The 144,179-nt window shown below is 40.4% G+C and overlaps 3 protein-coding genes and 1 long non-coding RNA gene across 6 annotated transcripts in view; all 4 read left to right on the plus strand.

The window, feature by feature from the left end:
* Positions 1-16,752: 16,752 nt before the first annotated feature.
* Positions 16,753-54,928, plus strand: LOC140347266 (multivesicular body subunit 12B-like). Of its 2 annotated transcripts, none has more exons than XM_072433655.1 (9): positions 16,753-16,869; positions 22,071-22,166; positions 23,755-23,845; positions 25,686-25,815; positions 25,941-26,045; positions 36,063-36,121; positions 47,581-47,636; positions 48,008-48,067; positions 54,742-54,928. In XM_072433655.1, the coding sequence occupies exons 1-9, from the start codon at positions 16,765-16,767 to the stop codon at positions 54,766-54,768; spliced, it is 729 nt and encodes a 242-aa protein (XP_072289756.1). In that variant the 5' UTR covers positions 16,753-16,764; the 3' UTR covers positions 54,769-54,928. The 2 variants fall into 2 exon arrangements, with proteins under 2 accessions (XP_072289756.1, XP_072289755.1); XM_072433654.1 differs by lacking the exon at positions 54,742-54,928 and adding an exon at positions 53,767-53,941.
* A 757-nt stretch (positions 54,929-55,685) lies between these two features.
* On the plus strand, positions 55,686-58,303 carry LOC140347267 (uncharacterized). Its single transcript, XR_011924366.1, has 3 exons — positions 55,686-56,190; positions 57,833-57,958; positions 58,032-58,303. It is a non-coding gene; the product is annotated as an uncharacterized lncRNA (long non-coding RNA).
* An 8,225-nt stretch (positions 58,304-66,528) lies between these two features.
* On the plus strand, positions 66,529-111,715 carry lmx1bb (LIM homeobox transcription factor 1, beta b). Of its 2 annotated transcripts, XM_072433375.1 has the most exons (9): positions 66,529-66,734; positions 66,992-67,114; positions 67,335-67,521; positions 104,146-104,378; positions 106,956-107,131; positions 107,485-107,562; positions 107,910-107,976; positions 108,529-108,690; positions 110,645-111,715. In XM_072433375.1, exons 2-9 carry the CDS (start codon positions 67,045-67,047, stop codon positions 110,800-110,802), a joined length of 1,131 nt encoding a protein of 376 aa, XP_072289476.1. In that variant the 5' UTR covers positions 66,529-66,734; positions 66,992-67,044; the 3' UTR covers positions 110,803-111,715. The 2 variants fall into 2 exon arrangements, with proteins under 2 accessions (XP_072289476.1, XP_072289475.1); XM_072433374.1 differs by lacking the exon at positions 66,529-66,734 and having other exon boundaries at positions 66,976-67,114.
* A 27,480-nt stretch (positions 111,716-139,195) lies between these two features.
* The window catches only part of zbtb34 (zinc finger and BTB domain containing 34), a 9,868-nt gene continuing 4,884 nt past the window's right edge, over positions 139,196-144,179 (plus strand). The window contains exons 1-2 of the mRNA XM_072433759.1: positions 139,196-139,408; positions 143,241-144,179. The exon at positions 143,241-144,179 is cut by the window's right edge and continues 4,884 nt beyond it. Of these exons, the coding sequence (XP_072289860.1) occupies positions 143,270-144,179 (910 nt within the window). The 5' untranslated portion in view covers positions 139,196-139,408; positions 143,241-143,269. The remainder of the gene's footprint in view (positions 139,409-143,240) is intronic.

Genomic DNA, 144,179 nt, shown 5'->3' on the forward strand with positions numbered 1-144,179 from the left:
TGTGAACAAGTAAAAGCCTCATTGACCCTGTGTATTCCTGAACGACAATGTTAATGACAGGATATAAAGTAGGGCTGCATGACATTGGACATTATTAATATGCAATTTCAGTTAAAACAATGTGTTTATACCAAAAACTTAACCAAGACTTAGACCTGCCTGTTTCAACAGTTTCATTTTAAAATCAGTAAATGGTTATAGTTTGTGGCAATATCGATTATTGTGTCAGCCAATATTGCAATATCGATGATGTTGTGATACATCGTGCAGTCGTAATATAAAGTTTGGACTGGGTGGAAAACAAAGTTCATTTTTGCTTTAAAAAGATTTTTGGAGTTTGGAATGGCAGTGGAAGTGAAAGTACAGATACAGGAGCAAAAAAGTTACTCAAATAAAAGTATCACCTATTACATACGAGTATTGAAGTGCATGTTTAAAATACCTTTATGCAGGATGTCACCATAAATATGCTAAAACTAAACATAAAGTACTTTTACTTAGTACAGATCCCTTTTTAAATGTAATGAAGTAAAAAGTACCCATTGTAAAACTTACTTATACTAAACGTAAAGTACAGATACCTAGCAGCAGCATTTTCATGTAGTTCTTTTACTTTTATACTTTTTACTTTACCATTACTTATATATACTTTATACTTTCTACCACTGGTTTAGAAATCTCACAACTGTGCACATTAGAGCTCAGTATTGTACGTCACACATTGTTCATTCAAAAGTATTCTGACACTACAGTGTGATATATGTATTCACCGGTAACACTAGGAATGTCAAGACTATTAGAAGCAAAATTAAGTATTTTTTAGATTTAATGTGTCAAAAATACATCTAAATCTAAAATTTGTGACATTTTTTGTCACATTTACTCATTTTCTCATTCAGAAAGTTTGATAAAGCTGGTCACAGACTGAAGGAATAGCGTATTAGACAGTGGGAATTTAAGAAAATGAAGATTTCACCGATGTATGATCACGGTCTCTATGATCGTGAATAATCGTTAAATCATGATGTTTTTTTCACACAATAAGCTGTTCCACGGCTTACTAAATAATACATTTTGCACATGTTGCCCTTACCATACGTTTTCTGACATTCGACCCTGCATGAGCTCCACAGGAAACATGCCAATACCTTCACAACAATATTTTATTCATCAATATTTGTCTTTTCTCTTTCATCCAAGGCTGTTACTGTGGTGAGTTCCAGCAGGTGCATCCAGCTCACAGACACTCTCCTGAAGCCTCAGCTCCTGCGGTAAAGCCCAATACATCAGGGCCTTGTTTATTTACTTTTTCCACATGCCAGAAAAGGTCAGAGTCTGATGATTATACTGCATGGCTCGAGAAGAACTCAATAAAAGCCACGCAATGAAAACAATATCATCCATATTTTAAACAGCTGGCACCAGGCGGAGGGGGGCGTACACTAGGGTGCCAATTATTCCACTTCTCGGGGTTTCGCGACAGCACGGCTCTCAGGTGTTCCTCAAATACAAAGATTATTTCAAAGACTTGGCTAAAAGTGATTGATACAACTGGTCAGTCTAATAGCCCAAATTTACATACACGTGTAGTTTGATAATCACAAGCCACTAGCAGTTTATAATGGTAAAAACACACATTTAAATTCAGCTGCTTTTCTGGCAGAGACTAGCACTGTTTTGTTTTCCCTCCATGGACTTATTAAAGTCAGTGCAGCGCACACTCTGCTCTATAATCCTGATGTATTATTAATCATGTCTTTTTGTGGAACTAAAAAAAAACTTGGCTTTTGTGATTTTTTTAAGAGAAAGTGTGCTGAATTTCAAATTGGGCAGGATGAGGGTGACACAATGCTTTATGTTCTGCTCTTGAATCCATAGTAATGACAATGGCAGTGTGTGTGCTGTGGTTGTCCTGGAGTAACAGAACAACAACATGGCGGTTCTCAGCTGCAGTCCCTTCATAAACTCTGACATATGTGTATATTGTAATCCGACAGGTCTGCAAATATGATGCATAAACAAAACCCCTCTTCCAGTTCTGCCCTGCAATTGACTGTATTAGACTGTCGTGTCAATGAAAGTTGAACTCTGATCAGTTTCACTTTCAGACACATAGATTTTTTTGTGAATCAGAATTGTTATATTTGACTTTGTTTTTATATAATCTAAATATTAAAAAATCTGTTTACATATATTTGTAAAAGCATATGTAGAATTTAATATTTCATTTTCCATGTTCATTTTTTTTTATTAAAGTCCAGTGGAATTATTACTTCTGTCACCCTGTGTCTGGGTTAAACTGAAGAAGAAAACGTAACCTATACTGAAAAGTACAGTTCTCAAGAGAACATGTATTGATAATTGTTATGATATTTTTGAATAAGTTTTATTACCTGATACAAAAATACTGTATTCTCATAATGGTCTCTGAGGTTCTTTTCAACTGAACTATTCTTAACATATTGATTAAACAGGCTCTCTGTATATTTAACGTCATTTAGGAGTCAGACAGATACATTTCCCTTCTGCAACGATGTAAACAACACATACATACAATAAAAGCTCTGACATCCTGGCTGTGGGCATCTTCCCTCTCATGTGCAAGATGATCATTCTAGCCACTGACAGACTGCAACATGATTCAGTTGGACAGTGACTGACTGCACATCCAATTTGTTTCAACTCCAGAGCTTCGCCTTATTATCTGAAATGCATGAGATGTCTGTGCGTGAGAGGCGTGATCAGCTGGGGCATGCGCCGGGGCTGCTGGGAAAGTAATCAATAAGGGATTGTCTCTTGTAGTTTAGGCCGACACATTATGACAGAGCTGAAAATTAAACAGGCAGATATTAATAATAATGGAAATCAGAGGCTGGCTGAAAGAAAGGAGAGGGGGAGTGGCTCTGAATCTAAATATTTACCAACTGTGGGAGCGTGGCAAAATGGGGAAATCGAGAATTTTTGAGTTTTTCATTTGGGTTATTTGGATTTGTGACGTGAGAGTCGTTCATGCAGGAAATAATGAAAAACAATTGAATACTAAACTAAAAGAGCTTTAATTGTATAACCAAGTGTTAAAAGTGCGTAACACCCCTTCCATACATACATTTTCTGCACTTTGTTCAGTTTTGCCCATCATCTGATAAAAAAAACAAAAACTATTGAGCTTCAGAGAAGGCAAAATATAAAAGGAAAGCTAAAACCCACTTATTTTAAGAGAAATTAACCATTCTGAGAAGTTTCTACTCCAAACCCACAAATAAAAATGAAAAATAGGCCTTTTAGGAATTCCGCAAGCTTTATAAAAAGGCATTGTCAAAACCCAACAAATGCTCAATCTGCTCTGTCCATCAAAACCTCAGATATCAGTTTTACTCCTTCAAATATTTAACAAAGAAAATCTTGAAATCTGATATTCCTCTGTGCAGAGCATTTTTTCACTTTGACACAAGCCAAACTGACTCTCCAAACGAAGGGAGATTTTAGTCAGACATTTCAGGGAAAATCAGCCTGAATGATAAATAAAACAGAATTATTACAAAAACACACACGTTGAACTTTGTTGCTGCATAATGAGGGGATAGGTCATGGTTTGGGTGGCATCACACTAATGCTGTTTTTTTCTGAAACTTTATTAGTTACAGGTAATCACACTAGGGCTTATAATAATCATGACTAAAGGTGGGCAATCTATTGAAAAAATATCACAGTTTTGGAGATAAGCAAAATTAGAATCAGGATCATCATTTATTATTTAGAACATTCTTAATGCATCATTAAAATAATCGTATGAATATCATAATAGGACACACATTTTCGTCAATATCACACTTTTAATCCGACTACTGAAATATTTGTTTTGACAATAACACATGCCATTTGCACTTAAAATAGGAAAACACCATTAATAATTCAAAATGAGGCAAAAAAATATATAATTGCAATTTTTGAAAGGAAAAATAACTTTAATTTGTTAATTTTCTCTATAAATACACTTCCACTTGGCGTATTCTAGCGTTAACTGGTTAAATAAATGAAATAATACAAATAATCGCTGACCAGTCAACAACTACAACTAAAACAACAGTTAGTGGCAGTCCTAAAACATGTACACGTTTTTCAGGGGAATCTTCTCTTTGTGGCCCATATTGAATAGAGAATGTCATGGCACAGATGTAAAACTGTAAAAGAGAGATTTCCCGTCCTGCCAATTAGCTCTGGCAATCCGTTTCCATTGTTCAAGCGACAAACGCCTATTGTGTGTGTGTGGGAGCGGGAACTTAACAAACAGCATTACAGCCCATTACAGATGCAGTGTCATTGATTATTTATACCCTTATAAAATGCCTGGCTCCCTTGTGGACCAAGCTTGCTTGGCTAGCTCCGATAAAATGTTCTCTCTAAATCACCACCACAGCAGCAGCACATTCGAATACATAAGAGACTTGAGTGACAAAGTCCTGCGTGTGTAATAGATGTGGCGATCACTGTATCAAAAACCAGAAAAAACATCTTTTACTGTTGTCATAACAAAGCATCTTATTAAACCAATAACTCTCGTCACTCCGACTTTTATGCGCACATATACATGCGATATGAGGTATTTGATTAATTTTAGATGACTGTCCATATGAAAAATTAGACGTAGCTCGTATCCCGCCAGGAGTTTGCTTTACAGTGGCGGGTTTGCATCGGCGAGCGGGGGGAGCAGATGGCGTCTGGAACCTGCTTGCACCAACAAGTCAGCACTTTTTTGAACTTTGACGTGGTAGGAGTCTCAGCCGGACCAGGACCTTGCTCGTCCAGTCGCCCCGCGCCCTGGGAATACTGTGCGCAGATATTAATGGCCGCCCTTGCTTAAGAAGACCACCTCAGCATTAAAGCCCACCGGGACACAGCCTCGCAAATGCCACAGCTCGCCAAGTGTTGCTTCTTAATGACACGCTGACATTGTGGCGCCTTCGAAAACTCCCCAAAACGCACTGTATCAGCTTAAACGCATGTGTACGCTTCTGACACCGTGCCCTCTGTATTTATAGCTGAGATACATTATCACTCATAAAATGCAGCTTTTGTAGAAAAGTTAAAGGTCCAAATTGCCAGATGTTTCACAACAATTTTACTTCATTTATCTTTACGTGTTTAGGGCTGAGGGAAGAAGGGCCTAGCGCTTTTAACGCTGCATAAAGTCATCGGGTTATCGTTGATAGACTGGCAACAAATCACTGTAACTTGTATTTACATTGGGCTCTTTCCCCAATTATGAAATGACTGGAACAATTCTACTCGAACCGTGTCCCAAATATCTCAGCGACTGCAGGGTGCACTCAAAAAGGCACTTGCAGGAGCGGTAAATGACAACCGTTTTAGACATTTTTGTTCACAATTATTCACGTTTTTTGTATAATAAAACTCCTGCACAGCTGAAGCCTATAACGTCTGGACATTGTCAAGTTCAGGTGCCAGTTTAGAATAATATCTCTCAGTATTTCTTAAACAGATCGATATCAGTCTGGTCACTGTTCTTCAGATGGGTGTGATTGACAGGTGGATTAGCCAATGCGGCATACGGGGGAACGGCCAAAATCTGTCAGGGACTGAAAAACATTGGGTGTTTCTGCAAAAAAAAAAGAGCAAAACACAAAACACTGTTAATCTGAGGTGAGATAATGATTTCATTTTAATATATAGAACTTTTTTGTTTCAAACATGTAAATAAACAAATCTGGTGGCACGGTTCTGTTTGAGTTTGACTAGAAGCGGTGGGCGACCAGACTCATACTTCATAAATAATTAAATAAGTGTGTATTCTGGATCCAAGGCAAATATATTGGTGCGAATATCCATGCGCAAAAATGTACTGATATATCGGGTAGATATTTTTCTACAGATTTTTTCTATTTCTAATGACAATAGAAAATAACAGAAAGGTAAACAAGTGGCTGTTTTACAGATCGAGGAAAATATCTCAACAGATTATATATATCTAAGAACATATATTTAGTTGGAATTTTTATAAAAGCTAAATGTTTTCTTCAATTTGTGGGCCTTGCCATAGACTTTGAAATATGCATATCTATAGGCAGTTATAGGTTATTGCACACAACAGCATGACACATTTTGAACATTGGCATCGGCCGAAAAGGCTGAAAAACAAACAAAACGTCTCCCAACAGCATCTCATCGCTGGAACTTTGCCTCTTACACACGAAACACTCTGAACAGTGACTGGTCTCATAAACATGCAACTACCTAAAACGACCAACACAAGACGGACACACAGAGTCTCCTCCATCATAGAAATCTGCCGTCCCCAAGGACTTGGACCGACAACTTGCACAACATGTATAACAGCATATTGCATGACAAACGCGTGACAGCCAGAATGCAAAGAGGTAAAGTAGGCCCATATTGGACACACTCCCCAGAGCATGGAAACTATGAAAGAGGATAGAACATCTTGTATCATTTGTCTTCCTTAAACGCTGAAGCCGTGACAAAGTGGATGGAGAAATTATGATAAATGATAAGACATATTTAGTCAATATCTGTAATTCTGCTGCTTCACTCTGCTGGGGTTTCATCCTTGCGTAGTTTAGTCAAACAGACAACTGCTCATTTAAATGGCACTTTGAAGGCCAGATTGCAAATAAATTGAAATGGGCATTGTACATGCTAATATCAATATCAATAGCTTGCACTAAAAGATGGATCGTCATTGTGCAGTTTCGAGCATTTATAGCTTATTTAAAAGGAAAACTTGTTACCGTGCAGAGGGACTTTTAGCTCTTGATCCCGAAGCATATACCACATTATTGTCATCGTATCATGCATTAATTAGAAAGGTATTTTTACTATGGACAGCAACAGGAAACAAACACATCAAAAAACGTACCCAAACCCCATAATGTTTAGACACCCGTCCTCTGCTTTTTGGATGTCTTCTCCCTTTGTCTTTCTCGGACGTTCCCTTCACAGGAGATATTATCCTAAACAACAGTGTTTTGTAAGCCAGATCGGCCTATTTGAATTCACATGAACTAATGAGAAATCAAACGACATTCAAAAGACGTTTTATTTACTGCGACCTGCAAAAGGCACAATTTTTTAGAAGTCGACTAGTCAGCAATTCATTTTTTGATCCTTCGTCTAGTCAAATGAGTATTTCTATCGTAAATTGTTTCAACCCTTGAAGTTGTACAACAAGAGGTTGTAATATGGTGACTGCAGGCCGATAATGTTTTCGAATAAGTGTATAATTGATGGAAATCACAAAATAGTTTATTCTTTTTTCACATTTTGCTTTGATAATGCCAGTGTCTTATTAATCCACCAATGATTTCAGTCAGATGATAAGGGTTCATATTAATATTATAACAGTCATAAAAGGAGAAAGGGCACGGAGTGAGTGAACTAAAGCTAAGAGTGTATTATGATTTGAAGGGTGCATTCACTCTGGCACAACCACCACATCAAAATTAGAACTGAACCAGGGCTAAGTGTTTTAGACTCAGTGTAGTCCAGATAACGATGATAATTATCATACTTCAATTACAATTATATATTTATAGTTGACAGGTCACGCATATTCGATCTATCATTGCAGCCCAATTAATTTAGTTTATAAGTCACATCTTTACTACACATACACATACGCAATAGTGTTTATTAACTTGAGGGGGGGGAAAAGTTTGCTATCTCTACAGTATAAAATGATCACAAAACTGTCACGCTTCAGTCTCCGGTAAAAAATACAGGTGTAATTAGTAGTGCTAACAGCCGCTGAAGGTTGGCGTGGTTTCTCCAATTCTGTGTCATAATGTTGTGAATAGACATAATGTTTACTGCCAATAATAACAACTCGATGAGCTGTTTGAGACTTACAGGGCTCTACCGGCGGTGTATGACTGACTGTACGGATAGCAACCACAGCAGCTAACATGCCTGAGCTGGGTGAGATCAGGGAGACACATGTCAGTACAGTGAAGCCGCTTCGGGAATGGGAACATGACGTGAAGATGAGTGACAACTTCCATACGCCATAGCAACACAGCAGCAGCAGCAGCAGCAGCCGAGCCTCTTAGGAGAGAGTAATGTGTTCCGCTCATACAACTATTAAGAACGCACTGCTCGAGACCTGAACAATATCTAATTACACACAGCGATGAGTGAAGCCTGAACTACTGGTGACGCTAAGAGACCTTGTCACTAACCGTTAACTGAGTGCCATCAGTCACGCACCGCGGCAACAGGTAGCAACAGTGTGCGTTTTAGTATTCGTCGGGAGGAGGTATTTTTGGACATTACAAATAACTTTTATCCTACAGCCTTTCACAACAACTTTCGAAAAACAACATCTCTTCGCCTTGATTGAAGACAATGGAGATGGTGATCTGCAATTAGAGATGTCACAATATCAAATGTTAGTGTTTATTTGATTATTGTGAGAGAAAAACCCACAATTGGATGATTATTCACAATTACTGAAACCATGACCTTCATTTTTTCCTTCATTCTCATTGTCTAACATGTTATTATTCCTCAAGTTTGTGACCAGCTTTATGAAATCAAACTTTCTAAATGATAAAATAGGGCTGGGCAATTATTATCGTTGGATTGAGTCATGGGAAATTGTTAGTTATTTGGGAGCGTTTTTTTGTATCGAGAGGTCCACAGTCGATCCTCAGTAAAAACATGTGGAATAGAAAGATAAAATAAAGTGATAACAGATTTTCTTTTTACAAAAAAATATTTATTTATAATTTTTTTTATTCTAATATTGTGACTTTCTTAATTAGGATGACAAAGAGGAAAAGTTAGATCACATGAAACACTGAACACATCAACAGGTAGCCATCAAGTGTGCACTTTAACACAGACAGTGAGTCAAACCAACTGGTACGGACAATAACGGGGACAAGAGCAAGGGGCACGGGGCTCATAATGCCCCCAAAATGTTTGCAGAATGGATATTGAACACCACAGTTGAGGTTACTATTTATCTCATGCCAGCCAAGTTGGCACGCACATCTGGCGCCGGGTACTTAGTGCAATTATTTATGATTTCCTCCAAGATTTAAAAGCTCTTCGCCCGGCCTTGTAATGCAGTAACTGATTGCACTGCTAATGTAATTAAGGGGAGATTATGATGTCCACGTGGCACACCAGATGGTGGCATTCATAGCGATGGGGGAAGGCACAACTGGCACACCACTGCACAAGGGCAGTGAGGTGCAGTCAGTCGGAGCAGGCCAGACTCCCCACCAGACGGAGGCGAGCGGGCGTGCACGTGTGTGATGAGCGTGCACGTGTGTGAGGAGCGTGCATGTATGTGAGGAGCGTGCACGCGTGTGATGAGTGTGCACGTCTGTGATGAGTGCGCATGTGTGTGAGGAGCATGCGCGTGTGTGATGAGCGTGCACGTGTGTGATGAGCGTGCACGTGTGTGATGAGTGTGCACGTGTGTGATTAGTGTGCATGTGTGTGAGGAGCATGCGCGTGTGTGATGAGTGTGCATGTGTGTGAGGAGCATGCGCGTGTGTGATGAGTGTGCACGTGTGTGATGAGCGTGCACGTGTGTGATGAGCGTGCACGTGTGTGATGAGTGTGCACGTGTGTGATGAGTGTGCATGTGTGTGAGGAGCATGCGCGTGTGTGATGAGCGTGCACGTGTGTGATGAGTGTGCATGTGTGTGATGAGCGTGCACGTGTGTGATGAGTGTGCACGTGTGTGATGAGCGTGCACGTGTGTGATGAGCGTGCACGTGTGTGATGAGTGTGCACGTGTGTGATGAGTGTGCATGTGTGTGAGGAGCATGCGCGTGTGTGATGAGCGTGCACGTGTGTGAGGAGCATGCGCGTGTGTGATGAGTGTGCACGTGTGTGATGAGCGTGCACGTGTGTGATGAGTGTGCACGTGTGTGATTAGTGTGCATGTGTGTGAGGAGCATGCGCGTGTGTGATGAGTGTGCATGTGTGTGAGGAGCATGCGCGTGTGTGATGAGTGTGCACGTGTGTGATGAGCGTGCACGTGTGTGATGAGCGTGCACGTGTGTGATGAGTGTGCACGTGTGTGATGAGTGTGCATGTGTGTGAGGAGCATGCGCGTGTGTGATGAGCGTGCACGTGTGTGATGAGTGTGCACGTGTGTGATGAGTGTGCATGTGTGTGAGGAGCATGCGCGTGTGTGATGAGCGTGCACGTGTGTGATGAGTGTGCATGTATGTGAGGAGCATGCGCGTGTGTGATGAGCGTGCACGTGTGTGATGAGTGTGCACGTGTGTGATGAGTGTGCATGTGTGTGAGGACCATGCGCGTGTGTGATGAGCGTGCACGTGTGTGATGAGTGTGCACGTGTGTGATGAGTGTGCATGTGTGTGAGGAGCATGCACGTGTGTGATGAGCGTGCACGTGTGTGATGAGCGTGCACGTGTGTGATGAGTGTGCATGTGTGTGATGAGCGTGCACGTGTGTGATGAGTGTGCACGTGTGTGAGGAGCATGCACGTGTGTGATGAGCGTGCACGTGTGTGATGAGTGTGCACGTGTGTGATGAGTGTGCATGTGTGTGAGGAGCATGCGCGTGTGTGATGAGTGTGCATGTGTGTGAGGAGCATGCGCGTGTGTGATGAGCGTGCACGTGTGTGATGAGTGTGCACGTGTGTGATGAGTGTGCACGTGTGTGATGAGCGTGCACGTGTGTGATGAGCGTGCACGTGTGTGATGAGTGTGCACGTGTGTGATGAGTGTGCATGTGTGTGAGGAGCATGCGCGTGTGTGATGAGCGTGCACGTGTGTGATGAGTGTGCACGTGTGTGATGAGTGTGCATGTGTGTGAGGAGCATGCACGTGTGTGATGAGCGTGCACGTGTGTGATGAGTGTGCATGTATGTGAGGAGCGTGCATGTGTGCGAGCAGCGTGCACGTGTGTGAGCAGCGTGCACGTGCGAGTGCATGAGGAATGTGTGACTCTAGTGCATAATTTCAGGTTATTTGGGAACATTGGATTATAGGCCTGAGGGTCACTATGTTTACAAAAAATGGCCCAACATTTCTATTTTAACTTGTGGAAGTGCAGAGCCACGATAACAGATGGCATGAATGGAAAATTAAATTGCAATTGGCAATAGGTAACAAGTTTGGGGAGTTTCCATTTATGGCACAACAAAACAAAATGACCTTTAATTAGAAAAAAAAGCTTGATATTGTAAAAGCCTTGCAAGAACATATCCTTCGGGGGCACCAAGGTTTGGCTTCTTAAAGCATGTTATTATAAGCTATTCTCTCTGTGCAGACAGAGGAGGCGGAGGGAGCGGCTGAGGGTCATATATGAAATGAGCCCTGCACATTTGTACGCGCTCTATAATGGGTTCACGCGGGTGACGGGGACATGGGGGCGCAGTAGATTTCCCAAGTTGAGATAGGGATATTATTACTCTCACGGTGGCTACAGAGAAATCTCCATCTTCAGTCCCTAGACTAGTGTCAGCAAATTACACACAACACACTGAATGACCTTTACATGAGAAACGGGAACCTTTGCTGTTTTGTATCATTTGGGTGCAAAGTCATTCACTGAGGTATCATTTTAGTCCAGGGGCTCTTCGATCATTAGGGTTCATGACTAAAGCATTGTTAAAACCAGAGGAGGATAGAGAATAGTTGCATTTATAACATTACATTGTGTAACTGAAAAATGTTGCTCTAAAAGTAGTTTAAACTACTTGTTTAAAAATGGTAAAAAGGATAGTAGTACATGCATTGGCTTAGGTATAGTACTAAATATATTCATAGAGTTTTTCATTAGTGATTGACATTGTCTCACTAGCCACAGTTGCCCTGGGATACAATGACAGTGCCATCAGTCCCAAAGGTCTAGTTAAGGGGCAACATGATTAGTATTTTTGACTCAAGAAAAGTGTGTGAATTAGTATTTTCGAAGCCAGATGTGTACATCATTTTGCACCACATAGGCCGACATTTTAATTTGTACTTTGTGATTTGAGAGATAACTTTTGCAATACTAAAATAATACTTGTTTGGAGCTAAATTGTTAGGCTATACCACCCTGATTAAAGCTGAACACATGAATATTTCAGTCAGCAGAGAGGTGTCTGATCACTTGTGACTTTAACTGTAATGTGTCAGAAAGTCTGAAGGAAACAAAGGATGAACAAAGAAAAAGCATTTTAACGAACCTTTCGAAAATGCCAGATGTAGTGCTATGCAGCGTGCCTCGTCTTGGCTGCTCCCCCACAGCCATCACTCATCCAGCCCCACAATCCTCTGCTGCGTGTTGTGTGGCACACATTAAAACACTGTAATCGCTGATGGCTTCCACAGTTAGCATGTGTTGCTGATATCTCCAGACTCTCAATGAGCGTTTCATCGTCTATTCCATAATTAGTCCATTACTTTAGCAGGTGCACCTCTTCCCAGCCCCAGCAGGGCGTGCGTAAAGTGTTTTTACACTTGATTTTGAGTCTTATCAACCTCAACATTGCTACAAATACAAATGAAAAGAGCATGCCTTTGCCACTGGGCTGTCAACACCCAAATGTGGAAGCATGTGTTGGCACTGCTAGTGTGGATGTGAGAAATAGTTTGTGGAGTGGAAATGTTACAGAAGCTCAAACTTGAACAATAGGAGCAAAGAAAGTGTGATGTTAGAGATGAAAAGTCAATTTGCATGTCTGAAGGTTCATAATTTTCCCGTTTGGCATTTCTGCCAAAAGTAAAATATTCTCTTCTTGCAAAATAATTGATGCCTTAATTGTGGTATTTTGCCAATGCTATGTGCAGCTGTTTCAACAGTAAATTACTGGATCATAAAAGTCATTTTGAGATGTTTAGATTGACAGTTTGTGAGCTCATGGGCTATTTATCATTTTATTGTTGTAAGAATAAATGTGCCTCTTTTTATGTGTGAGATCACAAACTTCAGAGACTGCAGTCTTTATTTCAGTGATAGGCTTGTATGGGTAATAATGTTAGATATTTCCATTTGATTATTTCTTGTGACAAAAAGTATTGTCTAAAAATGCTTGTATGAGCCAATAGACGAGGCAGCAAGCGCGCGAATCAACCCTTGCGCAAACATGTGCGCACAACAACCAAATTTGGCGCTTGCTTCGGCTGGAGAAAGAGAAAATAACACTGTACCTAATAACGGACTCAGACTTGAACTTTAACAGCCACATCAAATCAATAACATCAGCAGCTTTTTACCATCTAAAAAAACATTGCCAAAATCAACAATATAGTGTCTAAACTAGACTTGGGGAGACTTATCCATGCGTTTGTCTCCAGTAGATTAGACTACTGTAACGGCCTGCTCACTGGCCTCTCCAAACGAGTTGTAAAACAGCTGCAGTACATCCAGAACGCTGCTGCTCGGGTCCTGACTAGAACCAGGAAGTACTATCACATTAGTCCTGTTCTCAGGTCTCTGCACTGGCCCCTGTGGCTCAGAGAATAGACTTTAAAGCAGCTCTGCTTGTGTACAAGTCTCTCCATGGCCTAGCACCAAAGTACATCTTGGATATGTTAGTGCCATATGAACCATCTCGGACTCTGAGGACCTCAGGGACCGGCCTCCTGCTGGTGCCCAGAGTCAGGACTAAACATGGGGAATCTGCATTTCAGTTTTATGCAGCTAAAATCTGGAACATTCTTCCTGAAGATGTGAGACACGCTTCTACTCTGACAATGTTCAAATCTAAGCTAAAAACTGTTTTGTTTAGCTGCGCATATGACTGAAAGGATTTTTATTTGCACTCTTCTCTTTTATGTGATTTCATTAGTTTAGACAATCAGTTGGACTGATTTAAAAGGGAGTTGGACTCCGAAACACGTTGGACGTGTAATAGTACGTACCATCAGTCGGACTGATTTAAAAAGGTTTTAAAAAGGAGTTGGACTCCGAAAACACGTTACCCTTTGTGGCTAGGTGTTTTTTTATTATTATTTTTTTATTTAGTTAAAGGTGGTATGGACGATTTTTTTCAGCAAATTTGTTATCATATTTCCTCGTGGCGTGGATAAATCATTTGTCCTGCCACGTATCAATCATAAAACGCACCTACCGCTCACCTGCAGCCGCGTGTGGCTTGTCCCACGTTTCCACGTGCCTAAGCGCATGGATCTATCATAATATAGTTCCCTCAGTGTACGGGGCAAAATGAAGACGGAGAAAGACAGTTCGAGCTGACGCAGAAGTGGACAGAAATCTACGGGAGATGAGCGATACGATGCGCTCCGTTGCGCTAATAAACAAACGCACGTGTGTGTTGTATCAGTCCGCACGGGGGAGTGCGCATGCGCACTTCCGCCTGCGTTCTCAAATCGCCGAAAAATCGTCCATACCGCCTTTAATTTTATCGTATTTCTGTTTCTGTAATTTCTTTGTGATTTTAATGCATTTTTTCTGCTGTGTGAAGCACTTTGAATTGCCTTGTGTCTGAAATGTGCTCTACAAATAAACTTGCCTTGCCTTACCTTTGAGTAAAATAGACGCTGTCATCGGCGGTCCGCAGACTGCGGGGTGATAAACACTGCGATCAACTTCTGAGTCTGAACAGTTTGTTGTAATAAGACGGTTACTGAAGTACCACTTGATGACAACATTTCCTTTCCAAATGTAGGTCTGCTCATGCATGCACACGCCTACAGTAGGACATGTGCGTGCTATATGGGACTATTCCTGACAAAACTGTGTGTTTTCTATGGGAAAAGCAGCAGAAACACTGCAAGAGTCAAGAGCAAGTCAGCCCTGCCTCTGTCCCCCGTGTCCAAGGAAGTAGTGAATGTGCCGTTTATTAACTCCATGACTGTCGTTTATTAACTCCATGACTGTCGTTTAATAACTCCATGACTGTCGTTTAATAACTCCATGACTGTCGTTTAATAACTCCATGACTGTCGTTTAATAACTCCATGACTGTCGTTTAATAACTCCATGACTGTGTCGTTTAATAACTCCATGACTGTGTCGTTTAATAACTCCATGACTGTCGTTTAATAACTCCATGACTGTGTCGTTTAATAACTCCATGACTGTCGTTTAATAACTCCATGACTGTCGTTTAATAACTCCATGACTGTCGTTTAATAACTCCATGACTGTGTCGTTTAATAACTCCATGATTGTGTCGTTTAATAACTCCATGACTGTCGTTTAATAACTCCATGACTGTCGTTTAATAACTCCATGACTGTGTCGTTTAATAACTCCATGACTGTGTCGTTTAATAACTCCATGACTGTCGTTTAATAACTCCATGACTGTGTCGTTTAATAACTCCATGTGCCGTTTAATAACTCCATGACTGTCGTTTAATAACTCCATGACTGTGTCGTTTAATAACTCCATGACTGTCGTTTAATAACTCCATGACTGTGTCGTTTAATAACTCCATGACTGTGTCGTTTAATAACTCCATGACTGTCGTTTAATAACTCCATGACTGTCGTTTAATAACTCCATGACTGTGTCGTTTAATAACTCCATGACTGTCGTTTAATAACTCCATGACTGTCGTTTAATAACTCCATGACTGTCGTTTAATAACTCCATGACTGTGTCGTTTAATAACTCCATGACTGTGTCGTTTAATAACTCCATGACTGTCGTTTAATAACTCCATGTGCCGTTTAATAACTCCATGTGTCGTTTAATAACTCCATGTGTCGTTTAATAACTCCATGTGTTGTTTAATAACTCTATGACCGTGTCAGTTATTTTATTTTATTTTATGTGTAAAAAAATAATAATATTAAAATCATGTGACAAGGTTTAAAGACAGTTTAAAGACTTAAGGCATAGCCTGTCATTTAATACATCCATGTAGTAAATGATTCATCAAAATCCGGAAGTAGTTGCAATTCTGCTGTGTCCAAAGTCCAAAGGTGAAAAACAAGCAAAAGGAACAATCCTCCAGGTAAAAGACACCTTTGATTTTTACTAGTCTATTGTTAGCGTCATCTAGTCACGTTTTACCAACTTAGAATCATTGCTAGGGCAATATTTGAACAACCTTCATTGGAAATACTGTTTTTGTTATATATAATGAATATATAATTGTTCGTTGTCTTTGACAGAAGTAAGATTCTGTATGTAAGTACAAGACGTCTGTAAATTTAAGTCTATTAGAATTAATGGAAGTGTAAAACAAATCACAAGAAAGATCCCTCTTGGCTGATTTGCTATCCTAATTCATTAGAATAAGTAGAGTTTGGAACATTTGTTAAAGGGACAGCTGTTTGTGGAGTAAATCCTTTAATTTGATCAGCTTAATTGCAATAGATTTCGTAAACATCAAGATTAAATGCTGCAACTTTGTCAGTTTGTCCAAGAATGCTTTAAGCCTAATCTAATAACAGTGCATTGGGAAGCTCTGCAAAGCCACTTACCCCATAAAAGGCTGGCCTGGTCATTATGCAAAACAAAAATTCCTTTGGACAGAAATGGATAGGAATTGATTGGAACTTCCTTGAAAATATGTTGCACTCCGCCTAATTTGTGATTTGGTAAAGTCCTTGTGCGGTCTCCTAATGCTCTTTAGTAACTGGTCTCACTTGTCATTAGATCTTGGATTAGAAAGATTCCTTTTCTTCGAGACCCTAATAAACCTCACAAGATGTCAATAATGTTGTTCTCTTTGTTTTAGCCTTCCCTTCTTTTGATGACCAATGCAATAGCAGTATGCTCAAGTTATTTTGCAGTAGGATTTATGTGGACATTATATTTTTTCTCAGCTGGAAGAGAATGCGCCTCGGTATGACTGAAGTGAGCAGCCAGCTTCCTGCAGAGCCCGTCTCAGCAGTTGGGATAGTTGCATCTCTGAACAAAGCCCCTGATGGATACCGTGTTGTGAGTATGGCATAATAATACTGGGCACGCTGCACTCTGAAAGCACAAGTAAAAGCACAGTAAATATTTCAAGTGATGTATAGATAAACTATAGTGGAAGTATATCATGTGTTTTAAACAATGTAGAGGATTATCATGGTGGAGGAAGTACTCAGTTTTGTCAATAAAAGTACAGATACAAGACTGAAACATGTATTAAACTAAATGTATCACATCGTCTTAAAGGCGGTATGGACGATTTTTCGGCGATTTGAGAACGCAGGCGGAAGTGCGCATGCGCACTCCCCCGTGCGGACTGATACAACACACACGTGCGTTTGTTTATTAGCGCGACGGAGCGCATCGCATCTCTCGTCTCCCGTAGATTTCTGTCCACTTCTGCATCAGCTCGAACTGTCTTTCTCCGTCTTCATTTTGCCCCATACACTGAGAGAACTATATTATGATAGATCCATGCGCTTAGGCACGTGGAAACGTGGGGACGAACCGCACGCGGCTGCAGGTGAGCGGTAGGTGCGTTTTATGACTGATACGTGGCAGGACTAATGATTTATCCACGCCACGAGGAAATATGATAAAAACATTTGCTGAAAAAAATCGTCCATACCACCTTTAAGTAAAAGCCTTGAAGTACAAAGTTAAAGTATCTAGATTTTTGACAAATATTAAAGGTCCCATAACATGCAAAATCGACTTTTCAGAGCTTTTAACCTTCTTACATTGCTATTTGTGCTTCATATTTGTACCCAGAGTGTTTTTTTGATTGATTCCCGCAGTGTTTAGCTATAGTACAGACTATCTCCTTTCCGCGAATCTCCAAACTGACGGGGGGTGTCTACAAGACCGCGTCATAATCACAGGCACGCGTCATCATCCCCCCTCACCCTCCCCCTCCCCCCTCTCCACCCGCCTCCCGCCTGCCGCCCCCTTCCCCCCGGCTCCGCGCTGCTGTCTCCCTACAAGCCCCGGAGTTTTTCTGCTTCGATTTACGACGAAACACGGCTCATAGAGGCCCAAAACTTAATTAATGATATCGCACTCTTTACTATTATCACAATGGTGAAGGTTTATGTGGCACTTGATGCAGCAACTGGGAAAATAAACGGAGAGAAGTTCTATCCGATACCGAAAAACCAGGAAATAAGAGCGCGATGGACATAAGACTTATATTATTATATATTATATATATATATATATATATATATATATATATATATATATATATATATATAGAATGAAACCTCTCGTCATTTACAGTGTTATTTATAATATGAACAAGATCTCAAGATAGATATATCTATAGATCTATATATATATATATATATAGATCTATAGATATATCTGTTCTGCGCACGCTGTAGAATAAACACCAGATTTATTTAGTCTCAAAGTAGTGTTGATCTGAAGTTCTATCGTTTCTCACTCAGTCGCGCGGAGCGGAGCGGAGCAGACAGCTGTGGGACACACACTACGTCACGGGTGGGTGGGGCACACACGCGCTCTGAGACTACGTCACGGGTTGGGCGGGGGAGCCAGATCGCTCTTCGCAAGGGTGGGGGCGAATATCAAACCAAGCCATTTGCATTTCCGGGTTGGTGAGGGGGACCAAGGTCTGGGTGATATTTCTTAACTATTATGTTAAGGGTGTTGCACAACACTTATTATTATCAATTATACACTTAGGATAGACTACGAAACGTGAAAAAAAGCATGTTATGGCACCTTTAAAGAGTGAAATGTTGTCTTGATAAAAATAAAATTCAGATTTTTAGTCAATATTTTTTTCTAGATGTACTGTATATTTTTGTTTGCTCAAACCCAAGACTTGAACTCAAAGCCTGTAGGCAGGATATCACCATAAAATAACCCCTGAAACCAAACTGAAAGTACTTTTTGCTTTTCAGTCCTTTTCAAAAATATAGTAGAAAGTGTAGATACCCGTTCTAAAAAAAATTTAGTGAAGTAATGTAAAAAATATTCACTGTTAATGTTAGTGCAGTACTTTTACTTTTGTACTTTGCTACTTTCTACCTCTGATGAAATGTCATAGGCTAAAGGATACCAAGAATATATAGAATTTGAACATGCATTCTTTATTTTTGATTGCTTACCATGACAATAATACTACATTCTCCTCTTTTACATGATGTGTAGGTAAATTATATCTTTTATCTTGAACCAACCCCTAAAACTTGAACTACAAAAAGACTAAAACGTTGTGCCCTTTGGTGTTTTGTTTACCCTTGTACTACAATATGAAGTAGAAGTCCACGTCTAAATCCAGCTCCAGGGTAGATTTTCTTCCTCTCCAAACATCAGCCTTCTTCTGTTTTACCCCATACCCTGAAACTGTTAGCTCTTCCTGCTCCATCCAATGTGCCCAGCTTGTTCTAATCTCTGGCACAGGACGCTGGGTTGGCATCCAAACAGCCACTGGCAGGAAAACGGCGCACACACCACACCGCAGTGACAAACAGAGACGCCACCAGACTTCCTTCTGTGCTGCTCCACTGCTACAGTACATTGTAGATTATGTGCATATAGTCTGCTGCCTCTGCATCTGGGTCTGCAGCTTCCTCTTTTGTACCGTCTCTTATTGGGAGAGCATTATCAATATATAAGTTCAGGTTTAATCTTTTTCTCTAGGCCTAGGGGAGTTTGTTGTCTGCATTCAGCCCGACACATCCTTGAGCTTGGTTCATGTAGGGCTGAGTCATTGTTTTTTTTTTATTTCAATTACTGTTCTAATTGTCAAAAGTCATTTTTTGTACGTAATGGGTTGACATTTGGCCCCACATCTAATCCTCAGTGGCTTTTAAAACAATAATGACAAGATTTATTAAAAGTGCACCTATGTAACATTCTGGGGTGCTCTCAAGATGCCTCAGAGATACAGTAGAGGCTGTCGAGACTCTTTCCAAATGCACTTCAGGAACGTCTTTGAATCACTATGTGGTCTTTCATGTGCAGATCTCACATACAAACAAAAATATCAGCGTTTGGCATCAGTGTTCAGCTTCTCTGAGGAGGGAAGTCCCCGGATATTATGCTGCTTAGATTTAGGTCTTTCAAGCCCCAGTTCAGACTCCCCCTTAATACTGACTGCTTACTTGCTGTACTTTTTCCATGGCAGATCAAAGGGTTGATTAACTATTTTGCTGTGTGATAAGGAGCATTCACATATGAACTTGAGCAGGTTGTTCCAGCACATGAGAGCATGGGCCCGGATCAAACGCACCTCCACTGGGATCAGAAGCTTCACACTATCAGCAGCCACCCAACATCAAAACACTACGCTCACACCCACTCGCACCGCAGGGCTGAAAGAGACGATCCACAGGTTCACCTATGCAGGTCACATTCAGAACCTCATTATTTTCAACATGTTGATTTATACAGCATATTTGGCAGGATTGGAGGAAGGATGCATACCGTTTAAGCCACTGTCATCCTTTAAAGAAGATACATTTAAGTTATCCACTGCAACAGAAAAGATTGATAGTCACTGAATTAACATTATTCTCCCCACATGGCATCAAATGTTTTTTTTGTCTGTAGATGCCCAGAGCTCTAATCACTGTTCTTGTCAAAAGTTCAGTGCGCATTGCGATTTTTCCCTTTACTGGAGCTACTTGTGACAGGTTAGAGCTGCTTCCCCTGAGACGGATCATTATGCTTTAATATCCTTTTATTTACAGCTCAGCCTGTGCGTCTCTTGAGAGGCTTCAGAAAACTTCCACATCTCTTGAGGACTGATGTCATCAGCCATCTTTCAGATCAACACTAAAGCATCATTTTAGGAAGTGGCAGTTAAAGCTGTCACTGTGTTTTAAATCATATTGTTGAAACATATTTCAATGACAGTGCAGTGGCATAAAGTCTGGTGTTATATATGAGCCATTTCTTTAAGGTAAAGGCTTACTTATTGAGTTGCAGAATTAGGCATCGGGAGTGTGCTCAGTATCGGCATTTTACATTCAGCCTGCGTCACCCTGAGCGGCTGCTGGCTGTGGCAGGATGATGCCTGAGGTGCCTCGGAGGAGGACGCTGCCCTCGTTACTGCGCAACTTGACTTTGGGCTTCACAAAGCGAGCCCTTTGTTTACGCTGACAGGATGCGCTGGCTACTGACCTGGAAAAAGTGGCCAAGACGGCTTGTCTTGTAAGGAGGAAGGAAGCTGGTGATGTATAGGCTCCTTCTGGGACCTTTCATGGAAGTGCTGTTGAGACGCCCTGTAATCCCTCTGTGCTCATACCTCCGCTCTGGCCCCACTATCTATCTCCGTTTCCCACTCCCTACACTCGTCCCCGAGTTACTGCTGCTGTTGCATGAATCTCCCCATGCCTTGTTCCCCCAGCCAGTCACCGGGTCATTCATCATTATTGTCAAGGGGCCTGTGTGCGGGTGGGTGCAGAGATCTATGACTTCTTCATTTGAATGAACCTCATTAGATTTACTCTTCTTTGTAAAGGATCCTTTTAGAAAATAAATCTGGCAGTTATTTAGGTGATTCTCACGTGGTAACCAATGAGACATGACGTTTCAGCCAGGCATATTGACTCGCATGAGGGAAGAGTCTCCCTGAGATAGTCTGCATGTAATGCTTCGCTCTATTATTCTACCCTTCAGACCTACATTTACATAGCAATAGAGTGTTGGACCTTGAGTTTGATTTGTGGCACCCAAATCCTGTCATTATGTAATCAATGACTATGTTGGACAGGTTAAAACTTTTGTGTCTTGCACATAAATTCTCTGAGCTGACTGGTGATATTGAAATACAGTTTACTATAGAATTAAATAATTCTATAGTAAACTGTATATCCAGCAGCTCAATCTCTTTGTTTTGCCACAGATAGAATTAAATAATTCTATAATAAAACAGCAAGCACATTTTCACAGAATATAATTCCTGCTTTCTCAAAACATACTCTCAAGTTTGGTTTCCTTATTAGAGCAGAGCCTTGTCAGGGCATCTTTAATCAGCCTGGTCTCTGGGGAAGATATTTTTAGCCACCTTTTTGGAGGCTAAGACTCTTTACCCACGCAGAGCACTAATGAGATGGAGCGCAAGTGTAGGCAAGCGTTAATTAAGGCTAGTATGCAAGGGAAGAGGCAAAAGCAACACGCTCGTGGCACATACATACATTAACTTTATCCCACCTCTTGCCTGTTTTTTTACTCCTTGTTTTTACACGTAGGTTGCACAAACAACAGATGGCTCTGACGCCGACCTGTGGAAGGACGGCATATTCAAATCCAAGGTCACCCGCTACCTCTGTTTCACCAGAAATCCTGTAAGTGTGAATGTAAACTTCTGCCTTTGCACATCCAGCAGCTCAATCTCTTTGTTTTGCCATGGGTTATTAGTCGAGATTCCATTGCCACAGTATCCTTGTGGACTTTGCACTTTGATCAGTGAGAGTCCCATTCAGCGTTCCTGTTTTTTAACTTTCAGATGTAACAGATTCACATGCATATTTTAGATCCGTAATATACTGCAGTGAGATATTTTTCCTGCTGTGGTCCTCTTGAGGATATTATTTATGTTTATTCATGAAATATCAACAAGCTGGATTTTAACTATTCAAATTATTCAATCAACTGCATCCCTAAAGAGATGTATCAACCAGTTACTGTGTGTATAATGTGAATACAGAAAAACTCTTAAATGAGAGAATAAAGTTAAATGTACTTAAGAAATGCAAAAGAATCCAATCACCTTCACTTTGAAGTCTTCATAAATACACGTAAACCTTGCAAAATCTATGCATAAGTAGTGCTGGTCTGTGCTTACTTCAGTAGAATTCAAATGGCCTTCTACAGCCTCCTGTATATGATTTTAAATGCATGTCCACATTGTTTTAAAGATTTTGACACAAATAAAACATGACAGAGCCATCAACAAAGACTATTTTGTCTGCCAGTCAATGGAGCACCTCCTGTAATTGTCCATGACGAAAACAGATTCTATAAAATTAGCCCCTGAATCATGTGAGGGGAAGAAAATAGTTTGTGATTTATCATACTCTAGGTTTGTTTAAGATAGCCTTTTTTGTCAGTTTGTGATGGGAAAAACCTTACTAGCAAAAGAGCAAAAAAGGTCCCATGCATAGTAATAGCATTCATCCATATTCCTCCTTAAGTCGGAATAAAACTATGAATAAAAAATGTCTCTAATAGTAATGACTGTCGGGCAACAGTCGCTGTGGAATCCAACCTCTCGGACGCATCAAGTCACGCCTGGCTCGTCCCACTCGGTGCCGCCACTGTGTATTATTGCAATTTATTATGGCCAAAAATGAAAATATAATGGGAGGCAGGGAAGAGTCATGCTTGAAAATGTCAGCTACACAACGGCTGATTGTTTTTAACCAGTCCCATTTTGTTGATCAGGGCTGCCTCTGTCTCCTATCAGCCGGCAGCTCGTCGCCAAAAGGTTGAGAATGATTACAAGTTCACACATGCATTCTTTTGCAGGGAAAAGCTATTAGGGAGTAATTACTTCTGCTATTTTGTCAGCTCTTCTTTTTAGAGACTTCCTGTGCTTTCGGTAAATTGTCTACTCTATTATCCTCACATTGAGAGAAATGAGAAATTATATTTTATTCTTGTAGTCTTTTTTTTCCTTCTTTTTTGGGACTGAAGGGATGGGTCTTTTCAAGTGTTGGGCTATGAGAGGAAAAATCACAGCGATGTAGGATATAAAGGATATAGTGCAACGTCCTGAGGTAAATAAGGACGTTTTTAAAGTATTGCAGTACTCCACAAAATTGATCATAAATTAAAAAAAATGGAACTAGCAAAACAAAAAAGAAAATCAAGTGCGGGATCCAAACAGTGATTTTTGAATAATCCTTTCAAACGCCATCTCTTGTCTCGAAGGGGCTCGATGTGGTGGTGGATGTTAAGCTGACTGACATTAAGGACGCTTTGCCGGAGGGTTTCACGCCTTTACAAGAAACATTGGACAGTAGTAAGTAAACAGTCAATAGCCCCTCCCTCCTGTTTCCAGCTCGAGACCAGCTTATGCAGAGGTCCTGAGGGGCAGCTTTGCTTGAGATAGTGAATGTTTTATGGGTGCAGGTTAGCTTAATTTATGGCAGTGTGTGGGAATAAAATAAACATTTTGCCCCGGAGGTACAAGAGAAGAGAATCATGAGTCATTGTTTATCTCGGCTGGAGCCCTGCATTTCTTTATGAGCGGCTTATTTATTTATGTATTTATTTGGGGAGAGGACGAGTGGATGGGGGTTATCTAATATTAATGAAATGCGTTCCCCAATGCTTTAGTGCTTTTTGAGTGCTATGTATCCCACCCCTCGCACTATCCACCATGCCGCGCAAATGTAATAATATTTGGGTGTGGGGAGTAAGGACAGCTTGTTTATTATTTTTATTATCATTGCATTTACACTGCACTTTGGAGTGTTGCCGGGGAAATAAATGAGGGAGGAGCACATGCAATATAGAGCAGCGTGGCTATGTATTTTTTTGCCCGAGTGAAGAAAAGAGATTATGTTTTGTTTGGCTAAGGTGTAATTTAATGTTTTATTACTTTATGTGAATCCATGTTTAATGTATACATTCGACATTATGTATGAGCTACATTCCACAATATCTAGTCTAAATCCCTGATGTGCACTAGAGCTGATGGAGGATTCACTTGCTTGTGTCATTTCACCTACTAAAGTGATAAAAATGATAATAATGCATTTGGATTTTGTTGCTTTCCATTGTCCAGTCCTTTTCCTTGGAGCACAGTAAGTCACCCATTGCTCATATTAGCTTATGTATTATTCTGTGCTTGCAGGGTAAGAGCATAACTGCTAAGTGAACAAATGTTTAGTTGGTACAGATGTATAGTAAGGCACGGGCATCTTCAACACGTTTTAAGAATGAAGAATGAAAGTTTACAATGAGATAAATGTTGTGCTTGAACTTAGATGTGGGCGATATTGACAACAATGAATATATTGTGTTATGAGAATCAAAAGAGAAATGTGCTAAAACGTGACAAATGTGATAGAATCTTAAAATTAACCACAAAAGTGTAGTAATATCACTGTATATATTATATACTGTATTCCCTTGTTTGAAAGATTACAACACAAGTTTGTTCCATTTTTATTTTCAATAATAATGGGTGGATCAATACCAAATATCAATATATTGATTGAGGTAGGAAGTCTTGATTCTCATTCTAAAATATATATATTTAGTATAAATGTCTTTATATTCAAGTTTCAGAGCACTTGAATACAAAACTGTATTGTATGTTTGTATGATATTGGTATTGGATCAATATTGTGATACTTGCCATAGTATTTCTTGGTATCGGATCGAAACAAAAGTCACTGCTATTGCCCATTGCATATTTTATTTTTTGCTGCATTTAGAGTTTTCTTTTTAATAAACGATTTACCTGATATTTACATTTTGCACAGCTTCAAAACAACATGTTCGATCTTATCTATAATTTCATGCAGTATATTTCCCAAACACATAAATATCTATCAAAGTAAATCTTGTTTCCGCAAATCTTTAATCTTTTATAATTCAAAATTGTATAGATGAAGAAAGGTTGTTGTTGTTCATTTAACAACATAAGTACACATTGTTTCTTATATCCAAACTGTAATCTGTAAGAGTCATTATCAGTATTTATTTGCTCCCTAAATCGTAGATACATTTTTATAGCTCAGTAAAACTACATATCCCTCCTAAGGATATACTGTACCTAAAATGCCCTTAGCTTCAATCTCAGAGGCGGAAATAGCTCCCTGTCTGACACACTGTTGCACCTGACTCATCAGAGGAAGCTGCCACGAGGAAGAGGAGGCTGTGTGTGCGAGTGAGCCCTCGCGCCGCCGCACAGACAGCGGTGTATGACATCCAGATCGTGGCCAAGTCAAAGTACCATCTTGTTAACTACACCTGCGTCGGGTGAGCCATGCCACGCTATAAATAACCTTCCAATCAGACGTTACTTATAGGGACTTTCTGTCATGTTAAGATAAGAGTGTATCACACATTATAATATCATGTCTGTGATTTTATATTTTACACAGGGAGATCAATAATATGTTTGTTTGGTGCCGACTTGGAGATGTTCAGCCACAAAAACAAGAAGTGACCAGCAAATCCACCAGTGTAATCCCTGATCAAACTGTGAGGTAAAGACACACACACCTTCTCATTTCATATACTTCTCTTATAAACATTTACTATACATATATCATCTCCTTTTAACACTAAAAACATTGCATTGCAAACAAATTTAGATTGAATTAATATTTGTATGCATGTATTTTAATAATCACGGATCTACTAGTACTACTACAACAAAAAACGTTTTTATTTTTTGGACAGGGACAATGCAATCATACATACATACATCATACATAGTTACAAAACAATGCTTGTTAGCTGATGCAATGCATACAAAGTTTATAGCTATTGCTAATTTTAAACTCATGTCCCTGGTTAAGCTTTTCTACACTTTTTACAGATATAAAAAGCATTAAAATACATTTCCATTTCAATGAATAAATCAGGGGCAAATGTACAAATCTAAACAGCTCAACCTTTCACCCTCACTCACGCACGTTCACTCACGCACTCTTTCACAGCACTTTCAGAGCACTTACAGGCGGGTACAGTCTGGAGGTGAAAATGTTTACCTCAGAGATGCACTTTATTTCAGTGGGTAATGAATTCCAGAGTTTACAGCTCTTATAGGAGAAGGATGATTGTCCAAAAGATGTCCTGCACTGTGGGATTTTACAGTTTTGGTTAGAGGAGCCTCTTGTCACTCTCCTGTTTAGTCTCTGTATAAATGTAATGTGGTTCGGGGGCCAAGTTATTGTGTGCATTCTAGAATAAAATGTTAAAAAAGTTACCAGTGTGAAAATTAATCCAGATTTGGTTTATTTTTTGAAATCTTCATTTTTTAGATGAGTGTTTCTGTGTTTCTGTGTTTTTGTTCATCTTTTTTGAGCTTTTTTTTAGTTGAAAGGCAGTTTGTCTCATATTTTTGTCATAATCCGATAATCCTATGCACACCTACTTTCATTTTCAAGCGTGTCGTACCCCACTAAGCCTACAAGTCCATCGTTTCCACCTTCCTCCTCTGTTATTTCATGCTCGGTGTACTCTTGAGCTGCTCCCTGTACCACATGTACGACAATGAAGACACAAGCAATTGATCACTCCTGAGCAATCTGCTGGAAAGGTTGTGGCTGAACTACGAGGGAGAGAGGGCGAACCGGAGAGAGACGGGCTAACTAGACAAGATCCCCTGAACACAACACAAGTTCAACGAGGGCTAAACTCCTGCTATTTGTGCTGTGTCCCACGAGGCAGCGGCAGGGCGCACTCTGACTGCGGTGACAGCAGTGTTGTAGTATGTAGACAAAGAGGAGGAGATGTAGCCCGGAGAGGGAGCGACATCTGCAGAGGAAGAAGGGAGGAGAGCTCCGGATCATCCGCCGTGCCGGAGTGAGCGTGTTCCCCTTCGGCTGTCTCTGCTCGGGCTTCCTCCGCCTCGGCACCAGCCCTTTGTACTGTGTCCAGATCAAACAGCTCAATTATTTTGCCTGAGCGAGAACTGGGGATTTCCCAAGCAAATTGTAAATGAACAAGCGAGACTCCTTCTGTGCGGAGAGGGGCGCTTGGCACGGGACACTGAAGGCCTCAAGTGCAAGCGCTGTGCCATCCTGTACCCGGCTATTTACACTGTAGTTACAAGACACCGTAGGCTTAAGAACAACCAAATGTCTTTCCTTTCAGCTTTTCCCTTCTGGCGTCCCTACAGCAAATCATCTGACACTTATTGCACAGTGATTCACACAGAGTAGTCATTTGGCAGGAGTTTCTGTTGCAACCCTTTGGTCTGGAAGTGGCACAGAGAATAGTGCGTTGAGTATGTGGCTCTATCAAAAGTAATGTTTAAACTAGAAAGAGATTTTTTAAAGTCGGTGGTCAGTGCGCTTTGATACTTTCTTCCAAAGGCTTGATGCTTCCCAACTCTTAGTGGTAATCCTCATTTCTTTTGAAGCTCACTTTCAAGTTGGCCAGGCTCAAAGGTTAGAATAAATTGCACCTTCCAGCAACTCAGCCCCTCCTGATGCCTGCTGAGATCACAGGCTGCCGGTTTTGTCTTGGCTTTAAAATTCACCCCACATTTGGAGAGGTCTTTTCAATCAACGTTTCTGTCGACAATACACATTATGGGCAGAGTGGTGTAACAATAACAAATGCATTGTTAGAGTAAATAATGCAGTATTGAGTATTCCATTGGGATTGTTTGAGAAAGCAATGAAAATACACAAGGAAAATAGATGAATCGAAATGTTGAGCAGCATAAATATCTGCTCAGGCACTTTTAACAAAAGTACTGTTGCTATAAATACACCTTGCTCTAGCTCAAAAAAAAATTAAAATAGATCTGTACAAATCAACCATTTCCAATAAAATGTCTGTCTTTGGCCCATTACTACAACAACAAAAAGTCCTATATATTTCCTGAAGCACGTTTCCTCGCTGCTGTGGACCTAGTATCACCTTCTATACTCGACAGTTCATATGCAGTAGAGCCTGCACTCCCTGTATGCCTCCTTCTGGCTATCTATAACAACTTTATGGCCTTCGGAGAATAGCACCTCTTAAATTTAAGTGCTCTTTACAGTCAGTGGAAAAGATGTTTTAAATACAGTCAATAATGTGTAAATTTTTAATGACCCTTATAATTTAGAAAGCCGCAGTGATTCCTCTCAAATGTTACATTGCCTGAGGCAGCAGGAGCTTGTTAGAGTTGTGTATGGAAAGTAAAACCGCAATTCAGTTTTCTAAGCAGTACAAAGCTGCAGTGAGAGCCGCTGTTGCATCATGATGAGGAGCACACAGGTATTGTTTTTGTGGCTGAAGTGCTGTTCTCAAATAGTTACTGTAGTTGTGTTTGTGACATTTGAATATTTTTCTGCTCAGGTGAGACTAGTTATAAAAAGAAAGAAACTCAACAAAAAAATACTGTTATAATAGAAGTTAAAATAAGTAAATTCCCCTCTTTTTTTAAGGTAAGACACTATAACCAAAACTGTCATTATTTTCTCCACTACATTGTCCAATCTAGACCCTCTCCCACAGGAATATAAAGAGCACCCCTTGACATGAAAATATCATTTTAAAATGATGTCAGTTTCTATGTATTTATTTTTAATTGATAACAGCATATTCTAGTGAAATTAGGAGAAATAACACAGTGAACTATTAGGTGTAATCCCTCATTTCAGAATCAGAATCAAAGAATCAGAATCACAAAAGAGCATTCACAATTTAAATTGACTATAGGATAAAATAAAAATAGGCGCACTATGTACACAAAATACAGTTAAATTTACAGATGTAGTGCAGAAAGAGAATAGTGTAGTGAGTGATTGATTAAATTGTTAAAGTGACAATGTTTAGGAAGCGTTCATGAGTCCAATGACTGCTGAAGAGACTGTTCTTGTGGTCTTGTGAGGTTCTGGTCCGGATGGACTGTAGCCCCGTGCCCTCCTGCCTGAGGGGAGTGGCCTCCTGCCTGAGGGGAGTGGCCTCCTGCCTGAGGGGAGTGGCCTCCTGCCTGAGGTGAGTGGCTCAAATAGTCCGTGTCCAGGGTGAGAAGGGTTGACTGTGATCCGACCTGCACGTCCCAGAGCCCTGGAGACGTACAGGTCCTGCAGAGATGGAAGTCTGCCGCCGATCACCTTCTCAGCAGAGGCACAATGTGCTGTAGTCTCTGTTTGTCCCAGGCTGTGGCTCCAGTGTACCACACGGTGATGAAGGAGGTGAGGATGGACTCATTGATGGTCATGTAGAACTGCACCATCATCTGCACTGACAGCCAAGCTGCTGGAAGACAATGCCAAAGCACTGTCTTCCAAACACAGTACTCTACACAGATAAATACATTTAAACCTGACTTTAAATGTTTAACTGAAATTATTTCATTTCCCAGGCCAATTGCAAGAACTTTAAATCTAAAATCACATTATTACACATAAAATGGCTTGTATATGACAGCATTACACAGTTAATAAAGATGTTTTTTTTTCTTACAGTAAACTACAGAAGCATTTTCCAATTGGTATCTCTAAATTGAAGTTGTTTTCCATATTCACCTGCAGTGTGTGGCCTTAACACGTTTACTCTTCACTGTGTTGTAACAAGGAATAGACATTGTTATCCTGTTACTTCTGCAGTCTCTATGCATTTTCATCCAGTTTGTCCCGCACATTTGAGCCCGTGACACGGCCGTGTTTTGATTCATAGCCACAGCTTGATGTCAACCACTTTAGCTTGTTCTCTGTCAGACCATATCTCCAGAGCCCGACTTTATAATGTGAAAAGCCACACCATCCGGTCAGCCTTTTAATGTGTCCAGTAAAGTATCCCCCTCCTCTGTTCTCCTGGCCAACACTGCCATTTGTCCTCCTGATAAAACTGTCATGGCAGAGGCTGATATCTGACCTCTACACTGACTGCTGGCATAAATTAGCCTTGTTCTAATATTGCAATTACTTTAGCTTGACTCAGAATCAAGGTTTTTGACATTTCTCTTAGAATAATAGGCTATTGTACACACGGGCACTTTTTAAATCAAACTTTACAGCGATAAAAATGTCACGGCCAAGGATCCTTTTTTTAGATTTCTCCTTTAACATGGCGAGCCTAGAGAGTCATCAGTGTCAGAAGTGGCATGCATATCAATACGCTCTGGCTGGCACTGTCACATGCCTTTGACACTGTGCATATTGCTATAACTCTACAGGAGTATTGTACCGGCTTTCATTGCTGGCTGGTTAACCAAGTCTTCCTAGTGCACGGGGGAAGACACACGCCGACTGTCAGTGTGGCGCCATCTGAAGTTTGGGAGAACAATCATTTCCCACACCATCTCACTCATTACTTCGTTGCGTTCAGGAAAGTTACGGAAAGTACTCAGATCAAGAGGACATCGGCGGAGAGCGATGCCAGGAATGATGGAGTGATCAGCGGAGATCTGAAAGGCCGCGGACAAAGAGCGTTTTTCGTAAAATCCTGAGAGATTCTTTCTTCTGCGCCTGACACGGAGCTTAAAGGAAGATAATGATGGCTCAGGCAGCAGCTCCCACAAAGCCGCACTGTCGTCACATGGAGAAAGTGTAGAGATGTTGTCACAGTGTCAAAACAAGAGCTCCTTCCAGCGCTCGGGACCGCACTAATATTACTCTCATCCTCATCTTACCTCTGCAGAGTGCTCCTCGGCTGCACCTTTGCGTCTTCTCCTCTGTCTCCTTCCCCGGCTCCTTGTCTGGCTCCTACACAATCTTCTCTAGTGTTTCTTTCACTTTCTCCTCCTCTGCCTCTTTCCCTGTCACCTCCTGTGTCTCCTCCACGGTCTCCTTCATTGTCCCCCCGTCTGCTGGCTCTTCCCCGATTTCCTCAATTTCCTCATTCTCTCCACAACTCCCACTGCAAAAAGATATTAATATATACTCGAGTTAAAATTACATTCATTTATCTTCGATCCAGTAGTTTGGACTAGTTTAGATCAACTTACTTGACGGACTGAGATTATTTTATATGTTTCTGACATTTATCCATTCATTGCTTCTTAGTTAAAGCTTGATTGCAAACTTGATTTCAATAGGAAGGACTAGGCTCAATACTGGATACTCTTTTTCCTGTTGTCTTGTTTATAAGTATTGCTGCTTGTTCAAATGAATATAGCTAGTTTTTATATTTTTGACAACTCTACAATGGGGTAATACATGTTTATCCACCACATTGGCAATACATTTTCTTATTTCAACCTAAATGTCAGAAATGACTTGAAACCAGTGAAATAATAGAGATAATAGAACCTAACTTGAAGTAAAAGCAGGGCCGGCCCAGCCTATAAGCGAACTAAGCAGCCGCGTAGGGCCCCGAGGCGTTAGTAGGGCCCCCAATCTGGCAACCCGCCTTATGAGAAGTGCAAGCGCAGCGTGCGCCACTAGTGTAGTAGCGCTGCTGGCGCGGCAGCGCACACAGCGGTAACATATAACGCACAAACCGCGTTTATTTGTAATGACAATCTGGCAACCAAGACACCAAACCTGCGCTGATTGGTCAACTTCATTGTGCGCGAGGAGCTCGAGAGCAAAACATAAACACAACACAACGTGGTCCCTGCGTGGTCCTCATGTCCAGAGGAATATATCCCCCTGATGCCGAAAAACGAAAGAAGAAACTTCTTGACGATGTAAAGAAACTGCAAACTCAACAACACTCTCCAGGTATTGAACTTCTCTTACAAAGAGACGGTTAATGCTGCTGTTTGAAACAACACGATTCTGTCACATTAGTTCGCTCAGGCTGGAGGCGACGAGAGCTCTGCCCCGCGCACGCACAATATGTGTCTGAATGAAAGATAATAAGCTTAACATTTACACCAGCCCCGTAGTGTCAGCTGCAGGTGAGGCCGGTGAGGGGCCTCTATGGCCCGGGTCACTAAGAGGCGGAGATCCGGTCCGGACGAGCGCCGTCTCGTCCAGAACCTCTGACGTGAGACTTTGGAGTGAACAGTGTGCGGCCCCTGTCCCGGGCCCCTGTCCCGGGCCCCTGTGCAGCCTCAGTCAGAGATGAGCGGTTTGAGTTTGCGTCCCTCTCTCTCATCACCATGTGTGAGATCAATCGTGACTCGTGATGTCTGTTTTACTTTGACTTCTTAAAGTGCAATGAGAGGAATGTAAAGGTCCAGTGTGTGGTGTTCTGATCAGAACAAACATTTCTATTGTAATTAACTTTTAATAGAGCAATAAAACATTTCAATTTATTTAAAAAGCATCATTAGACTATTTGTTATAAATTATAATAAATTGATAGTGAAAAATAACCAGACATATTATAATTACGTCTGTTATAGAATAATACTATATATTTTTATACAAAAGTGGCAAAGTTGCAGAAACGCAGTCTCTTCACTATAGCTAGGTTTGGACCTTCACTTCTCGTTCTGTTCATTCTCTGGGAATAACATGTTTGCACTGTTTTATCAGTGTTAATTGTTAATCAAGCAATGCTTATGCTATTTTTTTTATTTAATATAACTTCTTTTGTCACTTTGGCAAGAAGGAACAGTTGGGAGCTGTAAAAGATAAATTAGTAAGGATAACTATTACTTTTACATTTTCAGTTAAAATGAATCAATTTGACCATAATTATTTTTCATAGCCAATATTGTATTGAGTAATTAAGTACACTATTGTATTATAATAATTATTTTTCATAGCCAATATTGTATTGAGTAATTAAGTACACTATTGTATTATATATTATATAATGGCTTTAGTCATTTTCTCCTGGCACAGTTTCATCACATCATCATTTTATAGCATTACAACCTCAACATTTTACTCTTACTTTAGCCGGCTGGACCACATTAAAATGCACCAGAAGACCCAAAAAAGGTCTGAAAATTTCTGGGGGAGGGCCCCCAGACCCCCCTGTTCATTCATTTAAACTAATGTGCTAATGTGGCTGTCGACCCTTAACGCCCAAAAACATATCTGGGACGTGTGTTATTTGTACAGGGAGTAGAGGTGATGTCAGCGGAATACCAAGTTGCATTGTGGGATTTAAGTTATCAATATTTGAGCTTGTGAGGTGTTGAGAATAAACTAACTGGCAAACAGATGCCCTGGAGTTTTGGTGCGCTTTGTTTGCGTTGAAGAAAGTTCCCATATGTGAATTGTTTACTGACAATGGCAATAAAACTGATTCTGATGACGTGGTGAGGGGCCCCCAAAAATGTTTTCGCTTAGGGCCCCCTGAAGGCTTGGGCCGGCCCTGAGTAAAAGTCAAATATTCTGAATTCAAGCTGTTTTAAGTGAGGCTATATATTCATGTTTTGCCTTTTGCTGAGTCTCCTCTACTCTTCTCCTCTCTCTGGCTCCGTCCCTATCTCCTCTACTCTTCCAGTTCTTTCCTTATCTGTTCTGTCCCACTCCTCCACAATCCCCCCATGGTCTCCTCCTCATGTCACCCCCCCCAAGTCTCCTTTACCGCCTCCTGCCTCTTGTTTTCTTGTCTTCACCGTTTACTCCTCCTCTGCCTCCTTTCCTCTCTCCTTCTTTGTCACCTCCTCCTGGTTCTATCTCCTCCACTCCCTCATGTCTGCTCAACTCCTCCACCATTTCTTCTCTTGTTTTGTCCCACCGTCCCCTCCGAAACCTCCTCCAATGTCGTCTCAACTCTTTCACCGTTTCCTCCTCGACATCCTCCGTCTCCCTGTGTCCTCCAGTGTCACCAGCTGAGTGTCCTCAACTCTCCACCATTTCATTCTCTGACGTCTCCTTCAATCTAGCCTCACCGTCTTATTCCCTGCCTCGTTTCCTATCTCCTACCGTCACTTTCTCAGCTGTCCCCTTTCCTGTTTCCTTCCATATCTTTACTCACCGTCTCTTCCATATCTATTCCAAGGTCTCCTCCATGTTGCTCCTCCTTGTATGTTTCCTCGCTCTCTGAGTTCACGTGCCATGTAAATAACAATGGAATCTAAGTGTTTTCATGTTGATAACTAACCCACTCCGTCTTGGTTTGTTTTTCCGCTAACATCGTTTTTAGTTTGGCTCATTTCACTGTAACATAAGACTCTTTTTTTCCCCGCCATCTAATTGTGTAAATCTTTGACATTCCCAGTTTTACCCTAATTTGATGAGGACCTGCTCCTACACACTAATTGAATATTCAAATTAGGAGAATGTGTCAGTATGGTTCTGTCTGAAATGAGGATTAATTGTTGTCAAAACTCCAGTGGCCAACGTAATACGGGCCCAACACTGCTGTTGATTAGCACAGCCCTTGCCATGGATTTGTTTTAAGAATTACTTGTCTAATTGATTTACCATATGCTCGCCTCTCTGCTGCACCTGAAATTGTATTTAGAAATCTCCAATTTGGACCGAGACAGTTTTTTGTTTGAAACAGATGGGAGAGGAGCTCTGGAGGTTGACTTGTAAAAAAAAACATTTCTCAAGGGACGTGTTGTTAAGTTTGGAGGTTATTTACAGTCAAAACCAACCACCAACAGTAAACTAACAATTCAGAAAATATCAAACCAATCGTTTTGAGTCAACCCGTGGATTATTGATGAGTGATTTGAAAGATAGCCTTCCCCTTCTGTGGTGGAACTCAACCTTTGCGAGGTAAAAAAAAAAAGTCTCTTCAAGATGGCAAGCGTTCCCACAAGATTGATGTCAACCTTTTAAAAATTCACCAATGGCCTAGGCTGAACATGGCCGAATGCTCATGTAAATGAGGAGGAGAAAAGTCCACCCTTTCACTGCAAATAAATCTGAGTTGCAAAGCTTCAGCTCATAAATACCACGGCCTGTCTCTAGTCTTGTTTTATTGCTCTTGATGGAAATTATTGCATTTATTTATCTCATCCAAAGAGATAAGGCCTTGAAAGCTGCAATTCACAAAGCGTCCCCCACAGAATGCCATCTTACATTCAACATTACACTTAAATTAACTATATTGCCCATAAACAAAAGCAGCAAACATTTAAGCACAAATCACTTCTTTTTTTTTGTGGATCGTAACACATGTTCTGTCCTTGTCTGTTCATTGGTCGATTTTAGCTCTACTCTATGTGCGGCGCATCCTCAAGTAATTCCACTTTTAACGTTATAGGGACAACTACTTTGCATTATCATTACAAGTCCATTTGTTTTATAATGCAATCCAGGAGCTCATTTTACCTTCAAAGCATATATCACAGAATGCTGCTCTGGTGAAGCTGTGATTTCTTTTTTTTCTTCTTTTTTTTTCCTGCTTGCTGTGGATTTATCGATCCGTAGGGGTGAGTCACAGGGTGTAATTCATGATAGCTTGATTGATGAGGATTTCAATCTTATATGGTTTGTTAACTTCGAGTGTGTGCAAACTGCATTCAGGGCTGTTTTCTGTAATACAAGGCCATGAAACGGTAAAGCAGACTTCCCTTGAATAATGAAATCTTCCCCTGAATTTCAAACAGTCAAACGTCAAAGGATAAGCTCTTCTTGACACATTTATGTCCTTACCTTTGATTGTAAGATTGTTCAAAATTATACTAAAGAACAATTGTTACTTAAGAATTTATTTGTGGTTTCTTTTTTTTTTTTTTTTTTTTGTTACAACAGGAAGAGCACGGGCAGGCCAGACTGTGAGCGGCAGAGCAGTGGAAGTTACACTAAGACTGGTAAGCTCTTCAAACACCACCATTTAAAGTAGCTAACCATTACTATCATCGCAAATTATTCACTTTTAAGCCTGGTTATCAAGAGATGTATCTGCCAAGAGAGAAATCTGGTGTAAAACTATACAAAATCCTTATAAAGTACTGGAGCGACCTTCTGGGAAAAGTAAACACGCTGCTAATGAGTGTTATACAGCATGGGTTTATAAGAAAAATACATATACATTGCAATATATGATTTCATGAACATTACATTGACAATTAGACATCACTGAATCAATATTTTCGTGAATTGCCCTGTTCTATATTCAACCCTACATTTTCAAAACATGAATGATTATTCTTTTATTATCAGCTTTATTTTTGAACGTCTTCTTTTGGTGATTGTGAAAAAACCCTTTGGATGTGGAATGGTGTGACGCGCTAAAAGCTCCTTCTGATTCTGGCACTTTTGTACAGTCAGCTACAGTCGGCTTGATCTACACCTGTTCTGGAGCCGCGCTTATCTGTACGTGACTTCCCCGAAGAGCCCCGCATTACCCTCAAGAGAACATTTAACAGCAGTCACCCCTGATCCATCAACGCTACTGCATATGCACCACACACCGAGCACTGGACTCAGACGTGTGTGTGTGTGTGTGTGTGTGTGTGTGTGTAAAGCAGTGTTGAACTTAAGGCTTAATGATCATCACAAAATACATGTGATTAGGGCTGTGCAATACTGACAAAAAATATTCTCGATATTTATATGGAGTTTCCCAATATCTATAGTTAGATGATATAATACATGCATGTGTTTAATGCGTCTTGAAACATATTAGTTGAGGTTTAAGTATGAGACAACAGTGACATGTCTGTAAAATGAAACAGAAATATCACCATCTATCCTATTGAAATATAACTTACTTAAAATTTTGACTTTCATTTTTTTTTAACTTTATGTTTTACTTTAGTTTTTACTTTAAACTTTACTTTGGTATTGGAATTTTGCATATCTTCTTTTTGTAATGTTATCTACATTTTGATATATTGTCCACTTCTACATCTAACACAGTTATAAATAAGTAGTGTATAAATATTACAATAATAATGTGTCATATCAAAGCAAAGTAGCCAGTTAATTTACAAATTATAACCTTTTTAATTTATACAAAAATCCCTGGCTCATGTATCACTTGTACAAGCATTTAAAATTCCACCCTTAATTTAAAATATAATTTAAATTAATATCATGATTTTCGTTCTATTTTTCATGGCCATGGAATCATTTGATCTAAACACATTATTTTATACCTTTCAGCTGGATGTCAAACCTTTTACATTATGGTCAAATTTCCACTTTTTAAATTATGCTCATGAAGAAACGGTCATATATTGTGCAGTTGTGTGAGTCTAAGCCCATCGTGTGAGCGGACCGGGGGGCTGCAGACTACAAGTGTGTGAGATTGAGCCAGAGTGGAAGGCTGCTTTTTATCTGGCTGGAGAGAGACCCCATGTGGTGAACATTCATCCTGCTCCATGCGCACTCAAAGAACAAAATCATGGAAATCTTTATTGAAGGCTTGAGGGGTAAAAGCATTCACCTATTTGCTTTTATAGCGTTTTTAAGATGATTAATACATTATGGGATGGTCCTGACACTCGTTTCATAACTTTGCCAAGTGTGGCCCTGAAGGAGCGGGCATTAACACACAGCCGAATGGTCCGTGACATTTGGTGTGAGATTCCTCCACCGGGACGTCCTGTGACTGACAGCGGAGAAGAAGCACACACTGTACCGCCCTCCGCCAGCCCCCATCACTTACTTCCACAAGCTTCTGTTTTTTTGTTTTTTTTTAATTTTGCTTTGTGTTTTCCTACAGCTCCATAATAGAGTTTGAATATGAGCAGAGGATTTATTGTTAGCGACTCGCACGGCATCACATGGAGAATGTGCGAGAACACCACTTGCCTTTATTAAGACTGTGGTGGCGCGCAGATCGAGTGCGAGGTCGTAGCTGACAGCCTATTTGTGCTAATTGTTGGCGGTAGCTGTATAACTGTGTGCGTGTGGGTGTGTGTGTGTGTGAGTGTATGTGTGTGTGTGTGTGCGTGTGTGTGTGTGTGTGTGAGTGTGTGTGTGTGTGTGTGGGTGTGTGTGTGTGAGAGGAAGACAGCTGGCCAGGTTGGAGTTGCGCTATAACCATGTGCACTCTGTCAGACTTGTACAGGCACCTTCTTTAGGATTGATGAATTGCCTGCTTTCTTGATTAAACCCTCCGTCACTTTTCCCCAACAAAACAAAAAAAAGAGAGGAGAAAAAAAAAGGCGGCAAGTTGAAGGGGAGGAGAGGTAACGTGTCTGCAAAATCTGTCATAGACGCTGACATGGTGTGCACGAGCGATACGCTGGCACTTTGACATTTATTAGCCCAATATTAAAAACTAATTCACATCTATTTTGCAAGGGGCCTCTTTCATTTGACAGTTGGGGTTCATTTGAAAAGTTATCGAGCTTTCATTGTGGCGCTAACCTTTTTGCATTGCTTTGATCCATGCCAGGGCCATTTGCCAATTAGGTCCATTATGCAAAGACAAAAAGCGAGTGGGATTTTTAAAGGTAATTAAACATGCTTTGATGGGAAATGACTAATACCTTTTTTAATAAAATTCAAATACATTTGAAATAAAACAATCAGAACTCTCGCCAACAGTATGGCATGTTGTCCCGGTTCATTAATAGAATATATACAATTTTGTAGGCATCCAGGAAGAGATATAAAAAGCAAACGTAATAAAAGTAACACATTTACATATCTATCACATTAATCAAAAATAAATCCTGACATTGGCCTTGATCTAACGTAATATGGAGAGCAATTATTTCCCGATCCATTAGGGCGAACTTCAATTAACAGGCACCAGACAGTCCATCCTTCAGAGGACAGAAAATAGAAGGCACAAAATTAACTCGGGGTTTGCAAAATATCTTGGCAGGAATGACAGTGATTTTTGATTTTCCGGAAACAATATTAGAATTCTTATTAAACTATGTGCATCTGCTTTTAATTTGCCGCAAATAATTGGGAAAATGCAACGGAGCCTTCCAATTAAAGCCTCCACTTTGTGCTGTTTAATAATACCCTCATAATATTATAGCTTATGAAATGACAGGTGAGTTGGTGTATGAATAAAACATAAAGCCGCAGTAATAAGAAACGGGGGGAAAAATCGAGACAGTTGTTGGGGGGCTTTTAAATGCTCAACATAATTTGCATATATTAATCTCCTCTTCTCAGCTTTATCAAGTATTCCACTGTATCTGAAGTTAAAATAGTTGTGACAGGCCGAGGGTACACACCGTTTTTCCAAGGATTTATTACTTGTATAATTCCAGGATCTTTAATAAGCCAATATGACTGATCCTCAGAGTTCTGTGGAATTCGGTTAATTGTTCCAGATGGTGCTCACTGATTATGCAAAATTACTTTTTCTTTCTCCATTCCCCCTTTTTTGCACTACAATTCATTGATTGACTAACATTGAGAAAAAAGATTATTTTTGGCGCCGCACTTTCATTAAGAGGTTTCTCGTCAGGTTTCAAACAAAAGTTCAATCTTATCTGCAAATGTAGTAGGCGAGGCTACAGTGTGCACATGGACAGAACAGGCGGGCTTTCTCTTATCTCCAGCAATGATGGATCTGAAGCGATTCTGCACCGCCGGGGTTATATTTTAGAATAACACTATTCTTTAGTCTGAGGGATTAAAAAATACGACCTCTGGATGGTGACACAAAAGTTATTATTACAGCGTTTTCCCCGGGAGATCGATGGATATACAAAACTGCACAGTTGGTCTGCAGTTAGTGGTCTTTGTATGTGCAACTCTTTCTGTTTTGCATCAGCTAAAGTCGACTGAATGAATCATTTATGGGAGTGTTATGGGGGAGGTACAGGCAGATTTACAGCCCCAGCTTTTACTTGAGATGGAGCGGGGATCTCTATCAAACCCGTGTCTGAAGTAATGCCAAAGCTTACATCAAGACATGAAAGGAGTCCTCTTAAAACCGGCATTTAAACTCTTAATGCCTCTGGTCAGCAAAAGGCAAAAACAGGGAGAGTGAGTGCAGCAGCAGTGCCGTGTTTACTGGCATTTTCTGATTAAATTAGCTGCACAGTTAAAAATGAATAAAAAAACAAACCTTTTTGGTTAATTAAATTATTCTAATAAATTGTTCTGCAGTCATAGTTTTAATGTAATATGGATTACATCATGTGAGCATTTGTATAATACTGAAACCTGTCAGAAAAAAATGCATTTAAAGGAATTAGTTTCTATGCTAAGCTCTAAGTTTATTTTCTTCTTGTGTAGATTTATTCCAGATGCCCTTCCAGATGCATTTAGTTGGGCTTGGTCTGGTTAGGTCTTGTGACAGTCTGAGCCTGCAGTGTACATGAAATGCACATGATCTTATTGTTTTTATCAGTCAAAGTCTGGTTGAAATCCTTTTTCGTTTCAGTATTTTACTTTTGCTTCATTATTTGGATCTGGCACTAATGCCTGACCTCAGTTTGATTTGTCCATTAAAACAGTAAAGAATCAATCCTCCATGAATCCTAATGGGATCCAGGAGCCTTATAGGGCCCCAGGCATTTTGGCCCTTTATAACAGTCAAATAAGCGACTTCAAATAGCTTTGCATTTGCAGGCTGGACTGGACTCTGGAGTCTCATCCCTCATTGCGTTCTATCCATCCCTGAGATAGCAGCGTTGCCCCATTAGTTTAAATGTCCAGACGCAGGACAGCCTCAATGGATGGGCCTGTCAGCATCCCCTCATTTGCCCCATGTACAGCAGGGTTTGTTATCACACCATCTAATTAGAACTTGATAAAAAATATTTCGTAAAAATCCAGTCATTAAATCTAGTTTAAGGAGATTTATGGTCAAATGTGCCGAAAAGATCTTTTAATGGTGCTGCTGACTTGTTAAGTTTGTAATTAATGATCTTCTAATGCATACTGTGGTGTGATGTGGAAAGCACAATGAGATTCTGGGAATGAAGTCGTTTTGGAAAAGGGCATCTGGGGCTCTATATTAAATAGTTCTGTTCACATGGGTTTGTTTCAAGCCACAAAGTCTGCAGTGAGAAAGTTCAACCCCATCAGCGTCTTTACATTTGTGCATGCACGCTGCATGATTAAAAAACAGACCCTTTGTCACCACTTTACAGTCAATTACTATTTGTACCAGGGCTCCTCTGAAAGGGCATTTGGACAAAGCGGAGAAACACAATTTGATTTCTACAATGGAATACATAATATTGCAGCGAAGATTCTTCCAGCAACAGCATTCAAACAAAACAATAAATGTTGGCCGATTTCATCAAGAGAGTAATGGTATCCTTATTAGCATAATTAATGACAAATGGTGGCGCTGCATTGGTGGATTGGTTCTTGGGGATGATAAATTGTTGGATGCTCAGGTTAGTGACTGCCAAGGAGGCCTCTTTGGCTGTCATCCCTCCTGCTTCCACGTTGGCACACTTCATTACTCACTGTGTGAGATGCCACTTTATATTGCCTGGTACTGTGAGCATGGAGAACTTAATAATGCCACCCTCCACCCCCCGGGGCCTGCGCTTTACCCAGAGTCCAGAGGGCAAGCAGCTCAGAGCGGGTTGAGGGGGGCTCAGGGTTACGAGAGCTCTACGGGCAGCTGGATGTCCCACAGCAGCTTTGATCAGAGCAGTTGAGCGTCGGCCATGACACGCGGGGAGCGGGCTGAGTTTCTTGTTAGACTTTCTGGGGCTCGCCACAGCCCAGCATCATTACGGGTTAGCTTGCCCACAGAACCGCTAATTAAGAGGGGATTTGTGTAATTGTGCCTTCTGCTGTGTCCCATCCGGCACATACAATTTAGTGTCAGGCCTCTGCCAGCTCTTACACTTGTCCAGAGAGGCGTAGCCCACTTCTACACACATCCACAGCACATTCTGTGCACATTTTGCAGCAGCCACAGCTGGGGATTAATGCAGGGCTGTGGCAGTGTCTTAAAGACGCTATGCCGCTGATTAAAGTCTGATTGTCCATTTAATTTCATAAGAGCTCACAATAGCCTGCCAACTGAAAAACGCTCCGAGGGCTTAAAATGAACGATTAAAATGGCTTTTAATCGTGGAAAGTTATCTCAGGATTTATTGGCTCACAGTCTGCAGCCCATTTTCTATCCCGGCATAATATACAGTTACACAGAACTGGAAAAGTTTCCCGCATCTTTGTGCAGTGGTGTTTGCAGCCAACTCTCCATAGGTGTTTCTGGCTCTGCCCACTTTCTGAAGACTTATGGAGCAGCGCCCACTGGGACTGCCTCCTGGATCCTGCCCAGACGCACATTTCAAGGACTGCTTGTCACAGATGGAAAATAAGTGGGTCATTCAGCAGAAGCATCCATCCAGCTTTTCATTCAAACAAATATTGAACAAGTTAAGTTTTAGCTTTAAAAATGGGATAAATTTGTTATTTACTATTATATTAGCTGCAGCATGCTTTTTTTAAATTCAATTATCAAGTTATCTGCTTGTTTTCAAATTCTTACAAATTTAAACTGAAATTCACTGCAGTATACACACATAGGCCTATCAGTATTCAAACGCTACTCTTAGCATTAGCTTTAAGTGTGTTTACATTTTCTGAATATCGGGATGTGAGCAGATGAATATTTTAGTGTGACTGCTGTCAGAGAGCTGCCCCTGAGACTTCTGTTTGCTTGAGACTGAAAAACAAACTGTAACTGCCTGTAGAAACAAATATTATGTCTTCTGTGGCTGCACATCGTGTAGAAAGCCACAGGAGCATGTGTTTTTTTCTGCATGCTACTGTAAACTTCCTTCTAGTTTTTTAATTGACTAGCCAGTCAACATTTGAATAATTTAAGATACACTGCCACATTAGCAACAGAGATTTTCCTCAAACATGTTGAAAAGTTTTTTTTCCCCTCGTCCGCTACTGTCTGGAGGGCTTGAAAAAGCAGCCAAAGATAAAAGAAAAAGAATGGCTTTCATAGAGCTATAGTCATTAAATGAATCTCAAAATAGCATCTCGCTATCATCTGTTCTCATAGCACGGGTCAGGAGCTCTGACACCTCCAAAATTCCTCCTGTCAGGGTAGGGGGCCATTTGTATTCTCTCTCATTAGGCAATTTGACTAATGACCTGCCGCGCCTGCAGATCTACTGAGGGCCCGGCGCCGGCACCGTTCCGGCAGCAGCAGCAGCTTCAACACACTCCCTCCACTGGAATGGCACAGATGGCATGCCCGGGCGACAAAATAAACTACAATATGTCTGGAGATGCTGTCAGGCCTGGGCACTATTGCTCATGTCATAGTGGGGCTAAGGGCTGTGAGTGGGCACAGGGGGTCCTCCTCCAGCTCTGCACTGCGACTCACCATTATCTGCAGAGGTGACAGAGAGCGCGCTCTGCCCCTAGAATAGCTTCTCCATGGTCTGCATAAGGAACCGTCTCAAATTGAGAGTCACGCCGACAGGGAAGGTCTACACCTCAAGAAACCCATGATGCTGTTGTTTGGAATATAGAATCTAGCACCTTCTATTTTTGCATTCAAATTGTATTATTTGACCACAGAAAACAACTTGAAGATGGTAATTCATGCTGCACATTATTGGTCTGCTGTTGACCTTCTTATTTCATTTAGTCTGCGAAGGATTCACCCAGGTAATGGTACCAGACAGAGATCAATGCAACCCTGGTGAATTAGTGAAGTGTAAAATAAAAGTTCATCAACATTCCTAAAGTGTTACAGATCAGGTAATATGGTGCATGCTCGATCACCCACGCATATTTCCCCATCAGTCAGTGTCTCTGCACAATCTGGAGCAGTTTATGTGTGTCTTTGTGAATGCGGGGAAAACATGTCTGTGTCTGTTGGAGCGCCGCAAATGCAGTGTACTGTATACGCCACTGCTGCCTGAGTCCTGGGTGACAGTGCATCCAACACTGGACGTCTGAGGGATTAGAGCGGGGCCCGGCGAACGAGGGAGCTCTTCCCGCCCTGAAACAGCCATTCATCTGTGCCCAGGGGCTGGAGATGACAATGTGGCCATTGCTCATAGTACCTGACGGAGCCATTAATAAGGCAATGATCCACACGGGCCGCTGCTGACTCCGTTCTTTACACTACAATCGCTCAAACGGCAGGGTCCTCCTTACTTAACACCACCTCTGCGCTCACCGACCAGCATCACCATCATCATCATTATTATACAGAAAACGGTCCAGCCAGATGTTGCAGAGGTTGTTAAAATTTTAATTCCTTCTTTCTTAAAATCTGGTCCATCTGTTAGAGGAGAAGATTTGGACTATATTTTGCAGAAAAGTTCCCTTGACATTAGGGCGGTCACGATTCTAGGGTTACGGTTTAAAGATTATTCACGATTACTAAACAACAGTGACATCTTTAATTTTTATATCCTCATTGATTAAAACATAATGTGACAGGCTTTACAAAAGTACATTTTTTGAAAGACAAAATAAAGTAAAATTTAACAGCCAGATAAAAAATAAGTTATCTACATTTAGGTCTATTTTTTGAAACTATAGATTAAACTAAAAATACTTAAATTTGCTTCTAAAATAGTCACAATTATTATTTTTTTAGTTCATACGATTATACATTGTGACCTGAATAATCGCGATTATCGATTAACCGAATATTCTTGACATAAAGTTGCACTATGTAACTTTTCTGGTGGAGGACCAACCACTTGTCTCTATGGACATGTTATAGCGTTTCTTATAACTTTCCACAGTATGGTATTAAAAATCTCCATGGAAACAGGAATAATGTTTTGCCTGAGATCCAGAATGCATTTATTTTTTCAACCGCTTATTCCCATTAGTGGTCGCGGGTGACTGGAGCCTATCCCTGTGACTTTGGGCCTTAGGCGGGGTACACAGACACTTAGACAGCCATTCACTCTCACGTTCATTCACTGGGGGCAATTTACAGTGTGGTGGGAGTAAGCTGGAGATCCCGGAGAGAACCCACGGTAACACAGGGAGGACATGCAGACTCCACCCTGGCCCATGATCTACTTATTGTGAGGCTAGAGGTCAACGTGCTCTGCCACCGTGCACCCTCTGTAAAAATGTGATTATTTCCGTGACCTATACCAAAGGAGCTTATTGGTCACGCATTATTTAGTACAATATGAAACTTTTCTCACCTCAGATTCACACTGTTGTGTTTCACTCACTGATTCCACAAATGTTTTCCCTGTGATATTTTTTGTCCTTTTTTCTTTCTAAGCCGTCATATATATTTTGATACGGATGGACCATGCAAGTTCCTGATTGGCTTAACAACTTGTCAATCAAGGCCATCTGAGCCCGATGACCAAACGTCTAGCGATCCACATAAAAATCACTGAGACATATCTTTCTAGACTTTCCAAGCAAGAATAATACAGACAATGAAATAACTGTAAATACAAACAAACATTCATTTTAAAAAGAAAAATAGCTCAAAGAAACATTTTTTGATCAGTTTGGGTCAATGAATCAGCTTCAAACTCGACTGGAAAACGCCTTTACATTTCAACTAGACATTTTTTCAACCTTATCTGGGCACTTAACCCTTTAATAGCATCTCTGCACTCACCAGTAACAGCCATCATCATTATTGTGCTGAAGAATTCCCACCAGATGCTTTCCTTTTGACCTATTCTTTCACATTTCCAAACAACCGCTCGACTCCTGGTTCTGTAATACACTTGTGAGGTAATGGACTGTAGCCGGGCCACTTGATCGACTGGAACGTGCGTCATATTTCTGGTCACAAGATTGAATTTACATTATTCCTGCCCTTTGGACCTCCTGATTCCACCAGCATCCATTTCCAACCACACAGCGCACCACCAGGCCATCTCCGGGGCCTCACCATTTGTCTGGCTGTGAGATAGCCCCGCTCAGTATAGATGGTGGGAGAATACAAAGTGAGATCTGGTTTTAAATGTAATCCTTGAGCAATAAAGAAACTCTCTGGCCTTCAGCTGTGCGCGCTCATCCGTCTGTGCCATAGAGATCCATCAGCAGCGGCAATCTCCACTTCCCGGCGCCGACTTGAATCAAATGCATTCTGTTTTGATCGCGGCGCTCCTGGCAAACGTAGCTGTGTTTTCATATTTCCTTTCATTGAATACAACCACGGAGAGTCAAAAGTAAAGTTTCACCTTGTGCTAGGCCCGACCGCGGATTGGGACGCAGTAGGAAGAGCAAAATGTAGAAAAATAAATGCAAATTCTGCTAGTTAGCCAGTGCGTTTGAAGAACGGGTGTGAGTAATTGCATCAGCTTTGAGCATTTCTTTCCATTTCCTTCCTTTAGTTCACAATCTTTTCTTTTGGCACAGTAATGTAGATCCTTTTAATACAGTCATAAGGTGTAAAGGTGAGGGACAACAAAGATCGCTTTGTTCACCAATAATATGGAAACTGCATGTGGAAATGTTGAGTCGGGAAACACTTCGAGGCTAGAACTTTTCCCCCAAATGTCTTACTTTAAGTTTAATGTCGCTCTGAACCTAAACCCTGACTCATACGGGCTTACATTTACAAGTTCCTATTTTTCTGCCAGCTGAAGGACAATTTTAAGCTTGGCCTTTTGATATTTGATGCTTTTACTTTGAAATCCACCCTTAAGTCTCAAGTTTTGTGTCTCTCAATTTGGAGTTTTTTAAATGAAGCTGAGCAGCTGCAGTTTTCCCTTCAGTCGACGAGTGAGAGGGGCTTTGTGTCCCCTGTCACCCTGTGTTAATTTGGACCCTAATGTATTTTATAAACAAAGGGCTGCTCTCTAGCCTGACAGTGGTGACACCTTGATTCCAGAGCAGGATGCATGCAGTCGGGGTTGTGCCATTAATAAGCAACTGGCAGCCATCACACCATTTTAACCACGATCATTATGATAAAGGGCATACACTTAATTACAGGCCTGCTTAATTATAGCTCTGTTGAAGCTCGTTTGTTTGGTCAAATGCTAATTATACCACCACGCTCTTGGCAAGTCCTCATTTCAATCCACTTTTTGCCGCCCGAACAGTGCGCGGCTTATTTTCATGCAAATTTGATATCTGGTGAATGTTTTGTCTGCCTTCTTTGCCGCTTTTCTCTGCTCTGTGTGAGCGCGCCTTTGTTTCTGAGGTGAACATCTCTCAGACAAGACGGAATCGGGAATAATCAAGAGTAATTAAACGGGGAGAGGGCTGGAGGAGAAAGGATAGTGGAGGTGCTCAAATACAGCGCGGAATAAAAAAGGCTTTCATCTCCGCGCGCCGTAGACGGAAACGGGAGGGGTCGCAACGCTAGCTGGAGTCTGACGGCGGATAATCCTGCATTTGTCTTGTTGAAAAAGTAGAGATCAAAAACTAAACTTAATGCGTCATTTATTTATTTTTTCATTTTCAGCTTTGGATGACGTGCCCTTTGTCGTCTCTGAGAAGTTCCATGACACCAAGAAAGAGGTAAAAAACAACTGAAGAGGGAATGAAAATAGACCATGGGCTTTATTTTGACATGTCTATAATAGCTGCTACACACTTTGCTCTTTCTATTTATAACATATAGACATACATTCTGCACCTCTCCTTTGCACTTCCTTCCATTCCTGCAGACTGAATGATGAATGCGAGCAGTCATGTAAAGCTGGCTCAATGCGGCCCATTTGGACGTCTGGTGGCGGCTGTCACTATAGCCTCGCTTGTATTGACACCGAGAGGGAGGATTAAAGATTTTAAGCATGCTTACTTAGCCATGAGCCTAACCGCCATGTTTCTTGTGTGTGTTTTCTCCCTGTCCGCCCCCCCTCCCCCCTTCTCCCTGCGTTTGATTTCAGATGCAGCAAGTCAATTTAATGGGCATTACGATCAAATCCCTGGCAGAGATCGAGGAGGAAGTGAGTAGGGGCTGCAACGCTCCACTGCCACAGACACCGCTGGCCCAGAATGCAAAGCAAAATGGTCTTGGGCTTGTAATTAAGTGTCTGAGACAGCGAGGCCCTGTTGGCTCCACTAAGCCCCAATTGAATATAAAAGCATGGCCCAGGTTAAGGCGAGCCAGTCCCTCTTAAAAGCTCCGGCTCCTTTTCCAAAACACTTGACTTTTATTCCCCCAATTCTCTCTCTCGGAACAGCTCAATCTAGCAGTTAGACGGAGTACAACCCGAGCCGCCGTGTCCGTAAGTGACTGGTTGTGGTTTAACTTTTAGGGATTGCACACTTAAATGGTATAGCTGTGGAAATCAGCTTGTATTTTTGCAGTTTGATGCACTTTTGACATCAGTTGTTGGTTTGCGTCTGTCATTTTCATTCTGTGAAAATGGAAAATGGACACGATTGTAATGAGTTATAAATCCCTTGTCAAATGAAATATGCTAATTACTGCATGCTAAGATTTTACAGTGAAACAGTATAGTCTCGAAACTATTTGACATTACATACATTTTTCAAATATAGAGCTCCATTTTAAGCAGTTGTGGTGTGAAACAGGTTACGTTGACCTTTTACTTTTTTAAATTAATTATAATTTACTGACTGACCGGTACTTAATTACACATTTTTTCATATGTATTATTATATATTTTTAAATTTATTCTAACTGCTCTGCTTTGTACTCTGAATAGATTCTTCATCACTTTTTAGGAATTGCGCCGAGGCAGTTAGACATCACAACGAACAAATAAAACACAAATCCCTCCGTATCGGTGATAAAACACTGTACCCTGCAGGCATTCATGGGAAGAAAAATCAGGAGTGCACTTTTGAAAGCTTGTGTGTTTGTGGGGAAAAGAAAGGAAAAGACGTGTGTGTGTTTTTAAGTCGAGTGACAACCCCCCTTCTCTCTCATTAGCACGGTATCTCAGTATCAGAACTGCCAGGAAGTGACAGACCACTGTAGAAAGAACAGGTGCTGCTTGAGGTTTCGGAGACGTGTTACAGAGCAAACAGTGGCTCATCAAACCGCACTGTGTGTCTGTTCTGCACTCCGCCTCTGTCTTCTGTCACAGACTATCCCAATCACGCCCAGTCGCCATCTTGTCACATACGGTCACCTGCACGAAGCCCGTCGCCGAGGCAGGTACTGTGTGTATGTTTGCTGCGTGTGCGTGTCCCGTACCGCCCGGCGCGTCCTCTCTTTTTCCTGGAGTGTGATTAGCAGAAGGACACATGGTGAGCTGAGCCTGGGGGGGGTAGCGGAGGGAAGGGCATGAGAAATCATTAATTACGGCCCGTGCTGCTGCTGGAGCTGATGAAGTAAATGGGAGATAGTGTAACACAGGATTTAGTGAAGTGGACGACAGCACAAGATTAATGGCTGGGGCCAGGCTGATGAGAATGAAGTCACAGCTTTAGCCTGATAATTAGTTTCCAAGTGGAAGCATCCCTCACCATTGTGTTATTTTTACTTCTCTCCCCTTGTTATTATCCGGTGATGATATCAGGAGGGCGAAGGATTGTCAATGTTATCCTCGCAGCGAACATAGTGCAGAGACAGACAGTTTTTCAGGTATATTTCAGTTTAGTTTGTTGGTTTAGTTATGGTAAATTAGATAATCCTTTAATGTCCACACATGGGGAAATTGCATTGTTGCAACGCAGGTAGAGACTGAGGAAAAGAACAGATAACTTAAAGGAAGTTTGAAAAACACTAAACTCCTATAGACAAAACCTCCCATTACCCAACAAAGGATGGAGGGGAAAAATAATAAAGATAAAAATAAATAAATAAATACCATTGCATGTGATCACGACAGTAATTGCACGTGAATTGCACATGAATCACGACAGTAATTACACATGAATATGACAGTATTAAATGATCAAGTTTGAACATGTTTGCCTAATATAAAGTTGCTAATTGGTTTCCAGGTAAGAATATCCGTAACATGTTCGTAGTGTGAATATTTCAAACTGACTCTTGATACAAGTTCTGATAATATTATCAATTAGACAATACAATGTAATATACATAGTCATTGTAGTTACTATAATTTGGTTTTATATTAGTTCTTTGTATTAGTTCTTGTTTTTGTTTCTCCTCGGCTGGGCGATATTGATCCAAATTTATATCTCAATATTCAGAAAATATTATGTAAAGCAACAGAAATGTGTTAAAACATGTCTTTAAATTCAGGTTTAATTTGGACAATGTGAAATGTCTGTCAAATTCATCTCAAAACTCCAGAAAAATCACCTTATTCCCTTATTTGAAAGTTTACAACATCACTAATTTCATTTTTATTTTTAATCTGCCCTTTTTAAACTATAAACTCTAAAACATCTCTCAATTCCTCACTCAAAATGTGCCTATCTTCAACAACAACATTCCTGATATTATCTAAATTACGATACATTGCCTACCTCTAAGTTTAATTTTAATACTCCACGCTGTCAAAATGTGATTCAGTTTTCCCCTCTCAAAAGTAACAATGGAGTTGAAGCAAATCTTTCATGACTAAAAACTACAAATGTCTAAAATGTCTGTTGTGTTTGGCTCTCGCTCCCTGTTCAGACGGAGGTCACTGTCGACGTGTTTAAAGTACAAGGCTTCATTCACTGTAAAGCTGCAAGACATTTCAGCAATCCTTGTAATTGCCTTATTTCCTAAACTCATTAAAATATAGATTTATAAAGGAGATGTAGTTTGCAGAACAGCACATATGCACATTTAATTGAGTCAAAGTGTTATAATCACAGTTGTAGATACGACCATTTCCTAACAGGCATCACTTAAGCCATGTCTCAGATGATGTTGGTTCCAGCAATTAGGCATTCTTTTCATTTCCCAAATGACTCACAAAACTTGCAGATATTATAATTGCTTTTAGCCACGCATATCTAATTTGTGTCTTTTTAAGTGTTAATTAGTAAGCGATTTAAAGTGACATCTTTATGTAGTTCGCGCTGCTGAAAGAATGTTGTTGGCATCTGGCTAATGATTTTGAGAAGGAGGTCTGAGAATGGTGTGTGCAGACATGGCACCACTTCCATTAGCACCTATGGGTGATACACGGGTGATGCTACTGTTGCTTTTTTGTATGAAGTTGTGTCTTTGGGCGTGTCTTTCTTTTCTTTCTGCTGCATTGAACTGTGTTTCCCTGTATGAAGAGGAGAAGAGTATGTGTTCACTTCAGTCCAGGTTCTAATGCCTAGTTTAGTTAGTTTGTTTCTTCTTTTCCCTTTGGTTTATCCATTTGTTACTATAAAGGTGATACTTGTGCATATTTTGTCTCTGATGTGATATATTTACAACTTTCAGGCTTATGGTCTTAGTTTTAGTGGCGCTTTATACTTTTTGTCCCTTTTGACTTTGCACTTTTGCACAGCACTTTACTTTGAGTCTTGTTTTCCTACATGTGCCTGAATGCGCCACTTGTATTGTTTATTGATGATATTTTTTTGAGTCCATTGTGATTATTCAGGTCTCAATTTAAATATACATAATAAAAAATAATCATCATGACCACTTTTAGAAGCAGATTTCAGTTAAATCACTGTTTATGTTAATTTACATTACAATAATCATGAATAATTGTTAAATTGTGATATTTCTTCTCACATTAATCGTTAAATTGATATTGTGACATTTGGATATGACCTATGGTAAACAAACTGTTGCACATTGAAGTAACTGTTAAAGATACACTGCATGTTGTGCATGAAACATGTGACATCTGCTTGTCTCTGCTTTAGATGGAATGTTCCACAGTATGGCATTGAACTTTTTAGATTGCATTTATTCAATTACATGTGTTTTATTGCTCTTAAACACCTTAAAAAAATATGAATTCTTACTGCAGGTGGGGTCGCCTCTCCACAGATCTGACATGTAACTTAGCCTTGTGGTGTCGCCTGCTTGTCTCTGTGAAGATACATTAAGTTTACATATGTTTACATAATGTCTGAGCTTTCAGATTTTACTTTGTTTGATTATTTTGGTGACATCTATAACTTTATTTCCAGGATGGACATGAGCAGCAGATGTGACATAGATAGAAGCAATTCCACAGCTGTTACCTAGGAACCATATTGTAAACAAGGGTCAAAATCCATATAAATTACACAATAGTAGTGATTTAACAAATACTAACACCTTTATTTTGTTAAATGATTGTTTAAACTGTCAGAAAAAGGGGCCTGTTGCGTGTAAAGTGAGTTTTGGATGGAATGTCGCTTATTGATGACATCACAGAAGGATTCAGTTTTAGAACTCGGCACTTCCTGTAACGTTCAACATGTTTTATTGTGACATTTTTCTTCCCAAACTGCCACTTGACTGACATAAAACAGTGAAAAACATTTACCACAGGGTCAATTCCACCAAACCAAGTCATAATTAGAAAAAACATGAGCCCCTGTCATAAGCACTTTAATGCCCTACTGTGAAACATTACGATCACTCCAGGCAAGTAATGGGATCCCCGTGGGGACAAGCACTTATCGGGGCCTCCACCAGAAAAGTTCCACAGAGCACCTTTAATTAGGACATTATTTAGGTATTAATATCTTGTTCGTGTCAGTCTGCCTTCCCGCCGGCGGGCGTGTGTTTCCCTATATGCAGAGGACAGTAGTGTACAGGGCAACAGTGAGACGTGTGAGCGCTCCATATAGAGGTGGAATTAATGAAGACAACATGTCACATATTTTTGGCAGTGGAGCAGGGACGGGAAATGGAAGCCGCTGCTCGTCTGGGTGACTGCCGCCCATGTACTGGTGTGTCAGTGCCCTGTCAGCCCGTGTGTAAAACTGGCAGACATTGATACATGCTCTCCCTGATAACACCCCATTCCCCCATCCATCATCACCACACACACACCAGATTATTTATTTACGATACCAGATGTTGGGACCTCTTTTTTTTGTTGTTGCGTGCTGGTGGTTAGGGGGCTGAAATGTTCACACAACTAACAGGTTTTGTGATAAGTGACAGATTTTTTGGTAACTTGCTCCTCAAGTAGATGAAAATCAGACGAGGTGGTATTCTGAGAGAGAGAGGGAGGAGTGTGTTGTAGTTACAGGGGCTCGTTGAGTTGTGTGGAAGAGTTGGAAACTTATGTTTGTGATCATATAGCGCCACCTAGTGCAATGCTGAATAAATGCAGCAGAAGCACTGCGTTTTGGGTTTTCTGAGCTTGCCACTTTAGATGGTTTTACAATGTCTAAGCTTTTATGATTAGACCTATGTCCACATCATACAATAGTTCATAATAACATAAACTACTGTCATTCTTAGAATGGTATCTGCCTTGTCATTTTCATTATTTTGCTCTGCAAGAAGAGTAATTTTGGTCATTTGGCTTTGTAGGAGAACAATATTTTTTTTAATCATGCTTAATGCGTGAATAATGATACAAAAAATGATCCAAAGCGGACTCCTTATTTTGACCATTTCAAATGGTCCTATCCGGGACAAACCACAAGAGGGCAGTGTTTGTTCACAGATTCCACTGCTTTAGTTTGTTTTGGAATGAGGTTTGTGATGGAGGACACTGTAGGCCTAAGTGGATCCATCAGCCCAATCAAACACAACATGTTTATACTGTAAAAATATTAACAATGTGGCATAAATGTTTTTGTGTGTCTTTTTATTTTGCAGTTTCAGTACAACTTTACCACCGAGAGGAGTGTTGTCCGATGAGCTGCATCAAATGTTCAAAATGGGGTGCCATCATGGTTTTCTACAGTTTTTGGAGGGGTTTTGTATTATTTTAATTGGTCTATATTTTAATTTTGTGTAATGATTTTATAATTTAGTAACTATTGATTAAAACATTTTTTGTTGTTGAATTAAGTAAATATGTTGAATTAAATGTAATTTTACAACGTTGTAAATAACAATTGAAAAGTAAAATAAATAAAATTCTATTTGCTTTTTTTTTCATATTCAACTCAAATGGTGTACACACAGAATTAACATAGAAATACATTTTTTTATATTTAGTTGCAGACACATACAAACAAAATACCATACTAAATGTTGACAATATGAATTAATTATAAAGGTAATGATGACTTTATAGGTAAATGCTATAACTAATCACTCAGGTTTAGGCTAATTTATCATTAACAGTGACAAAAAAGAGATTTTTTTGTCATAATTAACTGACAAAGCTAAAGACAACTGAACTGCACTGGATTCATGATTTGTCTTTATAACTTATTCACTCTTTCATTTTGCATAAAGCTTCACAATATCAGTGTTAACCACCTTTTAGGGTCATTGGAAAGTGACTTCAAATTTGTATTGCCGAGTTTTAAGTTTTAAGTTTTATTTAACAATTATATTTGTTTACTCCTGCTTGTAGCTATAGATATTAGCTACAAGTACAGTGCAAAAAAAGAGATTTGAGCACAAATATATGTATATAAATACATTTTAAAAAGTACTACCCAATTTTTTTTTAACATTTAAATACTTTATTACAACTCCAAGTCACAAACTTTCTGCTCACACCTCTGTTTCAGCAATCATCACAAACTTATAATTCCCTCACCGTTTGATAGACCCTCGCCCCACTGAGTCCGTGGACGTTTTGATAGTGTTTAGCGTGCAGATCTGTAATGTTCACAGGGGTGTGGTGAGGCGTACGGCACATGACAGCAGCGCCTGGTCCTTCTGCTGCGGCTGGTGGATCTCTGTGACGTTCTGCAGAGTTTTAAACGGTTTCTCGTGGAGATGACACTCACGTCATCACAGTGACGGCTCCTGCTGTGCACCGTGTGTATCCAGTGAAACGCCATGTTTGTAGTTTAGTAAAAATGACTCAGAACAAGTCAAGTTTTTACTCTATTTTTAAATTAACATGTTCAATTGGACGTAGAAAAATGGAAAAAATTAGTTGTGTTTCATTAATTATACATTAAAAAATTGAATAAAGTTTTTTTTTTTTTTTTTTTAAATGTACAATTAATAAATAGATATTGTGAATATATTATTAAGTCATGTCCTATAAATAGTTTATGTTTTGGCTTGTAAAACACAGTTATGCAAAAATAATGATAATACTACATTTTGGTACTTGTAATTAAAGTTTTAGTATTTTCTGCCAATAACTTGGTGGAATTTGTAGTAAAGGTACAGATTCATGAGTGAAAAAAAAGTTCAAAATAAAAGTAGCACATCCACTTAAGTAAAAGTTCTGATGTTTTATAGTATTTAAAATTGTATCTTCAGAGTAAATAGTATTTCACACAGATTCAAAGAAATGTTAAAACTTTAAATTGAGTTATTTTGATAAAGAATTTTACAGATTTTTTTTTTTTAAATCTTGGTTACATAGTTTAAAAACACACCATACAAAAAGTACTTTCGAATTCTCAATTCAGTTAAAAACGTAGTGTAGCAGAAATATAGCCTACCTGCTCTCAATGTAGTGACGGAAAAAAGCAAAAGGTATCCACTGTAAAAATAACTTAAGTAAAGTACAGATACCTTTACTTTTACTTTTGTACTTTGTTACTCTATAATACTGTATAAAATAAGCCCTCATTCACCTTACTTTCTGTACATCTTTTTAGAGTAAACTTGATGATAAAGTACAGAATGGACGTGTTCTGTACGTGCTCTGAGAAGGTTGTAGAGCAGCTTGAGTGCTGAAGGATCGGTTAGGCGCTGTCTGTTGCGTATTTAAGCTTTTGACATATCGCCGACATGTTTTAAGGAATCTTTTCTACTCCCTCACTATCTCCTCTACTCTCCCAGGCCCACTTACTGCACCTCAGCGCCGTGTTGTGGACAGGCTGGCCTTCCTTAAGTCAGGTTGAACTGCAAGACATCAAAGCCCCACCCTCCCAGAGTGCACCAGATGTCCCGCGGTCATTTTTACACTCACACCCCGGCACATGACACGCAGCGGCGAGGAGGCCTGTGGACAGAGCTGGATGGACTGCTTGGAAATTGGAAGAGGAAGCCAGTATTTATGAGGTGGTTTGAGGCGCTGTGTTAAGACGGCCTTAGCCTGCCACTCTCCCTCTGACAGGCCCACTTCCCCCGAGCCCACTGCAGCACAGACACACCGAGGTGAGCCAGGCCTGGGCCAAACACGCAGCTGATCAGGCAATCACAGGCACAGACCTGTTTTCAGGGAGATTTAACTGCAGCTAATGGCAGGTAGGATACAGGAAACGGGAAGAAAGTGCCTAACAATATCCCTCTTACAGATGGAAAAAATACAAGCAGGTAAAAGGTAAAATGCGGAACATATAGACAAGCTGGCTAATTCATTTCATTTCATTTTTATGTATTCATACATGGAAAACCCAATGAGAAAAGTTCTCTTTTTCATGTGTCCCTGAAAACACACCACAAAATAAACAACAAACAAACACAGGAAACTAAAGCACAAATAAAACATTCAATAAAAGTAACCAATACATAAAACACAGTTACACATGCACTATGAGATCAAATTATATAAAACAAGTGCATCGGCACTGTGGGTAGTCCCTGACCAGTGCTTAAAACTCATCATAAGAGTGTTACTATTGTTACCATTATTTCAATTTTTTATGAAGAGTATAAGAGTTTTTTTTTTAATAATGTTTTATAAGAGTTTTTCTACAAGTGTTTTTTTTTTTTTTTTAAAATAAGTTATCTGTTTTTTTATTATTTACTTCCTACTTTGTGTTGCAACATTGGAATTTCCCCATTGTGGGACAAATAAAGGCTTCCATCCATTTTCTACCACTTGTTCCCTTTCGGGGTCGCGGGTGACTGGAGCAGTGACTTCGGGCCTTAGGCGGGGCACACCCTGGACAGTGGCCAACTCGTCGCAAATAAAGGCTTATCTTATCTTATTAAAAGGCATAGAAAGATTTAATTTCAAAAGTCTCTGTGTTTTGTTCCACAGGAGCAAAGTTGTTGAAAGCCTTTTTTCCTGTCTCTGCGTTGATACGATGGGATTGTAAGATAAAAAATGTCCTGAGACCTGAAGCCGTGAATACCTGAACTGATGTGCAATAGACCTGATAAATATTCTGGCAAAATACCAACTCGAGCCTTCTACACAAACCTAAGGCAGTGCTGATCTCTTCTTACATCCAATGATTGCCATTCTACTTCAGAACATAATTCACAGTGCTTAGATTTTTTTTCTTTTACAAACGGCGAACAATGTTTCAGTATTAATATGATTGTATAATTCACTGTTAATGCCACGTATACATGTTACTAATTACATTTAATCATGCTTTATTAATGTTTATCAAATGGGAGTTATCCGTATTCATGTATTTTGTTAAATGGTCCAATAGTGTATTCTGAACACGTAGAATACTCTTTCATTGAGTTGCTTGATAACATATTTATCCCATTCATTTGTCCCTCATTTAAGACGGGAAAGACACATACGCAAAGGCACAACAAACGAAAACAGAGAAAGACATGGACCAACAACACGGAGCAAACTCCTCTGACCCCGGAATTGAACCCGGGTCACTCTGGTTTATGTGGTAAGCAGTTGACAGAAGCAGCCCAACAATTTGTTTTCTGTTGGACATTGTGATACACATGGTACTCCTTTTGCTGCCATAAATCAAGAGCTACGGCATGCTTTAACTATTTTGTTTCAAACCACTTCTACATGACTAATGATGCCCGTTGCACTATGCACCTCTGTTCGCCTGACGTCAGCATGTGTTCCTTTTTTCCCCCGTCCAACCAGGAGCCGTGTGGTCTTCTGTACTTTAACTAGCCCCCGCCACATGAACGCCGCCCCCGTTACTCCGAGAAGGTAAAGTGAGTGATGTCCCGGAGCAGGCATCTCTTCCTCTCCTACACAGCGGCCCATGTGAGTCAGATTATTATAATTGGGCAAGGATGGAGCAGCGTGTGAGCTGATCTCTCTCTCTTTTCTCTCACAGATACGTTGGCAAATGTTTGGGAATGACCAGCATCTCTCTTCCTCCAATGGGCCACCTTAAGACCGGCCCTAACACAGAAATCAATGAACTCCTTTCATGTTAGATCAAAGGCCAGATGCATGTCCAGCTCCTTCTACTACCTGCTTTGGGACAATTAGCTCTCGGGACATGGGGCGGGCGGGGCAGATGAAGGGAGGCTGCTGCCCTGGTCACTAACATGTGAGCGGGCTATAAACAAACAACAGCTAATTAGATTGGACACGTTTCAGATAATCAGACATATATATATTCTTCTGCTGCCCTTCCAGCTTTTCCCTTCTGGGGGCGTCACATTAAATGCCAGGGATCAGTGATTAGCTAAATGACACATTTATTTCACTGTGTGCGTGGGAAAAGCAGCACTCCTTACAGCCTTTATTTAATGAATAGATTATTTTTGGTCATTATATACACCTTTCATGGCACAAATTGCGTAAATAACCAAAGAATAGGCCCAAATCCATTTAAATAAATGCATCACCGTATATTGTTTTACCCTGATAATTGATCTTGTTTAATTCCCATATTTCTGCACAACAAAGTGGTAAGGTGTGGGTATACCGTCATACTGTGATATTTTATCATACCTTAAAAATGTTTTCCCGTCCCATTCCTAGACACGGCCCTCTGGATTGTGGTAAAAGTTCACAGTTAGACTGATCTCCAAAGGTGCCATGCCACTTGTTGGTACGGGGCCTCAGACACCTACTGACCAAAGAGATGATCTCTGATGGTCCAGACACAATGACTCCCAGATGATTCAATATGTACATTATTTATTTGCCACATGGGCAAGGCAAGGCAAGTTTATTTGTTGAGCACGATTCGTACACAGGGCAATTCAACGTGCTTCACACGACAGGAAAAACATGCATTAAAATCACAAAGACATGACAGAAATCACAAAACCATCATCTCTATTCATTCAATTTAACAATTATGCTGATATGAATCATACATTTGCTACTTTTTGGATGAGCTCTCTCTCATCTGATATACAAATCCAGATTATATTGAAATCAGTGGCAATGTATTTGTCAATGTAAGAAGAAAACGGAAATCATGTTTTATTTTGCCCAGTTCTGCATGATATGGTAAGTCCTGGTCTGTGTTGGGTCAGACTCGGCTGGCACTGTGTTGGCACCACAGGAGAATATCAAACCAGTGGGAGCTTCGGGGTTTGGTCTGCAGACAGGTGCACTGACCCTGTCCACCCCTGGAGGTGCCACTTGCATTTTATTGGACATTTACGGCTGGCCAGCATTTTTAACCACCACCTGGATGCAATAAAGGGCCAGCTCCTAGGTCTTGGCTGCCCAGAGGATTTCCCAGCCGCCCCTGTGGGACCTCTGGCTAGTTAAGATGTTTATGAAGCTGAAAGTGGTCCAGTGGGAAAACACAGCACTTCAGAGAGATTTGGGCCAGCAGTTTTCTTGTTAGTCCGAGCGCTCCCCTGAGGATTGTGCTTTCTTTACGTCCACATCTCTGAGGAAGGACGGGGTCAGTTCATGGGGCATCTGGTCTGCCAACTGGCCACTGGGCACTGACCCAGGTCAGGGAGGAGCATATCTCCAGATTATCAAGGTGAGGCGAGAAAGTTTTCAAAATGAAGTTGCAAATTTGCAGAGAACATTTTGTTGAATTTCAATTATTGGCACTCATAACAAAGCAAAACATGCTTACCCACAAGCTTGAAAAGTTACTTTATACTTTATTTACTTACTCCATTTTGAAAGGATTCACAATTATAATCTGTATCTGTGAAGTAGAAAATATCAAAACATCAGGCAATTTTCTTTTTTTTTTTAACCACAGCTGTAAAATAGTTTTACATCATAATTTTAAATGGGAAGCAGTTAAAAAAAAAATACAAATTCAAACTGAACTCCACATTTGCTGTGTGTGTGTGCGTGTGTGTGTGTGTGTGTGTGTGTGTGTGCGTGTGGTGTGTGTGTGTGTGTGTGTTTGTGTGGAACATTTGACCTCTGTAGTTGCTCTGGACCTGAGTTCAAAGCTTGGCCCTGGGGCCCCGGGCTCTCTCACTCATATGCTGCACGTTTTGTTTTACTCTCTGGTTTTGTGGGCATTGCTTTTTGTCACTGCTCTTTGCCACCATAGCAGCGCTTTGTGGTTAAACAGGCCTCCGTGCTGTTACACTGCTTCTAACTTGACTTTTTGCTGTGTGTTTTTGCAGTTAAATGAGGATCCCGCGGCGTGGATGGAGCGCCGTGATGGTTTTTAGTGCTCTCTGCCTAATGTTTAGGACAGATTAGAAAGGCTGTGCTGTGACAGAGGCTGTGGACATCCTCAGTATCAGATCCATCCAGCTGCACAACATCTGGACCAGGATTTCTACCTTTTCTCTGAAGTCCGGCCTATTAATGGCACACTCACCACTGGACATTTATAACACGATTTAAAAAAAATAAAAAAATTACAGCCAAGCTAAAATATACATGTTGTACTGCGCTATCTTAGGGGAAACAATATTGTGAAAAAGATATATATCCCTTATTGTGAATAGGCAAAGCATATTATGGTAACATATGCATCTGCATTTTGAGTGCATTACTCACAATAATAGTTCTCCAAATGATCATGATTTTTAGCAAATCAATGCATTATTCATTGAATTTCCCACAACATTTGAATTTGGATAGGATTGCAAATATTCAGCCACACAATTTTTAATTCTTACTTCCCTTTGTCATGTGTTTAGTAACTGCACTTACTCATTTGGTTCATTTTATTTTCATAATTATTGTTAGAACAATGACAATTATTAAAAATAGCTGAAAAATTATAATAATGTATTTTATTGCCACTTTCGTTTTTGTTTTACTGATACCTTGTACTAATTCATACTAAATTTACATATTTTAAATCAATTTATTATTATTTTTGCATATTTTTTCTATTACTTTTACCAGCACTATTCAATGTCCGAAAGGGAACGTTCCCTTTCATACTAACTACAATTCTCTCTAGCTTAATGATTGTTTCCTGCATCATAACCAGCAGTTGTACTTAGAACGACTTTGTCAGAAGACTTTGCGAACACATTTATTCAACAGACACTTCATCCCTGCCCTCCACATGAGGAGCGTTTGAGAGGGCAGACGCTGTAGGTAATGGCACAGGTCCTAAAGCCGCTTCCCATTGCTTTGCTTTTGTTGCTGAGATAAATCCCCTGAATAACAGGATCATTTGTTGAAAGGTGCTGCAAATCTTACAGCAAGCGTAATGGTTTGGTAATGTCAAAAACAGACGGGAAAATAACAGGAGAAATTATAGGACATTTTTTAACGCTTAACTGGTGCTATGAGAATGTTGTAGGATATATATATATATATATATATATATATATATATATATATATATATATATATATATATATATATATATATATATATATATATATGCATTTATTAATGTATTATTATCTTTATATTTAAAGGAAAAAAAAGAAATGTAGTTTTAGTTTGTTTTTTTAAGGCATAGAAAATGTAAAAGTACTGCTCTCGCAGTAGTATTCTGTGTGTTGTGTGAGCACCTTGGCCTCGTGCTCTGGACCTGAGTTCAAAGCTTGGCCTGTGGCCCTGGGCTCTCTCCTTTTGACTCAGACAACAACTGAATAAACAAGGACTTTTTTTTTTTTTTTTTACCTTTAGTTGCTTAGCCTGAAACATTCTGAAGCTTTAATAACATTATATGATATACTTGTATAAAAGGCATAGCATTTTCAAAGATAATAATGTAAATCGTATTACCTTGTTATTACCACCCAAAAACTGAAACAGCTAAATGGCACCTTTTTAGGTTTACGTTGATCAAAAGCTTTAAAAAAAAAAAAAAATTGTCATATAGGTACAAAAAACTGCACGTTCTGTGTCATAAGTTTGTGTTATTGATAAAGGGGGAAAAGGAAAATGAATGCCGGTATTTGTTCCTTACTCTCTTATTGCATACGTCTTAAAATGTTCTATGCTCTACAGTTTGCATGTATTTTAATGAAGGCATGTTGAGGCCACCAATTTATTTCAGAGAAATCCCCCGTTAAGTGTCACTCTCACGCACAGACGTGTCATAGGCGTGTTTGGCTGTAGTCTGCAGTTTGTGAAGTGAAACAGACGAAGGGACTCCCCACATCAAAGAAGAGAAGGATTTGGTTTTACTGGTTAAATGCATCCAATGCCATCTGCATTACAACTTTAAACCACTTCTTAAACATGTTTTTCAGTTCTCTTCTGTCACAGAAAAAAATATGCTTATTGCATTATTCATCATACTCCATTCTTTTTACACATGAAATGTTCCCACCTCATTACATTTTGGACTACCTTTTAAATGCCTTTATGAACACATAGAAATGTTTGTGTTTCATGTATTGAAAAAATACATTTTTACCACTGAACTCAACTCACTACAACCGCCTTTATTTAAAACTGTACGGTTGGTTTTAAATCATGTGAAGGGACTTCACAGAAACATTAAAACATGTAAGCTATATTTTTTCTTTAAATATTCAGTATTGCCTTAGCATTTGATTTCCTTGCTTGCAGTAGTGGTACATTGTAATGGCTTGTTCTTTCCAGCAGGGCGCGATGTTGTAGTTTAAATACTTTCTCAGGGGCCTCAGTGCCATCCACAGTGATAGGAGCGTCTTCCCCCGCTTAAAAGTCGTGGAAGAGAAACACAAAGGTGCCGCACTGTAAGTTTATAAAGTGAATTTTCCAAATCGACAATGACCGTTGCCACAAGTTTCATGCATTTAGGCCTATTTAGAATGGATCTTTCTTTGCACAGATTTGAAACCTCTAATATCCTATTACACCTTTGTGATTAGGCTAATTGTGTTTGTTTTACTCCTCTCACAAATACCACATGCAATAGGCCAACTTTGACTTCACACAACTCATCGGCCCACAGTAACAGTTTTATGATCGAATAAGAATCACATGTAGGCCTTTTATGCATGAGACTAATTGTATTTTTTAACATATTTGGTCTATTTGTACAATATTAAAAGATATGTGGACGTCGTTAAGAGTTTGGCCAAAGTACGCACGGGACAGAATTGGCCCCTTAAAAACAATCGCAGTGCCTGTTTTTGTCATTAATGTCGCATGTTAATGTTACACATGAAGCAGAAAAGTGCGCAGAAAGACCTCAACCATTTTCAGAGCCACTTCTCAAACTAGTATGTCAGCTAACTGTCAGACTGGGGCCTGTCGGCCCATCTGTCAGGAACTCAATAAATTTGTCAGAGCGAAAAAAGCGAATCCAATAAATCATAACGTAAACAAATCTGGCCAGAGGTTGACAGTGCTGTATTGTACTTTGTTTTAACCCTCTGGGAGTTAGGATTATCCCGCAGTCTCATTTTTTGGCTGTCTCAGGGAGATAAGAGGGGCCAAGTGGTTGAGAGGAATAAAAGCACAAATGTTACTGCACTGAATGAGGCCGAGGATACAGTATGAAGAAGTGTAGCACCCGGATTATCGAATTGATTGTTCTATTTTATTTTTTTAAATCCGAAAAACGTCTTTAAACTGCGTTTTTACGTGTTGATCTCATTAATTTTAAAGCCTACTTTTACATTTTTTACCCAATCATGGCCTTTTACGTGTCACCACCGCAGAAATACCAAAGCTCTACAAATAAAGAGATTAAATTAAACCTACTTTCTCTGTTCCAAAATGCCGACGTGCAAACCTTCAATACGCGTCAGCGAGTCCGTGGACACGAGTGGTTGTGTCCACGCGCCATGAAACGAGTCCTCCACGAACCACTTAGAGAAGACGCGCGCTCAAATCTGTCAAATGTATCTACAGAGGCCAGTCTTTCAAATACTAAACCTGTGCTGGGCTGTGGTCTAAATACGCGTGTACCTGTCTTTATTTAGGCTCTTAAAGAAGCATCATGGTGCGCAAGAAAGACTCGTTAAAAAGATCAAAGTGAGTTAAGTATCAAAGTCTTCGCTGCCTGCAATTTAGGAGCTATTATGTCTCCAGCCAATGAGTGCCTTTGAGGGTGGCGGCTTTAAGTTAAGGTATTTTATTCTCTAATGACCGTCGCTAAACTTTGTTTTAGGCCCATAATTAACTGTGCTCGTATTTCAAATGAAGGAAATCTCCATGGCTATTATGAGACTATACCCACTGACAGAGACAAAGCCCTGCTACTGTCCGTAATTTAATAAATAATGACGGGGACTTACGCGCGATCATTTTGTGTAATATTGGTGCATTGATTAGAGCCTCGGGGTTGACAGGGGATGGACAGTCTTATTGACTCAATGTCAATACAAGAAAAATAACAGCTTTTAAATGCAAACACAAACCAGAGCGTGAAAAAGACTTCGTTCGGATTAAGGATGTATGCATTGATTGGATTATAATAATTGTAATAATAATAATATAATAAACAGAGACTATTTGATAAAAAAATGTACATGCATAAAGTCTCTATCCCTTTTACTGATGAATTAATTGAATTACCACAGATAAACCCCCTTGTCACACTTTACTTTGCCTTTAGCACTACACTACACACAAAATTCCTGCAAAATTCGTACGTTCAAATTCTTAAACTTTCCAGCAGAACGTTCTAAAGCTGAACTATATTATCCTCTCTTGACAGGGAAAACGCGGTGCGCAAACGCCGCGTAATGTGCGCCTTACCTTTCCCGCTGCATTCTTTTGTTGCTGAAACTAACTGAAATATTAAACTTTGAACGTTGCTTTCCTCGTTGCCTCGTGCACACCTGCTGCAGTTATTTCGTCGAGGAGGGAGGGCCTGTCGTGTAGGGGCTCATTAAAACACTACAGGCTAACGTTGCTTTGATTTATTGAATGAATGCTTGATGTCCTCATCCGCACAAGTGACCCGGGCTGATAACCTGCTGAACGAATGGCCGTAACACAGGCACTACAGCCGGCTTTATGTGTTATTGGATGTATTGATTAGTCTATATCGTATATTGATAGTCCTGGGCTAATACTGCTGCTTAGTGGTGAGATAATCCAATATAGCGCGCGCTGGACGTAATTGACCCCACGCTGATCGAAGCACATGAAGAGGGCGAGCACAGCCATAGCCTGAGTAATGTGTGGGAAGCAAGTGTCTTTTTTATAATGTTTTAATTCACATCCTCTTCTTCCTGCCAAACTTCCACTCTTGCATTTACTAGCTATTACCATCCTGACCAGTAGAGGGCATCAGCAACAATCTGGTTTCTGTTTTGCAAAGTGGGCTACAGGTCACAGCCTCGATCACTGCCACTCAGGCGCCACAAATACCGGTGCGTGGCCTGCGAAATGTACAGGCAAGAGATAAGGTAAACAGTCATAATCATTAAATATAGCTATAATTGTATAATTAATAACCACACGTAATAATAGTAATAGCCAAATCATCACAATCATAATAACAGGCATGATAATAGATAGTTCTTGGTGATTGTGAGAATATTCTTGTTTGAAATGATTTTTGTATGACCCACTTAATGAATTGTGTCTTATTATTTGGCCAAAGTACTAACATATAAAAATCGTGCTGTATACTGTGCTTCTTAAATTTCACTCCAATATTTCTGTACGATAATTATTATTATTTTTAATGTTACTTTTTAAAACATTTTGTCAGGCCTTCCCTCGTCATAAAGCTGGGTTTATACATGTAGGCCTACAATATGTCAGGGCCTTTTTCATCTCCCCCACTGCTCATTTTAGGACCTTGACACGATCAGCCTGCCCTGGCGCACCGGGCAGTCCCATTAGCAGCTTGACATTTCATACAAGCCTTTACAATAATTACAAACACGTACACAGCCTTTGTCTTTTGCACTTTGAACATGGGCTACTCGTAAAATTGCAGCGTCCAAAATGTTGACCGAGGTAGATGAATAAACATTCAAACATCTCACGTAGAGTTATTTCCAGAATGGTGTTTAGTGTGTTGCAGATAAAGAAAACCTAATGAGAGCAGCCTGTAAAACTGAGCACCCTATTTAGCGAATTAACTTGAAGTCACATTACCCAGAAAAAGAATACTTTGCATGGTGTAGCGGCATATTTCTGTGTCCATCTTCCTGCTGGACAGAGCTGTTATCTGCTCTCATCGCCAGGTGCATCATCTGAGGGCCGCAGCAGCCGCCCACACAATACACAAAAGAGCAACGACACGAAACGCATGCACGGCCATACGTCTGCGTTCAAAGGCAGATCTCTCAAGTGATAAGGGTAATGAATGAATCGTTTTATTATTATTATTGATATTATTATTATTAGTTGTTGTTGTTGTTGTTGTTGTTATTTGATTGACTGCTGTGTGCGGTTATTGGCCCGCGCTCCAATAGCATCCCTATGGCCGTGGGGGACTGACACAAGTCTACCCATGCGTGCAGAAGTGGGAGGATCCACCCGCTCCATTCTCGGGCTGAGACTTTGGCAGCGACAGGGCAAAGCAAACCGTCTCGGCACTTCTATCAGAGTTACTGACGGGACATCTTTGCTCTCCTAAACTTTGGAATTGTATGCTTTCTCTGCGGCTCCTTTTTTTGAATCGGTGAAATAGATTCTCCCTCCAGATTCGCCCGGTTCTTCTCCCACGCGCGGCTTGAAGACGAAACTGATAAAACTTCCCCAGTCGCAAGAATAACAGGTGACTGCTGAGATAGTTTCCACGTGTGTTGTTTGTTTCTTTGATTCACTGGCACAACAAGGACCTCAGACAGCCATAAACTCTCCAAAGGACATCTTCCTTAGACTATTAGAGACGTTTTTTCTTCTTTGCACTGCAGACAATCACCGCGGAACTTTACGCTTTCAACAGGTTTCCAGTTTGTTTGCGGCTCGTTGTCTCTCAGCTTTTTCCACGTTATTTTGTGTCTGACTGTATTTGTATGGACGTTGCAACAGGTCTCGTGTCACTGGAGCGCTTCTCCGCGGCAGATCTGTCCGTGACGTGCATCATGCTGGACGGCATTAAAATTGAGGATCATCCGCTGCGATCGGGGCAAGCCACACTCGGAGTCATGCTCGGTGAGTGCTTTTAAAACTTTGCAAATATAACAAAATCAACATTGCAGTTGTCTATGTAAAAGCACAAACAAAAGGCTGCATTTATCTGGTACATTTTACTGTCAGTGTGCGTTTTGTAATGTGAGCTATGAACACAGTTAAAGCGGAATATTATTTGCTGCAATTCTTTTTGATCATTTTAAATCACCAAAGTCATTAAATTCTAACCTGTGGGTTTCAGGGTCTGATTGTCACCATCCCTCCGTGTGTGAGGGGTGCCAGCGGCCCATCTCTGACCGCTTCTTGATGCGCGTCAACGATTCGTCGTGGCACGAAGAGTGTTTGCAGTGCACCGTGTGTCAACAGCCCCTCACCACCAGCTGTTACTTCAGAGAAAGAAAACTTTACTGCAAACACGACTACCAACAGTAAGCACAATACGAGGGCATTTCTTTGCATGCTTTGCGGGGTGTGTGCAGTGCCAGACGCTTTGGTTGAACTGTAGGCCTCTGCCTCTCCATCCTTTTCTCATTACACAAACAGAAAATATCTCTTTAATTTTAATGTAATTGTAAGTACATGTCCGTAAATTCCTAAATTATGCATGTTTAGATTTGTATTTATAAAGGCCTTAAAGAACCTTAGTTATGTTTGACTCAGCTGTGTCTGTTGTTTTATCGTTATGTGAATCGTTAGTCGTTCAGTGAGTGATTGTTATAGGAGCATGATGTAGCCATAAATGTACCTGGATGTTGTGCTGGATGCAGAAAATTATACAAAGCTTTATCTGCGTTTGAGATACATTTGTTTGAGCCCGTTTGGTCCCCGGCAGGCCCCGGATTGTGGCGTTACGCGCAGATATAGACGTAGATACGTTGTATATTTATATCCGGGATTTGACTTGCTCGGTTACAATTCTCTTTTCCTTTCGTACTTGGTTTATAGTGGTATTGTCTTGTAGTGTTTGGAGGCCGAGGATGTACGCGTCATAAACCACTTCACGTGGACTTTTATTCCAAAACATTTCAGATTTATAATTAATGAGTAATTACCACAAGCTTCTAAAGTAAAAAAAAAAAAAAAGTATATTTATGCCGTTGTATCCCGGATTGTTTTTGTTCACAAAACACTATGTTAATCTGACTTTTTGGCATCCTGTAACAATGTTTTTATCGTCAAATATTTTCATAATGTAATTTTAAATATTTTTAAAGCTTTTATCACCCAGGAATAACATTACTCGAACAAGTAGCCGACATGAAAACGAGGCGCAGTTATGCGCTATTGCGTCTCAATCTAGAATAGAATTATGCGCACCTGTCATACATTTTTATAATATTTTATTTGTTTATTTGTTTGTTTGCTTGCTTGTTCATTGTTTTTTTTTAAGTGAATAATTGTAACAAAAGTGTTTGGAGATATATCATTAATTGTACCTAATAACTTCCATTTAATTTGCTACTAAATCTAAAGCATTAAAATGATGGTTATATATTGGAATGGCCTTTGAAATAATATTGTAGATTATGAATAGTATTGCTATTTTAATTACTGGAATGGAGATTGCAAATGATACATACAAAATGCATGTAAGACAATGCTGTTTGGCCTGTGTAGACCTGGTGCTTCCAGTGCATCTTATTGCATGAATGCCTTTTTCATGCTTGTTTCTAGCATGGGTGTTTTTACAATATCTTAGATTACTGATTTTAAGGCTCTCTGTCAGACACCTTGCAGCCAACAAAGAGTTACATGAATTGCCATGCGTTCCTTTCACTCGGCTTTGTGACAGGAGTGTAGTCCACTGCTAACAATGGAAAATTCACTGCAGTAACTATGGGATACCAGAGTCACGCAGCCACGGCTCAGAGGTGGCTAAAGACGAGAGTTTCTCATCCTATTCCCTGCTCCGCCACAATCACCCAAACTTTATTTATTCACTGTGTGTAAACAGTTTTCTCATTGTCAATAATTAATTTCCCACTTGTACTCATATTTTGACTCTGTGCCAGCATTTCTCCTCCTGTTTGGCTTGGTATTGTTAATCATACTGCCTTGTTGGACCAGTCAGGCTATCCACTTAACCACTAATTCCATCCTTTAATTCTTCATCTCCTCCCCTCCTAAGTTAACAGCCAGCTGGAGGGTCCGTCCATTACACCCAAACACACAACTATCCCCTTTTATTTATTTCACTCAACATGGATGAGATACTTAAAGATGTAATTGGCACCTTTTTGACTTTTATGACATCCATTTAAGATGCATTTGTCAGCCCACAAACTGCTCAGATCTGTGTGGAGAGCTTCTATGCCTTACAGACGTCTGTGTGCCTAATTACATTCCTACAGCAACTGATTCATTCTCTGTAATCAGGGTTCACTAGCTATAATAAATCAAGGAATTGGCAAGCCGTATTTTCTTACACCTTTGGATCAGGTCTAAGTGCAGACAGGGGGAAAACAGTTGTGCACCATTATTAAAGCCTCCACTGGTTAAGCAGCACCCAGATCTATATTGTGTGTGGCGTAACATGATGGGGTTTTATTATAGCATTTATTTACAATTTGCACATTTTTTTATACGGAAATCTACTGCTCATCACATTTTATCATGACATCTCCACAGAATTAGTATATAAATAGAATATTTAGGAAAAGTCGATGAATTTCACAGTTTTCATTCAAAGAAATAGCTTTTTGTGCTTTTATTAATTTAACTTAGGAAACAAAGAAAACATTTTAAATCCTTAAATTTACAGTTTTCTTTTTTTTTCTTTCTTTTTTTACAATTTACAAATTAGTAGGGTATATTTGCAAGGACTGCAACAATTATAAAAAAAAAAAAACTTTACACATGAATTTTGTAAATCATCAAGACCAAGATAAAAGTATTTTTGATAATTTGCAAATAAACTTCTGCACTTTTCTTTTGTGAAGAGTTATTCTATAGAAATTAAAATTGCATAAAAACAAAGTCAAATGAAATATATTAACTATGAACTAAACTAAACTAAACTAAAATGATAAATTATTTAAATTGTTGTAACAAATCATACTTTGTTTTTAGACATCAAAATAATTGTTCAGCTCGATAACATATGTTTGTCAGTGACATGTGACCCGTGTCTGTTCTAACGCCGCACGCTTGAACGGACAGTGTACATGAAGAGTGGAATTACAGCAGCAGCACCTCCACAGAGTGTGTCCTGCCCTGGTGTTTGGGGTCAATTATAGCTCATTAGAAACAGGGCGATCCTTTCCCCGGAGGGATTCTTTCACTGACCCTGCAGATGCCTTGAAAGGAGCCATATAATAGGGCTATCACTTGACCAAAGTGTTGGACGACGCCCCTGTAATCAACGGCCTTGTTAGGAGCATGCCATATAGGCCCTTTACAGTAACTCCTCTCAGTATATTTTAGGTTCTTTCTGCGTGTGTGTGTTTTCCCCCATCTATAACATTTTATTATCCTGTATAGACACTCTATTTAGACTTTAGAGTTACACTGCTCATATGCTAGTTTAGTCTTTGTGGGTTTGTAGGTCTGGTCAAATTGAAACGGTGGGATAAGATTTTCAACTCGAAATATTTTAATCACTGTGTAAAAATAAAAATGTCTACTAAAATCTGTGTGAGTGAAGCAAGTGTGTGAGCAAGCCACAAACGCTGATAAATATGTCGTTTTCTACTCGTCAAAAGTAGATGGCAGTTGTTTTCTGTGGAGAAGCAAAAGGCATCGTACACATAATTCACAACATTTTGTACTGGTGTAAGCAAGAATCTATTGAGGTCACAGTAGTACAAATAGTAGAACCACAACAAAGCAGCCATAAAAATACAACCCCCAGAATGCCTTTCACCTCTTGTGCACGCTGGACATCCCCCCTGTGTGCTGAGTGCTGCTTTTTAGAACAGTTTGCAGTGCTCTCCTGTGAAATTGTTGTTTTTTAATTACCTGTGTTTGGGACGCACTGTGCAAGATCCTAGATGCTGACGACTAGGTTTCGGTGCAGGCTAACCAGTGTGTGTGTTTTACTCACTATACTAGGGCACTCCCCAGCGGCATATAGTGCTTTGTGAATGCGCTCACAAATCAAAACAGGAAAAAACAGAGGAGCTTTACACTGTCAGTGCTTAAGCATAGTTATTGGTTAATTAAAGCCCCTTAGTAAAAAGGTGAAAAGTTGTGTACGAGTTTATAAGTTTGCTGTGGTTTTCTTCTTTAAAGGGCACAAATAAATATTTTTAACCACTTCACTCGCGTATTTAAAAGAGAACATCAATGGTGAGACAAATCTAATGTTAGAAACCATAAGCTGGATAATATTGCTTCAGCTTGCTGGGATTTGGCGTGCTTGGCGAGGAGCGAGCTGAAGCTGGCCCGCTCCTCAGTAAGGAAGTATTGGGTTCTATGTCAACATGGCCCGGCCTGTCCCAAAAGCACACGGCGATGCATCATCTGTCATCTCCAGCATTGCTAACTCTTACCAATGTGTTTAGCACCACTGGGAGAACGCTATTAGCATATCTATGTCGCTGTACTGCAGGAATATACAATCTTATTCCTCTTTTCCTTTTTTTAAATAAATGTTTTCTACGTCCATTCAATTATTTAAACCATCTCTGTATGATCAAAATATTATATCAAACTAGCTCTGATTCTGTTTATGCTGCCAGGTGGTTTTCACAGATTATTTTGATAGAGGTTGAAATATTAAATCAGGTGATCTGGCGCGAGTTGATTTTTGTGAAGGCATTTCCGCTGCATGTTTGAATAGGAGTGCGTGGGCGTAGAGTGCGATGGGTGGGCCTAATCGCACACTCACAAGGATGTGTGAGCAGCAGTTGGACGACAAAAGCACTTTGCCAGGCGCTCTGGGGAGCCACAGAGGCGCAGGCGCGGTAATGCCTCTCACCACTTTAGGGGCTGACTGGTGGAGTGTAGGGTTGTGATGGGAGGGGTAGTAGAGCAGGGAGGGGGCAAGGATCTGCCTGGTGTGCTCACATTACACTGGATGATAGCTGAGGGGACAGAGCAACTCAAGCATGCAATTTGTTGGTAGCCACAATTTAACCTCATCTCCTAAAGCCGGCTGTTAGGCAGCCAGTGGGACATGTCAGTCAGTGGAGGAGGCGAATCAGAGAAAAAGCCCTCAGCTCGCTAACGCTAACACGCCAGCTCCAAATCTGTGGGCCTTCAGGGTTAATTTCACAGAATGATTACACTTAATAACAAAAAGAGAGGCAACCAAAAACCATTAAATGCAATTTACGAATTTGATTTTGCCTTAATCTAAATATAATGGCATTGCACATTTTAACAGCAGCCAAAAGAGAAATATACAAATGCCTCAATTGTTTTATGATTGCAGATTTGACTCGAACGCTCTGGCTTTGTTTTGACTTGTAACTTTAGTTACACTGTTTGTTTCCCCTTGTAACCTCTGTATCCTTCCCTTTGTTGAATTTATAGTCCATGGCTGTTCTAAAGGCAGCCCTGCAGAACCTGCATGAGAAATGTATGGTGCTGGCCTCCACTGTGTGTATGTGATCCCCCTCAGGAATGTTTTTCCAACACGTAGGCCTTTCACAGATACACTAGAGAGGACTGGCATCATGGTGGCAAGTGCTACATTCAGACTGTTGTGTGCCCAGGGCTCACTCTCACAGCCACTGCACACATTCTGCCTCTTTATGGGAATGTGCTGTTTGTCCACACACGCACCAGGTCGAAGCAGGGTGTGAGTGCATTTGTAGGTGGGCACTGAATTCATCCATATTTTCCTATTTCTGTATATTCCATACCACTTTCTTTTATATCTGATAATATTTGTTAAAACATTTGGGCAATATATTTGATGCACTATGCACCCTGACTACCGCCCATTCACTTTCTTTCTTTTTTCTGTAAAAAAAAAAACATTTCATCAGAAACTTTGCTGTTAGTAGTAAGTGTGTGTTTGCTGTACCATGCAATTCCAGTGCAGTGTCCAAACCATTAAACTCACATCAACATGCATGACTGCAGGAGACAGATCATTTGATGTAGTGGCCCAGGAAAAGAGGCAGATTTGCGCCTTGATATAGTGATGATACATTTCCAATATACTGTGAAGTCCTATGGGAGATTAGCAGCCCAAACACTGGTCTCCGTGCCCAGAGAGTGACAGAGATCTGCGCTTTTATCATTAAGTGTGACACTAAGCCGGTGCAAGCTTTGTCTTTGAATGGAGGGGCTGACGGAAACAGGGGCTCCTAATCCTTTTATTTGTGTCAGTCCCAGAAAGAGGGGAAGAATAGGTCCAGACTCTAGGCCTCCACAGCCAAGTGAGCATGATCCCTTCTTATGTGGTCTCTGCACTCGAGCGGACGTGAACGCCATTCCACACACACAAGCAGGGCCCATGCATCTGCAGTACAGTATGGGGAAATATTTGTTCAAGCATATATATTTATATACATAAACTGCCAATGTTACAGATGCAACAAACACATTGAGAGTATGAGGAGTCTAGGATGAGATTATTAAAAGTTGGTCTCTGGTTGAGGTCCAATGCTGGCTTTTGTAGCCTGTGATTCTGGGATTTCAGCTTCTTTTGTGCGTACCCTTGTGGTATAATCCGTCTCCAAGCAGGAGTCCCCCGGGGCACTTTATTTACTCATTCAACTATTTGGAAGTCTGTTAGCCTGCAGATCAGATGCAGTGAGACCAATGTGATTACTTTAACCACCGCTGCAGAGCCCTCCCTATAGCAGTTTCTCCTTTTAGCCTGAGCTATAGTGGACTCTGCTGGAGGGAGGCTATAGCTGGTGCATCCCAGTATTTCATTTGAGGGTGATGGACAATATGGAACAGCCTATGACCACGTGCAGATTTTATTTTGTTGCTATTTATCTTAGGCCTTATAAGACAGCGTCAGAATTGTATTAAGATCCCATAAACATAACTCCACAAGTCGTCCCAGAACAAGAAAATGTTTGACTGCAAACATTGAGATGAATTTGGTTATCCATCATCAACACATATATAGGGCTATTTACTTGGGCTAATCCACTTCCGACTGTCAGGCCTTCACTCCCGCAGCCTGGCAGGGGGACATGCTGAAAGTCAGTTGCCAGGAGAGCTTCTCAAAAGAGCTCTAAAACTTACTGTTTAGAAGCAGCGGCTGATTGGTGATGGCTGCATGGGCAAAGAAAAATAACCCAGTATTAAAACAGTGCATATTGGGTTACTACGCGGCCGCCTCACTCCCGTCCTTTCTGACCGGCCCCCCCACAGCCAGCCAGCATGATTTGTGCATGAGGTCCCGTGACCCATGGAAGCTTCAAAAAGCAGCAAGGGGAAATATTTGGATGATCCTGATGGGGAGTGGAGACGTGGGAGGGGTGGGGGCGATGTGCTGGGGCCTGGTGAGAGCACAGCTAACTGGAGTAAGCCGAGGCAGATGTGAGGATCTGCAGTGCAGTGTTGGTGATGACAGGGGAGTGTGTAGCCAGTAGACAAGTACGAGCTTTAGCCTGCACCCAAGTGCCCCCCAGGTACCACACACCACCAGCCCTGTGCTCTAGATGCCATAATGAGACTGCACACAGAACAGAGGAGTAAGCGTTGGCATTTTATCTTCAGGTACATGCCATGATACGCGTCATACCCCACCCCCCAGCTGCATACCCCCGGCTCATCTCTCTGCGCCCTGTACCTCTGAAGCTGCATATTAATATTTCCCAGAAAGCTGTGCCGATATATCTTCTTGGGAAATTCCATGACTCTTGAATGCTGCAAAGTGATCTGGTGTTCATGAAAAGGACGGATAAGGGGATAAAGCACAAACATTTTTCAAAGCATTTTTGGTGCTGGTGTGATTTCATAGTGCTCTCTGGGTAGACATATCTATTCGCTGAGCTTTGTAAGAAAAATGTTCTGCTGCCGGTTAGTGCTGAGTTGTTTGTACAATTCATCTACATTTTCCTTTCAGGCCCATTATATAGTTTGATGCAGCATCGTAGGCTCATAGAACATTACTTATGCACAGAACATGCCTCCAGGATCAGTTCAATTGAACAAAAATAGAGAGTAGACTGAGACTGGGTGCAAAGCTAAACTCAGCAGTTCAAATATAAAGCTGTGGTTGAGGCCGCTCCATCAGTCTTTGCCTTCAATGCCTCTGGCGGCCTCCTCCTGAGTCCAGCCCGGTGAGTGAGAGTCTGTTGGCTGAGCAGGCACACCCCCCCAGGGGGCACTGTCACAGCCCCAGGCCTCAGCTCCAGGCGGAAGCTCTGAAATCCAAGCCCCACTGTGTATGCTGATCCCAGCTGGAGAGACTGCTGTGCACCTCTTCACAGTGGGCCGCCTGGGTCATCAGTGACCTCTGAACCTGTTTCTCTCAACTCCATTCTACATACACTTAAATCATGTTAGTTATTGACCCACTGGTCAAAAAGTCTTCTGAAGCTTTGTTGAAGAAATAGATTTTAGGAAGTAATCTTGAGAGGTTCGCCGTCAAAAAGTCTAGACTATTTAAATGAATGAGCCACTTGGTTTATAATAATAACAATCACTGACTTGTATATATATATATATATATATATCTCTGTATAGAGCTTTCACTTTTAATGTTGGCTTATAAAGGAACTAGAGCAAACATGATATTTGGAAAATGTCCTTCAATTTGTCATTTAGTAGAGGCTTACTTTCAGCTGTTTTTTTTTTTTACTATTTTGTCATTTGACGACTTTGCTATACAAACAGTATTTTGACTCCCTCTTTCACCCCATGTTAAATGTCAGATTATGATGCTGGCAGACAACACAGTTTATGGATTCTCCTCTCATTCACTCTGCTCCATAGGGCAGAACATGGTGCGTGCCACTCAAACCACCAGCTGAACCCCCTTCTATCATCAGCGTGCTCACCCAGATGCCGGCTCCCTCTCTGGCCTCTGTGCTGGGGCTGTGGCCTGTGGATGAGTGCTACATCCTGGCTGTCAGCACATGGGTTAGCTTGGGATTGGTCTGTGGTGGAAGCGCTGCATCGTGGCCCTGTCTGTCAGCTCCTGGTTGCACTTCCTCCAGACCCGGGGAACAGTCAGTGGCACAGTCGCAGTCAGATATGTGCTTTGGAAATGAAAGGATTAACATCAGAATAGGCATATTCATATACAGGCCAATGAAAAGGGCTCTTGAAAACCCTTAAGTGCTCGACTGTTGTGTTTTTAAACAGACCGCGAAGGCTTTGACAGATGGATTCACGTTTCAGCCACGATTCCATTTCAGCTGCTTTTAACTGTCACTCTCTCACTTCCGAAGTATGGTCGCTCACCCGCAGCATATTTGCACACAGTAACATGGCAGTCACACTTATTCCTTCCCATCAGTGAGATTAAATGCTCGCCAAATACCACGTACTAGATTTTGCTAGTACTCGTGATTTACTTACTCGCAAGAAATATTACATTATGGGCGCATTTTAAACTCACAATTCAGTTAACTTTGTCAGGGAGAAATATTGCACTTACTCATACCCATAAAGCAGGGGTGTCCAAACTTTTTTCACAGAGGGCCGCGTTTTGAAACTTATACGGAGCAGAGGGCCACAAACCACCCAACAATGTCAATTTTGTCGAATGCCAAAGTGAATAATTTGAAATTTTGCATTTTACATAGTTTTGATGAGCCTCAACACCTTTAATAAGACTTGGAACACTAATGTTAGGTTGGTATAACATAAAAATGCTTGAATTTTCCCAATTTTAGAGTAAAAAGTACTATTTTCTGTTGTTTGGAGCAAGTTAGCAGGAAGCCTGAGGGTCAACAAAAATTGGTCTGAGGGCCGCATTTGGCCCCCGGGCCGTAGTTTAGACATGCCTGCCATAAAGAATGTGAAAATCCTAAAATTAGTGCTCTATGCGCAAATTAGTTCACAGTATTGGAGTTGACTACTGAAGATGCACAGATCCATCTTATTTTTTTCCTGTGATTTTGTGTTTTTGTACAGTGGTGCCGCCTACAGTATATAAGCAAAACAATATGTTCCTGCCGTAGACACAGGTAAACACATCTGCAGTGCACATGGCCACAGACAGGCCCACATATGTTGGGGGATCTGCCACTATAATCACATTAATTGCTGCATCTCTGCTTGGAAACATCACACGCGCTCACATGAGGTGCCGTATGTCGCGACGTTTGGCAGGAGCCAGGCAACAGGCGCAGGGTCGGCAGGGTCACAGCAGGCTCTGGCATAAGTATTTCTTTATGGCTTACATGAAGTGAAAATTATAGCAGTACTTTCAACCTTCCTCAGACTGTCAAGAAAGTATTTAACGTTTAAAAAAAAAAAGGTATTTGACACGGCAACCTTTTTTCACAACACAAACAGGCAGCTCAGTGTTGCTTGGCAGAATCCTCATTCTTCTCTAAGTCAGCAAAACATGCAGAGCCGTTTGTTAAATATGATTAACTATAATCTTCAGTAGCATTTGCCAAGCTGGGCAAAGGTCTAGTGCTTGGGTGCCACTGTATGTTTATCTAATCTCCCACAAATATGTCTATGCAAGGAGCTGTCTACACACATGCTACTATTCAGCATTATATTATAGGTTTTTAGTCCCACCACATTGTTTACATGGGCAGGCGCAGTGCTGGTGTTGCTTATAAGTCCTTTGTGATGCTTAATGCAAATATACAAACATCTATGTCTATACATAAGTGAGCATAATAAGTAAGTGCACTATTGTTAGTGCCTGTCTCCTGGATTTCAAACCGACCGCAAAAAGTGTAGTGTAGATTTAAATATTTAAATCCATCTACAACTTCCAAGCTCTCACAAACTCTTTTGGCACATCACCAGTATTCACATGTTTCGGAACAGCTTTCTCAGACGGAGAAGTGAAGCAAGGTTGACCCTCCTTGCACAGCCAATCACCTCTCAGCCCCAAAGACTCACACACAAAATAAAATGCCTATTAAAAAGTGTTGGTCATGGTTGGTCTTTGTGAAATACCCAGGCACATACACATTATATTCGTCCTACCATAAGTATATCCTCAACCTCAGGTACCACATCGGTAATAATTGACTTACTTTATTTTCATTGTTATGGCGTTTACATGTAATCCCCACTTTGTAGGCACTTAGAGAACCGTGATTTAACCCTGAACATGTCATCTGAACCTCTGCTGTGCCCCTGACACATTCTGGTGTTAATAAGCTTTGACACACCTAAACAGCCCGCCCCTCTCAGAGCTCATGTAGTGTGGAGCGCTGGTTCGACGTCCTGGGGCAGCCTGCGGTTCTGGAGCCAGAGCCAGAGTCATGCCCTGCCGTCCCGCTGAGATGACAGGAAGATAAGAAAGAGCAGTGGCCTCTCCGCACAAAAACATCCCACCAGGAACTCACCTAAACTTTGGACTCACGTCAGGATCTATCTTTAGTGAAAAGAATACAATGGAAACTGTGTATGGCTAGAACAAAATAATCATTCCTTAAATGTCACTAGCCAAAGAAGTATTCAATAATGTATAATAATAATAATGATGATAATAATAATAATACAATCATCATTATTATTGAATTATAAACACTAATGATTAGTACATTTGAAGGTTTTTTTAACGTTATAATTAAGAAAAAAATCCCATGTCCATAATATTTCCAAACAATAATATTACATAACAATTCATACCATTTTTTATTTAGCAAAGCAAGTCAGCAAACAAAACAAATCCTCATCGCATTCTTAGCCTCGCTTTTGTAATCAATACAAACATACTGTAATACACAAAGAGAGCCAAAAGTATACTGACTATACTACTAAGTCTAATATAAGTATTAGTAGTCTAATACTAGACTACTAATACTTATTATGCACAATGTATTACTCAAGTAAGTACTGATAAAAGTGCAAAGTATTCAATAAGTTTGCCAGCGAATTGTATTCTCTGCGTACACATGGTCACATTGCAGCATAACAAACCCTTATCGTGTTCCTGAAACAACAATATGCATCTCTATGTCACAACTTTGGCTTATAGTGACATGACTTTTCCAAACCGAGAGCCGCAGAAATAAAAGTGCAGACTGGGGGCTGAGCAGACTTGGCAGACGCTCTACCCCACAGTTATGACTAAAAGAAAACCGCTTATATCTTGCAATATTTGAGAAGTGAAAAGGTAGCCATTTCTCCTAGACGACGCGTAATGAGGAGACTGTAGGGAAGAAGAAACTTTGATTTTTTCTCAATGTGCAGCTAACTGAAGGATCAGGAGCATAAAAAGAGATTTACACCCCCGGCTCTTAAACAGTTTTCTTTTGCTCAACGGTTCGTCTTTTTTACAGATATTTCAAGGAAGCAATAAAGCGTGCTGACAAGCGTTCCAGTGGCTTTGAGACATCCCTCATGGACCACAGTACTGTTCCATCACTTCTATGGTACATCAGCTCAGCAACATTATTTCTACTCCAGTCGTTCTGTCTCTCTGTGTAAGCTTATGTGGATATGGTAAAAAATTGTGGTTCTCAAATTGGGGTACATGCAGCGCCGTAAGTAACACCCTTTTGAGTCCTCGGGTAAGAAAAAGGACACAAAATGCTGTTTTATTCAACCTAGGAACGGTCTACATGAGAGATTATGTCATGTCATTAGGCAGAGGCACACCATTGGGTAAGTGTGAATGAGATCCAAACAGAATCTGTCAAATTCTTGATCCTTTATACGTAAATCCTGGTCCTGGTCCGTGTCATGTCAGGGCCGTGCTTTGGTTCATTTTCATTATTCATTTTGGACTGATTTTGTAAAAAAAAAAGTTAATTTAGATTTTTTTTAGTTTGTTTCAGAACAATGCTCATTTAAAAAAACACAAAACATGTTAAACTTCAAGTGTGATTGACTGTGATTGTTAAAAAGGTGACTAGTCTATAATCTAAGAAAACAAATAAATTCAATGCTGGATGTCTTCGTGCCTTGTGGTAGAGCTACCCAAACTGTTTTCTCTTACTTCTTTTGAAGCTGTCTGCCTGGTTCAGAAGGAGGCCCTGCACAGTGTAAAATGTCACACTCCCACTGTGCTGACCAACATGCGCTGAGGGCCTCGATGTGCCCATAACATTTAACGGCACTTTGGCAAACTCCAATGGAAACTCTTACTTTACCTTCACAATCACATTTCACTACCTTCTGCTTGGTTTTTATTTACCATTGTGCATTCTTTCTAATGTTTAAGTGTAATCCCAGCTCATGTTCTGTTTTATTTTAGAAATGGTTTAAGTAGATTTGGACTGGCCCCAGTTAGAAACTCATTGGAGATCAACAATATCCACAATTATAACCTAAAAATTGAATTAAAACCTATAATTATTATACAACACAGTGGTTCTAAAACTGTGGTACTTGTCCCTGGTGGTATGCACTCTATAGGTGGTACACAGACTCATCTACAAATACTGAATTTAGGATCATTTTAATCTACATTTTTGTCTTCCTTATAGTAATAATCCCTATTAAGAATTATGTTTTCATTGTATAGTGTCATAGATCTCGTTTTGGTTCTTTGTTTTCTGTCTCTTGGGTTTTACCCTGTTCATCTCTTTAGTGTTTTATTTTGAAAATATCTGTTGTGTGCTTGTTTGTTTAGTTTTACTTCCTGTCTCACCTGGTGTGTTTCCTGGTGTGTTTCCTGGTGTATTTAAGCCCCATGTTACCTTGTCCTTTGTTGGTTGCCATGGCCTTTGTCTTGTTCACATCAGTTGTGTCCTTTTACCTATGCCTTTGTTTTGGTGTTTTATTTTGTTTCATTAACTATTATTTTGAGCAGTTTTGCATGTTGGATAGCTCTTTTGATTTATTCTATGTGACATATAGTCCTATTTTAGGACTGGTTTTGCTATATAGACCTGGTATAGCTATAGAACCAACCAGATCCAAACCAGTTTGGATCTGGTTGTACTAAGTATAAAAAGTTACAGAACCACAGATCTAATACACATCACATACAAACATATTGAATATTTCCCCAATATTGTCCTTTATCGTAGAAAGTATTCATAGAAGCATTCCTGATTTTGCAAATTTGAGAATATTACAGGATAAGTAATCATATTTGACATTTTGTTTTTTGCATTGCAGAGCTGAAAGAGCAGAGGTTATTTGGGGCACTGTTGTCTGATCAGAAACAGTGGAAAGTACAAACTTTAATCTGCTAATTATTCAGATTATGAGCCGGATAAATAAACCAGAGCAAAAGGGAACATTTGTGTTGAGTTGCTTGGCGCCCTGCAGCAGTGATAGTTTGGGAACATCACAGATGTCTCTGGCAGTGTCTCAGTAAAAGGGTTAGATTGGCACATTGGAGTCCGTGTGGGAGAACAACCATCTCGACCTGCTGCAGGTTGAACCTCTGCTTCTGATTAGTCACTCTGATCTTCAGCGATAAACAATTCCTGTGGTCTGCTCTGAAACATCACTGGCAACAGAGTCTGGAGCGCACGGGTGGCTTTTGCCTTTGTGCATATGTTCAGACTTGTGTGCTGCTTTGGTCTGGACTGATAATGTAGTTTTTCATTTTAATTTATGGATAGCAGATTTGATAAGGTGGTGTTTTATGGCTGAGGATGACATCACTTGACATCTCGGCTAGATCAATGTACTGCTGTCATTACCTCTAGAAAAATATGTATCCTTTATACTGTGTGTATATATACACTTAGACAGTCTTCTCATTGTACGTCTTGATGTCTCAATCAATGCCAATTCATCTGCCTCCAAGTGTGCAGCAATAATTAGATTTTATGCCAGATGCCCTTCCTGCCGCTGGCACAATCACTAAACTGGTATAAGATCTTATCATTATAGCAGTTTCTTCTTAAGTAACTAAATTAAGTTTTTATTTTATTTTGAAGCCTATGGCCTTGAACAATAACAGCCTTTTTCTGAATTTAAGGATGCACAATGTAACTTTTCAGGTGGAAGGGGCCGTAACCTGCTCATTATTATTGCTTTGCCCAAAATGTTTCATAGTATGGCATTAAACTCATCTATCTCCATTGAGACAAACTCAGATCGGTGGAGAAGTGACCTCATTCGCAGTAATGCATGTCTTTCAAAGTATTTTTGAGCAATAAAAACACATAAAAACTCTCCATGGAGACAAGCGTGTAGCAGAAAAGTTACATAGGCACATGTAAGGCAAAGCTTTTTTTTTTCTTCTTTGTGCTTTGCCCCCACTGTAACTGGCAAATTTATCTATGACTGCACTTCCTTCCAGAGTCCTGGCAGCAGGCCTGCGTGTGATAAAAATGTCCTCAGGAGGTAAGTTTTTACGGTGAGCATCCAGAAGTTTTGCAGGATCAAAGCTCTGCTGAAAGGACATTAGGTAAAAACATAGCAATAATAAACAATACAATCAGTTCAACATGACTCCTATTTATGACATCTGCAGACCATAGTTTTTATAGCGGTGAATGACTTTTTAGTCTGGCAAACATCCTCACCATCCCAATTGATATGGAGTTTTATTTTGCCTTCAGTCTTGTGAATTAGGAAAAAAAAAAAAAAAAAGGAATATGCATATTGCTATGACATTTTTTCTTTTAGTTTGCGACATAGCCTGGCTCATACTTCCTATCCTACAGCCATGAGCGCGGCGCAGCTTTAAGTAGGAATGATGTCTGAATGGATGAAGGCTGGATAAGCTCAGTGAGGTGTCAGTGCCGTATGTGCACTTGACCTGTAAACCTGCTCCTACACACTTTTTATGATAGTCTTGTCCATAGCATACATTTTCTTATCCCATACATTTTCCCTGTGTTTTTTATGGTTAGGTTTCAGATCATTCTTTTCCCCCATATTAACAGATTTTCACAAACATATCCTATAATGTGACTTATTGTTGAGGAGCTGTAATTCCAACTGAACAAATCATATCCACAACAAATGAAGAAATTAGAGCAGCGTAAAGGAAAGTGATTAGGCGGCTGCTGGAGAAGGCGTGTGGGAGAAACATTCCTGCTGTTCGGTATGTTAATTCACAGCTCCAGGGCCTGGACCAGCCGGGTGCTTTTTTCACATTTCTCTGTGCGTCTCCCATCAGGTGAACTTATGGCCTTTCAGCCCTTTTATTTATTAGACAATCCCTCACTTGTAAAGGATGATAAAGTTGACATGGAACAGGCAGTTGCAGCTTTGGTGCTTAAAGAACAGCACTTTGTTGAACGCTTCAACAAATTTGGGCTTTAAATTTGATGACACTGACATGCCAAAGGAGTATGGTCTTTGGACAGATGCCAAGAGTAAAAAGAGAACAAACCAGAATGTTATGGCTGCAGGACCTTTGTTAGTGTTTCTTACATTTTCACCTCTTTCTTTTGAAAGAAAATGTACACGTTTTTGTTCTTTCACATCCACAAAGGTCAGTTGATGTTATGACAGAAGTGAGAGTGGTGCTTTGACCCTGTGCGTACACATAGAGCTGCTGGTCAGCTTGTCAGTCAGGATGGGTAGTTTTTTAATCATTTCATCTTTGCTGTGGGGCTCTCCTGAGACCCCTGCAACGTTTAGCAGTCTGCGATGTGGACCCCGGGGCTCGTCTAAGCCCAGCCTGTATGTGAGCTGCCATTATTAGCTCTGCTCTCCAGAGCTCGGCTCATCTCCCCCTCGAGAGGGGCAGAGAAATGAAGCGCTGGCTGGGCGTGGCACCAGCGGGCCAATAGGCCGACATGGAACAGTAATTACTCCATTGATATTCCACACACAATAACGCTGTCATCTCTCATTTGCATAACCCCTCTCGCCTCAGCCCAACAGATGAAGCCTGTGATCCTGTCAAAGGCTGCAGGAGTACACAGCTCTGAAAGGAGGTCTCCACCTGCCTGTAGGTGACACCATTCTTTCAGACAGATGTGATAAACACTATAATGATGATGAAGTTTCCCCTCTCGTGTCCTGTGAATCCAGAGAGCTACACCGAGAACTGCACTCATATTTGAATGTTGTATGATTATAGCAGCAGGCGTGAGGGTAGTGCCCTGTCCTAGTCATTGGTTAATGGCCATTGGTCATAGGCTGTCTCGCCTTTATTTCTTTTGCTCTGCTGCTGTGTCCTCCCAGGTCTCCCACTGGAGCAGCACCCTCAGGCACCACATCATTTATTGCTGTCAGGACTCGCAGGGAGAAGAGGAGGAGGGGGGGTGGTACAGGAGGATGTGCTGCAGAGAAGCCAGTGCCGCCGATGGGGAGAGAGATGCATGCTCGACTGTCAAATCTCAGCCCTTGAATATTTAATGGGGCCTGGAGTGTTTATTTAGTTAGCCTGTCGATTTTTACCGCTCTGTCAATAGCGACTCCTGTGTAGCCTGCTGATGATCTTTAGTGTCTCTTCCCCCAGGAGAGGCCAGCCACTAAATGCAATTATGGATTTTCCTGCACCGCAATGTGTTTGATATTTTTACTGATCTAATTTGCAATCTGGTAGTTTATTGTTTGGCATTTTAGTGGCGCTCAAGTGGCGAGGCAAATTTGATTTCCCCTCATAATTCTTCATAACTTCATTAATGCTGTTAGCACATTGGCACAGATCTTAAATAAAGCTTAAGAATCATTCCATGGATGAATGCATTCCTCCTTTTATTGTCTCCATGCCCCATTTTTTTTACTGAATCTGGTTCTAATTAAAAATCATCCGTGTGGTGTACTGTCTTTGTGAAATATGAAATCATGATCAAATTTGAATGGCTCCCTTCACAGAGCCATGCAGATCTAACCACAGTCCCAGACCCACATCTGTTGTGGGCAGGGAGAGACAAAAACAACTTTCTCCAGTGGCACTGGGTCTCTTCAGACAGATGAGGCGTTTATCAACAGCCGACAATAGTAACGCATGATAGGCTTAGAGAGGCACCACGCTCGCATGTTTTTGTGGAGCCCTAGGATTTCAGCATGATGACGAATGTGTTGGTTAGAGGGGCAGCATTAGCCGTAATGCTGTTAGCATGTAGCGCTGTGAGTGATGTGCTAGTTAGATGCCCAGCAGTAGAGCTAATGGTGTTAGTGTGTTGAGCCTTCAGAGGGATGCAATCGGTTAGGCTGTGATGGATGAGAGAGGATCTGCGGAGGCCTGCAGCCTCCTCATTCACCAGGCTGTCAGCTCCTTAAGTGGACTGTACAATTAGTGCTGAAATCAGAGATGGCTTCATCTGAGCGCGGCGTAGCATTCGGATCCAAACATGTCTGATCAAGAGACTTGTGAGTGAACAGTGGTCACTGTGAGGAGTAGAGCTGTGTATCAATATTTGAATCAATCCTGATAACATTGCAAATAAATATATTGTCTGAATTCACTGTTTAGGCTTTCAAAGAGTGAGTTTCATTAAAAAAAAAGAAAGTTAAAAAGTTCTTCACAATATACATTTTTATCTTTTAAAAATGCATGGCATCTATCAAAGATGCCATTAGCAAAGTACAGTTGCATTGCTAAAAAATGTACTCAATTACAAGTATAAGTGTTGTTGAAACTGTACTTACTGTAAGTAAAAGTAAAATGACCAGTCAGAGGACAGTTTTGTAGCTGTTTAGATTAATATTTTACATAAAGTTTGAACTGAACTTTGTCATTTTAAAGAACAATTGGCATAATCTTTGAGCTCTGGTCATTCAGAGCTGTGTCGTTTTAAGTGTTTGTTGATGTGGAAAGAAGCTAATACAGACGTGAAACAGTCATGAATAGGTTTGATTGTGGCTTGTCCTGTACTCAATGCATGATATATAAGTGTAACTTATTACAATAACATGCTAAAATCTTTGGACATTTATGTGTTTAAAAAGCGACTAAAAAAATTTACAGAAACGTGAGTACTAGTGTTAGTATTAGTTACTTTCCACCCCTGGTTTTACTCCTCTGTCCCAAGTTAGGATATGTCTTGTTCTTTTGGTTTAAATTAATTTAATGTCATTATTGAATGCATATAAAGGCTTTTAAACAACAGTATAAACTTTATGCTGCAGATATAGTTTCGTAGACCTGCTGTAACCATTACATTTCTCCCATCAAATTACTTTGTCCCTTTCTTCCTCTGTGTCTGTGTCTGTCTCCTCTTGGTTCAGGCCCCTCAGCCCAGCTTTCACGATCCCAGCATGGCTCAGATATGTTCGCACTGCAGCTGTGCTCCTCCCCTCAGAGTCTGTTAGATTTATGCCTCTTATCAGCTGAGATGAGAGAGGGGCGAGCATGGGGAGGATTTCTCTCCAAGCAGGAAGTGTCATTTCTGTGTAATAGTTTGTGATTCATCTGAGCACCTTTGACTAAATAATGAGGGATGACAATTAGAACTATGATCCTGGGAGTATAGGAATCAAATGGCTAAGATTCCCCTTTGGCAGAGTCAGGCCTGTCTGCTCCCTGCAAACGGAATCCAGATGTGGCGGTTTGGGCTGCCATGTTGACTACTGCCACTAACACAACAGGGTATTTCTGCCCATCAGTCCATCAGATGTTAGCCTGTTAGATGGAAAAATGAAGCTCCAAAGTATCAATCAATACATGAAAAATAGTGATTGATTTGTGACGTTTACCTAATACCTAATGACAACTTTTACCCAACACAGTGGTCGCAATGTTGTCTGTATACTTTATTTGAAAGTAAATCTTCTGGTCTTATAGTGCATTACATTTATGGTAAATATACAGCATATACTTGTTGCTTTTGTAAGAGAAAAACAATTACAATATTTACAAATTAGACTTTAAATGTACTGCCAAAAATCCCTTTTCCGCGGTATTGGAAAGTGAAGGCTGCAGCCCTGAGAGGGGGGCATTGTCACTCAACACAGTGTCTGAATCAATGGCAGGAAAGGCCAGCAGCCGCGGCACCACCAGCAGCACATTATTGATATGTTTAACAAATTAGCCCTGATGACGGCAGGTGTGATTGTGCTCCCAGCCCCGGGGTCAGCTCGTCATATGGCCCGCTAACAGACACGATATTGGCCCACTCCGTCCTGATCTCTCCATTCCCACACAATGGCATTAGGGGCACCCCAGGGAAATAAAGAGTCCCTCTCCCCTATTCCCAATGCTCTTCAAATTAACTCCCCAGAAGGTTAAGCTCTGTGATTCATAATTATTCAAGCCCTCCACCACTCCACCCACACCACCCCACTTCTCCTGTCTTCTCCCTGCCACTTCTCTTGAGTGGCACTTGTCTCTTTTTTTCCCATTTTGACGAGAAAATCCCAAGAATTAGATTAGCTAAGGCTGACCTGTGAACATGGAGCAGATGACGGGTGCAGGATTGGACTTGATCCCTGCCCGTCTAGCTGTCTTTCTATTGAATCTGGCTGTCTTCTCGTGCATTATTACTTGCCAGCCCTCCCTATGGATGAGACATTTTGGGCCTGTTCTGCAATTGCATATATGGCCCTCGGAGGAGCGGCCAGTGTCAGGAGTACGTCTCACTTGCATGGATACGGTTTGAGTGATGCACGCGCTATTGGCCTTCAGTTGTCCCTCTGTGGGTGTGCAGGTCTCCGAGCTGGAATCAATTGAATCTGCTCATTAAATAAGTGCCAGGGTGGTACGCAAAAATGTAGTGGCAGTGAAAGTAAAGATACAACAAAAGGCTGCAGTGTCAACTCTGTAAATTCAACAGAAAAGATCTGAGAGTTGTCTGAGGCTGTGATATCTTTGGTAAGATCTTACAAGAATGTTGGAAAAGAACATTTTTCACTCTCTGTAGCAGTGATGGTGCTTACTTTGAATTTGCGTCGAATTTCATTTTCTTTTGTTCATTGATCTTAGATAAGCCATAACCATGTTGGTTCTTTTCTAAAGGGGGAAGTGAATACATTTAAATATATAGTATAGTAGATGTAATTTATGTTTGCAGTAGGGCCGCTCAATATATCGCAGTTATTGATATGGCAATATTGACCAGCTCAACAATCAATATCTCAACAAACTTATTATAGCGTAATAACACCAAGGTCAGACACAAATGTGCTGTTTTAAAAACGAAAACATTTGAAAAATTCAGATTTTTTCCACAAATGTTCTTTTTTCAGTCTAAATTAAAAATCTTTGTTTTGCATGTTGGACATTAAGGCAGGAACGTATATTTTTAATGTAACAGTAATAATTATGTATTCTTAAATATGCAATTTGTTGTTTTGTTCTGCTATACAAGACAAACTGAAGCTAAATAATTGTTACATTTTCACCAATGATAATTATAAAATACATATTTTTCACTAAAGTGCAACCAGGCCTGGACCCACATACATTTATATTAGCTCCTTGTTGGTGAATTATTGGTTATTGTTTGTCCTGTGCAAAAGGCCCATATAGTCACAATACTAAAGCAGCATAGTGTTTATGGTAGATATCTTTCACAGTGGAAGAACCTCACCTCGGAAGTCAATTGGTCTTCTCCGGAGGCCCAGGTAATGTAATGAGGGACCACTCGGACTGAAGGCACGGGCCCCTTCTCTACAATCACATAATTAATCTCCTGATTCTACCACTCACCGCGTCATGACAGATATGGTTGTGCTCACTGCATAATGGTGAGGTCTTGTGTAAGCCTCTGATTTGGGAAATGGTTATAAAACCCCTTACTTTAGAGCCAAGGAGGGCTACGTTCAAAACAACACTCCCTTTGGGCCCTATTAGAAGACGAAGAGAAACAGCAACCAAAGAAGGAAGCCTAATAATATGTCGGCAATTTAGATAATGACTGGGAGTGAGATAAACTGAACTGAGTATTACAGGTAATTGGATTTGGACTGTGTTGGCTACCTAAGCATCTACTCTTATATGGTTTTGTATTGTAAGCGAGTTTTCTTACAAAAGCTGGACACGATGCACTGTCAATGATAAGTATTGTGAGCAACTAAAGCTGGTTTAGGGTATTCTAGCAGACACAGCTTGATATACAGAGTCAGCAAAAGCAAAAATGGCGTATGAAACATGATCCATCTCAGTTAAAAGAAAGCTAGCCAAAAACATAAAACAAAAGGTGTGTGTGTTTTTTTCTAGGGTCCTAACATGTCCATTTAGTCTTAGGTTGACAAATGTAACACCAGGGGCTGTCACATTATTTCCACTCTGCTGAGATGAAGCTTGGAAAAGTTGGCTCTTTAATAGGTGTTGTCAAGTGTGGAAGATGGTGTAGCAGGCTGAGAGGAGCATCCCTGTGGTGCCTTCGGGGGCTTGTAGTAGTGGTGGGTTCTATCTCCCAGGCTTTTAAAGAGATTACCCAGGCTGTGTAAGGAGCAGGCCTGAACCCAAAGGCACACCGGCCCATTACTATTCCTGCAGGGGGCGCTCTCAGCATCCATTAATAATCTGATGATGAATCACTCCTTTAATTGGGCTGTTAAAAGCAAATCCCAAAGCCCATCTTCTCCAACTCTTCTCCTAATGGCTTTGCTAGTTTGTTTCATACAGTAATCACGTTTTTAATTGATTAAGTTTTTAGCGCCTTGTTTTATGAAAGGATAAATATGAATCATAGATAATGGGATGTCTTTGTAATGAGGCATTTCTTTATTATCAATAGTGAGTATGGAGTCTTTGTTTAGATATATGCGCCGCAGTATCTTTTAAGGCTACACTCGGGGTCAGATTTCTCACACTTTTAATCAGATGACGGATGGCCTAATTAAATCAAATTCATTATCGTCAGCTCTAGAAATCAAGCAGCTCTTTTGGAAATAAGGTTAGGTTAGGCCTCATCCATCATGCCCTAACTAACCAATTTACGGCCTGCCTTTTGCATGCGGCATTATTACCTTGTCATAAGCGGTTACCTTTAAAATCCCTGAATCAAGCAGCAATATGCTAAGCTTTTATCACATTAGCCGGTGCTACTGTGTCAGCCTCTTTCTGCCTAAGATAAAGTAGGCCCAGAATAATTCTATTAGCTGCATAGGGCTGAGACAGTGCAAATGACTGCTATTTAAAGCTGCTTGATAATTCGGGATAATTAAGACGTATTCTACAGCTTCTCACACAGAAGTGGAATCAAGGGCTTTTATTCTGGTAAAACAATGAAGTAGGGAACCAACATCCCATCATGTATAAAAGTGTTTAAAGGCAATGGGAAGCTAAATGCCGATCAGTTATTATTAGCACCGAATCTAACAACAGATGTTGCTGTATTGAAGTCATAATTGGCTGTATTTTGTGTCGACTGCATTTGGTCACAGTGGGCCATTCCTGCAGCTGCGAGTCACAGTTTGTCTTGTGCGAGGCAAACAAAAAGCTGCCATTATTAATCCAACTCAACTTGTCCATCCCAGCTGAAAACACAGTCATAATGGAAGCATCCATCTACTCTTCAATATTTTTGATACAAGGAGTGATGCAAGTGAGCATCGTAATGAAGCTTAAGTGTCTTTTCTGGATATCTATTAATGGCTCATTTGGGTGGACTCAGGCAGTAAACGGCACGGTGAAAATGCAAAATAGCAGTTGCACAAAATTTACAACAGTGAACCATAGGGCCACAAGCCCTCTCCATGCCCCATGGTGCAGGAGCCATATTCTGCAACACATGAGGCCTGTCCCTGATCTGTGTTGGAAAGTGAATTAGGGAGCTCCAGTCTAAAGGCGTGATGGCAATGGGCTGAGAGCGGTGATTTGTTGGCAGTGTATATTACAGCCCACGGTCAGAGAGGGAGGGATTGGACAGGGGGCCTTATCAGTCAGTGTTTACTCACAGTAAATTGAGTTGAAATAATAGTCTTTCTCTGAGGCAGAACAATGAAGCAAGCTGCAGGCCGAGGCCCAGGCGGGAGTAGAGCGCAGCTAGCCCGGCACTTCAAAATGAAAGGCTGTGCCTCAGGCCATGAGGAGGGCCACAGTGGGGGTGCTTTATTGGGACGGGTACACCAGTGGCAGAGCAGACACCCCTGTGACAGACACCTGGGTAGGACCAGGAGTGGAGCAGTGATGAGGCCCGGGGCTCTGTCATTAGAGTGATGGGCAGAAGAAGAAAACTGGCCCGAGGACTCAAGCGACAGGTCCTGGTGGGACAAACTGCGCCACCTCTCTCTCCCTTAGGTGTCAGCGGGGCTGGTGGGACGTGTCACTGTGTTAGCCCCCTGCTCCTACACATAACCTGCAGCTATGCTAAAGCTGCAGGGGTCTAACCGAAAGAGAGGGAGCAGAGCCATAGCATATGCCCCGCCTCTGCCATTGTCTCAGTGTGTATGCTTCAGCTGCACTTCGCTTCAGCCGCTTCCCCTTCATTTATCATTGGGCTGCATAAAGTGCTGCCACAGCAGTATAGAAACAGCTGCTTTTTTCAGACAGCCACAGAGAATGGGCGGCTCCTTACAACACAAAGACACTCGTGGCCCTAAAGAGAGTGTAAAATTGCTTAGTGAATGCAGGGCTTTTTTCCTCGCTGAGAGGGCTGACCGTGGGTGTCACATCGGTGGAGACATTGTCATCACATGTGAAGACAAATAAGGATCCATATCGACTGCATCATGTGTACAATGAACAGCAGAGGCACCGGTGCCTTTGTGCTAGTTCAGGGCTAAATCTGCATAACTACAGCTGCTGCTATCACACTCTCTGGAGAGTTTATATCAGGCTACTTAAACCAGCGTTATATGTATGAGTCACTATGTGTATCCACCAGTCCAATGTCTATCTATTGAACCTAAACAACCCTTGCAGTTGCTCAGTTAGGGTCACAATAGTGCCGCCAAACGCCAGGTGAAAGTGCGGAGGATTAATGCCGGGGGCTGTGTGCGAAGTCAGTTGGTGTGTAGAACCAGACGTGCCGTGCCATGCTCTGCCATACAACCCCGGGGCTGCTCTTGGGGAAAGCAGAATTTAGTCAAACCAGTTCTCTTCCAGCTGGAGACTTTAAATTGTGCACTCCACCAAGCTCATGACAGAGAAATACTTACCGACTGTTTGTGTGGGAAAAAGAACCGAGGAGCTACAAGGGCATCAGACGACGACTCTGCCAGACATCCCCAGGCTAAAGGCATACTTGAGTACTTGAAGAACAAAATAGTTTCACTGTAACATTAGGAGCTCAAGATGAAGACAAAATTTCCCTTTCAAGATTGAGCGCACAAACAATGACACGCAGGTGGCAGGTTAAGGCAAGAAGCAGAAAGACAATTCATTTACTGTTCTTGATTTTTATCACCTCTGGAATTTACAACGGATGCATAAACAAGATCAAATGTTAAAGGTGGTATGGACGATTTTTTTCAGCAAATTTTTTATCATATTTCCTCGTGGCGTGGATAAATCATTAGTCCTGCCACGTATCAATCATAAAACGCACCTACCGCTCACCTGCAGCCGCGTCAGGCTCGTCCTCACGTTTCCGCGTGCCTAAGCGCATGGATCTATCATAATATAGTTCCCTCAGTGTACGGGGCAAAATGAAGACGGAGAAAGACAGTTCGAGCTGACGCAGAAGTGGACAGAAATCTACGGGAGACGAGAGATGCGATGCGCTCCGTTGCGCTAATAAACAAAACGCACGTGTGTGTTGTATCCGCACGGGGGAGTGCGCATGCGCACTTCCGCCTGAGTTCTCAAATCGCCGAAAAATCGTCCATACCGCCTTTAAGATGTTTTTTTGAGATTAAATTGGATTACTTATTAAATTTGCAAAGAAATAAAAATAAATAATTCAGATGTAACAACTACAAATATGGTCCCCCGTGAACTACAAACCATCTATTGTTCTGGTAGTTAGATAATTATAGGTTTGAAGAAAAATGCCAGACCAACAACACAAATCTCAAAGTTATTCAAGAACAAGGTCATATGTATAACCCAGTTTTAACAAAAATGTCAGGTCGTCTGGGCCCATAGAAAGTTACATTTTGTAATGCAAATATTTGTGAGTGTGTGTTTACTTTGGTAATATAATTAGTAATAGTATTCTAATACTTTTTATTTTTTTTGTTGGAATTACAATCAAAAATTGTGCCTTATTACCTCTCAAAAATATGAGATTTTTTTTTTTTTTTTTTTTCTCCTGCTCACTAAAATCTAGCTCCATCAACTGAATGTTTGCACAAATATAGAGTCAATGGCATTGCTCATCCTGGCTTACAAGTTTGTATTGCCTTATTATCCCTCAAAAATGTGTGCATTTAAGTTTTTTTTAACTCATTGGATTTCATATTTTTAATGGAACGCCACGTGCATAACACAAAAAGAAAGTGCCCAACTTTGCCAAATAGAATATTTCCTCATTCAGACACATTCAGCCTCACTATATTTGATCTCATACGCACTCTGAAGCCTCTCCAGTCCGTTCACAACCTGTCATTAAACGCTCTAGACAAAAAGCACTCCGTTACCACTTTAATATCCAAAGCAAATATATAAAATGCACAGTTTTGACAATAACATTTTATATTCTAATCCGTGACCAGTGTTCATTTTTACAAGATTGCTCCATTGCTGTTGAATAAATGTGTTCAACTTTGTTCTGAGCAGGGAATTTGCGCCTCTCGATCCACAACCCACAAAAACTATGTCATAAGATACTCTGCCTTTGCATGAGCTGTGTTCTGATATAACACACGCAAACAGTGGAACCAACTCCCTGAAGCGGACTGCAGAACTGCAGATTATTTCATGTAAAAGAAACGTACATTCTTGATAATCAACTGTGTCAGCATCACTCCAGTAAACTGTGTAACTTCTGTCCTACAATTGTTCACATGGTTAAATAGCAGCGCATTTGTAGATAGTTAAATGTTTGCCTCACTGTGCATTGATATTACAGATAAGTTTTAATAGAATATTGTACTATTCGTCATGCTTTACCTTCTGGCTGCACCTGCCCAGGGACTGCAGATGGAAAGTACAGTAGCTCTTTGCTAGGGTCTTCTCTTTTATAACATTAAAGTGTTTGTACATGATCCCTGAAAAAATGAAAAACCCAATACTAAATCTCCTTCTATATCCTGCGCAATGAAATGTCCCCTGAAACTCCCTAAACTGTAAAAGTCTGCACACATTCGGTGACAATGGCGAATGTCCCTTTCCCCTTGTCCTGTGCTTGTCTTGTACGTGTTGGTGGTCTCAGCAGTGCATATCTGGGCTCTTTAGTGAAAGCAGCAGGTCCTTGGTTTGCTCTGCGGTGAGTGTGCGCCCCTCTGTCTGTCTGACACATTCCTGCGCTACTCTGGCTCCTAACTACCAGCCCGTTGCTATTGGTAACAGCCATACATCCTACGCCAAGCCAGCCCTTCTCGCTCGCGGTAGACGTATTTGTTTGGCTAGTGTATCCGCAACACAAAACATCACAGCTTTTTAGCATAACGCCTGCTAATCTTGGGATTTGGCTCTTTGAAGGGGTCCTGTTGATGAGAAATTCAAATATATTGCCTGAATGCTAATCTCGATGTTAATCCCATGGCCTCTAGCTCTTAAAGCATCCTGTCTTTCAATAATAGTGTTTGTTTTTTATTGTCATTCCCCGTTTTTCATTTTAACCACCGCCTCCCCGTGTTAGCTTCGTAATCTCGAGTATTCCCAGTTGAATATTATAGCCGTGGACTCATCTTTTTGAGGGGATGACACTTTGAGCGCTTTGATGATTCAGATGGCCCTGGAGAAATGAATTATTATTATTATTGCTCAGTCTGATGAGGACTTTAATTCAGTCTGTGCAGAGGTTGCCCAGGGACCTGGGCTTGATATCAATTCTGCTTAATTGGTTTAATCTGCCACAGTCATTCAAATTAACGCCACACTTTGTCTAAACTTATGCCTGTTTTAACTTTTTTCATCTGTAATATTGTCCAGGTTTTTCATGAGAATGCCTCTTATTAGGATGCATATTTATTCTATTTCCAGCATCCTTCCCATTCCACTCCCTTCTTCAATTTCCTGAGTTTTAGTGTTTCGTGCTGCTCGGTGAGTCTTACGATATGCTTTAGACATTAGCAGATGAGTGGGATGAAGATCATTTTTCTTTTCTTTAAATTGCCTTAGAAAATTATATGACAGTCAGAGAAAGTATTGTGCAATTGAAGATGGATGTGTTCATTGATCAAGCACAAATTGAGAAACTTGACAACAACATAACTCTAATTGCATGAAATATATTATAATTTAAAAAAAAAACTTTCCCAATTGTCTTTTTGTTTTCTCTGTGTATTTTCTCATCACCAGAGCATGTCTCGAGACAGACAGACAGAGGATCAGTGGGAGTGCGATCACACAAAGATGAATCCAGATCTCGTGAACACCATCTAATTCCTGGTCACCTCACATTCTCTCGTCCAAACTCATTTTGAGCTTAGACTGAATCTTTGTTAAATAAACATGGCCCCTTCATCTGAGCAGCCTCTGCCACAATGATCTGCAGATCATCTGTGCCTATTAAGACCAGAGCAAACACTTTACTTGAGACCAATGTGCTAAAGACAGGAGGCCTTGGAGGGGAGGGGAATTGTCTCTCTTTCTCCTTTTTTACAGATTAATCCAGTATCTGTGAGCCATGGGTAAACTCCTCAAGATGGACGTGGTTTGGTGGAGGGTGGAAGGGTCAAGCTCGGCTGGCCCCTGCACAGAGCTGAGGAATTTTTCATTAGTGCACAGCTGGGTCACAAGTGGCTCCAAAGCCGTCTTAATATTGTGTAGGCCTCAGATTAGGGCCCAAAAGAAGGCTGCCATGCTCTGCTCCAGACCCGCTCTTTGCATATTTGCAGACTTGTGCTTTTGAACACCTCATATTACTGTTTGTTTTATTTCTTACACCCAGAACCTCTGGGTCAATAGTAATTATAAAGCCCTCCAATCCAAATGTTGTCTTTTAACCATTTCACTACGAATGTGTGAGAAAAGTCAATTTATTATCTTACATAAAGAATGTAAAATATATATTCTAAATTAAAAGTTGCATCAATCTAATTTACTAAAGAAAAGTAAGGACTGTGTTGGTTTGGATCTGGTGAGACAACATAAGATATGTTTTGTCTTTAGAAGTCATACAAGCAGGGACATGACTCTTCTAAACACACATCCCTCTCATTAAAAATAAGTAGAAAATAATTGTGGTAATTGCGTGGGCCGTTGTGTAACATGTGATAGCCATTAGACTTATTGTAGCCATCACTCTCCCACTCTTCGACGCCTGTGAAGCCGCTCATCGACCGCTGCCGCTGCTCATGCTCCTGATTCACGTCAGCTCAGAGCGAACAGAGACCAGAGAACAGAGTGAGGCAATATTTAAAACATACCCATTATTAATGTGATATTTTTAGCAGGTACTTGTGGTAACTTACGGTTCTGTGGTTACTGCTGTTTCTTTTGACAAACTAAAGTAATGACATTGACACACAACAGAGCAAAGTATTAAGCATCATATGCCAAAACATACACGGTGTATAACACTCAGCTCTATTGGAAAACGTCTGGAAAAACATTACATTTCCGGGCTAAATCTACTAAATGGACATTGTTTGTTTGCTGTTCTCAAACTAGGCTTAAATGCAATGTTGCAGTCATCTTCCATAGGCAGGAGCAGCAGCTGTCCAAACAGCATCCTGTGTGCCTGTCTGCTTACTCTTGTATTTGGATGTGTACTTAGCCTCCTCTGCACTGTCCTTTTTACCCCTGCAGCTTTGTGCTACCTTTGTGGTGCATCAGGAGGATTATGTCCACATAGGGAAGCATGTCACTCATTAACAGATACATTTGAAGGAAAGCAAGACAGACTTCCAATTCTGTCCCATTTATCTAATTCATGTTGACATGGAAATGTATATTGAAGTTGTTGGGTAAATATAGTTACGCCTTATGTTATAGATCAAGTTTTGGGGGATTGTGTACTATTGAGCTACATAAAATACAAACATGAATTCACCATAAAACAAATACATTTCAAACTATAAATTACTCTTGTGAGGTTTTAGACAGGCAAGGCATTTATTTATTGTGGTCTTTTACTAATATACAGTACAGTATCTTCACCGTTGTGACCATGGCCATGGTCTGCTCTGTCCATCTTGTTTCCCTTTTAGTTTAGTATTTATAGGATAGAAACAAAGTTCATACTTTGCATTCCTGCACACATCCTGCTACCACCAATAATAAAGTGGGCATAGTAAAATCCTGCGTTTGCTTGGCAGAATTCACCAAGTGTCTCACATCAGAAATGTAGGGCAGGTGCATGCGTTTGTGCTGTGCCAAGTGCACATCTCATCTTGTCTTGTGTGTCCCTCGCGAGCTACTGTACAGCCGGAGTAGCATGGGCAAGAATGAAAACCCTGTGGCCAGTGATGAAGAAGGCACCTTTGGGCCATTACCAGCGTACACTTCTCCTGTTAATGTGTTTTACTTTTACCTGCTGGGAGTTTAATTAAAAAACAAAGAGCCTCAATTTAAAGGCCATTATTATGCTAATGCAGTAAGCGCGGCGTGGTGATTAAGCAGCTTTTAGGGCTGACTGGAGCTGGCTCTTGGGAGAGGGAGGATGGCACTTTTTACTTGGCTTCATTACTCTCCATGAATCAATGCGCCGAAGAGAAACGCTGATACTATAAAACAAGGTCGGCCGCGGCGCACATTTATGCAGACAGGATTATTATCAGAGGTGGACTGAACATTTGAATTGAAGTAAAAGTACTGTTACATGGATATACCGGTACTCAATTGCAACAGTGATGAAATTGCCTATGAACAATGAAAAGACCATGATGGGGTTTTTCATGGCTGATATCGGTTACTGATGAGTTTGACTCTAGAGCTAGAACTGGCTCTGCCAATATTTTGAGGCCAAAAGAGTGGGCCAACTTTGAGAATTTCCCACAAATTATACGATATGTTTGTAATAACTATAAATTCAGTTATGTTACTACATCGTTAAAGTATAATAATAGAGGAAAATATTTCAATAGCGATTATTTTGAACCATCCACAGCCTTAGTAGAAGTCATATTTTGTGACTTACAAGCTGAAGTTAATGCTGCACTAAAGTGTTGAAACAAAGTACCATGTTTCCCCCTTTTTCAGTCCAAAAGACATTGGCCTGTGCTGGAGCTTCGAGGCTACGCAGCGCTGGACTTACACAGAACTGTCTAACTATTGGTAAACTGGAAAGATAAATTGCATATTGAGAATTATATTTTTCAACAATTTGTATTCCAAACTTGTTCTTCCTATGTCTGTCAGAATGCACGTGTAGACAAGTTATTTTTAGTTTGCCTGGTGTGGACAATATCAAGGTTTTGTTCCCACCTAACCAAATCCTTGCCACATAACAAAGTAATTTTAATCATGTTCAGATAAAGTTAAAAGAAGGTGCACAGTGAAAAACATCTGGACCTCAAATGTGTTTGGTCTTTGGTGAAAGCTCTTGATTCCGTTGTTAGGAGCTGATGAGGCGTGTCTGTTGAGAAGTGTCTGTTGGCAGACCACAGCCTCCTCGGCTGAAGTCAGACAGCTCTGTTTGTTGTGCGTCCAGAAGACTAACAGGACAAGATCCCACCTGAAGTCATGGGCAAGAGGCCCACCAGGGAGTCCTGGGATTGCGCCTTGCGGGAGGGGCTACATTTTTGCGCAGTAATTTCAAAGCAGAATTTCTAAACAGTCGGCTTATGTTTTATTATAATATCAGATTTTTAGTAAGTAATGAGATTGCCTAATCATATTATTCTTGTCTTCTGGAAGTTGGAGGGTACAAAGAGAGAAAAACATCAGAAACCAGGTTAAAAAGATCACATTTTAACAAAATAGATAAATAAAATGATAAAATATTTAAACCTTGAGATTTGTTTAAAATAAACACATTATTGAATAAATAACCTGTTAACCACCAAAGTATTTTTTCACGCCAAACTGTTAAGAGCCTGGAATATCATGGGGACCTGAGTTGTGCCAATGTTTTGTCAAACACTCTTAGAATGACATCACTTTTTACAAATGTGTAATCAAGTTTTAAGAATAGCCACAAAGACACCAACATATCCACCATTGCACTGCACAGAATAGATGTGTGTAAAGCAGGAAGTATTAGCCCCAGTGGCCGGCGCGCTTGACCAGTCGCTCCTCAGGGCCTTTGTGGAGAAGAGGCCTTGTGTGACCTCATGCCTCACCTCTGATGATTGGCACGGACACAGGTTTCCTGCCCAAACACAACCACCCATCTTCAAAGTAATGGCTTACAGCTGCAGCCTGGATAATCCTTCTGTCTTTGAAGAGATGCCGTGACATAATAGCCCCAACTATTCTTCACTAAATTGTTACGCTGTTGCTTAAAGTGTGCAGCAGCAGCAGAGGGGAGTATAGGTGAGACAGTTGCAAATGTTTCTAAATGTAGCCTGATTGTCATCCCCCATAAGCATCTCCATATTTGCCCCTCCCGTTTCTCTTCTTTTATCCCAGCCCAGTCCTCCTGATGCTTATCACTGCGGCAGAAGCATTAGATGTAATGGCTGGAGCGGCGGAATCATTGACAACATGTGGTGCGAACTTAAGGTGTTGTCACACTTTAAGTTGGCTCTAATCTTTTCAAAGGGAGCATGTAAAGCTCGTAAAAGTGCATGCAAAAGGCAAATATGGGTGTCTGAGGGGTCACATTTTCACTGTTGGTCTTTTCAGTGCAACACAAAATAACTTCTGCTCTTTCTCACGGCCTCTGGACGGTTAAACTCCCGAGTCTGATACAAATACAACCATGTGAACTGGAAGAGCTCAACCAATATTTTTAGCGTTCGTTTTGTGTTATTTTGGATAGTGAGTTAAAAGATACCAACAAATACATTGAAAGATGGTCACCTCCCATGAACTGTACTTTTGTTCCCAGTTCCATGGCGACTGTTGTCTTGGGAAGTCCATCTGACATAAGGTCATTCAGATCATTCATTTAGGAGCCAGATTATATGATGTTGATCCTTGAAGAAGACAGATCATGTTTGTTTGAGTATTCAGTATTAAACTATTATAGTTATCATTGTTTTGCATTTTGTTTAATGTAAAGTGCAATATTGTTCTGAAATGGCTTGGTAATAGAAATTGAACCGTTCACTGCTTGTTCAAGACTGCAGAACTTCATTGTGACATTTTGCAAGCAGCAATTTTCTTGAATTTGCTTTGATTGTTGAAAATGTACAGCATTAGAGTTCCGTACCCTACATGGATGACTTGGAGTCAGATTAGAATTGCAAGTGCGTACATGGCTGTTGGCGGAGATAGGGGGTAGGTGAAAGCCTGACATGCAGGACAATACAGGATTACTCAAACATGCAATCGAAATACAACATAGAGATAGCTAATGATGAAGACAGGCTGTTGGTTAAAAGCTAATCAAAGTCAATTTAGCATCATGGGTCACCTTTAAAGTCATAATTACTGCATAGTATTGCAATATTTTCTGTCCATATAACAGCTGTAAATAAGAGTGTTATTATTATTATTAAGATTATAAGAGTTATTTCTAACTTATCTGTTTTTATTATTATACTCCTGTGCCTACTCTGTGTTGCAACACTAAAATTGTAGTAAATAGTAATAGTAAAACATTAAAACATATTGTGTCCAGACTCTAAAAGAATGGACATGAACACTGCATTAAAAACATTTTGAAGACTCTGCTGACACTGACTCCCTCGTCATTTGCGTGTAAATATTGACATTTCCGTGCGTTGGTTGCGGCCCCTGATCCGCACAGTAGGGTCCCTCCGAGCATCCGTGCGCTCAGGTGTGGGAGGGCAGAGGGAGGGTGCAGGGGATGTGACTTTACGCTGGTGGTCCATTCTATGTTGTGCTAGCTCTGTGACAGGGAGTCATGTTACCAAGGCACCCGCGAGTCCAAGCAAAGTGGATTTTACTGGACTTAGGATGGGCCAATGGGATAAAGAAGGAGCAGGACATTGTCGATGATCACCATAACCATTTTAAAGTCCAGGCTGAGGTCCCTGCAGATATTTGGTTTATAGAGTTAATGTTATTGAATGACCTTAAAGGAGAACAATGATACTTTTGCTGTCGCTCATCCAAACGGGGAATGTAACTAAGTGTAGATATTGAATGTTGTTTTGAAGATATGCAACAGCAACAACTGCATATCACGTATATCATTTATAGTAGAAAATGCGACAAAAAGACGTGATAAAAAAAGAAAGAAATAAGTGATGTTGTATTTCTGCACTTTTGTGATTCATTTTACATTTCACATTGTCTGATCATTAAACATCAACTATAAATGTTGAAATACATATATATATTTTGGATTAACTGAATATCATTAATCAATGATACGGACATACATTTTTGCCCATATTGCCCATCCCTGGTTTGTGACGCAGTTTGTATCATATAGAATGACATAAGCATGAGAGATCAAATTTATTTCCGGAACAATCCTTTCCATTTTCCCTACGTAAACTCGCCCGCTCCTCTGCTCCTCTAACCACTAATCAGGTAATGTCGAGAGGTTGAATGGCAAGCCTCCCTCCGGTCAGCCTCCACTGCTCACACAGCGGTGTTGTTTTAGAGAGCATTCTTTAGCAGCTGAACTTGGAAAGGTATTAAAGTGGGATTAGGCTCCTCCACAATCCACTGCTTGTGTCATTCAGGGAGTTTGTGTTCTCTGTTCCTGCTGCCGCCTCCCCACTCCTCCCCTGTTTGATTGTGACTAGCCGCAGGAGTGGGACCGACCGAGGCCTTTCAAAGCACAGGGGTAGGGTTAAATCCCTAGTCCACTGCTCCCTGCTAATTCCCCTTGTTCCCTTGAGAAGGATTTACTTCTGCTGCCAGCTTCTCAAAGGCCTTCTCTGCCCATCCGAAAAGTCGCCGTTGCCTTCCTGTGGAGGTGTGGTTGCCATAGAAGAGGCGTCATGCATGGCTATTCCATCTGAGCCCCGCTGAGAATGGAGACCGGCGACTGAAAACAGGCCGAAAGTCCGGATTAGGGTCCCGGACAAAGGCAGGACAGGAAGATTCCAGAAGAGACCAATAGGAATTACAGCAGCAAAAATAATGCAAAGTGACAGAGAGGGGAAATAGAAAAATAATGGCTTACAAGATTAGACTCGGTGAGAAGAAAGGAAAGAAGGGCTTGAATGAAAATGTTTTCATCTAGATGAGGAGGTTTTAGAGGGATGTTGTAGGTGACTGCCCCAGCCTAGGACGTATCAAAATCAAGCTAACAAGTCATTTCCGCCACATTTTGCACCCGCTCGCAGAAGCCTCAGCCGGCAATCATTAGCCAAACATTGCAGTCGGAGCTAAGAACTTGTCTTGACAGATTCATCACCACTTTGAACTGATCCCTGCCAGTAAGAAAATAATCCTTTCCAATAGGAGCATTACAAGAAGCATTTATTAACTCTTATGTCATTTCAATTCAAGCATAAAGTGTCCTTCATATCACTTCCGATCGTCTATGTAAAGTGACAAAAATGCAGTTTGTTTGTATTACTGATCCATTCTGGCAGATGATCGAAAAGGTTGAGAAGAAATATGCCAAACTTTCCTTTGCGTGGGATAATCTTTGAGGTTTAATATAGGTGAAATAATAATCCTCTTAATCTGTTGCAAGAAATGAAAGATAAAAGGATTTTATAAACCATACAGAACCACAAATATGATACCTCCTATTTTCCTCTGCAACCGGCATGTGTAATTGGAGATGTTCTGCGGTTTGAACATTATCTTTGGTTAAAAAAAGAAGCGATTCATAAGCTATGATGTAATTAAGGGTCCCTAATAGTTCTCATTGTTGATCATTGTTCTGGCTATTAATTTGCAGAGCTGTATAGTTGACAACCACACAATGTGCTTTTGAATGTGCATACAGCTGCTCACACCGTATCACTACTCTATCAGCACCTATAACCGCATTAGCATAACAAAAAGCATCCTTTGGTCTCCACCTCTCTCATATTTACTCATTATATTCATCACTATCGCTCATCCCTGCCTCCAATCCTGCCGCACATAATGTCAATTGCTCGACTCGACAATGAAATAGATGTTCACCACAAATAGATAGGCGGCTGCCAGCTGTCTTACACACCAGGGCAAACAAAAGAGTCCACCAATAAATCCAGGGCTTTACGGCCGGACAAGATCTAACCGCACTCCTCTGCCTTCTCGCAGCACTTAATGTGGCGTCTTCCGAACACCACAATTAAATGCTTCTCAGTCGCCAATAAAACAATGCAAACATCTTCCCGGAAGGATATAAAATAAGATGGAGGTGTTGGTGGAAATGGTGATGGGGGCGGTCACAGCGGAGTAATATCAAACACTGAGATGAGATATGAAGCGACCGGAGGGCAGCCTGGTAGTCAGCAATGAATCACGGGCTCAGATATCGTCGGTTGCATAGATAAAGACTTATGGATGTGAAAGGAGCGGCGGTGGTGGTGGTGTGCGGCGTGCAGTGGACTCCTGTTGAATGAGAATGAGGGGGAGGGGGCACCCACCAGGGCCGACACGAGCCAGGGTCCACCCAACGCATTTGAAGAGAGGAGCTGCTGCCAAAAGTGCCCACAAGAATACTAGATAATATACCGCTGTTTAACTAGGCACAGGGCCATACATGTTGTCACATAATTCACACACAATAGTCACATGCAATAATTGTGATTAATGATAAAATCACAGTCATTTTGAAAGGAAAGTTTAAAAATGTGACTTAAAAAGACTTAGTAGTAGGTGAAAATGACAACAATCTAAAAGCACAATATTTGTTGGTTATTATCATGATAATACAAGATGTAGCACGAAAATTATGTTTTTTTTTGTTTTTTATTACGATAACCAATATTGTTTATATTCCCATCCATATGTTTAACCTTTTCTTTTTTTAAATCTATGGTGTGTAACTGATTGTACCTTGTTGCTGCTTACAATTTGACCTAATGAGCAAACCCGAAGCACTTTTTAAATTTAGTAAGAGAGAAACTCCTTTACAACTACAGAAATGTCCATGCAGTAAAATGCTTTTGTATGTCTGCAACAAACTGGAATCCCCCAAATTTGCTTGCTGAAAAAAATATATAAACATGTTTAAATTAAATGGTATATTTAGTTTCCGTTCTTTTTTCTGTTGTAGGTTATTTGCGACCAAGTGCAGCGGGTGCCTGGAGAAGATTGCCCCCACAGAGTTTGTGATGCGAGCGCTGGAGTGTGTCTACCACCTGAACTGTTTCTGCTGCTGCGTGTGCGACCGGCAGCTCCGGAAGGGCGACGAGTTTGTGCTGAAGGAGGGCCAGCTGCTGTGTAAGGTGGACTACGAGAGGGAGAAGGACCTCCTCAGCAGCGTCAGCCCCGATGACTCAGACTCAGGTGAGCACCCTCTCACACCGCCATGAGAGCCACACACCAGGGTGCGACCATCACATGGCACCTGCCTGTTGTATTCTGGACACGCTGTCCCGGAGCACTCGCAGCCAACAGAGAAGTCCGCCATGATGGACCTAACCCAGGGGTGTTAGAGCAGGGCACCGTGCAGGAAGTCAGAGGGTTCACTCAAATCTGGATAAATATATATATGGATGTTATAATGTAGAATGTGATACGATACATTATTGCATTAGATACATTATCAGTCAAAATCTTCTGTTTGTTAAATTGCTTTGAATGACATGGATTGGACCTCGATTCATAAGCAAAATGCAATCACAGCACAATCTTATCTGATTGTTGAAATACAGAACAACTTACATCTTACATTTTTAGCATTTAAAGGAGAAATATGAAACATCTACATTTAGGAGTGTTTTTTTTTTACTTCCTATAAGTTATCTGTCCTTTTCCTCTGTATCTACCTGCGTTGCAACAATGTAATTTCCCCATGTGTGGACAATAAAAGAATATCTTATCTTATCTTATTAACCATTACGGATTTGACAATAACTTTGTATTGTCTAAAGTCCCTTGATAATATCATGGACATTGACAATAATTCCAAGCTCCGTTGTTTACATTCATTGTGTATTGCAGCAACATTAAAAAAAAAAAAAAAACAGAAGGAAGAACATAGACCATGATCATTTGCTACATTTCAGTGCAACATGAAGAAATGACAGTTTTTAAGCACTTTATATCTTAATTTAAAAAAAAAAAAGATAGTAATGATCTGCACAAATTCTTGCCAAGCCATTTTAAATTTCATCATTTGTATTTCCACGATATTGCAATAAATATTGTACTGGGAAATGAATACCGTGACAATATCTTGCCGTGAGATTTCCACATTGTCACATCCTTATTAACTGTGACATAATACATATTTTGCCCATCTCATTTCCCTACTCGAAGTATATGTATTTGGGGTGATTAAAGCATGTTTGTGTTTCTTATTGATTCTTTTGCTTAGCTGTTCGTCAATAGTGTGATTTAAAACATACATACACATGAATAAAAATATGTGTTTTTGACATAAAGCCGGCTGAATATGTCTTTCAAAACATATCCACATAGCAGTTCACAGATTATAATATCCCATTAATGCGCAGTTTGCTTTTTCTTCTCTTGTAGCTTAACAAAATGTCACAGTAACAAAATTGCCAATTTGTTTCTGCAGAGACCAATAAAAATATAAAACAGGGAGTACAGGTTTATGGTACAGTAGGAAGTGGAAACAGAACTGAACAAGTCAACCTGTATTAATGGCCGTCCATGCGTGGGCCGAGTCTTGTGCTGGAAAGAATTAAAGCCGTGCATGATGGTGAGTGACAGAGGGATTTGGGGCCTGCATGCGCCCCAGTCTTATCAGCTCTAGTGTTCCTCGCCCTATAGCCTTCTCCTCACACACTGCACACCACACGGCACCTCGCCAAGCCTCACCGTTCACCGCCATCTGGCTCACATTTAAACATGCACAAAAGCAAGGGAATTTGTCAAATACATCTGTGCCTGTGTCAACTTTTGTCAACTTGTGGGAATATTTGCTCGGCTTCTTGCCCCGTTTGGTGGTGTCACTCGGAAGACAGAAGATGACCTTATCAAAAGACAAAAACCTACAACGCAAATTTGGACGATGTTGGGAAACGGCATTAGGGCATTATCAGTCACTGGAAATTGAAAGACTTTTTTGAACATGGCTCTATTTACAAAGGAAAGGCCAGTGTCTATTTTTTTATTTAAGTTCTTCCCTTTAAAGAGAGATCTAAACCAGATGATGGGGGACATGGTAGTGTCATGTTTGACTCCTTTCTCAGTCAGCAGTGATTCCCTGGTGCTCTTCCTCATTTGTGAACACTTATTCTGCAGAGCACATGAGTAACACAGTTGTTTGTTGACTCACTTGAATTTACGATCATTTAAGTGGCATGTTTAGTTTTATTTAATGCTACATAAATAAAGTAATACTCCAGTCTACAGGCCTGCATTCTCTTTGTTCTGCCCTACATAAAAATAAAACATCTATTTGGAAATGATTGTAAGATGATTTGTATTGGCTTAGAGGAGATGCTAATATGCTATTAGCCAAAAACAAAACCTACACATAATAGTCAATTAATATTTTCATATTCCGTTTTTAAATCTATAATCAAATTGTATATCAATGGATTAGCTGTTATTTAAATTTGAGCCATCCCGTAGTAGAAAAATATCATTCTCCTTGTGCTTGTTCTGCTTTTTCATGTTGCACTTTTCTTATCAGAGATTGATTTAGTGTAAATCAGACAAAGCTGAGGGCCATACATTACGAGTGACGCAGTCTCCAGCCCTTTGACAAATGTGCATATTTCACTTCTGTAGCCTAATCGTACGTGCGGCCCTCTCCTATTGTAATAAATTGATAACAAATATCAAAAACACATGTCTCCTTTGATTATGCTCTGTGAATGTGAAGCGGGAAAGAAGCAAAACAGATTAGTTAGAGCCCTGTCACTGACCCTTGGTTTTATTGTGCAGAGAAAAGTGACGATGAGGAGCTGGACATCAAACCAGAGAAGGGCATCGGAGGTCAAGGCAAAGGGGACGATGCGAAGGATCCACGGAGACCCAAGAGACCCCGGACCATCCTGACCACTCAGCAGAGGCGCGCATTCAAGGCTTCTTTTGAGGTGTCCTCCAAACCCTGCAGAAAGGTACGTGTTTCTAACATGGATACATCTGCTTTGTATTTCATCCACGTGTTATTCAAATAAATGGACTTAAAATATAATAACACTTGTGAATGAATAACATATTGTCATTTTCATGTTTAAAATGAAACAACATTTTTGCTTATTTTGAACTATAATGAATCTTGCTAACCCAGTAAATACATTCTAAGTCCACAAAGCAACTGCCTTTCTGGTCTGTGTTACTGACTGCAATGAATGACAAACTGACAAAACACAACTACTGATACCTAATACTATAAAACAGGCACACCACAAACTTCCATCAAATCACTGTATCCTTTTACTTTTAAATACTTACTTATTTTTGTTTCCAGGTTCGAGAGACGCTGGCAGCAGAGACCGGTCTGAGTGTTCGTGTGGTGCAGGTCTGGTTCCAGAACCAAAGAGCTAAGGTAAGACATGAGCCGCTTGCACAACACAGATCTTTGCTGGGGAGCTCACAACAGCCTTTTTCCATCAAAGATTTACACAGTGTCACCTATAAATCACCTCAACTGTGTTTGTTAAAGTTATCACTGCATTCCAACCACAAAAGTAGAAAAAAGTTGCATTTAACATCTACACCCTCCTCTTTTACTGATGATTATCAGTGAAAAGCTTTGATTCTTGACAATGAAGTGCACTCCGCTGCAGTTTTATGAAGTTCATTTAAGGGTGAACCGTGAGGAGCATCCTTTTTAAATTAAAGAGTGCATGTTAGTTTTGGGAGTTTCTCACAACTTTGACTCCTTTGTCTCAGATGAAGAAGTTGGCGAGAAGACAGCAGCAGCAGCAAGAGCAGCAGAACTCGCAAAGACTCGGACAAGGTACCTACATTAAACCGCTTTTAACAGTTTATGAATACAAAATAATGACTTTATTGGACAAGACACTGCAAAGAAAAGAAAAGTGGGCGTGGATTTCAGGATGAAGCCACAAAAATTATGTCCCCAAATGGATTGTGGGTAAAAGTGAGCCACTGGATATCGTACTATTTAGTTCTTTCTGGTGTCTAATGCTGTGTTCACAATGACATTAAACACTATAAATGGCATAGATATGTAGTATTCTATGTTCTGTCATGTTGGGATGATTGTTACTATGCCAGGCCTCCATAATCTGTTGATATTCCTTTATTTAAAGATAAATTTAGCTAAGATAACATCAGAGCTACAGAGATGAACTGGCAAGCTATTTACACTTGGTATACTACTTAGACACACAGAGAGAACATACGCACAGTTTACATAGTTTACATAGTCCTAAATATGTAGGCCGGCTTAATTGTCCCATTTGGTCCAAAGTCTTGTCAAACTTCAAATTAAATGCGATTTCCACTTTCATTTCCTCTGTGTAATATTTGTTGTCTTGTGCTGCAGAGGTGATGTCTAACCGGATGGAGGGCATGATGAGCTCCTTCACGCCCTTAGTCCCCCCACAACAGCAGCTCGTGGCCATGGACCAGAACAGTTACAGTACAGACCCGTTCCAACAGGGCCTCACCCCCCCTCAGATGCCAGGGGACCACATGAACCCATATGGTGAGCATCCAGTCACTACTACCCCCTCTCCTCCTTTCATTAAAACAACACCCACTCCACTCCTGCTCTAAGCACATGTCTGTCCCTTGATCAACCTCATGGCTCCTCAATGCAGGACATGTGTTCTGGCCACAGCCTCCTGGTTTGAGCCTCTCAGACACACACAAGCAGCTTCTCCTCCCACAGCACAGAAGAAAAAGAGTCACTCAAGCTTGAGAGTTTGGGATATACAGCAATCTTAGTGATTCCACACAGAAAAGCAGTGTTTTTTTTGTCAACTAAAATATGTCCGTCACAGTTAAAACATTAATAAAAGACAAAAAAAAGGACTAAAATGACATACACTAAAACTTTGACAACAGGTTGATATTTTATTGAATAACATTTCTGATATTTTAGTTTTTTATTCTAATACAAATATATACATACTATATACATAAATAAATTAGTAATGAGTGAAGAGTTCCACTTTTCATTCCCAGGGCTAAAAACCAAACAAACTCAAAGTTCAAGGTTGTACATGTCACATAAAGTGCTATAATTTATCATAATTAAGAAAAAAATAATTTTCTTGTTGCCTAAAACTACTATGAATTTAGTTGACTAAATGAGTAGTCAACTAAAGAAATTCATGTTTAAATAAAGACAATTAGTCAACTTAAGTGTGTGGGGGACTAGTAACTTTCTTATAACTGGACTAAATGACAAAAGGCCCACTGCCCTTTTAAAGTAGCAGGATAGTTTTATTGACTAAAAATATATTAAAATTAAAAACAAATATTTGTCAAAATTTGGATTGAAACTGAAATATTTTTTGTTAAAGATTGACACTCAATTAAAATGTGTTGTCTAAATTAACACTGTAGAATAGAATGTATCAAAAGAGAAAACTGGAGTTTAGCCCCTACTGATAAATCTAAAAAACATGCCAACTTTTAAATGCTTATAGAACTCTTATCCATCCTCTGTCACGGGTTTCAGTGGTGGATTTAACATCAGCTCTGTCCAAGCAAAAGTGTGAGCTTCTCCATGAAATGACACACAGCAATTTACTGGATTTCATAATATAGAATTAAAACATGAAAAGCTGTCACTCAAACTTGGGTCCACAGGATGTAACTAGAACAACACAGTGATGTCCTTCACACTTCCCTGTGGGACCATTGCCTCTAGTTCATAACTTCCTTATAATTTGCTTCCATTTAGTTGTTCTTGGAAGTGAGAACCCAAATCCCCAGTCTCATCACTCTCTTTTGGTTTGGGGAAAACAACAATATTGGCAAGGCATTAAAAGATATGTCTCTAAACACTGTCCCCATTTTGTGCAGCCCTATCATTAAGATCCAGAGTGTAATAAAGTTAACTATTCCCTCTAGAGAAATAACATGTTGAGGTTTTATGAAAGGCGTAAACAGTTGCTATTAACCAGATCTTTTAGCGGGATGCCCCTAGTTTACATGCCCCATCACAGACCGCAATTGTCCCAGTGAGGGCCCCAAACATGGAGCTTTGATGCTATCCACCAAAACACTTCTCACTATTGTGATGACACCATGCAGCTATTTCATATAGTGAGTGACTATTAGTAATTATAATTTCCCAACACCACTATAAATTTGTTTTTCAAGATTGACTTGTTTATATTGCAAACTTGTCCTCGTGTTGTTTGGTAAGAGCGGCTTATGTAGTTATGTTGTAGAAGCAAAAGAGAAGTTAAAATGCACTCGAGGAATTACTCAACTGATTTATAAAGTAAGTAGATATAAATACATAATCACGTGTGTATGAAGATGGGGAAAAGAAGCTAAACATTTTACTCAAGACTTATTTATGTGTTACACGCTAGAAGTAAAAAGTGATGGTGTAAAATGTATATTTGGTGAGAACGAAGTGCTGAATAACATTTGAATCGTGTTGTTCCCGTTAGTGAGCCTTGTTTGCATGTGTCCCACAGGTAACGACTCTGCCTTCCACGACATTGACAGCGACACGTCTCTAACCAGCCTCAGTGACTGCTTCATGGCGTCATCAGATGTCAGCTCCCTGCAGGCCCGCGTGGGAAACCCCATCGACCGCCTCTACTCCATGCAGAACTCTTATTTTGCTTCATGAAAAAGTGAAACAAAAAACAACACCAGCACCAGGAAAAACTGCCTAACTCAACCTAAATGTGTGACAGCCGGGAGGACTGGAAAAAGACTGAGGTCTTTGCTCCTGGTTATGTGTGGAAGCTTACAAGACACATGAACCACTGAACCATGAAAAGACCTGGGGATGAAGACTTAAAAACTATTGGAAATAATGACATTATTTGGTTGGATATCTGTCTCACTTTGTTCACTTAAGTAAGCAGAAGCCACTGGCTCCACTCTCAAACCAAATAACCATGATTTATACAGTGCATGATCAATTGTATACTACGTTTTGTAAGCCCCTGGTGAAGATGTTGTGTCTTTAGGCCATACATGGATGGCCATGTTCACCGTTAGCATTTGGTTCACTTTGAGTAGGTTTAGATATTGTGTGAATAGTGAATAGCTGCAGCATGTCTGCAGGAGTGACTGTACATTTGTGTAAGTATGAGAACCTGAGGAACAGGTGCAGATTTGGTGGACACGTAGATCAGTGAAAATGTAAATAGTTTTCCCAGGCAAATTGGATGTGCATGTTCAAATGGAAAACATTCTATTTATTTAACTATAACAGGCTCTTGAAGGTACATATTAAAACTGAAAGCTTTATTTAAAAAGGAGAGCATTTTGTCTTTGTTGAGCAGTTAGTAACACATGAGTATCACCACTCATTGGTATGCATTTAATATGAAGATTAACCCTTGTTTGTTTTCTCTTCAGCCAAGCTGTAAATGAGCAATGTGCTATTTATTTCGTAAAGACCATAAACTGTTTTGTTGTCACTGTCATGTGCATTCTACAAATGTTAAAGTTGCTAATTGACCAAAGTTGACTGGTTAGACAAAAGTAAACATCTTTCTCCTGATGACATCAAATAAACCCAATTCATTGAACATTTGGTGGTTTGTATTATTACATTGATATATTATCTGTACTCACTTACAGTAACTGAAACTGTTTGAGATGAGCTGTTTATGTACCTATAGAATATCTCTTGAAGCTGGATATTCTATATCTCTTGGCTGTCATCTGTGTAAGAGAATGAGGACACAGACGCAGGACATGCGAGGGCAAAGGCAAAGAGTTCACGAGCCATACCAATAAAAGTACATGAGTACATCTCGACTCCACCTATCACCTCAGGGCTTGCGCAGCGGCGGCTCAGATCTACCATCTGGGTGCTCTGTCACTGCTTTGACAAGCCCTCGATGTGGACTGACAAGCTTTCAAACTGTCATGTGACCACAGACAATCATGTTGGAGGGGCTATATCCAAAAGGTACTGCTATTTTATATATATATATATATATATATATATATATATATATATATATATATATATATATATATATATATATATATATATATTGGAAATAAAGAAGGACTGCTCTGGGAGTTAAAGGTGGAACCTCTCAAATTTGACTTAAATCTGAAAATGTTCTCAAACTCATAATAAAGAAATTAAATATATACATCTACAGTAAAATTCAAAAAGTGAGGAACACCAAAAATCTACCTAAGCAGAGTAATGGCAGTCACCATGACTGCTCTGGGAGTAATAGTGTTAAAGCCTTCTTTTGTGACACTTGGATTCACACTATATGTTTCTCATGTTTTATGGCTCAGTATTTAGACTTTTGCACAGTCTTGTACAGTTCTGTGTCAGCTATCTCGCCTTCAATCTGACAGGCAGGTGTTGGACTTGTTGGCAAAGTTACACTTACATTTAGCTGTACTTGTCACGCCAGCCTCCAAGAAGGTAAACACATGGGTTGTCATCCATGTTTTATTCTGCCTCACCTGTTAAACTACGCAAATGTACATTTCAAAGCAAGCCGACTGACAAGCCGACTTTGTATTCAAGCAGTGAGGCCGAGAGGAGCAATCGTGAGCATTTTGGCCATAGTTTTATGCATGATACAGTCAAAGAGGTTGCAGACTTGAGTTAAACACACTTACAGGGCACCATTTACAGTAAACATAGAGCTGCAGTGTTTACATAAGACAATGAAGCCATCCCTCTATAAAGAGCACCAGGTGAGACCACAGAGCTGTGTCAGTGCAGAGGTCGCACTGCAGCCACTGTCCCACAGCTCCGTGTCCATCCACACATTCTCCTGCAAATCATACAAGTATTTTACCACTGACAACAAAAGTCTTTAATATTAATGTCACTTTTTTATTTTCAGCAGACTGTAACTGGAAAACCGTATGTTGTTGTATGTTTAGATCATATAAATAATTGAATTGTTGGTGTCTCTTTTCCCTATTGCAAGTCCACCATAGTAACCACTTTACTAAAGGCTATAAAAATATGCTATTAAAATACAGAGTCAAAGGGTGCAATCTGCGTTTAATATATATATATATATATATATATATATATATATATATATATATATATATATATATGTATGGGAAAATATGTTCTACCTTTAAAAGTAAGTTAAAAATGTATGTACAAAATAAGATGTGAAGTCCGTATTATTTGTTTAAGAAGAAGGGGAAACAAATGATCAATGACCATTTAAACAGATGACAATATGCCAGATTAGCTTTAGGCCAATTTCCATCAGCAGAAAGAATAAAACACACACACATACAATTTACAAAGATTCCTTTACGGCTGAACAACAGCAGGTAAACAATTATAGTGCCATATTAGTGCAAACATTCGACAATAAATAAGATGGAGAGTGACAATAAGAACACAATTTATCTGTATTGCACTGCATTGATTCATACTGCACCAATTCTCTTCGCACTAATTCATAACGCACTAATTCCCACTTATCCCACTTATATTAAAAGCGAGAAAAGTTTCTTCCCAATCCCACCTGGTCCCAGGGTTCCCGGTGGCATCGGCCCATAGGACTGTGAGCGTCTGAGGTAAGTGTGGCCTGGATATCCAAACAGTGCAGTGAAACCCAAGCCATAGACACACACTCTCTCTCACTCAGAGAAGTTAAGTGGTGCCTTCAGTAAACTGTTCACACATTTACTCTTCTGCCCTTCTGGCACCACAACGGAAATGAGTCCAGTCACAATATTTTCATTAGATAACCAAAATCCTCAAATTCTCCACCTGAGACACAATTGATCGTTTGTGATTAGTCTTCTCTCTCAACTGTTAGCTACTCTAGCCGTCACTTGGAAAACATAAACGTCTTTTATTTGTTATTCGGGCTAATTTAAAAAGGAATTCTCACCCGTCGCCTTCTGACCGCTCAGTGCCAGATCAGAAACGAGACCCTCAACATCACTTTCAACATTCGAAATTACAGCAGCGTTAGTTTTGTGTTGCTGCTCAATATTCATTTCTGAACGTTGCGTAGGGCGGATGGTGAGAACTAGAGGCTAACTCTCGGTTGGGGGAGGTTTTGGGGTTGTTTGTGTTGGGTAATCTCCTTGACGTGTGCTTAATTGTTATGGAGAACTTTTGACCAGCGGCCGACACATAAAAGTCTTTGAGCCGGAGGGGTTGGCCTGCGCTAATCAAATGACAGACTGTGTCGAAGTTGTGGCGAGGGGAAAGCGTTGGACTGGCTTTATGTGTGAGTCACCGGCCCAGACAGTGGCACAACTGTGACACCGCTGACATTCCTTTAACCAGGAGTTCAATCTTGATGTTTTAATCATTCCGGTTGTTGTGGTTGTGATATCGAGTGCTTCATTTCCAAACGTGCCCATTACTTCGCCCAGCGCCACCACCCTTGATGTTATTCGATCACTACTTCCTCATTTTTGAAACTTTTTTTTCCACATTGACTCGGTGACAGTTCAGAATTCGATGGTGTAATTCGCTGCTTAACTATCAGATTGTAGATGTGTTGAGCTGGTTTATGGTTTATATCTCTGTAATCACCATCCAGCCTATCCACATGAAACAGAAACTGGTTCAATGTCTTTTCTGTCAGCACGTATAAACAAAAGTGCAAATATATTTCACAACAAGCTCAGAAAGTGGTGCCAATGGAGTCGACTACACTAAAGACACTTGAAAGGACTTTAGGAGATTTATATGACAAGTTTGTGGAGCCTTTCCTAAACAAACATGGATAAACATATGTTGATGTCATGGTTACTTGAGAATCAAATCTGTGACCATAGTTTAAAAAAATTATAATTTTCCTCTGCTGCCCTATGAGTCTGTGTCTAGTGTAAAGGTCGTCCCATGTCATGATTGTTCCATTGTTGCCTATTGTTTGTCGTTTCACCCAGTAATCTGTTTTCACATGGACTCCTAATCTTTTATATTTTTCTACAAACCCTAATTGTACTTTATATAATGTTAAAGTATGTTTTGTATATTGCTGGCATTTTACCCCTTGCCTGGGACTACAGTTGGAAACTAGCTAAACTACAGCTAACACTTGCACATTTACAGAAATGTTGATTCATGTGCACTGTCCCAGCTCAAATAAACCAATGATAAAAATAAATACAAAATAATGTTATAAGGTAATAATGATAAGGTTCAACGTTTGAGGAGAACATTTTTGGATATTTCTTTCAAAAACAGTAAATCTCCCACAGACCTACATAGGCCCCTGCCCACCATCTGAGATTATGAGATAATCAAATTCCAGAACGTGAACGCAACCAATTGACTGACAATCTGAGTGGGCCCACTTCTACACGGCTGTGAACATGTATCTCCTCGATCCCGCTCTGTGAGAAAACCTTGCAGAAGATTCACCTTTGAATGGCCAGGGAAACACAGAGCCCGGGATATGGCACAGTAATCCCAGCACTATTGCAGCCCATCTGTTTTGCTTTTCATTTCTCTGCATTATTAGTGCTTATTGGTACATGTTTTGAGAAAGTATCCACAGCGTTTGAAGTGGAGCAGAAGGTGATGCCAAGGGCCTTAGTCTGAGGAATGATGACCCTAAGGCGTGACCTGAGCAGCACTCTAACCTCTGCCAGCCGCTCTCTGAAGTTGGAATCCGTGTCCGCGCTCTACTCCACCACACTCTACGTGGACTTTCACTGTCTTTCATATTGGCCTCATCTGGCAAGAGAACGGTGCCAAAGTAAAGAACACATTCATGCATGCATTAAACATTGGCGCAGAAATAGCAATCCGTATTTATCCCTGCTTTCAACAGGATATAACTTTTCTATGTTTTGAGCAAACACATAAATCTACAGAAGCACGAGTCCCGCCGGAAGAGTGTTTCCATGGTGATGTTTATGGAGTAGCTGTAGTGCAGTAAGCTCAGTGGTGCAGTTCAAATACACACCTGATTGTACAAAGAAAGGAAGAAAAATCTGCTCCAAATCAGCAAAAAGCCAAATGAGGATTTGAGAGTTGTTTATTCATTCATCTGAGTATTATTCATTATGTCTGGTCAATGTTTAGTCCAGTGATTCTCAACCTATGGGGTCGGGACCCCAAGGCGAAATAATTACAGGGAGTGCCCAGGTGATGTGAATAACCTGATGCAATAATCTTAAACTGTAAATGTAGACTATGATTAGGCATGAACTGTTGGCAGAGGGAGCCTACTTTTTATGTTTGGGCGTCGCAAATGCCAATGGTTGTTATTTTTCGGGTTGCGAGTGAAAAAGGTTGAGAACCACAGATTAAATCAACTGTGAACTCAAAACATGCACAATAGGTTAAAATCCTCCAGCAAAGCAAGTCCTGACCAAGCCGAGCCCAAAATCTGGAGACGCTCCTGACAGGTGGCCCCGGTGGCCCTTGGTGAAGGATGAGTCAAATACAGAGGACACATTTCCCTACGGGGACAATAAAAGCTAATCTAATCTAATTCCTTACAATACAATAAAGAATTAATGTTTATTTTTTGGTATGTATGATATAAGTAAAACAAAAAAAGATCATTATTTTACATTTTATTCAATCTAAAGCACAGTATTGATCTAAAACGGCTTAGTAACAGTCTTCATAGTGACATCTCCCTGTAACAAGCAGCTGATCATCATTCACATATTCGGAGTCTTAATTTTTCAAATAATTGTAACTAATGACAAGGATGTGGGCGGGGATAGGGGGTAGGTGAAAACATGAATTCACGCTGCAGTTGCAGGACAAAACAGGATTACTCAGACATGCATGAGTCAATCAAAATACAACTCTGAGTAAACTAATGGTGAGGAAACACTGCTGCAACAAGGTTATAAGCTCATTAAAGTTGATTTAGCGTAATACAGTACGTCTCCTTTAATAGGACTATATAAGTAAACATGTTTAGCAAAGTCTTGCATCTATGTAGAGGTAAACTTTGCACACAAATAGCCTATTGTACATGTTTTCATAGTTTTGCCCGGGGTGCGACTTATACTTATATTTATACTTATATACTTATACTCCGGAGCTACTTATATGTGATATTATTTGTTATTTTCACACTTGCAACCGCATTTCATACTCCAGTGTGATTTATATATGTTTTTTTCTTCTCTATTATGCATTTTTTTGGAAAATATGGCACTTCCATATTGTTCATTGCTGCATCTCATATAAAAAAGGATCTGGTGTGCGATACAGGGCAGTGCAGTACGCCCTGAGGCACTGGACAGAACTCACCTGTGGACGCCGTAAATCACAGCCAGTGTACGCTCAGGGTCAAGTGCGGACTGTAAATCTCAACGTCAACATGAGTGCAGAGCTTGGCTGAGAGGAATTTGGTCTTTGGTAAACTTCCTGTCTTCTAAGCTTCATTTACTTCATTCATTATAGTTACTGACTGTAATGAGAGGTGTTTCTGAAGTTAGTGAACAAAAAAACGTATTCCTTGTCCTTATTTATTATAATGTGATGTTTTTGTAATGGTATGGACATTATTTTAGTGATGATTGAGACTGATAGTTGTATGGTTGAGAAGATCTAATTTAGTTACAGAAGTATCTTAATAGAGTGCTGTTAATGAATATTACATGTGTTTTGAGTGTCTTGAAAGGCGTTATATACTTCCAAGAGACTGTTATTGATATTAAACAGTGATAAGATAACAAAATAAGATAAAATCACGCCAAATTCCCAAAATATATCATTGAAATATTTGTATCATATACATTTGCGGTGTTAAGCTGATCAGAGCATTAAAACTTGCCATTCTGTCAAACTTTAAGAGCGCTCTGAAATTACAGCTTGACCTCTCCCCTTTAAGTAACTTTATTTTTTCACAGTAAATCCAATTGACCGTCTTCGTAAAACTGTAAATCAAATGAACCAATTATTTCCCTTGTATTGCACTGTGAAGTTCTAATGACCGCTGGGCTACTGTTCAATCTCCTTATAACCAACACCTCACCGGACTTTCCACCCTGAGGTCCATGATACTTTGCCCTCTGGCGACCTTCTGAATGTAGCGCCATCATCATCCGTTCATCGGGACAATTATAATCCATGAAGCCACATATGAATATCATCTGTCAGGCCCGTAGCTGTCCTCAGAGATAGCCAAGTCCCCTAATAGCCCGTGTGTTGATTTGCATGTTATTGATTAGCCTTATAGGTACCTCTCTACTTAACAGCCAATAGCATGTCTTTTGTGTGTCGCTTTGTGTTTTTGACAGTTTTATTACCAAGCTAGAGTAAACTACACATTCCCTGGCTTTTCAAAAGGTTACTATATTTCACAGTATGGATTTTTTTCAGTGTCTAGCCCAAATGTCATGGTTTAATTATTAACTGTGGGGCCATTTTGGAAAGAGATTTGCACTTTTACAATATTGTAGAGCCTGGTGAGGCTAAGCGTTAAAAGTGAGAGGAAGCCCATTGTCCTTCGTCCGTGTTTAATGAAGATGGATTTAGGAGTGAAGTGTAAGACATAATAAAGACACAATGACCTTTTCAAGGGTCCAAGCTGGGACAATGTTTATGGTAGTGGGATGAGCAAATGATACACTTCCCTACTGCTATAATACTGAAAAGACCCTATTTGAAGAAAAGGTATGTTTTGAAGGCGCCTAAAACATCTTCTTCACCAGTGTTTTATACAAGCCCCACAATGCAACTTATAGAACTAAATAGGAGTATGGCATCAGCCATGGTGCAACCGTCTGCATGTATCCAGGCTTGGGACTGGCACAAAGGATGCTTTTTCCACTGTTATCTACATCTATATTGTTGAGGATTATTATAAAGTCTTCACTTGGTATCAGCACTGTCCGTTCATCAAAGGGGTATTACATGTTTACAACACGCTATCCTCGCAAAACAATCTACGAGCTCTGGCTCAAGATTACAGCCAGTTTCAAAGACCAAAGGTCGTGACCTCCCTCTGTGGCTGTTATGAGTAAATATTGATCACACAGCCGTCAGTCAGTTAAGTGGAGCCACTGAAGCAGAGCACAGGCATGTACTGTGGAGCTCTAATATACCAGGAGCCAGCTATGGACTGCTGTGTGGACCAGCATGCACCTCTCTGTTCTCAGCTTAGGTTTCTCTCTGTTACATCTTAGAAAAATGGCTACTGGATCAGAAAGTCTCTGACTCCTGAAGTGTCCCCGGGCGTGGGCTGGCTGGCCCACAGAACACTATGGCACTATCTGAGTTCACTTTTCCTTCCAACATGTCATCATAGCGTCCGCATTTGTCCCAGTCTAAAGTCTCTGTTAACTTCCTTTGATGACAAGTAAAACCGGAGCAGCGCCACAGTGTTGAGCGCTAACCACGAGCAAAACCTGCAATAGACGTGCAACTCTGTTTTCAAATGATTTAATGTGCCAAAGGAAAACCTGTCTGAAACAGCCTGTATGTATCGAAGAGTCTGTTACAAGGCAATGTTTGCAGAAATATGAATTCAGTATGTCGTGACTGTTGTTGTTGTTTATGTTTCATATGTCAAGTCAGTTACATGTAGTCTTGCTGCAGCTCTGATTTTTTTTTCTTTTTCTGGTATATGATTGTATTCCAATTGAGCAGTTCAGTGTTGAGCAGTATTATTTTGCTGAATACGTGAAAGTCTGATGAAACAAGGTCATATAATTATCAACACTGACTGAAAAAGCTTCATTTTCTACTTTGGTGGTTTCTGGATCCTTGTGTAGAAAGCAGCAAGCCCTGACAGAGAGCTGCCATTGCAGACTCACACAGCAGAAGAAACCTACCCACAATCCCTTGCCTGTGGCCTGCCCTTTGAAGGTGCGTGTCTCTTCTTGATGCTTCTTGTCAATCGCCTTGGGAACATTGGATTCCAGCCCTGTTGTCCAAAGTTTGTGTTCAAACTGTCTGGGGCTGATGCAGGAGATAGAAACCACTTCAATGTCTTTCAAGTGAGGCAACAAGTCATTAATCCTTAATGTTAGCATTTAGCATTCCACAACAAATCCCAGCCTGGCACTCCACACGTTTATTAGAGGTGAGATGCAAGTGGTTACGAAACAGAAGTACCTCAAAGCTTGGTGCAAAGGGTGAGGTCTCTCAAGTTTTGAAAATATGATAAGCAACTAGGCTTATATCACACACATTATCTCTATATATCTATATGTTTACATATTTTGTTGCACACACACATCATTCCTCATCATTATTTTACCCGACGTTGTATTTTAATTGATTCATACATGTTTGCGTAATCCAAACAATTCTTATTTTTATCCCCGCCCACATCCCTGTAATTTGTTGCAATTATTAGAAAAATTAAGACACTGAGTGACACGTCTAGATTTCTAAAATGTTACGGTGAAGTGATGCTATAAAGAAATGGGGCTTATTTACTCAAGCAACGGACCGGCTTCTTTTGGTCAGTAACTGGTCTATATCACATTTTTTTTTCAATTGATCCTCACCAAAATGAATGTTGATAAAATCATAAAATAAGATAAGATAATGTTTATTTGTCCTACAAGGGGGAAATTCCAGTTTTGCAACACAGATTCGGCACAGAAGTGTAATTATAAAAACAGAAAAGTTAGAAGAAGAAAAACCTTATACAATCTTAATAATAATAACACTCTTATTTACAGCTGTTCTTAATGATTAATTCAAAAGACAGAAAAAAAAATCCCAGAATGCCATTGAAAACTATTCATTTGATCATGATATATTTTACCTCTGCAAGTCACTCCCTTTGTATTCAACAAAATAGACTGAAATGAGGGCTGACAGAGAACATGGCGTGTTTGTGTCACTCCTGCTATTGAAACAGAGCAACATTAATAGAGCATGTGGCCCGTAACACAATTAAAACATGAATATGCAAAGTGCGCAGGGGTGCCACCGCTGCTCTGCGCTATCGGCGGAGACAGGTGCCAGCCATCTTTAGTGTTTCCTGCAAAGATCTTCCAGCAAATATCGTCACGCTGATAGTGCAGGGTTAATTCAGGATGTCTGGGAGGTCCAATAATAAGCACTGCTACAGACAAAGAGCAGGGATGACCTCAGCGGGAGCAGCCCCAGTCGAGTTATTTAAACCAGTCGCCAGAAATATAAAGCGCAGATGTCGGGGGTATTTCACAAGGAAAATTAGACAAATACATGATCAGGATCCAACCTCAGTTTGTGAAACATAATAAATGTTTAAGGAAAAAATACCAGTCAGGATTGCCATATACCAATATAGTATTCTGTAATTCAGCAAGTTTAAAGGTAATTGTTGTTTCAAAGCAGTTATGTCGTTGCGTTAAAACTGATGAAGAATGGGAACATAATACATCCTAATGGGGGAACACAAAATCCCATTCATGGAACGAATAGGTGGAAAAATGTATCACGATATTTCATATTTTTCACAGGGAAACACTAGTTGCAGGAGAAATTATGGTTGCTAAGCGGCCCATCATTATCATGTGTTTTGGGACTGTCCTTTTGTTTTTGTACATATTTGACTGAGATTAATAAAGCCCTGCCCATTGCTTTTGACATCGCCATCCCACTTGACTTCAGAATTGTGTATTTGGGCCTCAAAACTCTTGTCATTGACACAATAAATGGAAACCTCTGCAGGGGAAAGGGCCAACAGTCAAGAACAGTACCAAAGCGATAAGTGACGTTTGCAAAATGAAAAAAAAAATGCTATTTAGACTTAATTTGAAAATTGACACTTTGTTTTTGTTCTCTCTGGTCGCGTTCTGCTCTGTTATGTTTTATATGTAAAATAAAATAAAAACTTAATTTGTATCTTATGTATTTGAATGTATTTTTGATTTTTTTTTTTTTATTGGACAGGATAGTGTTGAGTGATTCCCACATTATCCACCAGATGAACTTGTTAAGTGGTGAGTTTTGCCCTGAGTGATGTTGCTTTGATGTTGAAGGAGGTGTGAAAAACATTGGGCGTGTCTGAACAGAATGCTCTTGGCTGCAAGGCAACAGCACGGAGCGTTCTGACAGATACGGCCTCTTCTGCTGACCTGGACCTGGCCTCTGGACTCGCTTCTTAAACTGTTCAAATGTTCCTTCCCTCATCAGTCTGTTGTCACACAGCTCTCACAGTCCTCTTTTTCCGTTGGTTGATGAATAGGATTGTTAAACTTATCGTTTTGTCATTTTACAGCGCTACATGGTGTCAGTCAAGGTGTTCAATAATCTGGCCTTTAGCCGATAAGCCCAAGGACCTACAGATCATTAGAGGGTTATTAGTTGTGAGAGCCTTGTCCGGACATGAGGGAGGAGGCAATATGAAGGTGTCTTTAAAGATTCGAAAATCAACGATCAGAAATAATTAAATAAATGTATACAAACAAAAGTATGCCTATAATTTAGGCAACCAGGGTTCATAAACCCAAGGAGGGATATTATGTAAACAATACATGAGTTTTACCATGTTTTGTGTTCCCTCATCATTATCTGGATTTTTCTATTTTAAAATACATTTTAAATGTGATTATTCTTTATCCCTTTGAATTGCATTTTGTACAAATGGTGTTAAATACAGTTTGATTGATGGATTAGCTTGCCCAAAGTTGTATTTAATTGATTCTTACATGTTTGAGTAATCTGTTAATGTCCTACATTCAAGCCTTGAGTGCTCGGACAATTTCAGATTCCCGTACCCCCTATACACGCCCACTTCCTTGTGTATGCGACTATTTAAAAAATGCAGAAACAGAAACAGAAAATTCCTGTTGTTACATTTCGCATCATAGGATTCGATCTATACCTGAAATATTATACCTAATATATTACAAAATAAATAAAAAATGAAAAATAATAATATCTTAAATAATTAGTTCCATACACTTTCCAGTTGTGTTGTGTTGTGTAATTCACTCCAAACATGAATATATGTGAATGAATACAATATATTATCTGAGTTTCACATTGTAAGTTTCGTTTGTGTGATGAATGTGTCAGACGGTGGAGGTTTACAGAATAGTTTATACGCTCTATAAAATCTGCACAAAGAAGAGTCTGCCGCTTGTTGACAGCTGTTGGCAGACTTCAGTTATAAATACTATAATTGAACTTGATTGTAATAACAGATAAAAAAGAGCTTTAGAAATGCTGGACTGTGAGGAGGAGTAGGATTATTTCATGTTAATTTGTTTACGTCTATGGTTTAAATCATCAAATCAGCAAACTCTTCCCACTTGGACTGACTGATATTGCTTTAAGGATTAATATGCAAATTGTAAAAAAAAAACAAGCAGACAAGTAAACCAACAAAATAGTAACGATCAAATCTGCATTTCTGCTCTTTAGCTTTCCCTCTCTGTCTGTCTAAAGAAGAGTGATTCAACTATAATGACATACCCAGTCAGAGAAGATAACACATTTGTAGCCGAAATGACAGGCAGACTAACTTGTCCTCTCAGTGCAGTTCGAGGTGAAAATCGAGTGCCTTGGATTAATTAGGCCTGAAGGAACTCCCAGTTTGGAGGAGCTTAGCATGTCCAGGCTGATGTTTTCTTCAGCGACTTTTCCACAGGGATAGGTTTGCACTCATCTTTGATAGTTAACCCCAGGTGACCCCTGCACAGAGCCGGTCCCACTCCCACCTCATGGCTCCTGCTTCTCATTAGGGCTGTCCAGCACAGGCCAGACCAGACTAACAGGCCACCACCCTAAGCCGCTGACGCACTTGTCTGTAGTCCCACCAAAAACAACAAACACCAAACACCCGGGGTTCCAGGACAGTTCAGTCTCCAAAAAAGTCACAAAACAGAGACTCCACAACTTATTTTTTATTTTTTTACACTGTTTTGAATTAAGGAATCATTCACCCATTTATACTCTAATGTACACATACTCTGGAGGCAGGACAGGTGAAGTGTCTTGCCCAAGGATGCAATGGCAGAGCTGGAGGGAGCATGTGGCACAAGCCTGCTCACCTAAAGGCAGAGGAAGAGTTAGTTATTTACTCAGTTACATTTACCTACGTAACCTTTAAAATAAATGATACATGTCACAGTTGTTTTATGACTGTATTATTTTACTCCCACTTAGTAATATGTTAATTCACAAATCATAAATCCGATTTGAAATACAGTTTACGTCCTAATTGTTACTCATGTTCTCAAGTAGTAGTTCCTCCAAATACTTTTTTACGCTAGAGGAGTTATTTGGTTTTCTCATTTTTATTTCTATGTAAGTAATATTATTCTAGAGTAATTTTACTCTTACTTGAGACCACTTTCTGGCTACTCCCACCATGCTATCCATGCATATCCACCTGTTTCATTCTTATTTTTCAGTTTTCATTGATCAAAAACTATAAAATGTTGTGGCGGTTGCAATGAAACATTTAAATATGGTTTCCTGGTATGTAAAAACTATTTCCGTTCACATTTCACATTAAAACAAAGTTACTTTAAAGCTGCAGGAACACAGAGCCAGCAGATTTAATTGCCAATGTCAAATGTGAAAATTGTGGCAGAAAATAGGGCTGCGCAGCTGAGGCCACAGTGTCTCCATGTCACCAGGATCCGTGTGGTTTGATGGACAGATCAGATAGACTGGGCCGATATTGAGGGGGATATGACTGGGCGCAGATGATCCTGTGTGTGTGTGTGTGTGTGTGTGTGTGAGAGGGGGGTTCATCTCCACAGAGCCCGGCCGGGACAGCAGCAATGTTTGCAGGTGGCGGCTGACTGGTGTGTGCCTCAGATGGGACAGCCGCCAGCTATAGGCCCCCGGCGCACGTCCCCGACCCCCGTATCGCCCCCACCACCACCACGCTTTGTGAATCCAGCCCTTTGTGCAGCACCCAGGGGAGGAGGTCAGACAAATTCACGTCTCATCATCATCAACACACACAGATGATGATGCGAATGATAAAAGTAAATGACTCAGCTGCAACAGGCCCAATACCAAAAAAAAAAAAACTATAGACTTGTGGTGCCAAAAATTAAACGTTCTGTGGCTGCAATGACTAATTGAGACTAGTTGATTACAAAAAATAATCCTATAATTGTATTTTTTTGATTGCACACTGGACAGAATCACAGAAACACATATACTAAAGACGGTGGCATTATTATATCGAAATGTCAAAAAATAATAAATAAATTCAATGTCGGTGTAATCCCTCATTCGTCCAGGCGTGTTCCATTGTAGAAAAAGCTTCAGTTGTAGTCATCTGGACTCCGATATTTGTACTATTCTGTGGTAAGTCCAGCCCATTGTAGTACAAATATCGGAGTTCTCGACCTAAATTCTTTTATTGACAATGACTCTTGGATGAGAGTCGAAACGTCAAATTTTTCTAGTCCAAATGACTACAACTGAAGCTTTTTCTACAAATAAATTCAATGTTACTTTGCTTTTGGTCTCAAATATTTCAACCTTTATCTTGTTGATACCGTATTTAAGAATTAATAATTGTTTGATTGGTCAACTAATAAAAAATAATAATCATGACTAGTCGATCACTAAAATAATTGTTGCAACCCTAGTTTTGAGTTGTACCAAATATTTTCAACTCAAATTTGGTTGAAAAATAACAAGTAAATTAATAATAATAAAATGAAGTAAATACTAAAACTTTTCGATATCCATGGAATTTAATGCTAAGTAAAATGCATTATTTATTCATTTTATTATTAAAGTGCATTATCATATTTTTTTCCCTACATCAACTTCTACTGTTACTTATTTATTTGTATATTTTGTCAAAGTCACTGTCACTAACTTTTTTTATCCTCCAACATTTTACAAAAAAACCTGAGGGTAATTTTAATAACAAATGCTGCCATTAACTGTGCATTTATTTTTAAGTCAGAAGCAGCAGAACCAAAATAGCTGTGTAGGCCTTTTTTCACTTTTGGTTCAGCTCTGGCCCCCATAAAATCGAGTAGATACATATTAGTATTTTAGAATGAGCAGGCTCAATAAAACTGTTTATTTTGGTTATTTAACATTCATTCTACAGTGTTTTCTCTCCATCTTTTCTCTGTCGCTTTGCTAAACCCTCTGTCTCAGCTCAACACTGCCCCCTGGATATTAGTTTATGAAGTGCACAAGCGGGAGCCATGTTCTGACTGCAGTGAGATTTTGGATAAATTTTGACATGTAAGTTTGAACAAAATGACAGCTCACCAACATATGTCAGTGAAAAAAAAAGAATAATTCGTTGATTGTGAAACTATAGCATTCTATTTCCCCTAAAAAATTATCCTAGTTTATAAAAAAAAAAAAAATCTATTCCATAACATTGTTTTTTTTAATACAAATTTTAATTGTTGTTTAAAATGATTTCCAAATGTGTGGTGCAGAAACAGGCTCTATAAGTACATACACATATGCACATTACTATTTTAAGTGCATATGACAGCTTCTCATGTTTTTCTTAATATGACTTTGTGTGGTGAGATATAACCTCTGCTAAATATCCATTACATCAGTCAAGACGTAGTTTGTGATGGAAAATCAGAAAAATTCAGTCCCTCTGTCTGTGATGTCATCAATAAGCGTCGATCCATCAAAAATACGAGGACAATTTAAAAACGAGCAACTGACACTTTTTTCTGACCGTTCAAACAATGAATGAATAAAACATAGGTGGTATCAGGTATTATTATGGGTCAAATCAGAACTATTGTGTATTCTACATGTTTACAGTATGGTTGCTAGGTAACAGTTGTGGAATTACCTGATGGATCTATTAATTAATGGGCCAAATGTGTAGTCTAACCTGTCGTATGCCCTACAAAGGTTTAGTCCTGATTCAACCCTGCCCTTTTTCCGACAGTAAGATATCAGAATTGCAATTACCGGCACAAGGAAACAGACTAGTATAACTATTATTAACATTTCAAGTCTCACATGTCCACTGCATTCCTCTCAAAACTAAATTAATGTTTATTTTTTCCTGTGCTCTCATTTTAATGATATTTCTTGCCATGTCAGAGTTCTGGTGACATTTCGACCTTCAGTGAAAAATAATATAAAAACATTCAGCAAAGAAAAGACAACATGGGCAGACAGGGGAGCTCTGGGATACCACTGGCAGACAATAAGAGGCAAAGGACTCGGGATGGTCGGAATTCTCCTCCCAGCTGCAGCCCATGTCGGATCCCTATCCCGGATTCCTGAGCTGTCTGGAGCAGCCCTAAGGGGGTGTCCCGGCTGGCAGGGGTGCGTAGCGGGAGTCTGTCCTGTTTCTGTAAGCCCAAGCAGGAGGGCTGACATGAAGAGGGGCCCATAATGCTACATTTTTGACCCCCTCATGATCTCGGTGTCTCTGCTCTAGCGTCTGACCCCAGAGGTGAGTAGAGGAGCCGGCAGAGAGCATAGATGTAGGTAAAGTTGTAGTAAATTATGCTCAAGGTTGCAGAAAAAGTAATAATCGCGACCATTTTAGAAGCATAATTCAGTCTTTATAAGTCAGTCCAAAAATGCATCAATTTTTTTTTTTTTTATCTGGCTGTATTTGTCATATGAATTTCATTTTGTCATTCAAAAAGGTTTGATATCATGAAGCTGGTCACCAACTTGCAGAATAATATCGTGTTAGACAATGGGGCGTGGTATATCGGATTTTGATGATAGGGGTTTCCCCACATATCGTATCAGTGTGTGTCATGTGTCAATCCCAGATCGTCCTCAGATTATCAGATTTGTCTTTTTAAGCAGAATCAAGAGAGTGAAAATAGAAATAAGAGGCGAATTAGGCTAGAATAATGTCAGTATGTTATATACTTATGCCAGAAATAGTTTTATATCCCAGATACATACATTTAATATTATTATTGCAAAAGGGAAACTGGACTTAATGGGACTTTTATTTTGGATCCTGTGTAACTTAACTTTCTTTTTCTTTGGGTGCCACACCTTCCTAAATTCTAATTTTTGAGTTTTACTGCATTTGTATTTTGTTTTGGTCTTGTCTCTGGTCTTGTCTGTTTTTGTTGTTGTACGTTTTTTAATTTTGAAGAATTTGAAAACAGAACAGCAAGACATACAGTATATTGGATATTGATATCAGTAATATAATTTTGGTTTGGTCTCAGTAATCGTGAATAGTTTATCTCATTAACTGTGACACTGAAATGTGATAGTATGAAATCCGTAAGCCAAAAAAATGCAAGTACAAGTTCTTCAAAAAGAGTAATACATAAAGCAATCTCATAATTATTACTCATCTTTGTTTGAAACCCGGCCTTCCTTTCATGTCACCACAGGATCATGGCAGGAGGACGTCACGGCTCTGGCACTGTCTGACACCAAGCATCAGCCTCCAAGTGTGCACCAATGGGAGTGTTCAACAAAGGTTAAAGGGTTCGTGTACTTTACTTTTGCGCTAACCTTGATCATTGGAGTAATTATGAGGAGGGAGTGACGCAGAACACTGAATTGGTTTGCCAAGAGCGGTGAAGGCATAACAGACTGGAATAACACAGTGGTTTGTATACGATATGGGTGTGTTGTGGACATAGCTGCAGTTAGAGGACGAACAACACCCAAATACACAATGTACTGTGTAATGAGTCAAGCTGGCAACAGATAAACACATTTGATTGTGTACTTGCCAGGAATTTCAGTACCGTGTATGCAAATAGGTAAATAGTTCAAATATTTTTACAATTTATTGCTCTAGCCATTTTTAGGGCCGCGCGATTTGGGCAAATGATCCAATCACAAGTATTGCGATTAGATTAGGTTTGCTATATATAATTATATATATATATATATATATATATATATATATATATATATATATATATATATATATATATATATATATATTAATAATGGGATTCTCTTCAAAGTTCACATTTTAAAAGCAGAGAATTGACAAAAAGAGTAAAACAGGCCTTTAACCTCACAAGACTATTTATTTGTGTCCACCATCTGATAAAAGGAAACGGTCAAGCTGCTTAGCATGTTGAACATAAATCTGTAACCTTCCTATTTCCTGTCAAATCAATAATTCTGGGATGAGCCAGGGTCAGTTTGTACTCTAAAACTGACTAAATAAATAAATAATTAAATGTCTTTTAATATGAATTTCACCAGGACTTTTCTGGTTTGTTTAAACTTTATTACAAGTTTCTAAATCTCATTTTTAGGTAAATTTACTTCAGCTTTTTAAGAGAAATTGCCAAAAACTCCTAAACTGCCCAAACTAGTCAATCTGACCATCCTCCAGACACCAGCTTTACTCTACAAAATCTTAACTGGATTAAAAACAGGCTATGACTGAATTAAAATACAAAATATACAGTATGGTTAATATAAACGGACAGAGAAATAGTGCAAAACTGCGATGGATCAACTCACCTGGCATTTCCACTGCAGCTTTAAATACCACGTTCGGTATCAGTTAGTATCTGAATATGGTTTGTTTTGGCAGCTTTACCATGAATGCACACGGACTAAACACGTGCATACAAAGAGCGTAAGACACGAGTTAATGACACATCCTCAAGCGCACACATATTCACTTAAAACTGCATAAGTACAGTCTTTTTCATCGCCCAAATGATCAGTTCCACGTTGGACACATAGTTGTAATACTCTGGCGGCGCTCTGTCATTCTTGGTGGCACATGCTGCTTTTAATCACGCCGAGCCTGTCCCACTACATGAGAGCTGACACTTTATATCATGTGTGTTCATCATCACCGCCGCAAGTGTGGACCGTCCTACAACCACTGGAACCTCAGAGGGGGGGGAGGCCATGTATTTTCAGAACCGGGTCAGAGGGCGGAGGGGGGTGGCGGTCACACAATGGGGGCACTTTGTCCGAGCTGCCGGCGATGCTCTGCGGTAGGCAAGGGTCCCGCTTTGATCAGTGTGAGTATGTTCACCAGAGTGTGCCATGTCTGAAAACTGATCCACCCTCTGACAGTCTCCTCCTCTGTGTTTGAGGATTTATATCACTTGATAAACAAATCCAACAGAAAAAAAATATTACAAATCAATAGAGCAGCTTGCCACTGAAAGCCTCTTACACTTGATAACAGACACAGTCGATGGGGTTGGTACAAATGTTGTGCGTGCTTGGGTGCATGTGGGTGTCTCAGATTGGACTTCAGTGTTTGTAGTTTTTGTAGTCCCCGCGGCCCCGATGGGTGTGCTCACTTTAAAGGGCCCAGTGAACTGTGAGGACTTGAGACATGAGACTGTCCCGCCCAGCTGGCCCAAACACACGGGTTCAAGCAGGAGAATGTGAGCCGAGCCGAGCGACTGGGCTCCTGCAACCTCACTGCATGTTGGAGTAATACTGTAGTGTACTATGATGGCTACTAACTACACATAATATAATATCTAAATAAATCTAATCTATTTGAATTTGTCACGTTTGTTATATCTTTACTGCTTTAGAAAGTATCTTTGTTATTTAATCCCAGGGCTGTGCAACTAATCAAAATGTAATCAAGTTTGAAATGAAGTAATTCCTTTATGCTTTCTTATTTGAGATCACAATAACATGCAAATTATATTTCATAGGTTTACCGTATAGAAGAAACACTAAGAAAACAAATCTATTTAAACATAACAGTTCCGTGCTTTCAAGTTCTGTGCTATAGTTTTAGTTACTGATCATTTTTACTGTAACATTATCTACAGCTATTGACGGACTCCACTGTAGTTTATTTTTAGCAGAAGATGGACCAGAGGATTCCAGGAGAGAAAGCTTGAGTGCGCCCAGGCCGATTGGAGATCAGGTTCTGATGTTTGCTATCTTAACATGAGCCTCTTTTCTCCTCTCTCCTGTTGTTTCTTCTCATCTCTGAGTCTCGACATCCAGACGAGGCCGGCGGCTCTATCTCCCCAGCTGCGATCACAGCTTAAGTGCAGAGAAAGAGAGAAATACTGCTGCTGTTGACTTTGTGATGCACTTCCCTACAATGCAACTCCACTTGTTTTCCTCCAGGACAGTTCCCATCACTCTGCTTTGTGGGCGTGATCTGGGCTGAGGTCAATTTAATTTCTGGTTTATGCAGCGGTCATGGGTTATAAAAACAACACAGGGGCTCTTCTGTGGAGAGAGGAGAAGCAGACTGAAAGTGTGTTGTGGCACAGCAAATATTAGAATATTCAATTAACCTGACAAAAAGCTGAATGTAATTTTTGTATCAGTTCATAGAAGCGTCCTGCAGTGAGCCTCCATGAGATTCCCTGTCAGCACTTGAGTATACAGTTCACCATTTCCCCTCCCTGCTTTTCTCCTGTGTAAAGAAGACACAGCGCAGCATCATCTTTATGGCCACAGAGCAGCAGTAAGTTGTGCTTGAGGTGAGGTCTGATGGATGTCAATTAAAGGGCATTTTAAATATTTAAACAACAAAGTTTGTGAGTTGTCCCCGGGGTGTAGTTAAGTTAAGAGAAGGGGGTGTAAGTGCAGACTCAGCTCCCCGAGGAGCAGCGAATGCCTGGCACGCTGCGGTGATAGTCGGGAGGCATCACAGCTAAGGTTACAGTGAGAATTAAAGCTGACACTAAGAAGCGCTCCTCACAATGACCTGCAGAAAACCGCACACAAAAGGGGCCATTTTGCAGCAGGACAAAGGGGAGGTTAGTGGAGATACTTGAGCCAGTGCGGCCCAGTCAGCGTGTCTGTGGAAGGACGAATGACTGGGGCCGAGGGACCACCGCAGCTCAGTCAAAAGCACATTCCTGTTCAGCCAGAATACTGCTAAAGATATATGACACACACACACACACACACACAGAGTGGACAGGCTCACTGCGATCTGGCACCAATTTGTAACACGTCAGCTTGGTCATACACACTACATGATGTCAAAAGTGCGGTATGTTATATGCTGACTCTGTCATCTCATCTGAAAAATGTATTTAACCTTTAAAGCAGTCCAGAACTCGCTCGGATTTAGAATAACATAACATGAACAAACACTTCAGTGATGTAGCTTCGCCTCCTGGCTCCACCTATCGAATCCTGGTGAATTCCACACAAGTTTGCCCTATCTGCCTTCATCTGCTGTCACTGGGGCCTCGGCTGCTTTCACCTCCGCTCTAATCCTCCACTTCATCTGAAAGTCCAGATGACAGCTTTTGCTCGCTCCCCTCCGTGTGTTTGGGTCACGCTTAAGTTTCTACATCCACCTGTTCAGGGGCCGCAGGTATCACTCAAACTGAGAATGTCTTTACTTCAGACCTACTTTGACGTAAGGTAATAAGGCAGCTTCACTATTCATGTTTATTTCATGAATTCAATTTGAAGTCATGAAATTAACTAAATCTGATCTGATATAAAAGTCACTGGGATAGGCGCAGGCGCAGTCACCCAGAAAGGGAATAAGCGGTAGAGAATGAATGATCTGATATATAAAAATCAAAGTCCGCCAAAGGATTCATTAAAATCTTTGCAGGATGTAGTTCCAGTTTTGCGACTATTAAGTGATGTAATGCCTTACACAACTCTTGCTCTTCAAATTCCATAAATATATTACATCATACATTATAATAAGACATTTACTACTTAAAATAACAAAATGCCCTATGAATCACAATTAAACATGTCGGTATAATTCCTCATTCATCCAGGAGTGTTCCATTGTAGAAAATGATTCAGTTGTTGTTGTCTGGACGTTTTGACTTTCATCCAAGAGTCATTCTCAATCTGTGGATCGAGTCTGGGAACTCAGATATTTATTCTATTCCGAGTAGGCCCTGCCCAATGGGTGGGACCTCCAGACAAAGGGTGTTTACAGTTTCACTTGAGAATACTCTTCTTTGTACCCTAACAGCCCTGTACTGAGCTATCAAGTCCTATTGTAAACTGACTGCCGCTCCCTCATCACTACCCGATTAGCATCAGAATGACCAGGGCTTCTCCCGCTTTACGGCTTCAACACACTAGTGTACACAACCGGTAGGTTGGACCTTAAACCTCCATTTCTGTTTAAACAAAAATGGCCTCCATTTTAGGAGTTACGGATGCCATTTTTGGAGAGGCTATTTGGCCATTTTGTGATTGTGATTATATGATATGTCAGAAAGACAAATTGTATACAGCGAGTTTTTTTTATAATGTGGAGATTCTAGGGTTCTCAGAGAAGTAGGGTTATTTTTGGTGGACTGACAGAGTGCAAAAGGAGAACATAAATATTTGTTTTTAAAGATAATCTTGTCCACCTTTATGTGCAAAAATAATGATGACCCGTCTCTGCACCTGTAGGGGTTTTGATCCTTTCATACCCAATACTATATTATCCACCATTTTATTTAATTCATTTTCAAAATGCACTCAATTGCAAAAGTTCATATTGTGTACAGAGCACTACGGCATGGTCAGACTGCAGAGGCCCAGCAGGAAACTAGCAGCTTATAAGTCTCCGGTCTGCACTGATTAACATGGGTAACTCTGACCCCCAGAACGGCTGAAGATTCCTCTCTAATTGAATTACTGTCAGGCTCTTAGCCTCCAAATATTGTCATGAACCAATACCCCTCATTTTTGCAACAAGCTGTTTATAAGACTTCCCTTTTCCATCTTAACTTTACTTCTAGTGTTAAGTTTTTGTCTGTACTACCAATCTTAAAACACTCATTTAATTGCAATTTACTCAGGTTGAAGTGGTTATAGAATAGAAGGTTATAGAATCTGTCCACCTGCTTTGTCCTTCTTTATTGTATTTGATTTGATGAATGAGACACAGAGGTGTACTGTAATGTACAAGCAATAGTAGAACAAAGAGAGGAAAGCTGGCTTATGTTAAACCCATATAGTTCTGGAGAGGCCCAGATCTGGAATGAGGTGCAAAATGCATGGTCTAAGACCCCCCAATTCATCCCCTAAAGGCAAAGCTGATATATAATCCATTTGGCGTGCACAGAAAAAAAAATCGGCGGTGACTAGGACTAAATACATAAAACATAATACTCACTTGATGGATTTTAACCAAATGTCTTATGGTAAAATGTTTTTTGGCCCATCAAATCACACCAGCATGCATATTCTATTGAATATGCAGATCTCCAGTGTTCAAGTTGGACTCTGAAGTGGACAATTGAAGATTTATGGCGCCATTGACCCTGATTGCTTTGCTGCTTCCTCAAGAGAACCTGCCCATGGGCTGTGAACCAAATGCTTTAAAATTTAAAGAGGTGATGAAGAAACTATCCAGAGAAGACAAAAACACATCAGTTCTGCCACAATAAGACTTTTCTCTCTCTTCTTTCACCAATCGTCTTTTCTGTGAGCGCCCATTAAAGCCATTTGAACTGGATCTCACGTTCAGTCTCGTCTGGAACCTGTGCTTCACTAATGCAAACTCTGGGAAAGTCTCATAATGTTTTTTATTTAAAATCCAAATACACTATACTTTTCATGTTATTATGGCTGGGTGTATTCTGAAGCCTGACGTCCAAATGGATGGTTGTCCAGGAAATGTTGGTACTTGTAAGTTTACGAGTCTTATGGAATCATGTCATCTATCTTGATTTACTTATTTTTTTTTAGGTGTCAATTAAAGATTGTTTGAAGGCAATGGAGAAGACAGAACAAAATGTAATGGTTTGTGAATCATATATATATATATTTTTAATGAAATCAAACAAAAGGTTTTACTAGAAATTGCATGGTTTTACATGATGGCTACAATACTGTACGTTGTGACAAAATGAAAGAAAATAAGAACCAAAATGGGTGGTCATTTTGCAAGAATGATTAAACTTACATTTTAGTACAGTTGACATTATATTACAGAAGTTAAATGCCACTTATGTTAATAATTAGCATTGGTTTCTATTTTGTTTTATTGAATGTATTTTATTCAAACCATTTCTCTCATGGGGTTTATCTGACCTGTCAAAGTAAAAGGGTATCCAAAATCCTCCAAATGTCAGAATGAATCATAACTCTATTGTAGCTGAGCTGCTGCTGTGCCCTTTGCGTCTCAGATAAAGAAACAGCTTTCTGAAAGTTGCTCGGCTGACATACCTTCAGAGGAGCAAAACACCAAAGCAAGAACTCCTTTATTCTCAGGACAGCCGTCTGATTTGTCCACGCTCACTAGTAAAACGATAAAGTACAGTGACAATGCCTCCAAAGTAACTCATAGCTGCTGTATATTGACCTTTTAAGCATTTGCTGACCACAGAAAGAGAGGTGTCTCAGGAGTGCAGGGGATGAGTTTCTCTGGCAGCCGCTCTGATTCACTGTCTGTTCTTCTAGGCTGACCTTCAATTGCAGCACGTCGCTCCAGGACTCAAAATCTCCCCTGGATAGATTGGATTCCGGGACCCCTCTGCTTTTCTCCTGGGACCGGCCCAGCAGAAGGAACAGGAGTGGGGGCTTCCATGGGAGATCACAGGTGCTTATAAACAAAATGGCAATTTTCTTCTTCCATAATTCCATGTTACTGCGTTACCAGATCTTATCGTGAGGCCAGTATCTCATTCCTGAGGTTTTAGACGTTAATGAAAGATGCTTTGCTTGCAGTCACTAGGGGCTAAACCAACAAGCCTCAGATTCCACTTGGCCTTTGTTGGTGAGAGCCAGACACTGAGCTGGGGTCAGAGACAGCACAGCAGAGGCTGCAAATGTTGTGTCCTAAACAAACGTAAGAGACTATGACCCATAGATATGTCCCAGACAACTAAATCTAAATTGTATACATATCTTTTCATTTTACTCACCTAACTACTTGTTTGTAGCAAAAGCTAATTTGATCATTCTGTTTTTCATAAGAGAGTCAAAGTGTCAAAATCTAAACTGTTCTAAACTAGAGTAAATGAGTCTACATGTTGTCTCTTTGTCTTGTGGTTTGTTAGTTAAATTTGACTTAATTATTGACTTGTTTGTATCTTTATGTTACGCCCCTTTATGATATACAAGCCTATACCATGGGGAGGTATTGAATTACAGCCACTTAGGGTCATTAAAAAGAGATCATATTAAATGTCACTTTGAGAAAAGGAAAGAGAAAGCGAGAAAGAAATAAAAAGGAGATTTGTTTTGTCAGTCAGTTCAGACCCACTCAATCTCCTTAGCCCTGTGAAAGAGAAGAGAGAAAGGCTCGGCTCAGCTTTCTGTAAATCTGCTGATGAAATGTTGACAAAACAGCCAATTTTCTGTAATTTCACTGCAGCCTTCTTTCAGCAGCTTACTCACTCAGAACCCCTTCATTTCAAACAGCAGCTCCGGGCGACCTCTGACATGTATCTCATCATGGCCCCGGACTCCTTTGGCCTGTGAGAAGGACGTAACAGTTGTGGCTTTTAGGTCAGGTGGATGGTGCTTAAGAACTCGGCTTCATAAAGGCTATCTTTGTCTCTCTCTCGGGTCCCAGTCGAAGGGATAAGAAATGTGGTTAATAGCTCAAGAGTGGCCTAATCATCAGCTGCCATTACTGCTCCAATATCAGTGGAGATGACAGACTTATCAATAACAAAGGGCCCAGCTGAAGCTTCTGCGCGATCGGCCATTTTGATCTTTGGTCCACTAATCAGAGCTTTCATTTGAGCTAAGCACCGGGCAGCACACCTCTCATTCTCTTCATGCTGTGCCAGATATCACTCATCTTTACAAGCCACTCCGTATTCCCTCCGCAACCCCAGGCCACCATTTCCACAAATTGGCTTCATTTCTCAGTCAAACGTATAACACATCCGAGAGCTCATTAATTGCACCGTGACGCCAAGTCGTAGCCTTCATACAGTTTGGTTGGTACTTGATTTGGTTTGGAGCCCAGCTGGTTTTAAAATGAAATGTATGCAAATCAAACTTGTGCGGTTGAAGGAACTTAGTTATTCTCCTTAACAAGAAGCAAGTTGAACAAACTAGAGGCACGGAGAGTAAGTAGTGCCGTTGAGATGATACTTATTTCATATTTTTACATTAGTTTGTTTTTTTATTGAACGTGATAGGCCTGCAATTTATGTCATAGCAGAATAACGTTTTAGGAGTTAGAGATTTGTTTCAAAGTAAACATTATTTGATAGATATGTACATCAAATGCCACACAATCACAATTTCTCATTCAAAAACATAAACTTGTGAAATGTGTGTCACGGCTCTCTCCACTTATACTTTAAGTTCATATTTGTCTTGTTCATTCTTCCATAGAGGAGTCAAGGAGTAACCTGAGTGGTGCAAAGGGCTGCCCCGCACCTGGACGAGCTGGCCCTTTCATTTACAGTCACGGTGAAGATCAGCACAGACTCACCCAGACACCTGCTATTGGGAAATATGTTCTCCATCAGTGAGCTATACACTATTTCTGGACAGGAGGACTGGGAGACCATTGTTCTGCCCTGCAGCCAAGGCCAAGGTATTCTAGGGCTCCTGGCAAGCAGAGAGCACAATGTGTTATTCATGTACAGATTTCAAATGTGGGCTTATGTGGGCTTATGGGCCCATGATTACCATATATACTGGCAGATTTAACCACAAACTACTTTATGTCCCCATCTAGAGCACCAAAAAAATTAACCATGGTCTATTTGTCACGGAAAATGTTATTCTGAAATAAAAAGGACCATTTAAATAATTCATTTTCACACTTCTAAAACCCTTAAAACAAAACTGTGGAGCAAAACATGGACAAGTGATTATAACATAACACAATTTGAATTTCCATATCTTGGATCAAACAGCGGCCCGCCTTATTTCTTACATTTGACACATGATATCTTTGCGCAAATCATTTTCTAGGTCTGCATATACAGTCTTGTACAAAGCCCCCGGTTGGAGGATTCTGCAATGTCATGTGGGATTAAACATATCAGAGGCCCAGGGCTGCACCACCTGGAGCCCCTATATGATCCCTGCACCACTCCACCGCCCCATTACCTGAGCACCAAATTATTCCTGGTCGGGCCAATGACACTGAGCCAACAAAGCCTCATTTCAGACCAGATTACAACTCCAACAGGACAGCCTTTGATTATGGTGTGTTTGAAATGTTATCAATACCATGATCATTCCTGTGGATCAGCAAAACCATCTCTAATCATCATAGCCCGGCTGTGCCTTCAACAGTCCATAAATCTCCCGAAAGACAAAGACGCAGCGCCAAAAAGGAGGAGTGACTTGTTTTTACAAGAAACGAGAAGCAATGACAAAGCGATTCTTTTCTTTGTGCCGATCATGTCCCACCTGTGTACAGATTAGGTCACTTATTCACCCGGGCTGTCCCTCACACAGGAAGAACACAGCATGCGTTTATCCTCCAGCAGAAGACACGGAGCAGCAGAATGAACATTGAGTAGAAGTAGAGCAATGACATATCGCAATTGAGTTTAAATCAGAATTTGACAGGTCGCAGTTGCCGAATCACAAAGATTGCAATTGTTTTAGCTAATTAAACCTGTGCAGAACAGAATAGCCATAGATACATGTTCTAAAATGCATGTGATTCTTGTCTTAGTTTTCTCTCAAATGTTAATACTCCTGGACGGGTTTGAAATGTAAGAATTTTATTTTTTTTAAAAATGATCTCTGAAATCTGAATAACAAAGCAGATCATAGGATATTATTCATTATCAAACTACATAATATGATACATTCTTAATGGGGAAATGCTGAAATGCTGTGTTATTTGGCTTTGTTTTCATTATTATACATGATACAAGATGCTTTTGGCTGAAACAACGGGAAAGGTAAGTTGGTCAAGTAAATGATTTCATCCTCTAACAGCGCAGTTCTCATTAGTTTAGACTCTGGCTCCACCATGTGGTCATTTTAAACTCATTCTCACAACATTATATAGGATTGCCGCATTCTATTTACTCTTTTCTCAGCGACAAATGGTTTTAAATGAAGACGTTTCTATGATGTCTACTCTATGTTCACATAAGCTAACTTGTGCTTTAGGACAGGCGGCTGTGCTCTGAGTTTTGATTCCTTTCCAAGACATTGTTTTAAATCTATACAAAATAAAAACTGGTGCGTAATGAAGAAACGCATGACTTGAGTTAGTAAAGCTGGTCCTAAACTTGGTTATGTCGGGGGAAGTTGTCAAACTAAGTCAGATTGCTGCACACGCAGGTCCTGCACGGTATATAGTACATATAGTACATATAGTACATGATGTCTTTGTACTACAGTGGCATGAGCATGGGAGGGGCTGATGCAAATCACCAGATAGAATGAATGCAAAAGCCAAAAGAATACTTCCTGTTGATGCAAAAATTGCAGCAGCGGCGGCAGCTCCGTGTGACACATCTGGACTGGAGAAGAAGAGGGGGGGAGGCCTGGCGGCAGTGAGGCGATCTGCAGAGGGAATGGACTGCGTTTAGACACAACTTACAAGACGGTAAGAGCCTTTTAGTGTCTCTCCTGCCTGCGATTAGCTCGATCTGTGAAACCAGTTTGGATGTGATGTTAGCTATGGTTAGCATAGCACACGCTACACGCAGCGATCACGTAGCGCTAGCGCAGCGCTTAGCAGGGCAAGTCAGCTAAGCTAATGCTAAAGTTTTCATATGACAGGCGACAACGAGTCACAAATGTGTCCGGAATCAGTGTCGGGGCCAGCAAACTCTGCTGGATGTGTTTATGTGTGAAGATCTGCACCGAGCTGCGAAGCCCCCGCGGCAAAGCTCGCTGCAGAGCCCGGGCACAGATTGAGAATCACTTTGGATCCTAAAGGCTTGTTTTGCGCTAGCACGCTTTGTGGAGGCTGTTTCTCGGCCCATGAACTCCTGGAAGTCTTAAAGTGCCGCTCATGAAGTCCGAGTGCAGAGCCGGGCCTTGATCAAGACTTCTGTGCATTATAAACACTTCATGTTCTGTAGTGGACGTCCCACCCAAACTCACCAGATTACACTTTAAAGTTTTCAAAGCACCACAAATGTGTTCCTTAGGCCAACTTCTTTCATTTCAATCATTTGTATTTGTTAAGCAAACGTACAAACCCACCTGACATGGACCTGTTATGTTCCTGTGTGCTTCTTTGTAATAATGTTGTAATAAGAGTGTTGTGCATCTGCAGGTTATTGAGGCGCAGGGGGCAAAGTGCAGGGACATGGCAGGTTACTCAGTACAGCCACCACCGCCTCTTATTACTATTACTATGTTACAATATGCCCCCATTTCAGGCCCATGGGAGCTTTAATTTCATAAATAATGTTTTAACAACTTGAGTGGAGCAGCACTTAAAAGTACTGCAGCTGTTACACAGTAAAACCACTGCAGGACATCAAAGATCTCATCATTCAAATTTATGGTATTTATTAAAAGTGATCATACTTGTGATGCTCCGTCACCTGCTTGTCTCCATGGAAGTGGTAATGCTCTGTGTGGAATGTTCCACAATAGGGCATTCAACTTTTCTAGATTATATTTATTAAATTACAGGTGTTTTTATTGCTCAAAACAAGCTGTTTTTCTGTGCGATGTTGCATCTGCACAGATTTGTAACTTGGCCTGGTAGTGCCCCCTGTTTGGATTGATGAGTTTAATGCCCTACTGAGTAACATGCCAAGCTTAAAAACCACATCTTTATGAAGGCATGGTGAGAAGTTACTTAGTGCACCTTAAAGGTAAATAACAAGAGTGTCATTCATTTTGTTGAATGCTCCTGACGTACACAAGTTTAAGCTCTGCTTTATTTCAATTTTGATCAGATACTTGACGACACATACTCCACTACAAACCCAAATGATACATTACATTTAAAGCTTTTGCAACGGTGTCTCCAATCCATATTACGGCAGCGACAGAGGACAAAAGTTGTTCTTCAAACTAATTATTGCCAGCTCAAGTAGTAACTTTGAAGTGTCACATTAAAACATTTCTCTAACTAAAGTGAGGGAGGTTTTTTCATATGTCCACAGTTTAGAATAAAGGATTATAGTTAAGTGAGATCAAGAAACTCATGCCACTTAGCTGTAAAGATGCATTCAGCCCTCAAACATTTGTTTTGTATGATAAATGTTTGAACTAGAGGCTGGTGAACCCTATTTGTACCGTTTCATTTATTTAATTTAAGAAATATTATCATTTTGGTAAAATGTTACCCGTTACCTATTGTCAGTCTTTTTTTTTCTTTTTTGGGGGGGGGAATAATTTTGTTTATTTTAGTCTATTTGAAAGGACAGTTTACTGAGACTTTGAGCGTATGTTCCACACTAGATAAATAGCTAGTTTCCATCTGCAGTCCCTGATTTACAGCAATAAATAATACAATTCAAGTAAACCCAGACAACCTTAACCCACCAAACCATTAAACATGTCCACTGACCCAAACACACTCTCAATCAGCAACAGAGTTGGGGGTAATGCGTTAGAGTACTCAAATTACTTTTTTAGAGTAACGAGGAAAATAACACGTTAGTTTTGTGCACCCATTTAATCTAGTATTAGTTGCTTTTTCAGTAACGGTTAGGTCCACGTTCTTTATCAGGAATCTTGCTGATCTAATAATGTTGTTGTAGTGATGTTTTTCATTGCTTTAGGACAGGCCTACATGTGCTTATAGAATGGCATTGTATTGAGGTAATCCGTCAACATAAAAGATAAATAAAGCTCAGACAAACGCATTTACTTGCTTGTTTATTTGATATTTTAATGGTTATGTTACTGTGTTCAGCAAAGCAAAGGGGTTGTATATCGGCTATATAATGATGTTAGTTATTGGTAATGCTCTAAAGTACTCTAAAGTGTTACTTTTATAACAAAGTAGCACAGTAATGTAACGCTTTCCAGTAATGAGGTAACATAACAAGTTACTTTTAATAGTAACACTACCCAACACTGATCACCAATGATTATGCAACAAACATTGTCTGTACGTTTCACTATTACATCAGTCCATAGATTACATATCACGATTACATAACATACTTAATAGTCCTGTGAAACAATCATTATCCATTAAAGTATATGAATATACATTTACATATTTCACAGCTACACATTTCAACAGAGTCTGGTATTAAACATCATAAAACACAAAACAAGACATAATAATAAGATAATAGAGGCAAAAATATAATTTGTACTAAAACTTTATATTTACTTTAGATCTGGGTATAACTTGGAAAGAGATTTCAGTCGTGTCACTGCATTGTGCGCACCTCACTGTAAGATGTTGTCTATTTTTGTCTATGGTAAATTGTTCTTGCAACCATTGCTTGTTAAGCACTTCTCTCCTGGGTTATGCCTGCCCTATAAGCTGTTTTCAAACCAGGACTCTGCTGATGCCAAAGAAACGACTAGCTCGCTCGCTCACTCTTCTCATGTGTTTTAAGTAGAAACATTTTTAAGTAGAATATATTACATGTCATATTTATCGATTTGTCTAATTCCAATTCCAATTCGAAAAATAAGTTCACAATTAACATTTGAGACAAGACATCTACTTTCTCCTAGTTGTAAGAAAGTGGATTTAGCACTTTCCACAGATGGACTAAGCATGTGACCTAAGCCAGCGTGCATCCCGGCTCCTGAGCATGCATTCTTTGGCCACCCTTCAATTTGGCTCTTTTCCTCCTGCTGTTGGCAGTCATTACTGATATGTGGAAGTGGAGAACGTACATAGTTTGAATACTGACTAGAGGAAAATGTTTCCATACTTCTCATTTAATTTTGTATTATTATATTGAAACAAAACTACATTTGTTCTTGTTTGTAGCACTAGCAAAAGTAGGCAAACTACAGTACTTTGTCTACTGAAACTACTAAGACTCACTAATTTTCATTGTTTTAAAATATGTATGTACTATTGAGGGTGATCCCTTTGCCTCCAGGCGGTTGGGAGTGGCTAGAGTACTGGCTTTGGCTCATAACACGTTTAGGTAATCAACTTCCAAAACCAGATTTTCTACTATATATACACACACCTTTCCGGCTTTGTGAATATAACACCAGCTCATGTTGTACAGCCTCTTGAATTTCTTTTGTTAGGTTCAGTGTGAAAAGTGAAAATATAAACACCCTATAAGATGTATCACATGCTCTTGTTTCTGTGTTTAGTGATGTATAGTAATGAGCAAGAAAAAAGCAAAGCTTAAATGTATAAAATGCTTCTGTTGGTGGCGTGATGCGGCTGTGAGCAGCTGTACAGAGGGCAGTCCTACTTATCTCTTAGTATGTAAATGTATGTGTACAATATGGTTACTAACATAAGTCTTTTTTACCCCCAGGCTTCAAACTGGAGAAATATCTTGAAGAAATGGACGACGGCAGCTACATCGAGTTTGATGTGCCGGAGTTCAGCAACACCGTTCTGGGCCAGCTCAACGAGCTGCGGCTGCAAGGCAAGCTGTGCGACATCATCGTCCACATCCAAGGCCAGCCGTTCCGCGCCCACAAGGCCGTGCTGGCAGCCAGCTCACCGTACTTCCGGGACCACTCTGCCCTCAGCACTATGAGCGGCCTTTCTATCTCGGTCATCAAAAGCCCAGAGGTGTTTGAGCAGCTCCTGGCCTTCTGCTACACAGGTCATATGTCCCTACGGCTCAAAGATATCATCAGCTTCCTCACTGCTGCCAGTTTTCTGCAGATGCAAGCCATAATAGACAAATGCACCCAAATCCTGGAGAGCATCCACTCCAAGATCAGCCTCCCCGTGGGCAGTCCAGAGAAAGAGGAGAGCAGCCGTAACGGGGTCAGTGATAGTGACCTCTTTATAAACCCCACCCAGATCTCCCCCCCTTACTACTCCCGCCAGTCTCAGGCAGCGCACGACTCGCGCGTTGAGCTGGCAGCCAAAGCCCTGAGCCGAGGGCGGCCACCACTGGAGGAGGGCCAGTCGGACCGGGGCAGCAGCGACAGTGTGTCAGAGCATGACGCTCCCATAGAGGGCGACACTGAGCAAGTGGAACTGATCGGGAAGGATGGCCAGGTCACAGATGTGCACGTGAAAGTGGAGAGGACGGAGCGGCCCACATACTCCGACAGCTCGTCTGCAGGAGACGATGGCTACCACACAGAGCTGGTGGATGGAGAGCAGGTGTTGGCTGTTAGTGTGGGCTCCTATGGGCCTGTGCTCCAGCCTGCTGCCTACTCGTACTCAGGGCTGTCCTCCCCGTGCTTTGTTAGCCTCAGCAGCACCAGTCCTTCTCGCTCTCTGCTCAGTGGGT

The sequence above is a fragment of the Eucyclogobius newberryi genome, unplaced genomic scaffold (genome assembly GCF_026437365.1).
Source record: "Eucyclogobius newberryi isolate DKJ021-1_F unplaced genomic scaffold, fEucNew1.0.hap1 SCAF_6, whole genome shotgun sequence".
NCBI lineage: Eukaryota > Metazoa > Chordata > Actinopteri > Gobiiformes > Gobiidae > Eucyclogobius > Eucyclogobius newberryi.

Bases quoted from the DNA above. Each gene is read 5' to 3' on its own strand.
- LOC140347266 (XM_072433654.1), top strand. From the start codon at position 16,765: ATGCGCCTCGGTATGACTGAAGTGAGCAGCCAGCTTCCTGCAGAGCCC. The intron at 25,816-25,940 runs GTGAGCCATGCC...TATTTTACACAG, and splicing joins GTTAACTACACCTGCGTCGG to GGAGATCAATAATATGTTTG. The intron at 36,122-47,580 runs GTAAGCTCTTCA...TTTCATTTTCAG, and splicing joins TGGAAGTTACACTAAGACTG to CTTTGGATGACGTGCCCTTT.
- lmx1bb (XM_072433374.1), top strand. From the start codon at position 66,976: ATGGACGTTGCAACAGGTCTCGTGTCACTGGAGCGCTTCTCCGCGGCA. The intron at 67,522-104,145 runs GTAAGCACAATA...TTTCTGTTGTAG, and splicing joins TGCAAACACGACTACCAACA to GTTATTTGCGACCAAGTGCA. The intron at 104,379-106,955 runs GTGAGCACCCTC...TTTATTGTGCAG, and splicing joins CCCCGATGACTCAGACTCAG to AGAAAAGTGACGATGAGGAG.